Raw genomic sequence first — 144,179 nt, 5'->3', positions numbered from 1 at the left:
TTCTCAGACGGAAGTAAAATATGCGAGATAATTTGGAAGATTGATTCAAACTCATATTTCACTGGAAAAGGAAAGAATATATAAAATATTGATGTACCAAAAAAGTTGTTTAATTAATTATGCAAGCATTCCAATAAAGTGAGAAGGCCACTCAAAAGATTGGGTAGTAAAGTTAATAAAAATATGTTTCTAAGGAATAAGGTGACTTATCTTTCCACACATTTTGCAACAGCAATGTTTCCAAAATTTCATTATAATTTATTAAAATTTTCACCATTTAAAATTTTCAGCACCAAGGCCCCCGAGTTAGTTGGCTGTATAGGCGTTTTCTAGCTTTTCTCCTCGTGTAACACGAATAGTAACCAGTTCCCTTGTAAGATCCTCCATTAAGGCATCTTCCTTTTAAGCAGACAGTGCTTTGTCACAAGATACTAAACAAACAAACCGAAAATGCGAGGCACTAATAAATATTGATCTAAATTTTGTTGTGGTGGAGTCGGAAATTTTGTAATTCATTAAAATTTGCTCCAACAAACTGGAGAGCCGCATGAGACTCTGCTCCTTAAATGCTTCGTAATAAGCAGTAGTTTTATTTATAAAACATATAATTAAAATTTAATGAAAATATCTTCGCTTTTTTATTTAGATCACTAATTTTTTTAGTAACAATATGATGGGTATAACTACAAAATGCTCAGAGCGCTTTAAATTGTCGAAATAATAAATGAAAGACAAAAAATTTCGTTTCTGGACTTTAGAGAAATTGCTTTTTTAATATTAACTATTGAGACAGCAAAACAGCCATGCACGTCGGGAATATACTCTATCAACATATCTTAACGACATCATGGATGTATATTGTTACAGATTTTAGTGGTAGAAACAAACTGCATCTGATAATTGAATTTTCGTACGTTATGAATTAATCAAATCATGTATGGCAGGGGTTCTCAATCGGTGGTACGCGTATCAGTGGTGGTACGCAAGAGAAATATAGGTTGTACGCAAAGAAGCAAAGTATTTTGAACTATTAAATTCAAAAATTAAAACCCCAACATCCTGATTGAGTTTTTTCTCTAACACACGTAAATTTATGCGATCTGAGCTTTCGTTCAAGAGTGGTGGTGATAGTAGTACTTTGTAGCGGTGGTACTAAAAGGTTTTCAATTTTTGTTTAGATGGTACGGGTTGAGAACCGATGATCTAGGGGTAAGTATGGCTTTGTATTTTCGTGTGGTTCTGTATCCATGGGAAAAATTAAAGGATAGATTTTTTTACGCAAAACCGTGCTAATCTGATGGCATTTTAAACATATTTTCAGAAACTAATTTTAAATTTCTCTTCACCGTGCGCTGTCCATCTTTACTTACTTTTATTACCTATTTCCTTAAAATTGTGCACAGGTCGAGGACAGAGAAAAATCTACAGTTCTAACTTTTGAAAACACCACAAAATTCTTTACATGAATTAAAAGTTATTTTTGTTATTCTAACGATTATAACTTCATTTTTCAAATTTCATTTATTCTTTTTAAAATCAGTTGCCAATTGTACAGTTACAAATAGATGTAAATGAGAATTCATAAGAAATTTTTGATTTGCTAGGCGAATAAAATATTTTCAGTGCAGAGTAGAAAAGTTTTAAATGGGTATAATGTAGAAACGCACCTCTTTCAATGCAGAATAACAGCAATAAGAATGAATTATTTTTGTTTATAAACAGCAGCATTAATTAACTATAAGTCCTTGTCAGTTTATTCGAAACTTCTTTATCTAATCAAAAACTTTTTTTTTTTTTTTTTGCTTTTAAAATGATACAATAACAGTAGCATTAATTAACTATAAAGTCCTTGTCAGTTCATTTGAAACTTTTCTATCTAATCACAAACTCTTTGTTACTTTTAAAATGATACAATTATCTAGTTATGGTATTTATAATCATAGCTGCGGCTCTTATACTTCTGAATGCTAAAGTTTGGCAAAAGTTTTCTAACACAAAGTTTGGCCGCCTCTGATGAATACTGCTAAAGTTGGAATAATTATCCAAAATAGGTATCTCGAACTACGTTAAGTACATTGAAAGGATCAGGATGGATATGCATTCCATCTCCCAGTCGGGGAATTATTTCTCTGTTTAACGTACCATTCGCTAAAGCAGCGCAACTCTACTAGTTCGTTCCAGGTTACAGAACAAAATTGCAAAAATTGTGATTTCATCGTATTGTTCATCGAATGATCGACAAGATCACATAGTTAAATTTTAAATAAAAGTTTGAATGTGAAATACTCTGTCTTTAAACCTCTTTTCTTGTTCAGCTCCCCTTTCTTTCACCTTTAATAATATTCATTTTCGTACAGTAATTTTTAATGAAGTACTAAAAGTACTAGACGTATATGAATACTAGAAGTTACGGAATTATACTTCTTGGTTGTATATATGCGCATTCGACTATAAGGGCCCTCTTAAGTTCTTGATCGTATTGTTTGATACATTAGGCACTTAATGTATACAATTACAGCAAAAGAAGTTGAATTCTGCAAACTATTTAAGAAAAACATTTTATTATATAGATGGGGTATGTATATATCGTATTAAAGGAATTCTTAGGGAAGAGTGATAATAAAGTATCAAATGCAAGGTACCATATAAAAGCTTATTACTAGAAGTCCATATTTACTGTAATCCAGATAAAAAATCTCCAAACAAAATAAATTTTACTTGAATAATATAAAAATAAATTCTAAAAAATAGTAAAGCATCCTGATTATATTATGAAAACTTTCAGCTACACGACAAACTAGTCCATCTAAAAACTGACATTCTTCAAAAGATGAAAATCTCATATATTGATAATTCAAGTGATTTATATTTTCATATTTAATAAATGGGATAACAGATTTGTTTGGAAGCTTCTAGTTTCATTCCTGATATTATTTTCTAAAATAGTCGTACTCCAATACAAAATGTCAATAAGATCTGATATACACACTTGAATCTAGTTTGATAGAGAGGCATTTCCGCTATGATTTCCATTCGTTTATTTGAAAATTATCGCACTCGAAACTGAATGAGTAAATGTTTATTTTCCACTTTTAAATGAAATTCGAAAAATTGCGTAAAATTCAATGCACAATTAAATATTTTACCTCTAGAAAAAGTATATTGATTTCTATTTTCCTGTTTAAGAAAGTTTTTTTATTTTCCTGTTTAAAAATTTTTCTTAATTATAATAAAATAATTCTAGTGCAGTATTCATTTATTGATTGACTGAATAACCGAAAAAACAAAGCAGCAGTCCTAAACATTCATTTTTTTTTCTCTACCTTCCCTTGAATGTGCTTTTTAATGAACTTGTCAAACGTTCACAAAGAATATGCACACATAAAAAATGTTATGCGATAAGTAGGTCTTTTCAATTAAGTTTAATTTTTTTTAGTTTATATTGTAAATTATTATCTGTCTCTTTATCACACTCTTCGTGGTGTAACTGGAAGCACGTCCGGTTAGTAATCGGAAAGCTCTGCATATGTTGACGGCACTGCATATGTTGGCTGTTTCAACAAACCTAATGACTCTACTCTATATACACATAAATTTTTATTTGATTCTGATAGTTTGTTTATTCTTGATAAAGCACTTGGTTTATAACATATTACTCTAAGGCTATGTGAACTTGGCATTTTTCTTGAGATGTGTGTAAAATTCTACAAGTATATAACATTAATTACGTATATAACAGTAAAACTTGAGGATACATTTTGCATACTTTAGTATATTGAGTTTATGTATTTATATTAAGGTTATATATTTGCTTAATTTGTTTAAATATCTTAAATTCGATTAAATAATATTCCAATTAAATTTTACCGAGGATGTAATATGAGAAGCTGGATATAATTTAACATATATTATTATTAAGCTTAGGTAAAGATTTTACCTTATGTCTACTGAGCTTGTTTAAAACAATATAAAAGAAATTACACATTTCTTATGAAGATGAAAAAGTTAAGTTTCTTCATTTCATCTTTTTCATATTAAGCAATGATAGAATAACCAAGCCTTAACATAAAGAACACAAGGTTAATTATACGTTTCAGAATACTAAAAAGTATTTGTAATTTTGACAGTAGTTATGTTGAGACGTTTTACAAAATCTTCTCAAAGCTATAATTAATTACCCATCTTTCTCTTTCGCGCGTTTTCAACGATTAACGGCTATGCGTTATTGTGAGATGAGGTTACTTACTAAGTAGTTCAATTATGTGAAAAAAAAAAAATTCTGTTCTTCCACTTACGAAAAAGAAAAAATAAAGCTGATAGTGATATAGATTTATAGAATTAAAAAAGAAAGAAAAATTACATAAAAACAATTCGTCAAAAAAAATCTGAAAGGTTTCAGATTTTAAATTACTTCCAAAGGGGAGTTTTTGAAACGTTTTGTGTCTTACCTTTATTTATTAAATATCATGTTCTACGTACTCAAACTATAAAATTCAGTTCAACAGCAATATCGCAAATTTATTTTAAAATGAGTATACCTTTAGAATTTTTGATACACGATCGCGCGCTAGAGATAATTTTTTTTTCCGTGCAGTGTTGCCATTGCTCCATTTGAAATCGTTTAGTTTTTAATCAAATATTCGTTGAAGTGTTACAAAATCTGAAATGGATAATAAAGCAAATTTCGAATTCAAATTAGGGCTTCCACATGCCCAGATTCTATGAAAGATTACGTTATTCAAATTTTGATAGCTCTAGGTACCGTTGTTTTATCACAATGCGAGAAACATACATACATTTATGCAGACGATTTGAAAAGTGATACAGCCTTTTAAAATTTTCGACGCAAAATGCCAAAAGAAAATTAATAGTCCTTCAAGAGCAAATTACCCCTCTGGACTAGAAAGAGAGAAAAGAAATCTCATAGAACAGTAGAAAAGAGCACATGCTTTGAAATTAGAAATAGCTTTGAAAATACGTCATTTTTTAATTTCAGAGAATTTTTTTTCCCTTTTCCTGTGAATGCGTGCAGGGAAAAGTCATTAAAATTTTAAAGATGTTTCGTTAGGCTTAAAAGTTTTAAATTCACCCTGTTTCATGGCATTATAGTATATACATTACAACTACGTGAACTCCAGTTACTGGAAAGCACATAAAAGTAAAATGATTTCCACATTTTGTTGTGGTATTTATGTGCCGTCATTTGGCAACGTCACCGAAGCATTTCGTTTTGGGCGTAAACGTCAAAGAATTGTCCAAAACACTACATCAGCTGCCAGATGCAAGTGAAATTGCGTAACGCCAGAAGGCAGTGGAAAATAAAATAAAATACCTCTAAACGCGTAAATAAAATTCAAATAAAAAGCAACTCAGACAATATATCTCCATACTTAGACACGCGAATCGAACAAAGCATATGGAGAGAGCGCGCCATGTTGTACAGCTGAGTGGCTCGTAAGGTGGGGGACAGAAGGGGAGAAAATGTAATTTAGGTGCAGTGAGTGCAATGCCAAAATGGATCATCCCATATTTATTCAATTTCTCTGTTTTATAACATTATTTAGAAAAGCACAGCGTTCTGTTACCAGCCTAAACTTACCGCTCGACTTACACAGTTTCTTGGAAATTGTTACATGAAAACAAATTTATGGTTAGAAATTATTTATGAGATTTTAGAAATCTGGAGCGCGAAATGAAGTGGATTTCAGGAATAAGTATGTAAGTAGTAAATAGGCTTGATATTTTTTACGTTTACGGAGAAAATTCATGCTATTTAACACTTACACTCTGCGTGCTATAAAATCTAGGTGAAATTTTACAAATGCTTAATTTATGAAGCATGATAGTAGTACGTTTTATAACCTAGCAAAAGATTTTTTTTTTTTTATTTCAGTACGGATAGATCCAATTTATATTTTTTCCTGTATGAAAAAGGGAACACTTAAAACTGAATGATCTATGCTTTGAAACTTTTGAGATTGGTGAGTGCTAGATACAGAAAAATATTCTTTTTGAAAAAGTATTCTGAATTATTTTTAAAACCGAGTTTCGAAACATGCATTTTTTTAAATTGCAGTCATATTCATCATTATACGTCTGTAGAAGATGATAATAATAAAAATGAAGCTCAATGATTTTATTCAATAAAGATGCAGTCCTAATATTTTAAATAATCATCTTTAAATAAACATTATAAGGTATTTCTCCCGCTTTCTTAGCATGCCTTCGTGGTGTAGTGGTCAGCCCACTCGGCGCGTATTCGAGAGGTACGTGGTTCAAGTCCCGGAGAGGGCATTGCTCATTTCTCATGTCTCCTGCTTCGAAATAACCTAATGTCTCTTCAACATAATTCGTAGCGTTAGAAAATATAATGAGGTAATCTAAATTCCCCAATGGACGAACTCGAGGTTCATTAATTTCAAGCGTGACTTTTATATATTCAAAACATTATTACTAGCAATAGGGGAGTAAAATTATACAGCAACCTGAACAAAGACATGTGAGCGATGAGCAAGACGCTATTACTGATGCCAGATTAAGAACAGGTGAGCATCTTTATTTTTCAATCGAGCGATAGGAGAGCTTTTTTACTATTAGAAAAGTTTAGTTTCGAAAAACTTTAGTTTCGTTTTTGCCGCTATACAAGTACGATCGTCTCCGGTACGCAAGGATAGCATGTCAGCGACTATGAAATTGTGTTCTTCAGAAAATTTATTATAAGTATCTTACTATTTTTAGAATAGAGACGACAGGTAACTAAATTAAAAAGGGAGACTTTATGGGGCTAGCGTAAATTAGTATTTTTTTAAGTTTTATATATATATAATGCATCTTGGATGAGAAAAATGGCATCAAAACGCAACGATTGAGGTTAATAAAACTGTAGTACAAAACCTAGAAAATAATACCTTAATTAAATGTTTGTTTCACAGATTCATTAGAACTGTAATTGTTTCAGACAAGGACACGGCTTTTAAAAACAGCCTTGAGTTTGTCTGCGATTCTTTTAATCTTTCTTGGCGTTTCTGACTCGAATCCAAATTGAGGAATTCCGAAAGAACAATAGAAACCATACTGATTAAACGCACCTATATTTTTTAATGTATTGATACAAACTTTATCCCAATTTGTGTTTGCTGATGCAAGTTCTCAAATTAGCTGTTATTATTTGTATTTGAGTAATCCTTTTCAGGGAGCACATTTCGGAATGCATGAAAAGAATCGCTCTAATTTACATCTATCCTTTCCGACAGTGGTTTTCTGAGGTGCTGTAATGCAACATCTAAAGGGAAAATGATTTCTTACTGTTCAATATATACTCCAACTTTCAGAATGTAAACTGAAACAAAAGACAATGAAAATTACATCTCATTCTGAATTCGTTTTCCATCAAAGGGACGGAAGACTGAAAATATTAGGGATAAAAATACGAAAAACATATCGAAAATACACTGACGGGAAAAATTAAAGGAGCAAATATTAAAAACGCATATAACTTAAAGGATTTTGAAGTTAAGAACATATAACTTGCACAAGATCTTCATTGTGTCATGACTGACAAATCGTCAAAACGCAGAATTACTGATTTATGTAAAAAAATAAATTTAAATAACAACATTAAAATATGATATAAAGAGCAGTTCAGAAAAGCTGGAGTTATAACTTTCAAGTCGTGAATAGAAAAATTCAATACGGAGTGTGGTAACCTATGTCTGGAATTCAAGCATTACAATCATTTTCTCTGCTGTGCAATGAGCTGTTCCATCAATTCCTGCCATAAAAAGTTGTATTCGTGATGAATATCAGCTTGTAGACCCTAGAAAGTGCTAAGTGGGGGCTGCAGTAATGCAAGTCGATATCCTAGTGCGCCCAACATATGTTCTATTGAAATTAAATTCTCAGAGTGTGCACGCTACCCCATCTGCTAAACTCCTTCTCTCTCAAGATAATCGGTCAATAGTGCAACACGATGCGGATGAGAATTATTGTCCATTAAGGGGAAGTGATTACCAACTACACACCTAAATCATTTCACATAAACATCAAGAACCTCATCTGTGTATATTTCAGCAATCATGGGTGCACCAGTAAAAATCTATAGGCCAGTCCGGCCATTCAAAATCATGCCTGTCCATGCTATGATTTTATTAACTATGTCTCGATGTTTTTCATGGATGTGTTCAAGCTTACTGCGTGTGTTTTGCCCCTTCCAGACTGTAACTTCTCTGAAATCACTCTCCAAACAAACACGAATCTCGCCGCTACAAATAACTCGGCTCCAGTTCGTGGTACTCCAATCTCTACTTGTTTTAGGGGAGCGCAATTCGCATCCCGAGTTAATGGCACACAAATCATGAGTTGCCTTGCATACAGCCCTCTATTATGATGCATGTCATGGAGAGTATATCTGGATAGTCATATTGTTGCAGCTGCAAGGAAATCCCTTGTACTCTGGCTTGATGTCAGCTGTCTATTTCTTTTAGAAGTCGTTGCCAAACAATGGTCCTGAGAACCTGCTGAGGCAGGTTTTTAACTTTGACCTGGTTGTTTGCACACATTGTCAGCGTCTTTAGAAGTTTCAAAATTCTTGACATAACGCTTTTGGCTACTTTTTGGTCTCAGTCAGTGTCTATCCTGGTTCCGTTCTCCTAGTCGTACGCCATTTGTCACAATCCGTCAGATGCCCTCGCAAGGGTATGTTTCAACTTCCACATATTTCTTTTTCCCCGGTTACCTCTTATAACTAAGTAAATAACTAAGTTCGATTCCATTACGTAAAACCATTTTCAACCAATGAGCTAGGACTTTTTAAAGCAAAAGATTCTTACCAAGAAATTGGAGGTTAGACAAATCGAAAATAACAGCTAATTTCTTTTTAAGAAAGTTTTAAACACAGAACTAATTTATTCACAACAAATTTTAGAACAATAATTTAATTAGATTAACTTCAGTATAATTTGCATTGTCATACAGCGCTTCAGACTAAGAGTAATGAAATCCACGTTACATTTGTAGAGTCATTAGGATTTTTTTTAGTCAGGAATCTGAAGACATCCGTAATGTCTTCGCCGGGATTCGAATTCCGGACCTCCGAAATACGCATCGTGCGTTCTTCCACTACAAAGGCATGCGGAAAGATGAAAATACCTGATACATGTTTTTGTCACTCGAAAATTTTTTATATGAATCCTTACAATTTTTAAAGTTAGTATCTGCATCCCTGAAACGAGTTGTCCTATCTTAACGAAACGAGTTGTTATCTACACTGGTGTGCAAAAATTAAGGACGAAGTCGAAAAATTAGCATATCAGCTGAACGAAGAGGCAGAGCGGACAGAAAGACCAATCAGGAGATTAAGTAAGGTGATGTACGGTAGCACATGCGCAAATATGCAGGTAGACGTAATGGGGGAGTGTCTGAGTAGTATAAAGCATGTTGCCGGTGTAAGATCAGTATTTCTGGCAAAGAGATTGCAAGCCGTATAGCAGTTAAAATCACACCGAGTTGCTGCCTCAGCGAGAAATGGCGAATAATCAATCTGTTAGACTACATCTGGATGCTTTTACCCGAGGTCGAATCATTGGGAAGTTGGAGGAAGGCCGCAGTGTGACAAGTGTGGCTCCAGAGTTCGGAATTGCTCACAGCATCGTTTCACGACTTTGGAGACAATTTCAAACTACAGGAACAGCTATCCGGGGATTTAGTAGTGGTCGTCCACGAGGAACCACACCCGCAGATGACCGGTATATTGCCTTACAGGCCAGAAGAAGCAGGCGGAAGACAGCGGGAGACATCGCTAGACACACGACACAGGCGACTGGACGACCGATATCGCGTTTTACTGTGGCCAGAAGACTGCACGGTGGTGGTCTGTTTGCACGACGCCCTGTACGGTGTGTACCTCTAACGCCTGCCCATCGGCGAAGGCGTTCTCTGTGGTGCCGGGAACACCGGAATTGGAGAGACAATGAATGGGGACGAGTACCCTTTACAGATGAGAGCAGATTCTGTCTGAGTAGCGATTTTCATCGCATACTCATCTGGAGAGAGCGGGGAAGCCGCAGTCATCCCTCGAACATCATTGAAAGGGACAGGTATGGAGGTGGCTGTGTTCTCGTTTGGGGAGGCATCATGCTTGGTAGTCGTACAGACCTTCACATCTTCGACGCAGGATCAGTCAACGGGACCCGTTATTGTAACGAGATTCTTCTTCCATATGTGCGTCTTTTTAGAGGCGCTATGGGTCCGCAGTTCTTTTCATGGACGACAATGCACCATGTCATCGCACAGTAGCTGCCGAACAGCTCTTAGAGAGTGAGGATATTGAACGTATGGATTGGCCGGCACGATCTCCGGATCTCAATTCCATCGAGTATGTATGGAATTTTCTAGGCAGACGCTTGGCAGCTCGTACCTTACCACCAGTAACGATTCCGGAGCTTCGATTGGCGCTGCAAGACGAATGGGCACCAATGCCTCAACAACTCATTGACACCCTCATTCTCAGCATGGGCAGACACTGTGAAACCTGCCTAGCAGTCAGGGGAGATCATATCCCCTATTAAAGACCGGATGTTTCTTGCTGGACACCCATCACAGGGATGTTTCGGCCTTCAGTCGCATTGCGCTCCATGCTACTTTTTCAATAAAGCTTCTTTTTATTCCTCTGATTTCTCTTTTAGTAAGTGTTGCTTACATTACATTTTGAGCACGGCAACTCCATCACAGAAGATGTTTTAAACACTTTTATTAGTCCGTCAATCTAATACAACCTGTATAATAGTAGTTTCTCCGCAGCTTGCCGGCATAACAGACGGAAAAAAAAAATTTCAGAAATACATTGTGAAATTTACAAAACAAAGCGCTCCTACAAGCTCTGAATCAGACCCTCAAACCTCCGGGCACTTATGACTAGCAAGAGTAAAGCTTATTCAAATAATTCACATGCTGAAAGACATTGCAGCTAGACAGTCAGTGATAAGTATAGATACAAAATACCACAAACTTCCTCTTGAATTCGAGAACTCTATTCTTTAAAAATTTATCGCTGTTCTTTTTAATTTGCATATTGGTGGAAGCCAATAACGTAGACATGATAATAAAGACAAAATGAAAAGATAACTTTTTTTACTTTTTCACTGCTAAGGAGGACTACTGACCGGGAACAAGCTTTTGCAGTATGATGTCCGCCCTGCAGACATTTATTAAGTCTAAATTAAAAAAAAAAAAAAAAAAAAATTACAGAGTCAAAAAAAAGATTACAGAGTCACATCTAGATGAAAAGATAACTGGTTAATAAAACATGAAAAGCCTACAGATATTTATGTAATTTTTACATACAGATGTGGAATAAAAACCGTATGAAAAAGAAACGGCCGTTCATAAAAGCACTCAACTTTTTGATAATTGGAAATTTAATTCTAAAAGCACTAAAGATATTACTCAGACATCACACAATAGTTTTCGATACTCCTTAGAGTAAAAGAATGAAAGAACAACTGTGGTTAAAAAAAAAAAAATAAAGAAAGAATTTCTCAATTTCACTCCCAGCCTATATTGTGAAATGTTATTTTGTGTAAATTTCTTGTTTAAAGCAAAATCGGTGAAAATAATGATGCTGAAAAATTGACAACAAATCGCGTTCAATGGATGACGCGTGCTGCCATCTATTGATTTTGATGATTACTAAAATAAAATATTTAACCTGTTGACAATAGATGGCAGCATCAGCCATCATCTAAGTGTAAGAATAAATTGAATCATTGAAAAATTATATATATAAAAAAAGAATTTATTTACTCCGTATTATAGTGATACCCTGAAAATTTATAAACTATTATTAAATCAAATTAATTTTTTTTCTAATGAAACGTGCAAAGGCATTAAACTATTGCAGTTACTCTACTTCGTTTAAGATTATTTGTAGTCGAACTATAACAAGGTACTGCAGTCGATGATTGATTAATTTTAAATTAATGACTTTATTTGAGGAAATCATAATTTTTAGTATGTTATATCTTGAGCTTAATTTCTAAAATTAGAAGGCAGTCAGGAAGAAGAAGGGAAAAAAATTAAATAAATTTAAAAAACTGATACCTAAAATTTAAAATAAATAAATAAATTAATTAAATTAAAATTCAATAAAATGTAAAGACGTAAATAAAAATTAAATTAATTATTAAATTAATCATAATAATTAAATAAAAAATAGCAGACCTCCTTGTTTGGGGCTTCAGCTGGAATTTCAATTTTCATTCAAAAACTAAGAAATAGCTCTTGCTGAACTTAAGCCCTGAAAAAGGTAAAAATATTAAAAGCGTTCCTAATGAGAATAGAGAGAATGCTAGACAAGTACAGAAGAAAATTTTAACGGAGAAGTGTAGCTTTGAAATTAAAGAAAGAAGATTCTACCCCTTTCTAAACAAGATAATATGCTTAATGCTAGTTGTCAAGCAAAATGTGAGAAGGTAGAAAATTCTCCGAATCCTATTCCATAACAAAGGGAGAACAAACGTATAGGGCTCTACACAAGTCACAATTTTCGTTCCCTTTATTTGGTTACATCTTTCGAAAAGTCCGCAGGAATTCTGGAGTGAGGAATCAAAAGGGGTTGAATCTTATTGAACTCATGCCTTCAGTTCTCCTTCGATTCCGTATGAACAAAATAGGAGTTACATCCAACACACAAAAAGCTTTTTTGCAAATCAGCCTTCCATTTTGAAAGCTATGACTGGGAAGTATTGCTCCGGCAGTAGAAATGCAGTACAATACAGTATATCACAGTTCGAATTACGTGGATGGGAATACACTGGTACATCAGAGAATTCCTTAAACTCTACTAATGTATTAGGAATGTAATGGGAACGTAATAGTGATACACTAAGCTTGAATATTATTAATGTTATTAATGAATTGCCCTAAAAGGTAACTAAGAGGACAATTTTAACAATTGCTCATAAAGTATTTGATTGTCTGGGAATATTACCTCCTATTACCTTGCTTCCTACGCTTATGCTTCAAAGTCTGTGGAAATCTACGTTGTCTTGGGATCAAGAAGTTGATTATGTAACTAAGTCAGAATTTTATAAGTGGATGAATGATTTGAATTACTTGAAAAGTTTAAAAGTACTTAGGTGGTTGCATGGTGAGTTTGAAATAATATCATTTCATTTCTTTTATGATGCAAGTAAATTGGCATATTTAACTGCAATTTTCTTTCATTCTGAAAACGGAGACTCGGTGAAAGTTGATTTGCTGCAAGCTAAAACAAGAGTGGAACTGCAAACAAACACTGGGAAGAAAGAGTTTTCTATTGCTCGATTAGAACTCCTGGGCGCTATTATTCCTGCTCGTTTAGCTTCGTCCATGTTAAAAGAGTTACAAAATACAAAACGTTTGTTTTTGGACTGATTCTTTAACTGTACTAGCCTGGATACTAAGAGATGTAGCATGGGATGTGTTTGTTCACAATAGAGTTGTGGAAATAAGATAACTTATTCCAAGGGTTACCTGGAGGCACATCCCAGAAACAATGAACTCTGTCGATTTAGTCGCGTCCCATTGGTGGAAGGGGACAGAATGGTTATATTCACCGCGAGAAAACTGGCCAAGCAGCAACTTCATTGTAAATGAAGAAGTAGTCAAGGAGAAGAAAACGAAAATTGTATCATCTTCGATTAACACAAATTCCGTTGGTCTATAAATACTCTTCAGTTCTCAACTTACCACCGGACTGTTAGAATGATGTCTTGGATTTGTCGATTCATTCAACAGCTGCAAGTATGAGAAGGAAAAGAAAGGTGAACTTGCCGTTCCTGAGCTTAATTAAACTGAAATAGTGCTTATTCGTTTAATACAAACTGATCTTTTACTGGAGTTGAATATAAGCGTTTAGGATAACTAAATCCATTTCTAGACAAGGAAACATTAGGACGAAAACAGCAGTATATCAACGAGATCATGAGTCAGAGTTTAGAACTTTCACCATTCTACCCAGTGATCATCCTCTTGTCAAAAGCATAGTAATGGAAGAATATCAAATTAAAGACACGTCGGAGTTTCTAACGTCTTAAATTCTCTACGAAAAAGATTCTGGTTACTATCTGGACGAAGAACCTGTTTCATCCATCTTGAGATATTGCATTATTTGTGAAAGATATTCCAGCAAAAGGGTCAATCCTTCAGCCCCCACCACTGCCCAGTGATCGAGTTCAAGATGCCTCTGTGTTTCAGATTACCGGCATTGATTTTGCAGGACCTTTGGTACTTAGGGATAAAAAGAAAGGCATGGATTTGCTTGTTTGCATCGCAGTGTATCGTTGTGTTCACTTAGAACTCGTAACATCTCTGCCTACAGAAACCTTTCTTCAGGCTCTTCATTACTTTGTTTCTCGGCGAGGTAGACCGACTATAATTTATTCGGATGACGGTATCAATTTGCTTTTGCCTCGGTAGATTTCAAAGAAGTCTCTAGAAGAGGAATTAAAGACCACATTACTTGAAAATTTACACCTCCTGGTGCTCCCTGGTGGGAGCATCTAATTGGACTATTGAAGAAAATTTTAAGAAAAGTCTTCGGAAAAGCTTGTTTAGATTACGAATAAATGTGCACTGTTTTGCGCAATTGTGAAGCCGTACTCAATGATAGACCGTTAACAGTTGAATCAACTGATTCGGATCTCACTGCAATAGCACCAGCCACATTGTTAAGAGAATTACAGAATGATTTAGTGCCTTTTATAAAGCAAGAAATCAATTCAAACGTCTTTAGACGTAGATTACGGCATATTCAGAATGTCTGGGAGACTTTTAGAAAGAGATTTCGCCAAGAGTATTTAGGAAAATTTCAAGAGGAAAACAGTCAAACATTGTGATCTTAAACAATAGTAATGTAAGTTTAACAAAAATCTAATAATATAAACTATTTGAATGAGGAAGGAACTGTTCCCTGGCAAAATAAATTTATATAGTTTATAATTTTTCAGTATATTTCTTAGTTATGTTCTTTTTGTACATACATTTATATACTGTGTTTTTGTTTTGAGTTACATTGTGCATTAATTTTTAAGGTAATTTTGTATGTGTATTAGTAAAATTTGATATTACTAAATTAAAAATTTTCTATGTTAATAATATTGTATATGGGAAATAAACAGTACAGATAATATCAGCATGAAAGAGTTGCAGTTATTTAATTTAATCTTATAACTCATGTAGTAAGTTGAGAATTTCTGTTGTTACTTTATGTTTCTTTAGGCGGTTTAATTTTTTAAAATCAGGTAACAAACTTAATAAAAAGTTTTTAATCAGGATCATCTTCTTTTTCACACAGCACAGATAAACTCTAGAAGCTCATCTGTCACATCTCTTTTTCTTTTTTTACCCGATGGTGTGACTGGTTGATTGATATTTTTGTCCTCAGTTGCTGTGGAGCACGGCGCATCAGTTCTGTAACTAGAATTCTCTTGTGTCCTGCTCGTTATTTTTGTCAGACACTCTATATCGTAGCAATGACTTCATTTTCTTCATCTGATCCCATGCCAGAATTGAAATTCTCAAATTCGTTTGAAATCTGTCATTTGATGGATGACATTGATTGTCATTTGATGTCATTTGATTGATGTACTTGCATCTATATTTTTGTCTGGGTCCTGATTTGGCACATCATTATTTATTGTCCAGAAATACAGAAAGAAAAGCATACATCATCATTAATGAGAATAAATACTGATCTTTAGTTAAACATATCATGAAACCAAAAAGAGAAAAAATGTAAATATCATTGGATTAGATGATCTAATATAGATATGCCTAAGAACATAATAATAAAAGTCAGATCTTAAGTATATTGAAAATATCAACGTTGAATAATGGGTTAATCATTGAATACAATTTGTAAAACAGAGGACCAAAAAGTAAACTTAATAACCATGTAAAAATATTTTAGTGAGGGCTCCTATTTTTTAAGAAAATATTCATAAAATGTTAACTTGAAATTCTGACACTCAGGATTTCTTTCCGCTTATATTTAGAGTTTTAGTTTCATTTTAAAACTGTTCACACGGTATAGTGGTTAGGGGAGCCGACCACAGCCGGGTTTGAATCCTGGAGAAGGCAGAAGGCATTACTGTCAATCTATATTCTTCGTCCTTCGCTTCATAGGAGGTAACAGTGACCCACCTATTAGAGATTGGATTGGATTATTCAATTACGGCAAAGCACACGAGGGCTATCTGCCTAAAGGGAGGGATGCCTTCGTGGAGGACTTTTTAAGGGAAACTGGCTCGTATACACGTTACACATGGGGAAAACCACGAAAACGCCCATTCAGCCAGCCCGTTCGCGGGATTCGAACCTCAGACCGAACTACCAGTGTTCAGCGTCTTTACCACTCGGCCGCTAAACACCTATTAGGGGCTTCCACAATAAAGTAGTCACCCCTATCAGCTTTAGTAGTGGTCAAGCCTAAGTTAGCTAAGGGCCCGCGATTGGGGGGGGGGGAGGAATTACATTTTAAATATGTGTTAAAATTTAGACGAACAGAGAAATTCTTTCGTATATGTTATTTAAATATGACAAGGCACATGAGGGCTATATGCCTAACAAAAGAAAATGCCCGTTTAGAGAACTTTATTAAGAAACCTGCCTCATATTCACATTAGACATGGGCTGAACCATGAAAATGTGGCGTTCCGACAGATACTTCAACTTCTATTCATGAGATGGCGCCACGTGTAAAATCCAGTTCTTAATCGGAGCAGCAAAGCGACGTCATTACTCACTCAGACTTCTCGTCACACAACGGTACACGAAGGTAGCATGAACTGTGTTCCGAGCTCTGTGTTGATCTCTTCAATGTAATTTAAATTGTAATTTAGTATTTAATATATTCTTTTGTTATAGGAGATTGTCTATTCTTATTTTCTTTAATTATATCATGCATTAAGCACACACGACCATCAAAAGTGGTGACCTTTTGACTGAGCACGCTACTGAGAATGGATTTTCAACGACCCTAAGCCACGTGCATCCAAGGCATTCTGAAGAACTGACTAAAAATAACAACGAATATGGACATTAAACGTATGCTACAACGTACCCCTTCAATTATTTCTAGAAGTATTGATATATATTGCTTGTGTTTTTTTTCATAGTCGTGCATATCATCGCAAGGAGCTTCAGCAAATCATCAATGTGATCTGTTCCGTTCCGCTGACTTCGCCAGTCGTGCAATAATTCTTCGATCATTCAACTTTACTGACAAATGTAATACAACAGTGATTTTCGCTAAATGTGCCACATCAGTAATTTTTGTGCAACGTGCTACGGCAAATTTCTTTTCTCAGTGTTCGAAAGTAGTGAATTGTTTTCCCATGTGCTACAAGAGTGATTTCCTTTTTCCTTCGAAAGTGCCTTAGCAGTGTGAAGTGGTGATTTTGTGCGTTCGCAATACAAAATTAACGCATCATTTTTTTCTCAAATAGGGGTTTCTTTTCAAATGCATTTCGGTAAAATATTATTTGTGTGTGTAATTGCTGACCCTGTATTACTTGTGTGTGTATCATTACGTAAATTTTTTATGCATGGTTAAAATATTTATTGTTATGGCAAAATATCAATAGTGTATCATCTTGCTACAATATTTGTGCTGTTAAGTGTTTATTAATTAAAGTGAAAAATATCTATCAGTATGCACGACGATATTCCACCAGAGCCACAAATCACACGCGTTGCGGTGAAGCCACCGCCTTTCTGGAAAAATAATCCTTCATCGTGGTTCGCTCAGATCGAAGCACAATTTTCTATCGCTCGCATTAGTGAGGATTCTACAAAATTCAACCATGTAGTTGCAGCAATTGAGTCTGATATTCTGAATTCAGTGCATGACTTAATTCTCAAACCACCTGATTGTGATAAATACTCCAAACTGAAACAGCGGCTCATTGAAATCTATTCAGAAAGTGAATCTTCAAAAATACGTACTTTACTACAAGGACTTGAACTTGGAGATCAGCGACCTTCATACTTGCTGTCACGAATGCGTGATCTGGCAGGAAGCCATTTTAGTGACGACTTGTTGAAGTCACTATGGCTTTCGCGTCTCCCTAATAACATACAAATAATTCTTGCTGCTTCCAATGAAGATCTAACCCGTTTAGCAGGAATGGCTGACAAAATTAATGAACTTGTTACTCCAGCTTATGTCAGTGCTGCTAATGCTGCACCTTCCAGTTCATCCCTCGAACAAAAAGTGGCTGAATTGACCAAAAAAGTATCTGAACTCTCTACAAGTCTTCATGCTTCACGGAGATACAGTCGATCAAATCAGGGCCCACGTAATAAATTTCGTGCCCGAAGCAGGAGTCCATCTCGTCTTAATACTCGAACGCAGTACAAAGAATCCACAAGTGGCATATGTTTTTATCATATGAATTTCGGCTCTCAAGCTCGCAAGTGTGCCCCTCCATGCACTTTTGTACAAGCGGGAAACTAAATGGGCGGTCTTCTGCTGGCCAACAGAATGTCCGCCACATCGACAGAATAGTACTGGCTGATCGTTCAACTCAGTTATGTTTTCTAGTAGATACTGGAGCTGACATATCAGTGCTCCCGAGAACTAAAACAAATGCTCACCAACTTAATAAACTTGTACTGTATGCAGTCAATGGTACCCAAATTGCAACCTACGGCACCAAACTATTGACACTTGATTTAAACTTGCGCCGGACTTTCAACTGGCCTTTTATTATTGCGGATGTAACTCAAGCAATTATTGGTGTCGACTTCTTGACACATTTCCACCTTCTAGTGGATGTCAAGAATAATTGCTTAATTGATGCTACAACTCAGCTGACATCACAGGGCCAAGCTTCTCACGTATCAAACGTACCTACCAACATAAGTGTTTTATCGGGCAGCACACGGTTTCATCGGTTATTAGCAGAATTCCCTGACATTTTAAACCCATCCAAATCAGGGCAGCATACTCATCAGCCAGAAGTGTATCATCACATTGAAACACATGGCCCACCTGTATTTTCCAAGCCTCGTCGTCTTTCTCCAGAGATGCTAAAAGCTGCTCGCAAAGAATTTGAATTCATGCTAGCACAGGGAACCATTCGCCCATCTAAAAGTCCATGGGCCAGTCCCCTTCACATGGTTAAAAAGTCTAATGGTGACTGGCGGCCTTGTGGAGATTATCGTCGACTTAATGCCGTCACAGTCCCTGACGGATATCCAGTCCCACATATCCAAGACTGTACCCATCTTTTTCAAGGAACAAACATATTTTCTACCCTCGATCTTGCCAGAGCATATCATCAGATCCCAGTGCATGCTGAAGATGTGCCCAAGACCGCAGTGACTACACCATTTGGCCTCTTTGAGTACTTATATATGCCATTTGGCCTTCGCAATGCTGGCCAAACATTTCAGCGTTTCATACACCAAGTACTGTCTGGCCTCGATTTCTGCATTCCATATTTTGATGATATCCTGGTTGCATCTACAGATGCGGAAGAACATTTTCAACATCTGCGTCAGATTTTCACTCTCCTTAAAGATCATGGATTAAAACTAAACCCATCCAAATGTGTACTTGGTCAACCCTCAGTTTCCTTTCTTGGATGTCTTATCACCCAGAATGGAGTTAAACCTTTACCGGAAAGAGTCAAAGCAATTAACGACCTACCTCAGCCCAAAACCATCTCTGAACTGAAGCGTTTTCTAGCAATGTTAAATTTCTACCTACGCTTTCTGCCAAATGCCGCAAAAACACAAGCCTGCCTACATGAGTTTCTGAAGAATAGCAAAAAAAAACGATCAACGAGCTGTCCCTTGGACTGAATCTGCATCTGCAGCATTCGTGCAATGCAAACACGATCTGGCAAATGCAGCCACACTTTCTTATCACTCACCTAGTGATCAGCTCTCTATAATGGCAGATGCATCTGACACGGCCATAGGAGCAGTGCTTCAAGCCCATACCACTAAAGGACTTTCCCCAATGGCATTCTTCTCCAGAAAACTTACTACTGCAGAAAGGAAATACAGCACATATGACAGAGAGCTACTTGCTGTGTACTGTGCTGTTAAATACTTCCGGCACAACTTGGAAGGACACGACTTCATCATTTTCACCGATCATCGACCATTAACCTTCGCTTTTAGGAAAAACTCTGACTCATGTTCTCCTCGTCAGCTTCGACATCTGGATTTCATCGCCCAGTTTAGTACAGATATCAGATATGTCTCTGGTACTGATAATTGTGTCGCTGATGCCTTGCCTCGGGTAAACAATATCAACCTCACTATCCCAGATTTCTCTGAAATTCCAAAAGTTCAATTGCATGATGAGGGACTCAAGAACCTAATCTCAAATCCACAAACCTCCCTTCAGTTACAACCGCTGCACATTGATCCAACGCTTAAAATTTACTGTGACATAGAGAACAATAGAATACGTCCCTATATTCCTGTCAATTTTAGACGTGAAGTGTTTAATGCCTTGCACAATTTGGCACATCCTGGAATCCGTGCCACCAAAAAGCTGATCGCAGACAGATTTGTCTGTCCAGCAATGAATCAAGACATCACAGAATGGACTCGTTCATGTATTAGATGTCAACGGTGTAAAGTATCCCGTCACACTCACAGCCCCATTCAACAATTTAACCTTCCAGCAAGACGCTTTGATCATGTGCACTTGGACTTGGTTGCCCATTGCCTCCTTCAAATGGTTACACTTACCTCCTCACTTGTATTGATCGGTACACAAGATGGCCTGAAGCCATTCCTATTGAAAATATATCCGCTGAAACTGTAGCTCGAGCATTCATCTCCCAGTGGCTTTCAAGATTTGGCATGCCTACCACCATCACTACTGACCAAGGCCGACAATTTCAATGTCACTTGTTCGCATCCCTCACCTCTCTTCTTGGCATTCTCCATATTCGCACAACACCATACCATCCATCTGGAAATGGGATGGTGGAACGCTTTCACCGATCTCTCAAACAAGGTCTGAAGTGCCACAGTAGCACACACTGGACAGAAGCCTTACCCCTAGTCTTGCTTGGTCTTCGCACAGCATTCAAAGAAGACATTGGTAGCACTTGTGCTGAAATGTTATATGGTGCAACCTTCCGTCTGCCAGGTGAATTCTTTCAGCCAGAATCTACTCCAGTTATCGACCCTCCAACATTCCTTCAACGTTTACGTGAGACGATGAGCAATATCTCGCCAACCCCAGCATCTTCGCATAACCAGCCAAGCTATTTTGTACATCCTGCGCTTGAGACATCTTCGCACGTATTCGTGCGCAACGATGCAATTAAGCCAACTTTAACACCTTCATATGATGGTCCATTCAAAGTTGTCAAACGAACACCGAAACATTTCACCATCATCTGCAATGGTAAACAATCAGTGATTGGAATCGATTGTCTCAAACCAGCATTTCTAATGCAAGATCCAACAACTTCCTCATCAACATCACTCCCGGAAGAAAGCTTACATCCCGTTAAAGAGCAACCTAAAACTACCAGATCTGGAAGAAAGGTTAAATTTAACCCAAAGTACTTATAACGTACCGATGGTACTTGGGGAGGGGAGTACTGTGGCGTTCCGGCAGATACTTCAACTTCTATTCATGAGATGGCGCCACGTGTAAAATCCAGTTCTTAATCGGAGCAGCAAAGCGACGTCATTACTCACTCAGACTTCTCGTCACACAACGGTACGCGAAGGTAGCATGAACTGTGTTCCGAGCTCTGTGTTGATCTCTTCAATGTAATTTAAATTGTAATTTAGTATTTAATATATTCTTTTGTTATAGGAGATTGTCTATTCTTATTTTCTTTAATTATATCATGCATTAAGCACACACGACCACCAAAAAAAAATATCCATGCAGCCAACCCGTGTTGCGCCATTTTTTTACCGAAAGGGGTCACATAAGAAAAAAAATTAACTCTATCTAAGATGACCATGTATATAGAGTAGAATGTTAAATGAAAGTTTTAAATAAATTCTTTTCACAACCAACAGCCTTATAACAAGAAAATAACTAGTAATAAAATAAAACCGATTTATGTGAATTCAATGATTTCAGTTTATGCGCGTTTCATATTTATGAATCTCAAAGAAATTGCCTTGAATTATGCTGAATTATAGAAATACACCTCTATAAGTTTTTGGATACATCTTTCCACATGTTCAATTGTTTAAATACTTTACTTACTTTTATCGCTATACTGCCCAGAAATTTGTAAGTTTATGCAAAAACATTTTAACAACAGAACAGTTTATTTTGATCAAATACAGAAATTATATTCGGAGCAGTTCGCAAAACTTAAAAATGAATAATAATTAATACATAAAGAAAAGCATTGCTTTATTTAACAACTTCACAATTCATAAAAATAATAACAATTGATTTCTTACTTTTCATGAAATTATAAAACTAATTACCTAAAACGTTCAAATTATACAGTTTAAAGCCTAGCATATATCATTGTATGTTAAGGAAAGAAGATATCAACTATAAACAGAAACATTAAAATGTATTTAACATATTTTGATTATTATTAAGTCCTTTTTTTCACATTTGGAAAGAAAACAAAATGATATTGTGATATTTTTTTAACATATTTATCAAATTACTTAAAAAAGAAAATAATTACAAGTGAAAAGTAATCCCAGGAATCTTTTTTGAAAATCTGTTTGTGCATCTATATGCAACACAAGCGACATGCTTCAAAAAGAAAAGAAAAAAAAAAAAAATGTTTCAATTATAGACTTCCTTGCACAAGTCACAGGCTTATTCACAAAGCCTACAGACCGTTTCTTCTGCTGTTTGCTCCGATTGGTTAAAAGAGGTAGGGTTACAGAATTTAGTGCTTGGCGACTTTTGATTCATCGCCTTTACGAATTGTATTTGAGCGTCGTGTACCAAAAAGTGAGCATAACCCCCCGGAGAAACCGCAGACCAGTGGTAACGAGCGCGAGAAAAATTCTCAGACTTCCAGGTCGCCGGTTCTATCCCCGCTCGTAGCTTTCATAAACTGTGCTCTATACGGATTTATTTTTACTTTAACTTTATTGAATGTCTTTGTCATTATTTGTCTTTTCGCCTTCGGGTACGGTGTTAAAAATTAAACGCCTTTATTTTCTCTATTTTTGTTAATGTTAATTTTTCTTTTTTTTATTTACTGGTTTGTACTCTTTGTAGTAGGTACCAGTAAGCAAGATTACGATCCAAGATCTCGAAAAGCGTTTTAATAGATATAGCGCATAACGGAATAAAATATAATTTTAGTTATATTTACTCGTAAAAAGAATAGGTATCCGACACCCTTAAATGTTTACTGAATGTTTTCATTTGGTTAATTTTTTAATATTCCTTTATTTGTATAAATTAATGCGCTATGAAAATTTACACAACAGACTCTTCCTAAGTGAAATAACGAAAAAGTGCATATGCTGTCTCGATATAAACACCTTTTCTTGTAAAACAATTACGTACTTTTAAAAGTTTAAATTCAAATACAAATAAACTATTAATAAGATCACTAGGTTATTTAAGATATATTCCACACAATTCCTCTAAGCTTTCATTTATAAACTAAAAAAATATTGAATGAAATAAACGCTGTTTCCGTTTGTTTGGCGTTAATTACCACGCCTACAGGGCGATAACTCGCCATTCCAAATATGACCGCCAAGCAGATGTTTCCTCCAATGAGAGCAGCCCGTAGCGAAATTGTCTGTAGGCTTTGTGAATATGAAAGTCACAGCAATAATAGTAACATGGCCGCCAAGCTTCACCGTTTGAGTTGTACCTTCCCTCCTTCTATTCTAACCTCCTTGATTCAAAAGATAACCATATTTGTCAGTGAATCGCCAAAAATATTCCTCCTAAATGGTAGTCATAAAAATAGACAGAAATTTCAGATGATTAAAATTAAGGGCCATCTGCCGATTTTGGCCGAAAGTAAGGATTTTTAAGGACCAAAATGAATTCCAGAAAACCTACGTACTTTTACTCTTAAGGAACATACGAAAAGGCCCGCGCCGACAATAGGTGCAAGGTCGTGCGGCGCACGACGACGCCGAGCCAAAAAGGCGCCAGGCAATCATTAAAACAAGCAGTTCGTTTCCCTCCTGTCAGTTCACGGAATTCGAACTGAACCACCAGTGTTCAGCGACTTTGCCGCTCGGCCGCTGGTGGGCGCGTATTAAAAATAGAAAAGTATAGTATCAGTGGAAAAAATCAACTATTTTGAGCAATATTTATATATGTTTCATATGTAGCGGTCTTTTGCCAATGTCATTCACCTTTTATTTCTCTTATGAGCAGGTACTGTGCAAATTAATGAGCAAATCATTAATTAGTCCGAAAAATTATGCGGGGCATCTCCGCAACTTCAAATGTTATGGGGCTCCTAAACCGGCCCTGAGTACAGATGCCGGAAACTTAGATTGGATCAATACAGGGTTCCTTAAACATTTTTTCAGTCGCGACCCCTTTTTATCACTCAGATATTTTCGTGACCCCCGGGACCCCATAATATTTACAAAAATTTTGTGGAACCCCATAAGTATTGCGCAAGTTTGACACACGCGTGCGTGAAACTGTCAAACTGTTTTCCCTTGTATTATAATATAGCATTACAGTTTTAGGTCATTAACTTACAGTTTTAGGTCATTAATTTCTAATTTTAAGACATAGAACAATGTGAAAATTTTAAATAAGTAACAGAAGAAATGACAGCGTCACGTGCAAATCAAGGAAAATGAAAGTTTCTATTATAAAAAGAATGCGTCGAAACGTTTTCATTTTTTTTCTTTGTCTGCATTGTCTTATTTTTATCCATTTTCAGATAAATTGTGTAAAAATATTTGGTAATTGTAAAATTATTATAATAAGTTAAAGAAATATCAAAACTGCTAAAATTTTTGGCGACCCCCTGTTGCAGGTCCCGCAGTTTAAGAAACCCTGGATCAATATATTATTTTCTTGCCCCTGAATTCAAATTCAGTCTTGAATTTATGGATGAAAGCGTGATCAGGAGTGTAATAGTGTTTCTAACCGAGTGATCTCTTGTTCACTATAATAACACTGTTTGTGCATCACAAACATGTGTTCACTATAACAACACATGTTTATTTATTTATTACCTCGTAATAAGTAAATAAGCATTTGTTATTATAATAAACATGTGTTATTATAGTCATCACATAAACATGTGTTCACTATAATAACACATGTTTATTTATTTATTACCTCGTAAACACGTGGAAATTTACTATGTGTTGTAATGCACAACTGATTGTCTTAATATCTACAAAACTATAAGTTATATAAACTGACTTCACTCGCCCTTTAACCTCTCTCATTGAAAGCTAGTCTCTAACTTCTTAGAGGGCGCTGCTTGCCTTTCAGTTTAACATTTACGAGGATTAGAACAACAAGGAGCTTGACGTGTCATTACAGAAAGCAGTTTGGAAAAGAAGGACTATCACCCAGATTATAATATTTGATTTTTGGATGAAATACTTATGCTAGAAGTTTCGGCGACTTGTTATGAAAGCAGACATCTTTATTGTTGTTGTTGCGTCTAATCTTTCTTGTCTGATTCACTGTAAGCCCACGAAATTTATCGTCGCAAGGAAGCAAGTTTGCGCCTCTCGTTGGCGAGAGCCTTGGGCACCATAGAGGTGGCAGTATGACTTAGCTCAGTTTCACTCTAGTTTTGAATGAGCGCACACTGGGGGCACAGATCCTAGGGTCTCTTTCCCTCTCCCTCTACCCCTAACTTCTCGATAGGACTTTCGGCTCGCCGCATATTTAGAGTGCCCCATGACGCACAGACACTATACATTTACAAACACCCATGCTTTCTCTGGAATTCGAACACGGACTCTTAAGTACAGCAGTCGGTGTTGCTAACCGCTATCCCAGTTGAGCGGCATCAAACATCCTAAGTTATGGAATCAAGACATCCTAAATAGTTTTTGGTGTACTAGCACAGCATATACTGGCAAAGAGGGAGATGATGGAAACGAGGATTTACCTATCGCTAAGTGGTTAGGAAACACTGGCACTTCAACGTTTTTTTAACGTGATATGAAGCTTTCCAAACGTGAGATAATGATATTGTTACATGAGAAGATCTCAATGATGAGCTATTATGAAGCAAAATATCGAGAAATGAGAAAATACCGACTTTGAAAATTCTTCTTTTGATGCTGAGGAAGGTGTTGAAGAAATGCAACACATGGAAAGCGAACTCCTTACAACAGCGGATGCCAAACCTGCAATGTGTGTCATTAATAAATCTTTATTCACGCAAGCTATAAAACCGAAAATAATGGAGACTTCACTTTTTGGATAAAAACGCAAATGAAATTTCTTAGAATCTGCACTTCGCCAGCATAAAATTACAGATTATTTTTGTACTCAGAAGGTAAGCAAAATTTAAGGGTAAATTCATCAATATTTTTTTATATTCATTTTTAGTATTTTTATATTTTTATGGGTGAAATGATTATTCATAGTTATATATGTGTATTTTGGATGGCGATATGTAATGGGAGGTACGGGTCTAAACTACGACTTTTATACTAAGTAATTTACTAAGTCATTAATGTAGGTAAAATTGAAGAACAACGGAAAAGGATTCGAATTCAATAATTGTAGGTAATAATAATTGTAACTGACTATTAATATGATTTTTAAATAAAGAGTTATTATGCACATCTTTTGGGAGATGTGGCAATGCTAATCAACTCTTTTGTGATTCGGCAATCAGATTTTTATGAAATTTTGTGAAAGGAGTCATTTTTTCATATTATCAGATAGGATAGAGCGAACGGAATTTTCTCTCCTTTGAAGTACGTTATAAAGAGTGCAATTCTATGTCATTAAGATTTCTAAACCTACAAGGTATTGTGAGCTTTGAATTTCTATATAAAAGCATTCTGATACATTTAAACTAAATGTAATTCCATACAGAAATACATTCCATACGCAAGTATTCCAGTATATATAAGCTAAACATAATTTTATATTTTTATGTGCAATTTCAGGGAGATAATCGATAACGAAACTACGTGAATCATTCTTCATTGCTTGTTACAAATCGAAATTAAAATTTTTTTAACCAAGTTTAAGGTGTCACTGCAGGGGAAAAAATGTTTTTTATGGGGATGGGAGGGTTAATGGTTCTATTTTGAGCAAAATCACACTCATTATTAAATTTATAGCTGGCCTATTAAAATATAATTATTGGTAATCCCAAGAAGCTTGCAGTTAAAAATATGGAACTTTTACATTAATTTAAAGCATGTTGACTTGGAATTTTCGTTTTATAGAAATCTTCCAGCCATAATAACGCTTGAACTGTTTTTATAAAATTATCTACATCACTTGAAGTTTCATAGCTAGAAGTAAATTTGAAGGACTAATATTACCTGTAGTTACCATTCCCGAAGTTCTGTGTACAAAAAATTAGTCTAAAATCACTAGAGGAAAAAAAAAATATTCTGAAAGAGATTTACATTTTTTGAACCCTTGCGAATCTCTGCCCTTTTTTTACTTTAAAAAACTCAGGAAAAGACCTACATAATACAATTTTCCACTTAGAAGATTGTCTTTTTTGCATTTTAATTGCTTAGCAGGCATTTGTCCGCTTTTATAGCTGTTCTTAGAAGTTGCGTGGTACTCAATAGATGCTAAGCGAGAAAGCTTTGAATTTTGAGAAAGGTTTCTGTTCTTTGAAAGAATTCTGGTAGCTTGTAAATGAGTGTTCATAAGAGTATTATCTAGTTCAGCGACAAAGAAAGCGCATATCGGGGTATATTGCAAATACATGTGGGAAAAACAGAAAAGAAGGAAATACGTTATAGAATATTAGATCCAAACGGAAGAAATATTTAAAATGTTGAAATACAAGCCCACAAAATGCACTGAAACCACTTTTTAGACCTTTATCCATTAAAAGGTCTCAGTTTTAAGCCGGTACTGCCCAGTAACACAGCTTTGTTTATGACGTCCCATCTGAAATCAAATCGTATAAGTGCTTTAGTTAATATGCAAACAAATATTTAATTAATTTCAGTGTACTTAAAATTACAGCTTTCTACATTAGTAGAACATTTCTATTATTCTAATAACTTTCTGACATATATCTTCGGTTTTTGTTTCACAACAGTCTAGACGCAAAGAATAGGTATTAAGATATTTTATCTGTCAGTTAATTTTTCCGCTGATGGAAGTAAGCTGAGTCACATGGATGTAAATCCGGAGAATAAAGTAAATGTATAAAAACCTCTGTATTTTCTTTTCCGTAGCTGACTCAACAGCTAAACTGCTTGTGAGCTTAAAACCTTGCACATTCAACCAGTCAAGCAGTTCTATGGAAAGGATTCATCTTTACTGATTACTACCTGCATTATTATGAATCAAAATTGTCAGAAACTTTAAACTTCCCAGTATGGTTCCGCTACGTAGACGATACTTTTACCCTGTTAAGCCGGTAATAAAGATGACTTAGAAAAATTCTTTCAAAAATAAATTCCATTGATCTTGCTATTCAGTTCACTTTTGAATTTGAGATATGCAATTCTCTTCCGTTCCTCGATATTTTGGTCACACGTAACACATCCAACTTCAGTATTACCGTTTACTTTAAAACTTCATTCGTGTGCCTTCTACCATACTTAAAATCATGTCATCCAACTAAACAGAAGTTACCTAGATTCATTTTATTCCTTTGTTTTCCGTGCATTTAAGGTTTGCTCCTCCAAATAACTCTTGATCAAGAACTCAATTACTTAAAAGCAGTTGCTATTGACAGGGGCTTTTCAGTAAGCAATATAAACCTTAGCGGTTAAAAAATTCTCATCTCAACACATCAAAAGGCACCCGCTGGTTTTAGGAGATTATAAGCATTATGTTTTTATTCTTTTCTTTTCATCAATTAGCTATAAAACTGCACCTATTTTACAGAAATTTAATTTTCAGGTCGAATAATCTTACCGGTTCCATATTTAAGGACCCCATTCATTGCCCCCTATCTAGGAGGCAATGCCCCATTCTGGATATGAATTTCTGGGGTATTTACAGGATTCCTTGCCAATGCGGTTTAATTTACATTGATCAAACCTCGAGAGCCTGAAAATTTAGCGTTTGAAAAGACATGAGGTATATGTTAGGAAAAGGGAAACACAGAAGTCCCATGTTGCCCAGCAGTAGTGGCCAGAAATCACGCTTTCCATTTTTCTGCAGCCAAAATTATTCAAACAACATGATCCACTGTTGAATTAGGTTTCTTACAGGTATTTCTCATGAAAAAATACCTTCTGTGCTAGTTAATAACCCTTATTCTAATCCATCGTTACCTTCAGCCTTTAAATTGGCATTTTTGCTCGAAAGAACACAAGGAATAGATATTTACAATGCTGTAATGGAAGCTTTTTTGCAACAACACATAAGACCAGAAAAAGTAGTTTCAATTACTAGTAATGGTGAGCCTTGCATGTTGGGAACAACATCTGGTTTCATACAGTTCTTTATTAACCCGGCGGAAGACGCACCAAGAAAAGTTACTAGAGTGAGCGCGTGGGGTATCACATACCCCAAAATTTAAAATATGATAAAAATAGTTTTATTTAGTTTTAAAGCTGTTTTACTTGTTCTCGTGTATTATAAATGCGTGAATAATAATTGGGTTTCAAAAAATTAATTTCCAAAATAATCTTAGAGTTAAAATTAAGATAAATGAAAATAATAAAAAAATAAACATCATGTCTCTAAGTTTCATTGCATCTTTAATACACAATGCTTATTTTATTTCTTTACACTTTGTACAAAATACATTCATGTGTTCTTGGCACAGAATGTTTTCACATTTTAAACATTGCATTTACGTTCTTCTGTCCTTGGCGCGATTACAATGAAAGTGAATGCCTTGCAAATTTATCACATCTTTCATACTTAGTTGTTTCGAATTTCATGTATTCGTTTTGCTTCTTCGTCGAAACTTCTGCTTTTGTTTTGCATGTAGTACGTCAGTTTCTTGGTAAAGTATTAATTTCTGATCTTTGTTCAATACTTTTTTTCATTAATTGTAATGCTAAGTCCTTCAAAAACAGACTTCTGTTTCCGGTTGGCGGATTAGCAGTTGAATGTAATATAATTCAAGCATTCATTACAGCAACATTCAGTGTGGGAAAGAAAATTACCATTGGCAACCTCCTTGTTATTCTGGAAATTGAATAATTGGCTGACATTTCATCCCCCATATTCACTGCTCCTTTAGTCATATTATAAAAACATATAATACCTGACGTTGTATTTTCTCTAGTATCATCTATAGTATGATCGTTATATAATGTTGAAAGCATAAGAACAGTTTTTCCTTTTTTGGAACATCAGGAATTAATGTTTTATCTTTTTCGAAACCAAAACAGTGTAGAAAACATTCCTAGTTTCATCATCAGTTTTCGAAATCCAATATTCATCGCTTTCAAATATTTCTAATAAATCTCACAGGCGTTGCATCTTCAATTCATAGGGAGTCATTCTTTTTACCATAATGCGGTTAGAAATTTTTAAGAATTTAGTGGCAAGTACTTTAAAACCACTTGCGAGTAGACATATTTACTGTTACATTCTAGAAATAAATTTCTGAACTAAATATTCAGTCAGAAAAACACTTACGCGGACAGGCGCGTGGGGTGTGTCATACCCCAGTTCCAACAAAATACCGATAAATCTTTTTCTGAAACACACAGGCAAAGAAAAAACGGTTCTGAAAGTCAACGAGAACTAGAAACTCAGCTACTGAATGCAGCACAGAATTTCAGTTTCACAAGTTAGGAATATTCCACTTTTATGTAGGGGTGGGGTATGATACACCCCACGCACTTTCCCGCGGGTTAAACAAGAAACATCCAATTATTCAGTTTCATTATCTTCTTCACCAAGAAACTCTTTGTGGCAGTAGCCAGGAAAATATTAGACGATGTTCTCAAAGATGGCAAAAATGGTGAATTACATCATGGCTCGAGCTCTTAATTGTCGACAGTTTCAAGCACATCTTGATGAGATTCATGCACAGTATAACATTTTGCTTATGTAGATTAATATCCGATGATTGAGCAGAGGACGGTTTTAGAGAGATTTTGTAAGCTGCTTGGATAAAATTAGGCTATTTTTGAATGAAAAAGAGTAGGATTACCCATAGCTACTGATATGGTCTGGCTTAATAACGTTATGTTTTTTTAGCATGTAAATGCTATCAACCTAAGACGATGAATGTCTTTGTGAAGGACCTTTCTGGACTAAACTGGCTCGTATCTACACTAGAAAAGCCTGGAATCCATTTTGAAGAGCTTTCTATGAAAATACCTTGGCAGCTTCACTCTCAATCATATTAAAATTTGAGTGTATTTCACAGGATAAAAATTTGTTATTTAAATTTAGTGTGGGTGCAATATATTTTTCAAAACTATTAAGTACAAACTTATAGACACATTAAAAATTCTGAACATGCAAAACTATAAAAAAAAATCTTCCAGGAGATCTTTTGTTTAAATATACTACATGATAGTTTTCCATTCAAAGATTATGTAAATAATTTATATTTAAACCAGATTCCTTTCAGATATACAATAAAATAATACAAACTGTCACACTTATTACAAAATGTTCCTAATTTTAAATTCATTAATTATTCATTTGAATAATATATATAGAAAAAATATATTAAATTTTTCTAATACAGTGATGAAATTAAAGCACAAAACATTAATTATTAGATGAAATGTATTGCAAATATTAACAGAATTAATTTAAAACTGAAATCTCATATGATCTCAGTGATTTAAAAAAAAAAACTCAAGAGTATATTGAAAAGTTATATATGCTAAAGAGTATATTGGAAAGCTATATATGCTAAAATTTAATATTTGGTATGTATTTAAGTTAGCATCTGTAGTATTTTCAGAAAAATTTTCTCTACTTCTGAAACTCATATTGCACAAGCATGTTTCAATTTATGAGCAGAAATTTACTAAGAGTAAATGTGACATCATCTTACACATAGTTGGATGTCACGTGACCTCCCTGCGCGTTTGGGGATTTAGCGCTCACCGTGATTTACTTGATGGGAAGAAAGTAAATGAAGGAAGAATCCTCAGCTAGCATTTATTACAGCAACTTGGCGATGAAAATCGTTTACTACTTTAGTCGCCAACACATTCCACGTGCTACATTTGCCATGAGTTTGGCAGAGGTATATGGTGTTTTTCTGTATGTTTCTTAGTTTCTTATCAGGCTCTGATTACTTCCAAGATATTTAAATTTCCCCAAATCATCCTTTAAATATGCCAAAGATGGAATATTTTTGCTTTACTCATGTAAAAATTAAGAAACAGGGAATCAGAAGGAAAAAAAAAAAAAAAAAAGAGCTGCATCTTAGATCCCAATTTTGATTAAAAAACTTGGCCACTTTGTGCATTCCTTAATATGTATGCAAAATCTTAAGGTTAAATTTAACGAACCATGTAATTTCATTATGTTTATATTAGTAACCGTATTGCATTATTTTCAAATATATCTAATTGTAAAAGCATCGTTTACTTTATTTTATATAAATTTTTCCGTGTATCAGCTATTCCTTCGACTGCAAGAAAACAATACTGGGGTGGAGAATAAGAAAAAACAAAAATTTAGTTTTGATCATGTTATGAGTCATTTTTCTAGATCAAGTCCATTAGTTAGTTTGCATTTAATTAAGTGCTTCAAACTAAAGTTTTTCTTGAGAAGAAATTAGCTTGTGAAGAAAAACATTAAAACTTTAACTATAACAAATTTATCGCAGAAATTACGAAGCGATAAACATGCCAAACTAGTGACTATACATAATCCTGCGGACCAATCAAAGTAAGCAGTCATTCTAATCGACTTAGAATTCGTCCTGCACTTTCCGTGATATGGTCGATATAGGCGAGTACCCTGTTGTTTCCAAGATTTTGTGACTTTGTGTAATTATTTTAAAAAATGGGGTTGACAGGAATGCTTCGTGTTTTTAATAAAATGAAGTTGAACTTCAGCATGTACTCTAGAGGTAAGTATATGCTAATTTTTAATAATAATGTATTGATCATTAAATATTAAAAATGCCGATACCTTTTTATTTTTATTAATGAATTAAGTAATAAACGAGAAATCGTGTTATAGTTAAAAAGTTTGCCAGTGACGCCAAAAAAAGGATGTCTCTTGCAGTAGCATATGAAGAACATTTAAAAGACGGAATTTTTTTTCCTTATCAGACTGATAAAAGTGCATAGTCACTTCATCCGATATCTTAACTTCAGAGAATTTATTAAAAATGATTTACAGAATTTGACTTTAAGTATCCTGAAATGTAGTAACTGTAGTAGGATATGATCCTGGGCTTTATTATGCTTTTCTGCTTGTACATAGTATCATTATCATCTCTGTCCATTTCCTTCAAGTACATCAATACTAATTATGTGTTAACTGCAAGTTGTAGATTTTGTATGATTAAGATTTACGAATGATTACTCAGCACCAGTGTGTACCATTATCACAAGATGTGTGAAATCAGTGATGCATTATGATTCTTAAATTTGTTTTGTATGTTTCTTAAAAAAAATTTTTATTTAGTCACATTGTGCATTTCTGAAATGGCTGGTATCTTATGCTTTTGCTCCATAAGATTTTTAAAGATTTGATATTATAAAACTAGAATGTTTATAAACATTCTTTATAAACCAAATTGTTATTTTATTATGAAGCTAATAATAAAAGTAAAAATGCAAGTATGAAAATTCATCTGTGTAATATCAGGTGCTAAATATTTTCCATCATATATCAGGTGCTAAATATGTCTGTAATTATATTTTAAATTGTAATATATTATGCTTTTTTTTATTTATTTCAGCCTATTTACATGTGAAACATGAAGTGAAAAATGGTGTTGCTGTTGTTAAGTTTGATTCTCCAAATTCTAAGGTATTTTTTAAAATTCAATTTTAATTAACTTTACAATAATTACTTTATGGTTGTAGGCCACTTTTTATTCATAGGTTTTTAGAAATTTAGCAGATTTCATCATTCAGAATTGAATATTTTAAAATTTCAGTTAATTTTAATAAAGTCATGAAATAAGCTGTTAAAGAAGAAATAATTTGGCTCATTCAAACTGTTTTGCTAGTCTCTATGACATTGGTTCCTAATCTTTTTGTCCCTAACAGCATATTCTAGAAGATATGTTGGATGGCAGGCAGCATTTACTTTTTCAAGGTGAATTTATAATTGGATAGAGTTATTATAGTTAGAGAATTTCAAGTTATATACATGCACATTAAAAAAAAAGATCACATTTTGTTATGTGCTGGTATCTGTGTTGGGCACAATTTCTATTTCATTAAAAATGCAAAAACTTTTGCATAGAATTTTATTGAAAACTAAAACATTTTTATTCTGATCGCTCAGCGACGGGCATACGTTAAATGATTGGCGGGTGAGATGGGGCCTGTGTGCATTGGTTTGGGAACCCCTGCTCTGTGCTTTTAAATTAGTGAGTGTCCTCTATGTTTTAATTCCTTTTCTAATGTGGCACTGTAATACCTATCCCTGAACTTCATTAACCCATTTATGCTGGAGGTTTAAATTTTTGGGTAAAAGTATAGGACCCTTGGCGATTTTTGGTGATACATGGATACCGATTTTGTGCAATTCTTTGACTCGTTATTTTAGCTTGTGAAGCGGCGATTTTTGTGCCAAACATCGCCACTACACAAAGCCAAAACAACAAGACAAGCAATTGCACAAACTCGGTATCCATGTACACATCGACTTATTTTCACTTAAAAAAAAAAATCTCCGAATTGCACAAAAATGGAATTGCGCACTCCTTTGACTTTATCCATGTACACGTCGACCTAGTTTCACTTAAAAAAAAAATCCCCGAATTGCACAAAAATGGCTTTGCGCACTATTTTAACTTTATACATGAACACGTCGACCTATTTTTACTTAAAAAAAAAATTACAGAATTGCACAAACTTTCATTGCGCACTCCCTTTACTTTGTCCATGTACACATCGATATATTTTCACTTAAAAAGTCAAAGGAGCACCAAATTCTACAATACAGGCAAATAAAAAATACATAATCTCAATAAAATACATTTTAAACCAAACAATAAAATAACATAAAAAAGGAAAAACGTGTTTTACATTTAAGCACTACCGAAAGCGAATATTCACTTACCATGATTTTCGAGTTCGCTTCGTACACCCAGAGCCATGTAAAAATCAAAATATCAATCATACTCAAATGACTTTTTTCAAAACCAGGTACTCTTTCTGATCGAACGCTTCACATAGTGACCATCTGAACCTTTCTTCCTACAAACCCATCTAAACGGTTTTTACGTTCGATTAGACGCATATCCTTCCTACATACAGGACACTTATAACGGCTACTTAGTAAACTTTTATTTACACACCAGTCAATTAAAGCTCTTTTTTCCTTTCATTCCAAATTGTACAGAAAATTCAAATTAATCTTACTACATTCGGCCATTCTACAGTCTAAAGAATCAAACCAACACACACCAAAAAAAAAAAAAAAAAAAAAAAAACGCTTACGAAACATCCCATGATTCAGAATTTCCCAGAATTGTGCACCCGATTACGTCACAATAGGTTTTCCATAACATTCAACTACTCAGGCTACCATAAATGAAACAACAACTTGGCGATAAATCAAAGAACAACTTCGCCATAATACAAGGGGTACCTTAAAGTCTACTCTACCCAATTTTTGGAAAATAGGCATGAAATTAATGTGTGCTAGCTAAAAAATGTAAGAAACAAGAATTTAAAGACCAAAAATTAATTTCGCAACCCATTTTATAGTTGTGGTGTTCTAAAAATGGAACGCTTGGAAAATCCGTTGCTATATTATACATATTATATAAGAGATTCTTGAACTTATCTTTTTAATGACTAAACATTTCACAGATTTAAACTTCATACATAAGCACACACAATATCATACCCTGAGTCGTAGCTAGGGTTTTCAGCGCCCGGGGACAACTGAAGATTTCGCACCCCCTACTGCTTGCCAAGGATGGAAAACATTTAATTCTAAAATGTCGTAACATCAGTTTGGCGCCCCTTGGATTCTGCGCCTGGGGACAGATGCCCCCCTTGTCCCCCTTTTAGCTATGCCCCTGATCACACCATTCAGTGTGATATTAACTGAACACTTCACATGTTTTCACACTGAAAAGTTGTGTTCTTGTGACATTGGGCACAGTGGTGTTTGGTTTTACTATAAAATGATTCATTCCATCATAGCGTGAATCAATATTGCATTTTGCAGGTCTTCCTTTTTGTCCTGCAGGATGGCCATGGGTCTCCAGATAATGACGTGCCACTCGTCGACGGAATTTCAAAAACTTTTCTTCATATATTTTATGCAGTTGCCAAGCAGTTTGTAAGACTCGTTCAAAACAGAACAAAAGCAGGCTTGAGTGCCACTTCTTGCCACAATTGATGCTCGGTAGTTATCAATGTTTTCATCAGCTTTGTCCACATCTCCCATAAATTGATTATAAACTTCGGTCAGGTTTGGCTGCTGGACTTGGATCTTCTTTTTCTGTTTCTGAGAATAATGACCTACAAGGCACACAGGATTGACCTCGGTCCCAGATGATGCAACTGTCACAATACTGTTGTCATTCCATCTGCAAATAATATTGCCATCAGTTAGATAATCAAATCTGCCTCTTTCTTTTTGATAGCACCATCTGATTACATTGGACATTTGTCAATATGATCTTTTCGCACTGTACCTGCTGCCTGATGACCCATTGAAATGAGCTTGTCGAGCAGTGAAATACTGGTGAAAAAGTTATCAAATACAAAATGATATTGTCCAGGGTGTGCTTCTGTAAGTGCCTCACTAAACTGAAGAACAACTGAAGCACCGAGACTGTATTCATCAAATCTTGTGTTCAGGATCTTACTCTGGTAAGTCTCAAAGCAAAAATGAAGTCTAAACGTGTTGCACCACACCAAAATTTGTATCTGAACCGAATAGGTTTGCCACAAATAAATTGTTTACACCCATGGTGACCAAAGTAGGGAACCATAGACTCGTCAATACTGAAATATGTTTCATTTGGAACAAAATTTCATACATTTCTCATTCAGTTTGCTTTTGAGAGGTCACAACTTTGCAAACTTATCTGTTGGATCTGAATTTGTGTTGTCAGCAACATGTAGATGAGAAAATATAGTTTCAAATTGGTTACATCTCATGGCACTTCTAACAAGTATATTATGTGCATCTGTTCTTTGCTCCCAGAACATGCATCGTCTGGGAACCGAGACATAGCCACTAAAAAATATAAGAAGAAATCATTTGTTACTTGTGTAACGCTTCCCTTTTTGGGCTGTGTATTTAGATCAGCTTTTTTTCTATTTGTGAATCTTTTAGATTTTTTTCCTCTTTGATGGTTGCTGCACAGTAGATGTGGATGCAATTTCATCCTCAGGAGAATCATCTTCAGATATAAAGGATCATCTGGTTCCGAATCAGCATTACAACCCTCTTGAATAAGATAAGCAGGTGCATGCAGCAAGGAACCTGGCAGATTATTTATTATTACCCCTTCTTCTTCGGAGTCCTCATCAGAAATGGGTGATGTAGCATTTTCAGCTGGTTGTATGATTATGACATTTGCCTCAATATCATCATCTGTCTCTAACAGGTTGGTTATTTCATGTAAACTTAGATTTTTAGGCATTTTGAAGTTTGTGAAATGCTTTCAACTAAAAAAAGAGAACAGAAAAATATTAATCCTGATGGTAATGGTTTTGCCTGGTGTTCCAAAAATGGAGCACAAAGAATTTCAACTCTATAACTAACATAGAAGTAAGGGCATCTGAATTTTTCTTGTTACAGCATGATAATATAACATCTTCAGAATTAGCAGAAAAAAAAGTTAGATGCATAGGATGTAATTTACTAAAGCTATGTATACCTGTCTTCAGATGGTACTTCAAAAACTTGCTAAAAAACTCTGAGGACTGTTTCAGAACTACTCTGAGCTTGGCATATCACCAGGAATGACTAATTCTGTTTACTGCGTGATAATAGAAATACAAGGCAGAATAGAAGGGAGATATCAAAGTATATTGCCAACCTTAAGGAGTAGCATATAAATAATTCAACACAACTACCTGTCCATTAATAAAGTGCTAGGCATAAATGGGTTAAAAAACTAGTCTTTAGTTGATAATCTCGCATATTTAGTTAAAAACTGCCTATTTACAGCTGATAATGCTGTTAGTACTAAATTTAATAAGCTGTATAAAAATATTTTTGTTGTTGATAAGTAATATAATGAATTTCAATTATTGTAGGTAATGGAACTTCACTGAAAAAATAGGGTAGAGTAGACTTTAAGGTACCCCTTGTATTATGGCGAAGTTGTTGTTTGATTTATCGGCAAGTTGTTTCATTTATGGTAGCCTGAGTAGATGAATGTTATGGAAACCGTATTGTTACGTAATCGGGTGTATGATTCTGGGAAATTTTGAATCATGGGATGTTTTGTAAGCGTTTTTGTGGTGTGTGTTGGTTCAATTCTTTAGACAATAGACTGGCCGAATGTAGTAAGATTAATTTGAAGTTTCTGTACGATTTGGAGCGAAAGGGAAAAAGAGCTTTAATTGACTGGTGTGCAAATGAAGGTTTACTTTAGCCATTATAAGTGTCCTGTATGAAGGAAGGATATGTCTAGTCGAGCGTAAAAACCCGTTTAGATGGATTTGAATGGGTTTTGTAGGAAGAAAGGTTCAGATGATCACTATGTGAAGCGTTTGATCAGAAAGAGTACCTGGTTTGAAAAAAGTCATTTGAATATGATTGATATTTTGATTTTTACGTGGTTATGGGTGTACGAAACGAACTCGAAATACACGGTACAGTGAATATTTGCTTTTGGTAGTGCTTAAATGTATAACATGTTTTTCTTTTTTTATGTTATTGTTTGGTTTAAAATGTATTTTATTGAGATTATGTATTTTTTTGTTTGCCTATGTTGGTAGAATTTGGTGCTCCTTTGACTTTTTAAGTAAAAATATATCGATTTGTACATGGACAAAGTAAAGGGAGTGCGCAATGCAAGTTTGTGCAATTCTGGGTTTTTTTTAAAGTGAAAATAGGTCGACATGTACATGGATAAAGTCAAAGGAAGTGCGCAATGCCATTTTTGTGCAATTCTGTGATTTTTTTTTAAAGTGAAAATAAGTCGATGTGTGCGTGGATACCGAGTTTGTGCAATTGTTTGTCTTGTTATTTTGGCTTTGTGTAAGCGGCAATTTTTTGGCGCAAAAAATCACTGCTTCGCAAGCCAAAATAACGAGTCAAAGAATTGCGCAAAATCGGTATCCATGTACCGTCAAATTTCGCCAAGGGGTACCCCAAACTGTACTTTTACCAAAAAATATTTTAAACAAAGATAACATGACTAAGGATAAATTATTTTATTATCAATAGATTTATGTTTTATATAGCTATAATTTTTCTGATAAACTTGCGTAATTTGTTTTTAACGCTGATTGAAATAATAAGTTTATTTTCAGTGTAAAAAAGGATTATTTTAAATATTGAAAACTTGGTAATCACAGAGTTCTGAATTCTCAGGAAAAGGAATCTGCTGACTTTTCGTTTTTAAATTACCAGTATTTCTCATATAATGAAACCAATTCTGTTTGTTAACTTCCAAAATTAGATTTTGAGTTTCTGATACCTTTAAAATTTACCATTCAGTTCCATCTGTGTCTGATTGATTTTACGTCAAAAAATCTCACTGACTTGCCCCCATCTATATTTGAATTAGTATTTAACAGCTTAACATATTTTCAAATATTTATGCCTGTATTGATGACATAACTTTTCATCAATTTACAAGATTCGTACTGCTTTCAGTGCAGATAACTTTAGCAATCTATCTTCTAAAAGAATTTTTTTTTTACTCATTTTGCAACTAGACCAGGACTTTTCAACTACTTTTCTTGTAATTATCCATGTCAGTGAATCCTTAGCTTAATAATTTTTCTGCCATAAAGCCCATACATGCCCCTAGTGGCTAGTCATGAAATGACTGGTATACTGGCTATTATTTCTGAAAGCTTATACAGTGAAAAGTCGTTAATCCGGATTCGTCGGGACTTCGGCGATTCTGGATTATCGATTTTTTCCGCAATTATAGATCATCAGTTTAAATCTCGTAAGATGGCATGCAGAAATTCTAAAATTAAAAATATGAAACCGTAATTTATGAAATAAAGAACAATTATGATCTAAAGGGTATCAAAATTTACACAAAAAAAAAAAGCTTAATATTTATTTGTTTACTTTATTAAACATTTCTTTCAATGTAAGTTGTTTAAGTTGCTTCGTTTTATGTGATAATACTTTCTCTTTAATTCTAACAGACATAATTTTTTTGTTCAGTTACAAAGTTCCGCTGTTCAAGTCCCGTAATTGATGTGCTGAGGAATACCGACTAACTTGTCAATCGAAATTTTTTCGTTTTCACTAACCTCTCTGTCACCTTCTTCATGCCTTTATCCATTTTTTGCAGCAATTCCACTTTTTGTTTGACGGACGTCGAAACGTACTTTCGTTTTGTAGATCCTTTGGGAGCTCCAGCATCAGAAATTTTGACATAATCGAAAGTTCAAGTTTACTTTTATAAAATTGCTCTTACAGTCTGCAAAAAATAATAAGTCGCATCCAATTCGAAGATTAAGAAACAACGCAATCATCAACATTAACTGAAATAGATAATTAGATAATTTTAGCTTATACCGTCCGTTATACATTAAACGTGCACACGTAAATGTATTCTGCACTTGCGCACACACATATGCGCAGTCATAAAGGTCTTACACGCATGCGAAATACTTATGTGCATGTGTCAATGCGGCGCATGCGCAGAAAGTTTTTAGCTTTGAGGTTCGGATAATAGATCACTCCGGATTATGGGTGTCCGAATTAACGACTTTTGACTGTATATGTAAACATTAAAAAAAAAAGTTGTTTTTCTTAGAAAGACTTTCGCAAAGCTGTCCTTTGCTAAGCAGACAGTCTAAGAGTGCTTTGTTGCAAATGAGTAATTCATTCAAGCTTCGTTTATTATCAAATCGTTCGTTTATTATTGGTTCGTTTATTATTTATCATTATTCGTTTAAAAAAAATAGCAGTGGTAAATTTAAAGTTCAGATAATATATGCGATGGTCTAATGTTTGCTGACTGAGGTCGGGCGTCCCATATACGCATTCCCTAAGAACGTCTCTTACAGCTGAGCGTCCAATCCACGCATCGATAGAGACTGCATTCAGAGGACGGGTGATGCGTATACGCAATGTAAGCTGGAATGTTTTTCTGAAGGCCACTAGATGGCATTCTATGTCCATTACTTTTGAAATGAACACAGTTTTAGGTTCCTGACCTTGAGTTTGATATATTCTGTCTGACTTTGGTATTTTACTCATCAACTGTTGCGAGGGTTGGGGGGGGAAGCGACCGCGTAAACAGAAGTGGGCTCTTTGAATCGCCACGTGCTAATATAAATATTTGCGTGTTTGATTTATATCCAATTCCATTTTAATTCTATATTTTTCTCTACTACATACGGTCTTTAGGGTTACTAGACAGCCCAGTCAGTTTTGCATTGACTTTAGATATATTCCCTCTTTTTATTTCGGGAAGTCTCAGCTCTAGTCTATTATGGCGCGAAGGCGCTATTTATCAGAGGAAGAATCCTCATATGGCTAATGAACCATTTAACTAACGTAAATGAGAGTGATGATTCTCTTTCTAAAGATTTAAAAAGTGACATTTCTCCGTGCTTCAAGATTTACCACAGTCTTCAGTTTAAATTTTGTTACTTCTTACTGTAAATAGTCTTTATTGTGTTGTTTTATTAATTTTAGACTGTATTGAGGAATTTTATCAATTAAAACTTTGGAATAATTTGAATAGCGCTTCCGAAAATTATTTTACAAGATAAGGAAATTTTTAAGTATATTTTCATGTAAAATAAAGAAAAAAAATGTTATTAAGTGCTAATTTTAACATATATAAGAGCTCAAGTAATAATCTAAAATGATACCAAGAAACTTTTTTTTTTCTGATTTTTTTTATAAAATTAGGCTTAGCGATGCAAAACCTCTGTCCTGTACAGTGACTGCTTTCGATTCCCTTCCGTCCCACACGAGCTTCTTAAACAAAGGTGCGCCGTCGCAAAAAGGTTAAAAGTGAGAAACGCAATCTGAAAATATTATCTAATTAATCTTGCAGTAAAAGTTTACAATTAGGTGCCTCTTGTTCTTTTTTTTTTTTTTTTTTTTTTTTTTTTTTTTTATGCCAAGATCTGCACCAAGAAGGCACCATTCCAAGATGGCCGCTGCACAAAACCAAAATAAAAAGTATCGTCAATTTAAAAAATATTTAACAGCTATAATCAGAAGACACCGTCTGAAATCATTTGTACTGATATTCCACATTATAAGAATGTTAATATTTTTAAGAATAACAACATGCAATACATAATTGAAGATATCAAAACATGTTTTTACTAAAATAATGTATAAGATGATAGAAAAGTAAGAATAAAATTCATATAATACTAATGATATAGTTTACAATTCATAAAAAATATAACTTATCTAGATCATTATTGTGACATGTCTTCAGCATTGTTGGAAAACTGTGGCACATGTAGATCTTTGATGCAATTCGAAAGGTATCAGAACGGATCTGCTTCCGTCTCATTTCAGTAGTACCTTCTCCTCGTAAATTTCACAAAATATGAGTAAAAAATATCTTCCGACGATCGCCAAACACTGTGCTTCAGAATTCCCACCCGAACATATAAATGCTGGAAACCTTCATTGTTCAAACAATCGTAAAATTTCTAGAAATCTGAGATAATTGTCATCCTAGGCAGAATTTTTCGCTTGATTACCTCCAACAGTCTCTTTCATTCGATCTTCCACAACCTAAAAAAAAAAAAAAAAAAAAAAAAAAAAAACTTTTCCCTCTCCCTTTCAGTCCCACCAAACACCCATTTTCCATTCACTCATCTACCTCTACTATACTTCCTCTTACCAAACTTGCTTTCGTCAATCTCCACAACCATACCAGGACCTCCAACCATCTCATGCTTTTTCACACATACATCCTTAGACACTTCTTTACAAAAATTATGCCAATCAAACACAGTATTACTCAATTTCACGTTCAGCTCATTTATAAATAAGCAGATTCCTACCAGCTTCATACACCCACAATCGCGAAAACATTAAAAGCTAAATCATACTCGTATTACTGTCTTCAAATCATGTACCTTTCCTCCCAGACCTCTTACAATCATGAACATTCACATCTTTTTCATGACAAACCCATTTTTAGCCATCCAGCATATTCTTCCTTTTGATCAAACACATATCTTTCATACAAACAGGACAAACATACAGAGAACTAATCAAATCTCAATGTATACACCAATCAATAATAGCATTCTTTTGCTCGATTTTAAAAAAAAAAAGCATATGAATTTTTCCAGACATTCTACTTTGCTAGATAATGGAGAAATATAGCGCTAAATATCAAGTGGGCTACTAACAGTAAAACGAAATGGTGGTTAAAATTTGAAAATACACCCATTACCATGCATACAGTAAAAAAGACAACCAATAAAATTTACATTTAAAAAAGCGATAATGATACGCTATGTAAGGTTGAAAAAAGTTACAGTAACCGTAAGGTGACATCAGTGGAAGCTAAAACCAAATTAAAACTATTATGATAATCAAAAATAAGTTTCATCATCAAAATTAAAAAATTTTTTGCCAATCAAAGGGCACCCCAATTCTTTGCAGAGTCGTGCTAACCAAAAATTAGATTGGATTAGTTAATTGCAACAAAGTATACTAGTGTTATTTGTCATAGGAGACGTTTTTGTTGAGGACTCGCAAAGAAAACTCCATTTAGATTATATGTGAAAAACTTCCCGTAGCCAGTTTGAACATCTGTTGCTGGAAACAAAACACAGGTTGAAGTAATAAGATTTTGTGACTTTAGCCAGTTAGTGCTGGCTAAGTAAGTTGTTAATGTTAACTAATAGATCAAGGAGTAGGAAACTTATATTTTAAAGGATTTCCATGAAGAAGGAAAGTCAAATTCCATTTTTCCATATTTGATGGTGTATAATTTCAAGAGACAAGACTAATCTGCAGGGTTTGTCCACTGGACGAACCCTGCAGATTAGGCTTGAGTAATGAGACTGGGTCTGGTAAAAAGCTATAAAAATTCCACGTTATAAGAATGAATTGATCCAATTGGTACATATTGTTAAAATTCTTCAAAATAGTCTCCTTGGTCATTGATATACTGTCGTTAATGTGATTTCTATGCTGCAACCATAACTTTTTTCAGAGAGTGTGTGACAGCCTATTGGATGACAGGAACACCTTCAATCTTTCAGGCTTCTCTTGAGCTTTGGGAATAAAATGTCTGCCGGGCTCACATCAGGGCTGTACTGTGGGAGACAAAATTACAGCTCCTATGTAGACCAAGTGGGTTGTTACAACGAAGGCTGTATGGGCTTATAGTATCCTCTTCATCTTATCTCTAATTTCTCTAAGTTTTAATTTTCGTTAGATGGCAACAACTGGTACATTATTTGATTTGATGAAAAATAAGAGTAGTGTTTGTTCTTTTTTCTGAAGTCATCTTGTCATCTAATTTTATTCATTTAAAGAGTTAGAAGCTTAATACTGGTAAAAGATTAACATAAAATATCTACTTCAGGCTGAAGCATTGCCGTGGTGGTACTTCCAGCAATTGGCAATCTCCAGTCGTTTCCGATGGGTGTGTGCAAGCATACAAGGCCTTCTTTGTAGAAAATAGAATTGTCGATTAGTCTTGGAGGTAAAAATTCATTGTGAACCACTCTATTCTTGTCAGAAAAAGACAATAGACATTGCCTTTACCTTTGACTTTGAAGATCTCGCTTTTTTGGAGCACGTGGAGTTCGAGGTGTGCCTCTCTGAACTTGGTGCTTTGTTTGGGAGTTGTACTCGAACACCCATGATTTGTCGCCTGTTATTACATCGTCTTTTTTTCCTCACCCAACACTTTTGGCACCAATTTAACACAAACCTTCCACAAGTTAAAATTTTCTCAAATATTTTTGTAAACTTGTTTTGCATGTGTTGAGTGAGATCTTCAGTGATTAATCTTACAAATGATGGTTGGGGTCCAGGAGATATTTTACTTTGGCCAAATTTTTGTCCAAACCACTTGTTGAAGGCCACCTAGATCGTTCCAAGTCTTCAACGGTCTCCTGGCCAATTCTGGAACTTTCTGAACTACTGGAAAGCCTGGGCCTTTGACCCTTGACAGAGCATCATCTATGTAAACCTCCTTAACGAAGGCAAGTGTCTTGGAATCAGTTTTGTCCAGGCAAGCGCAAAATTTAATCATGTAGTGCTGATCCAGCAAACACTCCGTTTTTGATGGTGATAAAAACTCAAAAACAGCTTTTGCACCATGCATGATCCTCACTGTATCAAAGCTCAGATGTAACTGCCATCCAGTGTGTTGCCTAGCTTAACCCCCACCACAAATCTCACCGCCGGAAAGCACATGCCATCTAGATTCATTACTTTACAAACAAACCCTGTATGAAAATTTGTATCTTTTATAAAATGTATGTGCAAAGTTTTGTTTTATTATTATTGGATACTTACTTATTATCCTGTTGACCATGAAAGTTGTCAGAGATCCTGCTGTGCCACTTGTTCACATGGAATTCAGAGTTACATTTCTATCTGCAATTCTTGCAGTAAAACATTTGTCAGCATCTCTACAATCCACCAAATAGCAAGTGCTGCAAAAGTATTTGACCTACTTCATTTTTTAGCTTCATAAAAAGGCTTTTGCCAGTTTCTATTATTTTATTAGGCTCTCGATTTTGCCAAAAGTTCTGTTTAGATGGCTGTGAGTAAAACCTTTCTACATGATTGTTTCAGTCGGGCGTATTCATCTGTTTTTCTGTCTTTCAAGAGATGTTAATTATTTCGTATCCAGTTGTTTTTTCTCCTTTCAAGAGATGTTAATTATTTTGACTGGCTGTAAATAAACCAGAGTTTCGTTATGAATGGGATTCTGTAGTCCTTAACCCCCCTTTTTTTTCAAAATTCAGGGGAAAAATAACACTATAACATTTCATTTATATGATTGTTTTTAAAAAAAAAATATGGCATATCGAGAATTATTTGGGGTTACATAAAAAAAAGTGCGGATGCTATAATTGTATTGGGATGTTTTGGCTTATCTATAATTGGTGCAAAATCATGCTTGGTTACATTTTTAGGTTGGCAGGATAATATGCATCTGTTATTGTTATTTATAGTGTTCTGTATATGTGCTTTTTAATATTTTTCATCAGTTGAGTTTGGAAAATAATAATTTTTTGCTCTAAGTTAGGGATTATCTCATATTAATTACAAAATATAAAGTGGTTAAAAAATTTTATTTTTAGGTTAATACATTGTCACGAGAGGTTACAGCAGAAGTGGAGCAAGTCATGAAAACTGTCTGGTCTGATCCTAGTGTAACTAGCATTGTTTTAATATCAGGAAAACAAGGATGCTTCATTGCAGGGGCAGATATTGGGTTTGTTTTCTTATTAGTTTTTTTTTTTTATTTACTTTTATAAATTTCTGTCATTTTTCATGTAATTTTGTAAATCAAGAGTCAGCAACATTTATGTTACTTGGGGCTGAATAAAAATTTTAAAAGCCATCAGGGGTTCATAGTTTGTTTGGAAAAATTACTAATTAAAATATGATAATAATAAATAAGCAAAATATTCAAATTTCTCTGTATGAAACAAAAATTTTACTTGCATGTAATAACCAGAAAATAAAATATAAAGTATGTGCATAATCTAACATCAGATTTAAAAATTAAATTGTTATATGCTTAAATTGGTACTTTTCATTTTGCCGGTGCAAGCGACGAAGTCGCCAAAAATGGTACAACCGATGCCAAACGGAATATCCTCGCTGGTAACCTTTTACACTTCATTTCCTTAACAAGTCGCAGCCATTGCTTATCAGATTGATTGTTTCTTTCAATATTGGCATACAGTTGCGTAGAATTTTTACCAAATAGTTCAATTTTATGCCCTAAAGCCATTCGTGGTAATTAAGTCAATTAAGATGCAATCATACTGCTCACCCGAACGCAAAAATATAGAAAAGGTGAAAATCAAGGGTTAAATTCATCAGTTTTAATGAGACTGCACTAGCGAAGTAAAGCACTATGGTTTTACATAATTTCTGAGTAAGCAATTCGTACAAATTGAAATAATTCTTGCATTTAAATTTGTATTCCAAATTAAGATTTAACTTGAAATTAATGTAGATAATTACTGAGAGAATTAAATTTTTGTAGCATAGTTTACGTGAGATGAGATAGATCACTTGGGGTCACGTGATATGAAACGGCGAATCAGGATATTGTACCATGAAAGCATAGTAAATTCTTAAATTAATGCCTTTTTACAAAATTATTCTCTTTATTTATTTTCATTTTACAAAATTTTAAACAATATTAAAATGTTTACGCCTTCAAAATAAAAATTTCTTAGAACTAACATTTGTTAACAATTTTTATGTGTATACTGCATGTTGTCGCCAATAAAGTCTGCTTGGCAAGATTTCCGCCGGCCAAACAGAAAAGTACCCTTAAATTAAATTTAAAACTTGACCCTAAAATTTTGCTAATATTGTAATCAAGATTTGTATCAATAAACATTGTTTTAATATTTTTTATCTGAAAAAAAAAAAAAAAAAAAAAAAAAAAAAACTTGCTGGTTTATGTGGTTGAACAACTTCTATATTTCTTCAGGGCAGATTTTTCTCAAAATAAGTTAACTATTCTATAGACCAAGTCGCAAAACATAATGTGCCTTCAAAATAGGATAATTTTGCAAGTTTATTATTTCTAATTCTAGGCTGTGATAGTGATTTTTTTTATCAAACACGATTTCAATAATGCTAGAGATTTGAATGCATTTATTGAATTCATTATATTAGTGATGTGACAGTTTCCTTGCAATTTTAGATTGCTCTTTTCAACTCCAGTCTTGTATCAGCTAAAACTGATTAATTAATCTTTATTTTCTAGCTGCTCATAAAATTCTCCACATCATGTAATAAACTTTGTTTTTATGAAAAGAATGACAAACTGCTCCAACATTTTATCTTTGTTCAAGCTATCTTACTTGAGTATATAAAGAAAAGTCTGTGAAATGAGTGTCTTTTACAGTCCAGCTACCAAGAAACCTTCTTGTTTCCTATTTTAGAGGAGAAGGGAATGAAATATATATATATATATTTTTTTAATTTTTGGTTGCAAGTGCACCATGTTGTATTAAAAAAAAAAAAAAAAAAAACTAAACATTAAGTAAACCAGTGCATCTTGGAAAAACTGCCGACCCTCTTTCGCAAATAGATAGTTTCTTTCCCACGTGCAGAAGCATCAAGAGGTATCAGCTTGACGTCAATAGACAGTATCTTTCGAACTAATTTAAATAATCCATGTTGCAGTGTACCTTATTTTATTACGAACTTAATAATTTTTACTACAATTGAAAGTACATTTTCAAAACAAAGTTTTATCACAGAGTTTATCTAATATATAATACAATGGTATGCAATAAAATTAAGAAACTTTGAAACCTGTCTACAGAGGGTGATAAATCCAGTATTACTAGTTGCTGCCCGTACACCATCTGTTATGACGAATTTAACTTTTACAGTAGTATTTTTTATTAAAATATTTTTAAAGTTGAAAGTACATCACCTCAGTACATTCTTTCACTGGAAGAATTTTAAGAAATTATTCTCTTATGCTAAAATCATAAAATACCATTTCCATACAAATTGTTAATTGTTCTTAATTTTCTTTTATTTATACAGTTGTAAAAAGAAAATATATTTTCCATATCATTTGTTAATTCTATTCTTACTTATGTTATAAATGCTTCACTTCTGCTTCTTGAAGATAATTAACATTTTTAAAGTTGAAGTCTGTTTTGTTTTTAGATCCATTAAAAAGAGAATTAATGCCTTTTAACATAGATTAATGCTGTTTTTCCAATTAGGGCTTTTTATCTCACTGTCTGTGAGCAGCTGTTTTTTCATCTTAGAGAACAAAGATGCATTTTTAATTGATGTGGTTGTAGCTGCTTTTTATTGTTTTAGTACAGCATTTCTCAGTCTGCGGTCCTCCTAGATTTTTGAAAAAAGATTTAAAAAAAAAAAAAAATATTGAACTGCATATTTCATACTTTAGTTGGAAATCCCAATTTGTAAATTACATATGGCAATCGTCTATCACTTATCTCAAGACTGACATTTGGACACAAAATGACTGAATGGACTTCTGTCCTAATCTTAGAATCGAAAAAGGGGTTTAAAGTAGTATAACTATAGTGCTTCTTGCTGTCTTTCCACTGTGCATCTGGTGCTGCATCAAAGCCAAAGACCATACCAGTTCATATCAAAATATATTCATATCAAAATACATCAACATACTAGGCCTTTGCATGTGTTTATGACATTCTTAATAGTTTTGGAGATCTATTGAAATATGATGTATTAAATTAATATAAACTTGACCTTTATTTGGGAAAATAAGGCAAAACTGTGTTAGAAGACAGTTTTAAGTTAATCTGTTTTATTAAGGCTATAAGGTATTTTCTTCATTCCTTTTGGCATGCCTTTGTGGTGTAATAGTAGCATACTCGACCCGTATGTGAGAGTTCCAGGCAGTCCCACGCCGACAATAGGTGTAGGGTCATGCGCCGCACGATGGCATCGAGTCAAAAAGCCGCCATGCACTCATTAAAACAAGCAGTTCATCTCACTTCCTACGAACAGGAAAATTCTTAGTCTTATTTGAATGCACCCCTGGGGGTCGACTCAGGTAAAACTTGGGAAGCTACTGATTAGGATTTGAATCTAGGCAGTCTCTGCCAGGGTTGTTTAAAATCAGTCTTCACAGGACTGGAGTCATCGCTAGCGATGGCTGGTTTAGGCTCGACAGGGACCATACGGTACTGGTTTGTCCGTTCCGTTAGTTTTGGTGGAGCTATATAGTCAGATACTCATGATTTTTCACGGCGAAACACCTCCGCCAGTTTGGATAGCGAATTCAGCGAGCCTTTAAACTGCTCGAGGTTTCCAGTAGGCGCCTGTAGCCTCAAAACTGCATATTCATATCCTTCCTTGTTTCTCTCTGGGGGCGCCTAAAGTCGACATCTGTATACCTTGACGTAGTGTTAACAGGCCGGATTGGTGGCCTGGTCTGTCTCGCAGTGTTTAAGTGATTTCATTCTTCAGTCCGGGGTTAGGTCCCTGTTGATGGCAGATGTCTTTACCATCCCTTCAGGACTGGGATGGGGAATGCGAGTTCCTGAGAATCTGTCAATTCAGTCTTAGCTCGTCGGCTCAACCGATAGGTTAGCGGCCTCTTGGATCGCCCCTAGGGGTTGAAGCATTTAACTGTGTTAAGGTAGGCTTAAACTTGCCAGGTTTGAGTGCCCCTTCCTTCTAGCATACTCTCTTATTTGACTGGAAGGTCATAACCAGGGCAGGAGTTTGTCTTACTTGAACGTGAAAATATGTGATGCTGATGCGTATGTAAAGGTAGACACCGGTGCCATAGACGCATTTGTTTACCTCTTATGTTCGAACCATTGTTGTGTCTTTGGCCGTGTAAATTAATATTATCTAAAACATTTTCCTCTTAAGTCTTTAATAAAAATGTTGTTATTTCTTCACCAGTCTTATCTATTGTAACACTAAATACTAAAAAACCTTTCTTTAAAATTCATGTCTGTATTTTCTAAATTAAGATACCTCATACAATCTGATATCTGCTCTTGATAGCTGGTATCAGGAGTACAACCAAGTAATGTAGAAAAATACTTTGCTTGTTTGACATTATTTAAAATAATTTATTTTATATTATTTCCTAATTGTTTCTAATTAATGAATAAGTTAATTGTTTCATTTTTAATTTTATCTCCAAGGTAATGAAGCATATTTTTTACTTTGAACAGGGTTCGTAGCGGTTCTTACAAGTGCTTATAAGTCCTTATATTTGAAAATAAAATATAAAGACCCTTACAGGTGCTTACTTTTTCTTTAAAGCCCTTATTTTTTTTGTTTTTAGTGCTTATTTTTTGCTTTTGGTGCTTTTTTTTAATCCTTTTTTTTAATAAACGCGCATTTTTCCCCCGTACCAAAGCCGAAACTAAATAAACAACTTTTCTTCCTTATATGCAACGTCAGATAGTGAATCATACTCCCAGAAATTGCTTTCCCCCTTTCTCTGCATTAATGTAACCTATGGTGCGCCCGAGAGTACAGACAGGTGAACGTCGTTCTATTGGTCACAGAATTGCGAAAACGGTAGAAAATTCCGGTACATTCGGTATTCTTTTCCTCCCACCATATACTACACACGTTTGGATTTCTATCAAGATTTTAATAATTTGCATTCTCGTTCCGCGTGGTCAGTTCATATTCGTGTTTATTATAATCATTATGCTTATATTATGAGCATATGCATGAATATTTATAATAATATAGTGGCAGTAACTGCTTAAGTATAGATAAACTTCCAAAAATGGGTGTGTTTTTACACAGATTAGCTTTCTAAGGAATAATATTTGGAATGGCTTAAATAAAAGGAAAGTAATCGAATAGTCAAAAATTTTTTTTTCCCAATACATTATACAATACAGAGGTTGGGAGGTTATCCCCATTCTCCGCAATATCTCTAATATTGAAGCAGCAGACATTTTTTTTTTTTTTTTTGTCACTGTCCAATCTGGATTGAATAGGACTAAAAGTTTTTCCGGTCTATCCAACCCAAGCAAAGATTGATTCTATTCCAGAAATTGAATGCAGTCCGTTGAAAATTAGAATTAGAAACATCCCAGATTAGTAAGTCTCTTTCTTTTCCTTTATTTAGTTCTTTATTCTTCGAATACCGGCAGCTGTTGATTCCAATTGCGTAATATCACATGTGGAAGAATTACGCCGCACGTATTGCGCAATAACGTTTGCGGTATTTTCCAGAGATAATTAATTTTGATGTTCAGTCTGAGATTTGTTTATGAACGCTTAAGAGTTTTACTGTGCTTTCTAACCAGAATATTTCTGAGTTCCGTTGGTCTATTTTTATATGATGCACATATCGAAATGTCAAAATCATTTATTTAGCTGAGAAATCTAAAGAACAGCTACAATCTCCCCCACTCCTCTTTTTCCAGTTACTATCCGGAATATTCGGCAATTTCCGAGTATGCGGGTTAGTTAAGCTTTTACTGTTAAAGGATGACTGCATGAAGCAATTTCCCGTCTTCTGATTTCAGAAATGTGCCTCTTTTTTACTTAAATTACTTTGCTTGGGATATATGTGAAGGGAAAACTATTATGCAATGAAAATTTAGAAAATGTTCAGAATTTTGATTTAAGTTAAATTATTTAAATATTAATATGAGTGGAAAAATAAATTGTATTTATTATTAGGTGCCAATTATTAGGTAATACAATTAATATGGCTTATTATTATTTTTTTCTATATTTTGAACTGAAATTTCATCGTTAAATCTTGTAATATAGTTTAGTTCTGCATAGTTTTTTTTTTCTCTCATTGTAAACTAATTCTGTAAATTGAACTGTCATTTAAAATTAAAAAAAAAAAAAAAAAAAAAAAAAAAAAATTGTTTTTCATGGTTGAGGTAATGCTTATTCTCTTAATAAGTATTGCATTGCACATATTTTAAATTACAAGTCTAATTTTTCGTTTAAGGTTATGCAGTTGTGTATAATGTAATTAGACAGGTGCTTATTTTTTCCTTAAAATATGCTTGAAAAATGCTTATAGGTGCTTATTTTTTTAATTAAAATGTGGCTACGAACCCTGTTGAATTTTATTAATATTACATACATGTTAGGGTCAAATTTTGCGATCATTTCTATACACTTTAAAAAATTATTATTTCTTTTGAATAATTTGTTACTGGAACCATGGAAAGCTAAGTTTTGGTTGGCTAAAAACTGAATGGCATAGATAATTCTTTCAATAACATCGTGCCAATGCTTTGCTTTTTTTTTTTTTTAAATTTTGAAATTCCAAATCAACAGTTTTATTCTTTCTAAATCATTTTAAGAAATCGGACCAAAGGTGTAAATTCGGGAAATTCATTTTATTTTTCCGTGAACTTTTAAGTGCTCATTTAAGGGACTCCAGTCATTAAATTCAGAACTACTCAACTTTATGCTGCTGAAATTGTTAAAAATTTTGCAATGAAAACAATAAACAGAATTTGTTTCAGCAGAAGTTAGCAACTAATCCCTTTTAACTCTTTTGTTGTTTGGCAAGATTTGACAAAAGTACATTTATTTGGTTTCTAATATTGTTATGTGAATAATACTTCATTTTAAGTGTTAACTATTAAGCAGTTTCCCTTTAATATCGTCACTGCATAAAGGCGCTAGCTAGAGATTTGCACGATGACACCGATCGGGCATGGCATGAGCCTGGGTCCAGATTCGAACCTTTGGAGCTGGTTGCCTTTGGATTTTTTTTTAAACCATAATCTATGGTATTAAAAAAAGGGGGTATGTGCGACGGCTTGGTTTATGATATCTCATTATGAATCCAAGAAGGTCATTATAAGGAGTTTAAATTACTGAGTTGTTATATCAGTAGAAGATTGACATTATGCAAATATATTCCTATCCATACTCTGTATTTGAACTTGCTATTATGCCAAGGATCCTGCAGATATGAAATAATTGTGCAGTTGTCTAGTAAGTGTTGCTCATTAGATGTTTTTGTCTTCTTTTTATGGAAATATGTGCTTGATTTATATGCATGAATTTTGGCATTTCTAGTATGTTGCAAGCATGCAAGTCAAAGGAAGAGATAACTAGTTTATCTAAACAGGGAAAAGAGCTGTTATTGGAAATAGAAAACAGTAAAAAACCAGTAGTAGCTGCAATTATGGGTACATGCCTTGGAGGTGGATTAGAGGTAAAATATTTTAGTCTTGTGTAATGTTTCATATGTAAAAGAAAACCTAGATTTATTTACAAATGCTATCCTTTAAATGCCTATAAGTGTTTTATTGAGTATTTTAGTATAAAATTCCATAGAATTATATTAGAATGTTAATTAAGGTATGTAGAAGTAAATAGAAATTTCATATATTTAATCCACATTTAATTTTGTGGATATTTTTTTATTGCACATAATTTTAAATTTGCCATTTCTTAAAATATATGTAGTCTTATCCCTTGGCTTTAATATATCTTTCAATAAGGTTATAATAAAAGTTATTTTGGTTTAGTTACTCCAATCTTTGTTTTGAAATTGGAAAGTCTCTTGAGGGAGAAAACACCCCTGAAAATTAATTATATTAACATTACTTTCATGACGATTTTTCTGCTTACAAATTAAAATCAAATCATCTTTCAACTGTAAGTAAATATTCTTTTATCCAGATTTTTAAAAAATGCAAATCTGGTTAAGATCATATTTATAAGGATAATGCATAATTTATAAGAAGAATCACCAATTTAATAAGATTATGGCATGACTGGCTAGCACTCTCTGCCTTCTTGAAGAATGTTTTAAAGAGGTTTGGTTTTTAATTCAAACACTAAAGTTGAACTTGGAGCAAATTTCTAATATTTCATCTGTTCAACCCATGTGCTAAATTACAAAGTGTGACCAAAATGTCCATTGAATGATCAAATGTGGTCATGTAAAATATTTCAATAAATATATCTTATATCAAGATATAAGATATCTTTATATCTTGTTTGAAAGCCATACTCTTTCAAAGTAATCCCTGTTCTGATACAGTGCAGTTCTGACTATTTTCACATCACTGTTGGAAACATCTGGAGAAGTCCCTTGTCTGTACTGTTTTTAATTATCTCATTACAGCAGCTTAGACATGTGAAATATCTGTATCCTTTTGGAGAAGGAAAGAAGTATGATAGTACAAGAACAGGAGATGAAGGATGGTAAAACTCGGTTAAATTAACAATTGGTCAGGACCTGCTTGAAGTCTTGCATTAAAGAAAGCTAGATCCTGGTCTGGGAATTGTGTCCACAAGCAATAAATAAAGCACATGAGCCAAAAAATAACCTTGCAGTATAAATCTCCATTTACTGTTTGGTCTTATTGTATGGATTCTTTATGACCTTGAGTGTTGAAACAGGTAACCAACATTCTCTTTTGACATTTAGGAACAAAAATTTTCAGTTTTGATTCTAATGTGCTTTGGTGTTTATAGTTTCTGGATCATGTTGGAAGAATGATGTTTAATTTCCAGTTATGATGTACTGTAAAAGCTGGGCCATGCTGATGAAGTCAGCACACAGTTTCATGCATACTGGACAAAATATCATTGTAACTAGATTATGCAGATACTGTGTAATTACATTTACATTGTAATTTGGAGATCTAATTATAATTATAGTGTAAAAGCTATTCTATTAAGTAATTAAATTATATAATTAGGAAAGTAATTGCCCTTGTTAATTTGAATTACATAGCCTAGAGAAAGTGTGATGATAAGTGAAAATTGCAGTAAATGATGATAATGGTTCACCATTTTGGTCAGTTGTTAAATAATACAGTGGCATAAACCTGTAAGAAAAACAGTTTGGAATCATTCTGCTTAACTTCTGCACATCCTGCAGTTTATACTAATAGCATCATAAATTATGAACTAATCCATTGTTAAATACATGTACTACACATCTTTTCACTAAATATGTGAAAGAAATATAGTTAACAGAGAATTTATTTACAGGAACTAATTTTGGTTATTTCATATAGAACTAAATACTCATAAGTTTGCTAAATAAATATGTGTGTTAATGATGCTCATCAACAGACTTGTGAATTTGAATTATTCATTTAAAGCAAAGCAAACAAAGAACTGTACACTTATGGAAAGGGATGCCTTCATGGAGGATTGAAGGACAACTGCTTTTTTGGGTGGCTATTACACAGAAAATGAATCATGAAAGCTTTGCATATCAGCAAAGGGATCCAATAATAGAGCTAAACTAATTTTTATAATCTTATCCAGCTGAATTCCTCATCATTGTAGGTGGTAGAAATCCTGCTGATTCTGATCTATAATCATCCTGCTTTATTGCTATATGTACTAAAATTTTCAGTAACAGTATTGATTATGAATTAGTTCTTTTCTAAACTCAGAACATATTTTCAATAAATGGTTATTAAGCATTACTTACAGGTGAGTGAACCTGCATGAGCTGTTTTCCTCAGCTTCAGATAAAACTAAACAAACAATTTTGTTAAATGCCTGTAGATAACTATTCCAGCAGAAGGTTAGGTTATTTAGATTATACAAAGCTCACAAAGGTTATCTGCCTAAAAAGAGATGTTTTTGAAAAAGACTTTTTAAGGGAAACTGACTCATATTCAGACTGTATGTGGGGATATCCACAAAAGGCCCATCTAGCCAAACTGTTCACTGAAATTTGAACTCAGGTAGACTTATTAATGTTTGCAATCATGCTGGTGGGTGTTGCAGACAAATGGACTTACTGACTATGCATTCCATCTGAGATCTTCCTGCATAATTATTTAGTGAACTCCAGGTTGCAGTAATGATATTAACTGTGAAATGGGTCTTTATTAAATACAAATATTTCAATAAATAATTAAAATAATTCTTTTTTTGAAAGTAAATGGATGCATTTGCACAATTTTTCATGTCTGAAGATGACAACTACTGGCAGAAAGATGGCATTTTCTATCTGAGACTATTCAGCTTAATTATGATGCAAATTGCAAGTTATAGTAATGCTATTCACTGTTAATTAGGCATTTATTTAATAAAAACTAATACGCAGTAAATATTAAAATAAGTTTTGCTACAAGAAGATTGCTGATGCAGAAAATATTTCTGATTATAATAAATACATGTAAATTTGTTATGCAAAAGTATGAATTGGCTGTTTGTTTAATTGAATGTGGCAAAGCATCTAACAGAATGGATGCCTTCATGGAAGATTTTCTGAGGGAAACTAGTTTACATTGCACATTTGTAAAACTATAAAGATACCTAAAAATCCAAATTGTTAGATGGAATTTGAACTACCACTATTAAGAAAGGTCTGATCTACTGGGTTATTGCTAAGCCACAAATGTAAGTTCTTTTGCATTTATATTGTAATTCTAAATGACATTATATTATAATTACAATTATACCTGTAGTTTTAACTATAGAATAACTACAATAAATAACTTTGTTCAGTCTTTAACAGATAGTTTCAGTTTAAAGATAAAGATTTCATGCTTTGCTAAATGAGAGTATTCTAAGGAACTGCTGTGTATGAGGGCATATCAAAGTTTAACTAAGATCTTGTATTTTGTGTACTGGCAGCACAGTGTGTATCTACATTATTTCTGTTCATCTCATTTGTCAATTTCTGAAGCATGGCCATGTCTACAACTCTTGTTTGAGAACAATATTTTATAAAATAAATAAAAATAATGTGTCTTGAGATGTAAAAAACTGCAAGTACTAATATATATAATTTTAATTTTATTGTAACTCTAATTAATGTACATAACAGTGTAATTATATTGTTTTAATTGTAATTATAAATAGTGCAATTACAAATACATATTGAATTAATAATATTGCAATTTCATTTTAAATGCATGATTTACAGCTAAATTACATAGTGATCTTAAAGACTTGTACTTAATGTTGTAATTGAATTATGCCTATTTCTGGGGTAATTATTATCAATACCACCTTATATGAAGTCACCATATTCTTGTGACCTTGCACATATCAGTTCTTTAGGTAATCATATCCATTGTAAGTTGTCATCCAAAAAGTTATCAAATCACCTTTTTGTGCTGTAAAAAATCATGGAACTGCACCAAATTGGTTGTGCTAAAATGTAAGTACTAACTCTGATTCTATGCTCTCTTGTTTTTGTTCCTTGATTAGGTGGTAAGATACAAATCTTGCATAAGTTTTGTGTTTAAAATTTTCGTGACAGCGCACCTTTGTTAAAGATGCTCGTGCGGGACGGAAGGCAGTCACCGTACAGGATGGAGATTTTGCATCACTAAGCCTAATTTTATAAAAAAAAAAAAAAAAAAAAATCAGAAGAAAAGTTTCATTTCTTGTTTTTGTGTTCTTCACTTCTTGTGTTCGAGAACATTCTGGGCTAAACCGGTAAAAATTCGTTCCAGAAGGTTCTGCATCCATCCATGGCATATCGCCAATTTTGTCGCCAAATAGGCGATTTCTTGCCAAATGTGGCAACCCTTAAACTGCTTTGCGGAGAAGCCATCTTACCGTGCCTGTACATTTCGTAACACTGCCCCCTCCCAAGGACTGCACGTCCCAGGCAGTACAACCCTTGGTCAGAAGCCTAATTCGATACAAACAAAACATAGTAAAACAAACATAAGGTATAAATAAATAACATAACTAAAGAAACAGACATTTACACTACATACAAGTTATATACACAAATTAAACCCATAAAAATTTTAAATTATACAAATTAAAGTCAAGAATGAATTTCAGTCTCAGTCTTTTCATTAAGTTATACCCGTGTCAAATACTTTTCCACTGCAGTTCTCAGATGCATTTCTGTTTTGCATATCACAGTCTGAAGATTCAGTCCTTTCAAACTTTTCATCCACAGAAAGATCTGAAACAGTTTGTTCATCACTCTGTAGTTCCTCGGTATTTTTAGTAATTGGTACATGCTTATTTTCCTCCGTTTCCTGGTAACCAGTTCTGATGTTTGCACCAGGGTCATGAATAGAATCTGATCCTTTACAAGCAAAAGTATCAGGGTTCAGAATCAATTCCGTGTCTGCAAAATCTGCAACATGAGACGTACACATAATTTGCGAGGTAAGTGAATTTTCTTGCAATACTGGAGCACACTGTTTAAGCTGTACATCAGCTACTCCCATCTCTGCATCACATGCACTTTCAGATGGTTCAACACTTGCTGACTGAATTTTCACAACTTCACTATCAGTTTCTACGAACTTTACAGTCACATTTTCACTTTCTTCTATCTCTACTTCAGGCACGTGAGAATAAAAATCTTCCTTCCCATCTTTCATTTCTTCATGTTTTCGTTCTTTTTCTTTAATCCCATTAGATATTTTATCAATAATTTCTGGATCTTTCTGAGGCATTTCGTAAGCTACGTCCTTCATTTCTTCATCCTTGGATTCTCCAGATGCCACTACTGTCATTTTCACATTTTTTTTTAATGGCTCCAGTTTCTTCTGCAAGCTCCACTTTCAGCTGTTGGAGTTGCTCTTGCACCTTTTCTTGGCCAACATTTCTTATCTTCCAGTCCCGCTTTCATCTCTTTCAGTGCGGCTTTGATCTCAGCTGCCATCTCTTTATATCCAGATTTTATCGCTTTCTGTCCGCTTTCATTTCAGCCTTCATCTCTTCATATCCGGCATTATCTCAGCATATCCGGCTTTCAACTCCTTCTGTCCGTCTCTGATCTCGGTTAAAAAGTCCATCAAAGTGTTCATTTCCTCCACCATGGCTCTGCATACAGGCGGGTCAATGGCATTCACTCACAAATCCTATTTCTGCCACCAGTTGTTGCATTTTTCTTTTCTGACACCAGTTGTTACGTTATTTTCTTAGTTCACATTCGTATGGGGTTCGTGTGGATTTGGAGTGAATAACAATGACAGCACTTAATGAAATATTGAAACACACTTTATTTACCAATATTAATCAGATAGCTCCAAAATCACTTTTACAGTCGTCGAACTGTTATAAACACGCTGACACATTCAGCGACACAGCCTTCACACTGTCAGGCAAAAACGGTGGAGACAGCTTCATTGCAAAGCACCAAAGTACAGCTACTGACTCTGTTTGGTCGTTCTCGGAACTCTATGTATTCTCGAGACTCTCCATGCTACAACTCGCGGTGCACTCGACGATACACAAGAGTATAGCTCTCGATTCAGCACAGTCTAAGCAGGGTTGCCACGCTACCTGGAAAAACGGAAAAAGTCTGGGAATTCGGAAATTGACCAAAAAATTCAGGGAACAAAATGGGTTTAATCCTAGTATACGGTACAATGAGGGTTAGAATCAAAGAATATGTATTGTAAAGAAGGAAAACCTCTCTGCAACAGACGTGGCTCCGTTCCATCATAGAGGGAAACAGCTGTGCATGTGCGATATATCTGTCATCAAAGCTCGAAACCGGTGTCGAAGTTCGAAGGTCACATTATCAAGAGTACATAAATTGAATATTGTTTAAAATTTCTTTAACCCCTTCGCGCCGACTATCACGTATACGTGCCAGCAACGAACACACCGGTGTGCCAGAGCATTGTTGTGTTTTCTACCAACTGTCACGTATTTGTGCCAGTACCTTGGAACGTTTTTCAAACTATAATTTCTGCCACAAGATGGCACTGTATGCCCATATGGTTTCAGACACATGTACATTAGACCTTCTACTCGAAATGAGAGAAGCACGATTCACATACACGTGTTTTTGATTATATAAACAAACGGGGAACTAAATGTTTCCGAATGGCGTGATTTATGACATCTCTTTAAATCGCACTTTATTCGCACGTGGTAGTTGTTTGTTGCAAGTAGAAGTTTTATATGCGCTAAAGTGTTGAGTATTTCGGTTTACAGTTCAGTTTTTAGAAAATAATTAGATCTTGTTAGACGTGAATTCTTTCTGTTTTTACCGTTTCAATGTCGAAGCGTCGAAAATGTTTAACAGAGCATGAAATAGCAGAAATGATGCAAAATATTTCAGATATTGATTCTGATATTCTGATATTGATTCTGAAAGATTAACTGAAAGACATTTTCCAAAACTTTGTTCAGAAGAGACTGATAAGAAAATGAGACGACGATGCTTTGTTTGTTCACATTTCCGGAAAAATCCTCCAAAACGGCAAATGAGTTATTACGAGTTCAAGGAATGTAACGTAGGACTGTGTGTAGATCCCTGTTTTAAATTTTTCATACAAAAAGAGAATTTTAAGTAATATATTTAGTTTTCAGATGTATAATGTTAAAAGTCATAAAATGGTGAGTAATTAAAATAAAATGTGTAAAATATGCATTTAAACAAGAAATAAGGTAATTAAAGTATATATATAAAAATATCTATAAAGCATAAGCCATTTAAATACTCTATAGAGCATTATTAAACAATGCGTTGATACTTCGGAAATTTCGTGGATTTAGGCTTAGTAGCAAAAAAGCTCCCGGCCCTGGAGAGACGCTCACGGAAGACACTGCCGGCCTCCGTGATAAGCGCGCGTTTTTTTCGCTACCCGGCTCGAAGGGGCTAAACTCTAAAGGAAAAGAAAATATTTTTTGGCACAGGTAAATTAATTCATGGATTAGTTATTTTGAGGGGAAAAAAACTACGGAAGTCCGTTTTTAAAATTATTGCGAAAAATCCAAGCAAAAACGTTCTTTGATAAAACATTTCTTGGATTTTTTGCTATAATTTAAAAACGGATTTTTGTAGTTTTCTTTTTTGTCAAAGAACGTTTGTTCTTAACGCGTGTTTCTCAATTTCCTATACACATTGCGGAGAGGAAAATTCTGGCCGCCAGATTCTGTCGCCAAATCCCTTGGCAAATTATTCTTCTGCTTCCTAGCAGCATAATAGCATTTACGTGTATGGAACCTTTTCTTCTTTACATAGACGTTCTTTGGTTAGAATAATCTCCATGTATGGTACAGCGGGATTTGGCGACATGATGATGTGCAGTAAACGGGTCATTTTGTTCTTGGCGACAGTTTTCAAAATCGTTCGAAGGTCATACCATATACTAGGACCGCAAAATCTTTTTAAGCCTTTTTTTTTTTTTCTTTTTAATAAATATCTTGTCATTTTACAGTAAAATAAAAAAATAGTAATCAGTCATCTAGGCTAACCATGTAATATAACTATATTTGCTAAAATAGCGTTGATTATTCTAATTCAATTTTTAAGTAATTATCTTTATTTTTATGTTATTCATATAATTTAATGTTGCTTCTTCCCTTTAAATTTATCTATCATTAGTAAATAATATTTCCAAATTTCAGGAAATTTTCTCTGGCATAATCCTGAAATTAATTATAGCAGTATGATGACATACCATCACGAAATTTAATGCACATATTTTTTTCTTATGTATGCTGCGAAATAAATATAAAATACCTCAATTTATTAAAAAAAATATCATTAAATAGATTTCTTTCTTTCGTTTAGCTGCAGAATGTCTGCAAAAAAAGCCTTATTTAATTCCAGATTGGGCAGATTCTAATCTCAATCATCAGTGGAGAAAACAGCTCCTATTATAATTATATTTGTGTTTTCATGTGTTAAGGTGCCTTTTAAGAAGATACCTCACACAAATTAAATTTACCTAAAATCTAACCTAACTATTTAGCATTGCGTTGTGATTTATAAGGACTGGATTAGCGTCGTGTTGAACTGGTGATGATCATGAGTAATAATTAAATAAAACATACATTTGTTATCCAATATATATATCTTAAATTTTATTAAGTTTCTTAAGTGGAAAACTAAACAAAATTATCAAACAAAGTGTACCAAGAATAATTAAGAATAAATGTCCTCTGGGATGTATTGAATAATTAAGTGAATTTGCTACTCAATACAAGTAATACCATAATTAATTTACCTCTTAGCACAGCCAACGTACATTATGCGGATAGACTGGAATTTTCTCGAAACATACCTGGAAAAGTCAGGGAATTTCATTCTCCTATTTGAGTGGAAACCCTGTCTAAGACAAAACTCAATGATGCACTAATTCGCAATAACTAAAAGACTCTCTCGATGCACTCGATGACCAACTCTACGCTAGACTTCGAGACACTCGTTCAATGACTGACTATCAGCTCGCTAGACGACGAGGCACACACACTAACTGACTGCGGACCAGCAGGGTTTATATAGCTTTCAGCTTGTGTTCAAGAACAGTTTGGGCTAAACTGGTAAGAATTCGTTCCAAAAGGTTCTCCATCCATCTATGGCATATCGCCAATTTTGTCGCCAAATGGGTGATTGCTTAACAAATGTGGCAACCCTGCCTACCTTGCTATTTTATGCTTACCTATTATTTGCTTACCCTAAAACTGCTTTGCAGGGAAGCCAATTTTACCGCGCCTGTACATTTCATAACAATATGTATATTAAAAGAAAATTAAACCGCTCTGCTTTCATTTGCCAGCATTTTGTGGGTTTCCATTGTTGTGTTACCCAATTTGAAACAGAAATTCTTACTGACTGTGTGTTCTATTGTGCTCTGCATTAACAGTACTAAAAGCTACTGCATGAACAGATATATGTCAAGACACACTGGCAGATGTTAGCCGAGATACCGAACACATTGCATTTGCTGCCATGAATAAAATACTACCTATTATTAAGTTCAACCTTCTTTACAGTTACGTCTTTTATAATCTGAAATAAATGATGAGGATAACAAAGGAATTCAGATTTAATATTTGGATTTATCTCTCTGAAATAAAATGGTGCTTAGCAGAGAAAATGTAAGTGCTGTGCCGAAAGCCATTTGGTAAGGTGACATCTCTTTGCGTAACACACTGCCTTCTTTAAGTTAAATATGCATTAGTAACTTGCAGACTTCATTAAGTTATACTTCCATCAGTGGCAAGCTGTAAAATCACTGAGCACTGATAGTTTGACCTCAGGCAGTATGCCCGAGCTGGCTGCATAGGGATTTTCTTGGTTTTCTCCAGTATGAAGTGTGGATATGAGCGAATTCTGCTACAAAATCCCTTCACAAAGGCATTCCTTCCTTTGGGCAGGTAGCCTTCGAATGCCTTACTGTAATCAAATAAATAAAACCATAAAGTTACATTGTAATTGACTAAAAATTCACATGAAGACTCACATGGACTCTTTATACACTCATGACTAAAAACGTATGGTAAACATTCATATGTACATCATATTTTGTGTTTTCGAAAAAGCATTTTATATGCTATGCAAACAAAGGAAATTTATACCTTGTTAAGGGATGTGATCACCTCTGAGCTCAAGCTCTGTAATAATGTTTATGTTTTTAATTATGTACTCAAGTGCACCAAAAGGCAATTAATTGTCATTCCTCTAATAGAGTAGCTTTCTTGAAGATAGTTGGAGGGAATGAATACATGAGCAGACATGTAAATGTTAAACTTTAAAGGGGAAAGTTTGCTTGTAGAAAATTGTCAGAAATGAAAATCAAAACTCTTACATGTGCCAGCATAAACTTAACATCACATAGTAGCTATTAAATATATTGCATGGTGACTGAAAATACTGCATTAAAGAGTATGACTTTTTTCTTTTTCTTTTTTAAATTGTTTTCCATTGTTGTTACATGAGATGATCCAAGTGACTAAGAAAATGAGACTGAAATCAAATTGAAAGGTGGTATTTTTTTTAATATGTTAATGAAGAAGTACAATAATTAGAAAGTAACTATTTGGGAAGCCAAAGCAGTATTTAATCTCGTTTATGAATTTTTCTTCACGCAAAACTGTAGACCCAAGTATTATGGTATCTCTTCAGTTTTGAGACAAATATATTGTAGATTTTTGTATTTAAATTCATTCGATTGTAATTTTTTTTTTTGGTGTAGTGTTGTAATATTACATATTGTAATTTTTAGTTATTTGTTGCTTTTAGAGTGATCATTTTAAGGTGTGAATACATATTTTGTACATACTTATTTAAAAAAAATAATAAATAATAAAATAATTCTCTTGCGCCATTGCTGCAAGGAATGAAATTTGAATTTAACAAACATTCTCTATTCGTAAAAAGCAAATTTAAGGTTAATTAAATTATAAATGAAATTGAATTACAAATGATTAATTATTACTGCGAACTAATCTACAATATCATTTAAATTCTGAGAGCATATGAAAATCAAGTGCAAGTATCAAAATCTATGAATAAAAATTCTTAACTTAATTTTTGGACAGGAACATTTTAAAAAATTGGGAATTTAAATGGTATTGCTAATTTAATTCACTAAATTTTAAAGTTTAAACAGAAACTGTAAGTAAAATTTAAATAAAGCTAAGTGCAAAAATAATTCATAAACTAAAGAAAACCAAACTATTAGAACTTTAAAGTGTAATTTTGAAAAAAATGATCAGAGAAACAAACTAGGTAATTAGCGCTAAAAGCTGCTAAGTATAAACAAAATTGTTTCAAAAGAATATTAGCAATTCCATTTAAATTCCCAGTTTTTAAAAATTTTCCTGTCCAAAAATTGGTTTAATTTTTATTCATAGATTTTGTTACTTGCACTTGATTTACATATGCTCTCAAAATTTAAATGATATTGTAGATTAGTTTGCAACAATAATTAATAATTTTTTGTAACTCAGTTTAAAATTTAACCTTAAATTTGCTTTTTACGAATAGAGAATGTTTGTTAAATTCATATTTTGTATATAAGTTGCGAGTATCATATATTTGTTGTAAGTAATTGTGGATTTTTTCATTCTAAATCTAGTAATGTTTAAACTCTGAAAATCTTTTATTTAGAATGCTAGACAAGTAACACTTCTAATGTGCCTTGGCATAATTCTTTAAATGAATTAAAAAAGGGCCTTAATTTAGTTTAAGAAAAATCAGTCTCTTCTGTTATAAGGACTGGAGTCTGAAATGTATGCTTGTATGTATAAAATGTATGCAAATGTGTATGCATGTATATATGTATGCATGCATATATGTATGCATGCATGTGTATGTACATGCATACATACATACATACGTTTCTGAACCCAGTCCTGATAACAGAAGAGTACCGAAAGTTTTCAAATATTGTGCTTTGATTTCATGAGAAGCTTGAGTGAGTTCTTTATTTTGTTATACTTACAAATCAAAAGCATAACTTGCCAGTTTGAAAACTGACTTTTGATTTTTTAACTAGATAAATTTTAGATGGAAATCAAATTGTAAAAATGAAAAGAAAATCGAAATTTATCTCAAAGGATGCATTTTTTGTCTTCGAAAAAGAGGAAAAACTAATGTAGAAAGTAAAATGTATGGACACCCAATCTGCAGTGATTGTTCAGCTGTGTTTTGCATGGAAAATATGTTCAGAAATGCATGAATTGAGCTATTTTGAAAATAAGAATAATAAAACCTTTGCAATTAACAATTTTTTACGTATATATGTTGTATTGATTTAAATGAGTAAATTGTATTTCCATGTGCATAAATTTAAGGTAGGTTACTTTCCTTGAAATATGGGGAATATTTTTTTCTGATCAAAGCCTCATGTTTGCTAGCAGTTGTTTATTTGTAAAATAGATTAATTACTCAAAATAACATATAGAATAATCAAGTAATAGAAAGGAAGAAAGATTTGGAAAACATGCTTGAATATTTTCATAGCTGAAAAAATTTTTGTGGAGTAAAATTGATCATATTGTACCCACAAAGTCTGAAAATTTGTAGGTTAATAGTAATTACCGTAATTTCCGGAAGAAAGGCCGCATCAGCGTAAAACGCCGCAATAGATTAAATTGCGTGTGACATCGTCGTGGGCCGTATTGATGCAAAATCTCAGCTTGTGTCCTGATATATGACATATCAGTTAAGAAAAATGCATGAAATGAAACCATAACTCGAAAATAAATTAAAGGTAAGAAATGTTGAAAATATATTTACGTTCACGAATATACTTATATTTACCCACTAAAGAAATCCATAATTTGTAATACTCAGACTATATTATAAAAGATGTTGCAACAATGAAATATTAAATTTGGATGACAAAAGGAAATTTTAAATTTTACTTACAAAAGAAATTGCAGCAACTTATACATCATATGAAGCCATCTAAATCTGATTCTTCACTATCTGAATTAAAAAGATTTAGTAAATCCTGATCTAAGTCCAAATCTTCCAGATAATCACATTCATCCTCTTGCAGGGTTGCCACGCTACCTGGAAAACCGGGAAAAGTCAAGGAATTCGAAAATTGACCAAAATATTCAGGGAAAAGTCAGGGAATTTAAGTATTTTTGTCAAAATCTGGAAAAGTCGGGGAAGTTCATACAACGATCCCGCCAAAAAAAGCGATTTTTGCGCCGACGTCGGAAGAGGTAACTTTTTTGGCGAATTATGTATCACGTGAGTGTCATTCGGGTAGCTGGCATAGAGCCAATTTTCGCAGCTCCAATTTGATTGTCTTTTAGAAAGGCAAAGCAACTTTTGGTTTCCAGTATTCTCGAGAATCGCATGTGCAGTGCATGAACTAAAGAAAGTACCTGTTCTCGTATAAAACAAAATGGGTTTAATCCTAGTATATGGTACTATGGAGGTTAGAATCAAAGAATATGTATTGTAAAGAAGGAAAACCTCTCTGCAACAGACGTGGCTGTGGCTCCGTTCCATCATAGAGGGAAACAGCTGTGCATGTCTGATATATCTGTCACCAAAGCTCGAAACCGGTGTCGAAGTTCGAAGGTCACGTTATCAAGAGTTCATAAAATGAATATCGTTTAAAATTTCTTTAACCACTTGCGCTAAAAAGACGTGCCACGCACGTCAAGATGCTTTTGTCTCAAACCGCGAGCGACGTGAACACCACGTCGATAAGCATTTATCGCAAAAATGAAAATAACGTGGTGCATATGTCGCCTAACAACGAGATTGTTTATTTCTCGAGTTACAGCTCTGGATTGCACTCGCAGATGCGGAGCGGCGTAAATGAGACACTTTACCGCTTGTTATATTGTAGCGCACGGCACCGCAACCGTGAAGTTTAGTCTTAGCGCAAGTGGTTAAACTCTAAAGGAAAAGAAAATATTTTTTGGCGCAAGTAAATTAATTCATGGATTAGTTATTTTCAGAGAAAAAAAAAAAAACTACGAAAATCCGTTTTTAAAATTATTGCGAAAAATCCAAGAAGAAACGTCCTTTGATAAAACGTTTCTTCTTGGATGTTTCGCAATAATTTAAAAACGGATTTTCGTAGTTTTCTTTTTGTCAAAGAGCGTTTCTTCTTAACACGTGTTTCTCAATTTCCTGTACACATCGCAGAGAGAGAAATTCTGACCGCCAGGTTCCGTCGCCAAATCCCTTGGCAAATTTTCCCTCCGCATTCTAGCGGCGTAATAGCATTTTACTTGTATGGAACCTTTTCTTCTTTACATAGACGTTCTTTGGTTAGAATAATAATGGGATTTGGCGACATCTTGATGCGCAGTAAACGGGTCATTTTGGTCTTGGCGACAATTTTCAAAATCGTGCCAAAGCCTTACCGTATACTAGAATTTTACCGCAAAATCTTTTTTAACCCTTTTTTTTTTCTTTTTAATAAATACCTTGCCATTTTGCAGTAAAATAGAAAAATAGTAATCAGTCATCTAGGCTAGCCATGTAATATAACTATATTCGCTAAAATATAGATGATTATTCTAATTCAATTTTTAAGTAATTATTTTTATGTTATTCATATAATTTAATGTTGCTTCTTCCCTCTAAATTTATTTATTATTAGTAAATAATATTTCCAAATTTCAGGAAATTTTCTCTGGCATAATCCTGAAATTAATTATAGCAGTATGATGACATACCATCACGAAATTTAATGCACATATTTTTTCCTTATGTATGCTGCAAAATAAATATAAAATACCTCAATATATTAAAATAGATTTCTTTCTTTCGTTTAGCTGCAGAATATCTGCAAAAAAAGCCTTATTTTATTCCAGATTGGGAAGATTCTAATCTCAATCTTCAGTGGAGAAAACAACAACTATTATAATTATATTTGTGTTTTCAAGTGTTAAGGTTTTAAGAACATACCTCACGCAAATTAAATTTACCTAAAATCTAACCTAACTATTTAGCATTGCGTTGTGATTTATAAGGACCGGATTAGCCTCGTGTTGAACTGGTGATGATCATGAGTAATAATTAAATAAAACATACATTTGTTATCCAATATATATATCTTAAATTTTATTAAGTTTCTTAAGTGGAAAACTAAACAAAATTATCAAACAAAGTATACCAAGAATAATTAAGAATAAATGTCCTCTGGGATTTATTGAATAATTAAGTGAGTTTGCTACACAATACAAGTAATACCATAATTAATTTACCTCTTAGCACAGCCAACGTACATTACGCGGATAGACTGGAATTTTCTTGAAACACACCTGGAAAACCTGGAAAAGTCAGGGAATTTCATTCTCCTGTTTGAGTGGCAACCCTGTCTTGGTTTAGTCTTTTTATCTAAGGATATAATTTCTTAAAGCTTCTTTGAACCTTGCTGTTATTGACAATGTTTTTACCGATTTCCCACGCACTTCCTACCCACTTTGCAACTTCTTCATAAGATGCTCTACGCATTTTACCACTTTTGGTATACGTATGCAATCCTTCACTCATCCAACACTCCCACCACTTTCAGACTTCAGCTTTGAAGGGTTTATTACCGGACAAATCTAATGGTTGTAAGATTTTGGCCAAACCACCAGGAATTATTGCTGCGGTCGTAGGCAATTTTTGACATCTGGTTTTCACTGACTCAAGTAAATGAGCACGCATGGAATCCATTAACAATAACCCTTTTGGTTGGAAAAAAAGATTCCTTACAACACTGCCAAACTTTTTGTAGCCACTGTTGCATGATTGATTCGCACATCCAGCTGTTCTCGTGTGCACAAATAATTACATCATTAGGAAAATCTCCCTTCGGAATAGTTTTTCGTTTAAAAATCGGCTTTAGCTTGTCACCGTTTGTGGCACATGCTAACACACATGTAAATGACGTTCTTTCATGCCACGTCGTAAGCACACATACCGTTTTTGCATCAGTTTCATCAACAGTTATGTTTGCAGGAGAGTCGAAAGCTAATGGCATTTTATCCATATTTATTATCTGTGACTGAAGAAGTTTTTTTGGTCAATAATATCTGTCACATATTTTAGAAAAGATGCCTTTTTATCCAGCCAGTTCGTTGGTAATTGTTGCCCGACTGTTGTTCTAGTACGCACAGAAATATTTTTTCTTTTCATAAATCTGCTACGCCAGCAAGGCCCTCCTTTGAAATCATTTATGTTCATTTTTTTTGCTATAAATTTTGCTTGTAAGCGAATTTTTACAGTTGAAATTGCCATTCTCTTTCCTCGTTGCTCCTTTATCCAGTTTGCAAGGTCGTCCTTCAGATTCGGCCACCTTACAATACCACTTCTTTCGGCTCGTTTCTGTTGTGGCATATTTTTAAGTTCTTCTTTTTCAGTTCTCCAATGTCGAATACATCTCTCGTCTACTTTAAACTCTCGAGCTGCTTCTCTATTTCCAATTTGTTCAGTACGTGAAATTACATTAAGCTTAAAACCTGCAGTATAGCTTTTGTGCCGTTTAGGTGCCATTTTCAAAAATTTTCCACTTCCTTCTTACTTAAAAACTATCCAACAAGTTCTTGTACCCAAACTGATGGGAATCTGTATCTGGCAGAATGCCAAGAAAAATCGATTCATGCTGAAGGGAAAATACGTCACAGAGTACAGAGTTCCTTATTGCGAGGGAGGTGGGTCGTGTCCGCCTTTGACAAAAATTGCAGAAAAAGCAGGGGTGGAGAGAGGATGGGTCCTGGAAGATTCATCGAATGGCAGAGGAGAGAGACTATTCAAACTGATGAGAATGCTGATTTGAAAGGGGGAAGAATGTTATTGTTTTGAGATCCCATTTAGGGTGACTAAAGCATGTAGGTCTGTTCAAGGGAAAGAATGTAAACAAAATAACGTTCGCAAAAAGCAGCTGAGTGGTCTTTTGTGTGCGAACAGCACCAGTCTATGTACAATGACAAGGCCATCCAAACTATGCGCAATGACAAGGTTATTCAAACTATGTACAATGACCATCATAGGAAATATTTTATTTTTAGTGCACTTAAATGACGCACCCGCTGAAAATTTAAGTTTTAAACACGTAAATGCTGCGGCGTTTCTTCCGGAAATAATAGTATGTAAATATTTTTTCAGCTGATGGAAGAAAATAGGGTTAGATTAACATTATATGATGTGTTCCTTTCTCTTATATTTCAATGTTTTTCTTTTCTTCTAACTTGATTTTGACTTGTAATTTGCTGTGTTTTCCTGTAATTCTCTATGTAGTTAAAAAATCCAACCAAAGCTAGAAAGCAGGGGAAAGCAACAGTCTTGCTGTTATTTTAATTGGAACTCAGGGAATCATAAAATGTGCTGTGAAATGCATCACTTTCCTCTTATTTTATGTATCCTCTAAACATATTCATACTGTATCAGTCTGATGGTTGATTTAATTATGTTGTGTAGTTTTAAATCAAGTTTTAATAATTCAAATTAAATTTTTGGAACTGTAAGGTTGAAATGAACTGCAGAAGAAGAAATTGGTAAGTATTTCATAAAATTAGTGGCAATTTGTACTATCCAACAAGTACAACTCTAGTATTGAAATTGTGTTAATTCATATAATATGTTAATAAAGTTAAAAAAAAAAAAAAACTAATCCCATTCAATTTGTAAGAATGTGAATAATATGTGTTCTGATATTCAGTATTTAAATTAGAGGAAGGAGAAGATTTATGGGTTGTTCATGTAAAAATTATATGTTGCAGGTAGCTTTAGCTGCACATTACAGAATTGCTGTAAAAGATAAAAAAACAGTGTTAGGCCTTCCAGAAGTGTTACTTGGTCTTCTTCCAGGAGCTGGTGGTACCCAGCGGCTTCCTCGTCTCGTAAGTCATAGTTTCTTATTATTTGTTGTATATAAAAAGCATGCTAATACTGACCAGTTTCTTTTCATGTGCAAATTTGGTAAACATATTTTATTTAACCATTGGATAGTGGGACAGATATCTTAATTCCTCACCCAGCACATCACTAGCAGCTCAGGAGAAAGTTATTTTGTGTAAAGAACTGGGTAATATGTAAATTTTACTGTAAAAAATTGAAACTAAGAGGGGATTTGTAAAAGTATTAGTCATTAAAGCTATTTATCTTGTTTCACTCATGACATACCGATTAACACTTCAGCATTTTAAAGTTCAAAACTTTAAAGTATATTTAGTGTATATTACATTTCTTAATTGTGAGTTCCAAATGCATCCTTTTGTGTTAGAAATTTTGAGATCAAATCAGTAATTAATTAGAATTTAAATGGAAGCTGGTCCTCTAATTCTAGACAATTATTATTTTAACTCGTATGTTAGTAATAGTCATTTTTATATTTTACAAATTTAATAGTAGTATTGCTAAATTCATTGTTTTAAGTGTTAATGTATGTATTTGACTGTTAAATTAATGAGAACTAAGTACATTAATATACTGCACAGTTTCAAAACTGTGTGTGTGGTTTCTGCCCAAAAAAGTTATTAATATTATAGTCTTAGCCAGAAATATTAATAATAATGTAAATATCAAATTAACTTATATTTTGGTTGGTAAATGTATTCCGATCATCATTCTTAAAATGAGGTAAGCTAGTGAAAAGAATTTTTTTAGGTGCAAGCATTATACAAAAGAGAAAACATGTCTGCATTCCCCCCCCCCCCTTTTTTTGCAAATTTAAACTTCTTTTTAAGGTAAACTGCCTCTCTGTCAGTGCCATTAATATATTCTTATAGTATCAAAACACTGTAGATGTTAAGGATATTAATAATGACAGAAATGAATTTTATTAATCAGTTTTTAAGGAACTGGTTCAATTTAATCAGAGAATTAAAAAAAGGTATCAAGAAGTTCAATGTTTTCATGCATTGTTGCCAATCTATCTGTTCATTGGGAGCATTTCTAGCATTAGGGGCCTTTTCTTGACTGATGTTGTTTTAAATTTAGTATTGCCCGAAACAAGATGAAAAGTAACTGAGAACAGTGGTAGGTCATAATCTATTCAATCTAGGTTACTAGATTGTCTATACAGATGTTATTAATCTTGCAGCGAGTTGTAGTACTTGGGCTTACTCAAATATTGATAGCAAGAGCTGGTTTGGAAATATTACAGTAATGTGGTATGCATCATAATTAATTTTATTCACCTGGGACTTGATATAGCATCTGCAGTCTGCAAAAATTATGAACAATTTGATCACAATGACATCTATGGGAAATTAGCCATTCTGTAAAGTTCTTTCTTATTATTATTAAGCCATATGACTTGTTTGATAGTTTTTTTTCATATTTTTGAAATCTCTAAAGCATAGTATATTTATTTAGAAAACTCAGGATATAAGTAGATTAGTATACTTAAAGAGTGAAATGTATGTATTTTTGAAAAAATTAATATACAGCTTGATGCAAATTCATTTATTGATGCAATATACATTTAAAGCATAACATGTCCTCTATTTAAATACTATATTAATTCATGTGAAGAATCTTTATGTAGTGTAAATTAGGATGTTTTGTACTTTTTTTTTTAAAACTAAAAAACAGTGTTTGTTCTAGACTTTCTGGTTTTGTATGATGTTGTTTTTGATGGTTCTGGACTTTCTGATTTTAAGTCATGAAACAAAACATAAAAGTTTCCACGCTCAAGTTAATATGAAATTTGAACACTGAGATGTATTTAAAGCATAACATGTTCTCTATTTCAATACTATATTAATTTATGTGAAGAATCTTCATGTAGTGTACATTAGGATGTTTCATACTTTTTTTTTTAATCTAAAAAACAGTGTTTGTTCTAGACTTTCTGGTTTTGATGTTGTTTTTGATGGTTTTGGACTTTCTGGTTTTAAGTCATGAAGCAAAACATAAAAGTTTCGATGCTCAAGTTAATATGAAATTTGAACACTGATATACATTTAAAGCATAACATGCCCTCTATTTAAATACTATGTTAATTTATGTGAAGAATCTTTATGTAGTGTACATTAGGATGTTTCATACTTTTTTCTTTTAAATGAAAAAAAACAGTGTTTGTTCTAGACTTTCTGATTTTGTATGATGTTGTTTTTGATGGTTCTGGACTTTCTGGTTTTAAATGATGCTCACATGCATTTTTTTAAAAAAAGGACCATATATTTGGAAAAGTTAAGAGAAAGGACAAATAGTCAAAGAAAATCAGTCAAATGTAAACTTTTTCCAATAAGTCAGGGAAGTTAAGACAGACATACAGATTAATGCTGTCAAGTAATACAAGTTTCATGTTCTAAATAGCAACCTGCGACTAAATGTTGCCTTACTTAAAAAAAAAAAAAAAAAAAAAAAAAAAAAAAAAAAAACAAGTAAAGCGTTATTGTAATCTTTTTGCACAAAACATTTGATTTGTCTCCTATCTGAAATAGTTAGAAATTTAACCATTTCATCGCACTTCTCTGCAGAACTATAGTTGCTGTTTGGAAATGAATAATGCACTTTAGAAATCACTACATTTTGCAGCTGTATATTATAGTAAATGACTATAGTTATTTATAATAAATAACTATACTCATTAAACATGTTTTCTAAGCTCTTGTAATTCTTTATTTGTCATTTTGTTTTGAAACACCATTGGAATTGGGAGATGATGAAAGATTATACTTATATTCTTATGAAACGTGTGTGCTGTTGTTATAAATTTATTTTGCAGAAATAATTAGTTTTTCTCCAAATTTATATGTTTTTAAAAGCCCTTCTTAATTTTTTGAGTGATTTAAATGCATTTTTCTTACATTTATTTTGTTTGCTTGACAATAATGAGGAAGATGAATTAAAACTTTTGCAACAGTCTATTATTTCTCATATTTTTTAGTAATTGCATAAAAGTATCAAGTTCCTCTTACTTTGATAACTAGTTTATTATGCATTTTCAGAAAACTGTTGCAGGGAGGGGGAATTGCAGGGAAATAACAAAATGTGTGAAAAAAACTCTGAAAAGTGTATTTTGAGATGTTTTATAGAAGTTATTCAACCTGATTTAGGGTCTATATGCTTATGTGAAAAAATTCATGTATTGCAGAATCTCATTAACCTTATACAAGTAATGGCAAAATTTTCTTTTGTTAGATATCCCTACCTAATGCTCTCGATATGATGCTTACTGGCAAAACATTGAAGGCAGATAGAGCAAAAAAGATGGGATTGGTTGATCTAGTTGTTGAACCTTTAGGTATTTAAAAACTTATTTATTACCTATAATTTGTTTTCTCCAACTATATCTATAATATCAGATATTTTCTTGTTCTGTCTCTAGGGCCAGGTTTAAAAGCACCAGGTGATAGAACTTTAGAATATTTAGAAGAAGTTGCTGTGAAAATTGCTTCTGATCTTGCAGCTAAAAAAATGAAAATTGATCGTTCTGTATCACTAACAGACAGTAAGTTAATCTTGCTCTTATTGCGTTTTCTTATATGAATATTAACATTTAGATTATGAATTAAAATAATATTTCCATTGTAACAGTACTCAATATATTATGGAGTGAAATTACATTTCAAATTAATGCTGTTGATTTAAGCACTCATGGCATCCTTAATACTTGGATCATACATTTTTAATATCCAAGCAGACATAACTAATAAGTAAATTAAATGAAAATAATAAAATTAATAAAATTGGTAAATCGCACAAGTTTAACATTGGTATATTTTATGGATGGTGACATGCAAGAAATAATCACTAATTAAGAATAAAAGAATATTCTGCTCTGATCTTATAGTTATACTTTTCCATTAAAGCCACATTAAGTGGCATATTTTAATTTGCCATGTTTCCTTGATGCCTTGTTACCCCACCAGTGGTTGACTTATGAAAGACTGGTAAGTGCTAAGAGTTCAGTTTCGGGTTAGTTTAAAATTCATGAAGGCGATAAAATTCTAGAAATTAATGAAAACTTCTTCATAATAAATAAATAAAGATGCATGGTATGTTCTTTAGCGACGGTAATTTTTTTGGTGGATTTTGTCAGGTAATTAGCGAATGCTCCTTACTGCTGTTAATGATAATTTTATTTGTCTGTTATCAAGCCAAAAGCTTGAGGAAAAGAATAAAGCAAAATAAATATGCCAGTATTGCATGGAAATATGTGCTTATGGTCTTAATGGAAAAGTATACTTGTGGCAGAGGTGTTTGCTATCAATCATTTTTGGCAACCTTGGCGATATTGGTTGTCAGATTATATTCGGCATTGTCTAAGGTGCCAAATTGTTCAAAAGCATTTTGTTAGGTTTCGATAATTTGTGGGAAATGTCATAAACCACATGTAAATAATGCATCTAGTAATAGAACAGAGATCCTCTAAGTATTAGTTTTTCAATTTTTGAGTATGGATTAGGGCATTCAGTTAAAAACTGCAGCCATCCATAATTTAAATTTGTTAGAAAAATTAAAAGCCAAATGACAGCTAAAAATTTTAAAACATACATAATAACTTATTTAAGTAAGTAAATATACTTAGAAATGATCATATACTTTTTGCATATAGTTTATTAGGTACTTGTATATTAACTTAATCAACTATGAAACTGTCACCAAGTAGCACAATTTAGAGCGAATTGTAGATAAGCATGATGCCCCAAAACACTCATAACATCTACACTTTAATTTGATGTTACCTTAACTGATTCTTGATAAGCCACCTTTAGTTTTTATGAACAAGGATATAAGTTAACTATTACTGCTGCATTTTGAAAGAAGAATTAAAGTTTGTTACCTTTCTCCTGCAAAATAGAAAGCAGTGGATTATTTTTTTATACAATCCTACTGGCAAAAGAGTGTATATTGATGGGCATGATATAGGCAGCTGAATATCTCAGTAAAACAGAAACAGATTAGAACAACTACTTGCAGGAAATTTGTTCTCATAGCGTTCTGAACAGAGCTTCCAGTAAAGCTGGAGGACACAACAAAATAGTAAAAATTGACTAAAGCTTTTTTCATAAAGCACAAAGTGAAGCAAGTCAAATATTGATTGTTAATTAACTGAGGAGATTCTTTTAAAATTCTGCTGGAATAATTGATGCTACTGTAGTGGGATCTCTGCCAACTTTCATGTCTCAGTAGTAGCTAACTTTCACAGTCGATTGTATAATATGTAAGTACCGTTTACTGTTTCCTGTACTTCTTTGTTTTTGCTTTCTGCTTACGTAATTCATCGACTAAATGTTTATTAGTTTATTACATGTTGTTTAGGCATATTAATTTTAGATGACCATTTAATTTTTCATATTAATTTGAAATTGTGTGAATGCATATTTATTTACTTATTTTGTAGGACTGCTTAAAATGGCCCTTAGTATTGGTTTTGTTCGAGAGCAAATATTCAAAAAAGCACGACAGCAAGTTATGAAACAAACAAATGGACTGTATCCTGCACCTCTAAAGATTTTGGATGTGAGTTCAGTAATTCAGCATTTTCTGCATACTTACAAAATATATGTTATTGTACATGTATGGTAATTTCACTGCAATTTCTGAATTTTTGGTTTTTGAAAAGTCAGTAGCATAATCATTCTTTTTTTTCGGGGGGGGGTTGCTTTTAGTGTTACATTATGTGTTCTATTGGACCATTTTTCATCCATATAACTTAGTATGTGTTCCCATTTTGTAAGCATTAAATCTATATTATTCATGTGGCCTGGCAAGTAGCCAGTTCCTAGAGTTAGTGCCATTTGTTGTTCTGCAAGATCTCTAATTCATCTTTTGAATTAAATTGCTATATTACTTAATTAACTGAGCAAATTAAAAGTAATATAGTATATATATAGAACATATGTGTATGTTCTGAATAATTTATATTAATATCATTTTATTTTTAATAAATATCTGGGTGATAATGCAAAACATTTGTAACATTGCTATAATTAACAGATGTTTCTACTGCCATTTCTATGGCTTACTATCAAATAATCATTTCTCTGCTGCCTAGCAAGTTTATTGTTAAAAGACAGTCAAATGTAAATACAGTACAAAGTCTGAGAACTGGACTCGTCGGGTCATCGCTGATTCCGGATTTGGGATTTTTCCAGATATTAGATCACCAGTTTAAAGCTTGTAAGATGGCATGTAGAAATTATAAAATTAAAAGCATGAAATCGTGATTTATGAAATAATGAAGCATTTATGATCTAAAGAGTAACAAACATTTCTTTCAATGTAAGTTGTTTAAGATGCACCTATTGTGCTAATATTTTCTCTTGTAATATTAGTTAAAAGTAGCTCTTTTTATTCTCGTGTTGGATGGGGTTATAAAAGAGTCCTTGATAGTGTAACAATAATTTATTAGCAGGTTTAAGTTGCACACGAACATTACAATTTTAAAAATATTACAGAGCAGGAGTCTGATACAACCAAACAGGTTAATCACTTTCACTTAGCCTTTACTAAAGTCTTTCTCTGGCTGCTCACCAGAGGGCACCATCGTTGCTAGAGTTAGTCCAACATAGTTTATATTTACAGCAGAGTTTACATTACAGCAGACTTTATATATAGAGAGGACAGTGAATATGTTTTGGTGTTTTGGGAAAAAACAACGCAATTATCACTGCAAAATAGTGCTTTTGGATGATACGGAATTTATACAGGAAATTCAGGTAAGAATTATTCTGTTGTTTCATAATGAAACATTTTTAAAATATTTATTAAAAAAGGGGGAAGAATGGTGTTTGCTCTGCATATCCGTATGCTTACTTTTCATTGATTTTACTTGATTCAAAAATCTTCCTGCAATTAATTCATTAGCTATTATTATGCTAAAGTGAATTAATTTAATTGCTAAGAATATTTGCGTGCTACAGGTTCCCAACACTATACTACAGTTACTCAACATCTCTCATCAAGCAACCACTAAAGGCAAATCAAGAATTAAGCATACACACAACAAATCAGTGCATGCAAAATTTCTTTAAAAATTTCATGTTTTTTCACTTTCCACTAATAAGCAATATAAAATATGCTATAAGTCTGCAGGCAGACATAATTTCTTATTCAGTTACAAAGTTCCAGTGTTCAAGTCCTGTAATTGCTGTGTCGAGAATTTTGACTAACTTGTGAATCAAAATTTTTTATTTTCAATAATCTCACTGTCACTTTCTTCACTATCGGTAGCAGTATTTTCTGGATTTAGAACCATACTACAGATTTTGCCATCCGTTAATTGATTGATAATTGGGGCATTATTATCTGAATGAAAAACTTCTGTTATATCATCTTCATTTTTTACCTCTTCACATTTTTTTAAAAAATCCATTAATTGGAAAATTTAACCTTTGGTTTGTGATATCCCAAAACCTTCACATTCACGACTATTCATCAACCTCACCATAAATTATGCCAAGCATTTTTTAAAGTATCTGGAGAGACATCCTCCCATGATCTTGCAATGCTCCACAAAGCATATTTTACGCTAAAATATTTCATGAATTCTTGAATAGTCTTGCAATTATTCAGGAAATTTAATGTGCATTTAAAAAATTCTACTTCATCTTTGCATTTCAGCATGCTCAATATTCTGATATCCATAGGCTGAATGATTGATGTTCAATTTAGAGAAAAGAATAATACGGATACATTATCTTTCACTAAAACTTTTAAGGGAAGTATGAGCTGAACAGTTGTCTACAATCAGGACAATTTTTTTGTGATTAGGTAAACCAACCAAATTCTGCTGAGCCTCAGGTATGAAATGATTTTCAAACCAATCATTCATTAACACTTGTGTCATCCGTGTCCTTTTATTTACATGATATATAACAGGAAACTTTTTACTCCTTTAAATGCTTGAGATTATGCATTTTTTCAGATTACAAAAAGTTTACACTTGTGCATTCCTGCAGCATTTGTGCATGCTGAAATTGTTAGTCTGACTTTGGAATCTTTGACACCAGTTTAAGCCTTTTTTTTCTGTAGAGGTTGCCAAGGTATTTTGCAGTACATATTATCAGAAAAGACCAGTTTCATCAGCATTGTAAATTTGTTCTGGAGATAACTTTTCACTATTAGTGAGTTCAATGAATTTATCTGCAAGTAGTTCAGCAGCTTCAGTATCAGCTGAAGCGTTTTCACCTTTAATTTTTAATTGCCATATACCATGGCAATTTTAAAATTTGCTTAACCAACCTCAGTCAAATATGTGCGCTCAGTTTTTAAGTTAATTTCTTAGTGAAATATTTTAATATTTTAGCTTGTGCCATTAGCACGGGACCCATCAATTGCACACCCTTGCAGCGATGCTGTCTGACCCATTCAATTATCACTTTGTCATGATCTTCACTTTTACTGTAACGAATAATTTTTCTGTTTGTTGCGAGTGGGATGTTGGAATCCACAAAAAATTCAAAAAGTTCCTTTTTCTGTTTTCTTATTTCATATACAGTTGACTTCCCAATGCCATACTCTTTGCATAAGTTTGAGACGGATATACCTTTATCCATTTTTTGTAACAATTACACATTTTGTTTAATGGACACTGGAACATGCTTTTGCTTTGTAGATCCTGTTGCAGCTCCCGAATCAGACACTCTTTTTGCCACAATCAAACGTTGAAACTCTGATTTTCATCAAATTGCTGTAACAAAAATAGCCTGCAAAAAATAATTAAGCTGTATCAAATCAGAAAGTTAAGGAACAGCCTAATGTGCTATATTGGCTGAAATTCCTTGGAATCAGTAAAATATAATTTTAGATTTGCTTAATAAGCATCCGTTATACATTATTGGCTATGTATCTTAAGATAGATGACGAAAGACAAGTTTGTTAAATTTTGTCTTGCTTCTATCGCGCAGAGACAATTAAGCCTGATTTTTGTAGTTTAATTATTTATTATACTTAGGTCTCATTCTTGCTCATGCTTGAGGCATATCTGAATCCTGAATAAATAAATTCCCACATATACTTAAGGCTTATCGAGGGCCAGTACTCGATATCTTACCACCTGATGCAGTCTCTGGGGGTCCTAAATTCTGCTACCAAGCACCTCCCTAAGTTTTAAATTTTGGATCCCTGTGCATTCCCTAAATTCTAAAACTATTTTCATCCTTTTTGTTGCTCAGTGCTTCTCTAAATTCCACAAATTCGTCTTCTCTAAGTTCTGGCACCGGCTTTGGTTTATGTGAAAAACAAATTGGTTATTCTTAATTCGAATAGCAGTAAATGTAATCTTTTGGCCTATGAGTATTACAGTACAAAGTCTGGAATCCGGATGTCCATTATCCGGAATGATCTAAAATTCGGACCTTAAAGACACAAACTTTTTTTTTGGTATACTTTACGCATGCGCATTTGATTTTTCTTTCCATAATAAACCGTGTGGAGATTTTTGCTTAAAAATTCCATTTCTTAATTTCACTTAGGCACTAAATAAAATACATCGTTATGTAAAAACTATCATGTAAGCATAGATTTGTGAGATTAATAATTTGGATCCGCAGCTGAGTGTCTGCTTGGCATTACATCTCAAACAGAAACATTCATCTATTTTATATCCCTGATGCCAACCTGGTGAGTCATTATTTATTATATTTTGCTTTCAACACCGCATGCTTATCGATACATTACAGCTTCAGTAATAACTCATGCAGTGATGTTTAAACTTTTTTTATATTAGTAATTGAGCAACAAAAGTAAGACAACCTTTTCTGCTAACATTACGCTTAGCTATGATTATAGATTTTTTAAATGCTCTAAGAAATGTTGATGAGGAAAAATTCAACAAAAATTTCTTTTCATATGCTAAAAATAGATTTTGTTAATGAAACTCATAGGCCAAAAGATTACATTAAGTGCTATTTTAACTAAGAATAACTGATATGTTATTCACCATAAACCCAGAAGTGGGAAGAATTTAGGGAAGACACAATTTTTGGAATTTGGGGAAGCAACAAGTGGCAAAATTATAGGATGAGAAGTTTTTTATAATTTGGGGGGGGGTGTGTGGAAGCTATGGGATCCAAAGTTTAGACACAGCAAAAATTTAGAAATTAGGAAAATGCTTTGTAGCAAAATTTAGAGACTGCACCAGGCGTTATCTAGCGTCGGCCCTCGATAAAGCCTTAAGTATATGTGGGAGTTTATTTATTTAGGATGCAGATTAGTTTTAAGCATGTGCAAGAAATAAACGTAGATATAGAAAATAACCAATACAATTCAGGCTTAATTCAGTATGCAATAAGAGCAAGACAAAATTTAGCGGAACAACTTGGCTTTCGTCGCCAATTATGTGATACACAGCCAATAATGTATAACAGACGCTATTAAGCTAGGCTAAAATTATCTTTACTGATTCTAAAGCATTTCAGTTAATGTAGCAGACTGCACTGCTCCTTAATCTTCTAATTTGATCCAACTTATTATTTTTTGCAGGCTGTTATTATTACAGCAATTTTATAAGAAATTAAGCTTAAACTTTTGATTATATCAAAAAGAGTTTCCAGTTCTGGAGCTGCCAAAGGATCTAGAAAGCGAAACCATGCTTTGATGTCCATTATCTAAAAAGTGCGATTGCTGCAAAAAATGGGTAAAGTCTCAAATTATGTCTCAAAATTATGTGAGGAGTATGGCATTGGAAAGTCAACTGTATATGTATATGACATAAAAGGAATTTTTTGAGTTTTTTATGGAAGCAACTTAAACAACTTACATTGAAAGAAATGTTAAATAAAGCAAACAAATAAATATTAAGCTTTTTTAATATAGCTAATAGATAATAATTTTTTAATAAGCTAAATAGATATGTATAGCTACGAACTGCAAAATTAAAAATTGTTTTTCATTTTCTGTTATTTCTTAGCAAATGCTGCAGTTCAAAGCCTCCCTTTTTTTGGGCTTACACTTTCCTGTTTTCCAACTTGTACATAATTGAATATCTTCTACTGTGAATTTGCATTGAATTTCTGTTGCAAGAAAGATTTGGTCTGCTTTCAAGCATTCATCCAATTGTCCTTTAAGTTCAAGTACAATGATTATGTTTGATTTATATGATCTTGCATCATCCAAAATAGCTTTGAAGATAACTTGCATTTCTCTTTCGGGCATCGAGTTTTGAAACAGTTTTTCTTCAAATGTAGCAAGTATCCGCTTGTAAATGCCATTTGGCTTTATCTGATGGAACAGATAAGACTACATTCTGTTTTCTGTAAACAATTAGCAGGTGTAGTGCCATTTTTACAAACATTTCACTCATTAAGCTCACCTATCATCCAAATAGAGGAGATTGAATGCTATATAATGTGGTATTTTGTATGGCCTTTCCTTATCATTTAGTTTATAAATCTTTCTGTACTGTAATATCTGACAAGATCAAGGTTATATTTAAAAATAATGGGCTTTCTGTATCCTTATGGGAGAATTTTCAGCATCGTAACCTTTCATTTGACCGAATCAAATCTATATATTTGAATCTTTTGAATTAACAAATGTAATGAGTTATTTTCCCTATTTTCAATTTTCCTTCCATAAACCAGTAAACAGGTGTATGTTGGCTTGAATGTGGAAAAATCATATAATTCCAACTCAGGTTTAAATTACTGTAAGGTGTATGAAATTTTAAGGAATTAATTGTATGGATTGGTTGTTATATTTTTTAGAAAAGTAAAAACCGAGCAGCAGGTTAATGTCACAAGTTGTTTTCTGTATATGCATTGAGCAGCAAAATCATTTCATAAACATGAAATCTAGATCTGCTTTTCTACATTAATCTTAAATCGTTTTGAAGAATAACAATAAAATGGATGGGGGAAAAGTCTACAAGTAGAATAGTCTAAAGTTTTCAGTCAGTTGTAAAAATTCATTATGTATAATATTCATTAATTATATATTTACCACTGTACAGTCAAAAGTCGTTAATTTGGACACCCATAATCCGGACCTCAAAGCTAAAAACTTTCTGCGCATGCGTCAATGCGCAGAAATGCGACGCATGCGCAACGACATGGCGCACAATGAACTGGAAGTTGATCTGTCAGCACTATCCTTATCTTCAGGGCAGATGTTTTTATTTTATTCAGCTTATAATTCCTTACTAAATGTAGTATTTCATCTTGATATATTCCGTCTTTGATATGATTTAAATCAAATTTCTTGTCATTATAAATATCACGAGTGCACATCAACTAGTTTTTTGGTTGCAATTTTCTAATTTCGACTATGCGTAATATATGCTTTAAGCATTTGCGCGTTGAAAGAAATGTTTAATAAAGTAAACAAATAAATATTAAGCTTTTTATTTTGTAAATTTTGATACCTTTTAGATCATAATTGTTCTTATTTTATAAAGTATGGTTTCATATTTTTAATTTTATAATTTCTGCATGCCATCTTACGGGATTTAAACTGATGATCTATAATCCGGAATCGTCGGAAGTCCCGACGAGTCCGGATTAATGACTTTTGACTGTATAGTGAGCCCTGCTGTTTAAGGCCTAGCTTATGATTTGCACAAGGGAATACCTTAAAACTATTCTTGAAACTCAGGATTGTGATGAACTGTCATCGTCCCATTTTTATCTTCACATATTCCTTCAGCAGTGGTGTAAAATTACCCTTATTGTTATCCTTCTGATTCATGAATGAAAATCTCTTACAGCATGAAACTAAGAGCATGCTGAGTTGAACCTGAAATATGCTAAGTACTTTTAATTTTTAGAGCTTTAATATATATTTGTATTTTATTTATTTACTTTCAGGTAGTTAGAACAGGTATTGAAAAGGGGTTAGTAGCTGGCTATGCTGCCGAAAGTGATGGATTTGGTACTTTAGGAATGACAACACACTCAAATGCTCTCATTGGTTTATACCACGGGCAAACATTATGCAAGAAGAATCGCTTTGGTGATCCTACTCAAAAAATAAAGTATGAAGTAATTTGTAAACTACATTCAGTTAGTTCTAGCACTTATGTTAAACTCATCATTTTTATACCTGTGTTAACTGTTTGTAACTCGATTGTAAATTTCGACAGAACATTTTGTACAGGTAAACCCTGAAGAACACAGTTAATTGGTTCTGTGTTCTGAGAAGCCATGCTGGTTGAGAATACAGAAAACAGGATTCCGTTTCAAATGTGAAAATAAAAAAAAGTTGCATTTAAAAATTTTTTTTGTTAAATGTAAAACTAAAAAGTTTTATTTTTAAAATTCATATAGGCAGAGGCGGGACAAGGGTAAGGAAAGTGAGGCACTTGCCTCAGGTGAATCACTAGAGGGGGCACTAAATTGGCTGTACGAAATCAAAAATTACTTTAATTATGTTTTTAAATTTGCCAGTTATTATTAGGGGAAATAAGCTTCAGCAAACTTAATAAAATAATAGGAAGAATTGCAAGAAAACCTTGAAATTATTGCAATGTGTATTTTGATGTTATTTCTTATTTATCAAATAAGAATTTTTTAACATTTTGATTTGAAAGTTATAAATAATTAGATGTATTCTTTTTCTGAATTTATAAAGCTACAATTAAAAAATACTCTAAGAATTATGATATTTTGATTTAATACAGTTACCTTTGTTTAATACAAACAGATATTTTGATATATATAGATCTATCTATCTATCTATCTATCTATCTATATAAGGGCATGCATTTACCTTTTTGCCTCAGGTAAAAAAAAAAATCTTGGCACAGCTCTGCATATTGGTAAATACTTCTAAGAAATCTTGTCTTTCATAATTCAAAATAATTTTTTAATTAGTTTTGAAAAAACATTTTATCATAAGTTTTTATTATTTAAGTAAAAGAAAAATAAAACAAAAATATTTTTAAATGCATCTCTTTTTTGAATTAAAATTACATTACCATGCCATCTAGTGGATTTATCTAGAAATGTAGTGATTCTAGTATATTTTCTTGTAGATGGCCGAATATTACATTGCTCGATTAGTCTTCATCTGAATATCTAGCGGTACTACATGATGGTTCATTCCTATCTTGCAATTTCTCTATGGGTTAATACAGTTGTGCTGCAAATGTTGTTTTCTGTACCTTGCAAGGATTCCTTTCTGTTAAGAATCTCTCCAATTTGTTTGCCAAATGTGATGCATATTGTACATCATCAACAAAAAAATTTAGATACGTTTGCATAATTTTCTTTATCCTCTTTAGCCACTGAATTTGAATTGGATTCTTCTAGAAGCTTTACAAGATCATCTTCATCCAGTGTTTTTTCTAAAAATAGTTCATCAATGTGTTCAGCAGACATATCATCAAACCCTGTACTGCATACTAAACATAGAGCATTAATTATCTGATTGTATATGAAGTGTTTACTTGGAATATTGGAGTCTTCATAAACCATATCTGGTAAAAGAGCTTACCAACTTGCATTCAGTGTCAAAGCTTTTAAGATCGCTTATAGATGAAGATACAGTATTTAATGCAATTCAAGATTAATAAATATCTTTCTATATCAGGCACAAAACAGTTGCAAAACCAATTTGCAAGCATAGATGAAGACACCGAAGCTCTATTGTTGACTCACCAACTGGTAGCTACTTTTAAAGTTTTTCGACGAGTGAGGATTCATCGATTTGTTTATAAAAATAGTTTTATACAACAATCTCTTGATACATTACTGCATAATACCAGCCAGAAACTTAAGTATTATGAACCATTACCATTAGTTGTACTGTATGTACCTAATTTTGTTTCAGTAGTGACTATAATTTTGACTGTACAGTGTGTAAAATATAGTAATGCAGTTAGAAATGTTGTCATTAAAATTAATAAATAAAATATTTTATGACAGTTCTTATTGTTTCATCTTAAGTTGAAGAGTTTCACTAAAGAATTTCTAGGTTAGAAATTTCTAAATTGAAATTTTAAAGTACAGCATGTCTCTTAAAGCACAGCTAAATTAAGATTATGTGAGAATGTTTTTAATTTTATTTGTTCTTGAGTTTTTAACTCTCAGTTATTGTTTGAGATATAAATTCGTTTTATAACTTTATTATTTCATCTTTTTGTGTTTTAAATTTTAAAATTATTTGAATCATAAAATTTATTTTCATTTTTCTTTTTTCAGAACATACATGAATCAGCTTTAATTATATTCTTTTAGATAGGTTTAAAATTATAGTCTGAAACTTCAAAATATTAGTAATGAGTTATAGGTCTCTGCTACCAAGCAACAGTTTACTAACCATATCTTCAGCATTAATAAAACTTGTAATTTCTTGGGCATGGGTATGCTAATTATAGCAGTATTTGTACTAAGATAAATTTAAATATTTCTTTTTAAATAAAGTAGATAAATTTTTAATTGTTATGATATCTTTTTAATTTAAAAAATACAGTATTTTCAAAACAACCAGCATAATTTTTTAAAAAATAAGATGATAATCATAGACAGTTAGTATCTTTTGTCACTATCCACAGCAAAATTAGGAATTCTTGGTGGTAAGTTTTTGAATCTGAAAACAGAGCCATCGCAAATGCATGCTATTGCCGCGCTGCACAATTTATTTTGTCAGCCATTATATAGGGATGTCTCCTGGAATCATAAAACTTAATTAATTCAATAGTTATTTTGAAAATTTTTGCAGATTATACAAAATCATGACCTTACATATGTTAGAAACTCAAAATTCCATTTTGGGATTTTGGGTTGTCATTATTTATCTTAGTTTTTTTAAAATGTAATACAAGTTCAGGAGAACGCTGTAGGCATTAGTAACACTCTCAGTAAGATCTATATTTAACAATACTCTATCAGAGATGTTTATTTGAATTCAGCATTGGCTGTGACAGACAATTCTTGACAAGTAAGATGACTAGCAGTTCCAGATTTTTTAGATGAAGCTTTAGAAAATATTTTCTGGACTTTTGATGGATTACAGTTCACTATGAGATATTCTAACAGTCACTTGCCCCATCTGGCCTTTAACGTCTTTCAGATATGATTAACACCTGTGACCCCTTTCAAGTCTACAACCGTAAATTTAGCCAAAATTTGTATATAACATTAAAGATGTTTCCTTTTGTGAGTTGTTCCCATTCACTTTATTTACATGTTCTGTTCTGTTTAACACAATTCTAATGCATGATAGTAGAATTTTGTGTTTATAGCATTTGATTACTATAAGCAATTACTCTCACTGAAAATTTAAAACAGTCTTGTTCATTTCATTACTTTTTATTGTTATCTTTAGTTTTAAACATTTGTGGTGTTACATATGATGCTCTTAACATAGAATTTAGGGGTACTTTTCCATTTCGCCAGCGCAAATCTCTCCAAGCAGACTTTGTTGGCGACAACATACAGTATACACATAAAAAATGTTAACGAATGTTAGTTCTTAGAAATTTTTATTCAGAAGGCATAAACATTTTAATATGGTTTAAAAGTTTGTAAAATTCCAGTAAATAAAGACAATAAATTTGTAAAAAGACATTAATTTAAGAATTTACTATGCTTTCATGGTTCAACATCCTGATTTGTCGGTTCATATCACATGACCCCAAGTGATCTCATCTCACGTAAACTATGCTACAAAAATATATTTCTCTGTGTAATTATCTATATTAATTTCAAGTTAAATTTTAATTTGGAATACAAGTTTAAATGCAAGAATTATTTCAATTCGTACGAATAGCTTACTCAGAAATTATGTAAAACCGTAGTGCTTTACTCTGCTAGTGTATTCTCATTAGAATTGATGAATTTAACTCTTGATTTTGCCTTTTGTATATTTTTCGCTTTCGCGTGAGTGGTCTGATTGCATTCTAATTGACTTAATTACATCGAATCATTGTAGGGCATAAAATTTAACTATCTTGTAAAAATTCTATGTAATTGTATGCCAGTATTGAATGAAACAATCAATCTGATAAGAAATGGTTCCGACTTGTTTTGAAAATGAGGCGTAAAAGGTTACCAGCGAAGATATTCCATTTGGCATCAGTTGTACCATTATTGGTGACTTTATCATTTGCGCCGGCAAAACGGAAAGGTACCAATTTAAGTTATTTCATTTTTTGGTGTATATACAGTGGCCCCCAAAAGTGTTTGTACACTTCTGATTTTGATTGAAATATCCATTAATTAAAAGTAAACTTTGTGAATTAGATTTTAATAATAAGATCTATAACTTATTCGTAACAAAATTACATGAAGTATTTTTAAAATATAGCGAAACTTTATTTTAAAAAAATTAATAATCAAAAAATGACAAACATTATATCTCTCAAAAGTCTTCGTATACTAAAATATTTTTGGATAAAATCAAAATTAGAATTATCGCTTGTCGCTTTTTTGCATTGTGGTGGCATTTAAAAAATCGTTTGCTTTAATTTTTTATTGTTTACTTTATAATATTCTATTTATTATTGAATAATGGCTTGCAGTTGTAAAGAAATTATAAACAGCATTTGAAAATTGATAATTTTTTGCCATAGTAGTGGTAAATCAATTCGGAATATTGCTTAATTAGTTAATTTATCTCATTCCACAGTGCAGTATGTGATAAAATGCTTTAAAGCAGAAAATCGAATTGAAAACAAGGTAAGAAAAGTTTGACTGAGAAAGTTAACTAAACGTGATGAGAGATTTATTATTAGAAAATTTGTGAAAAACCTACGTTTGAGTGCTGTAAAAGTTTCTGCAGAATTTAATGCAAAGTTTTCTACTTCAGTTTCACCTGAAACTGTTCGACGAGTTCTCAGAGAAGCTGGATTACATGGGTGTTCTGCCCGTAAAATTGTTTTCTTAGTGAGAAAAGCAGAAAGCTTAGACTTTCATTCGTCAAATCAATGATAAATACACCCGAAACGTACTGGAATAATGTCCTATTTGCTGACGAAAATAAAATTAACATTTTTGGTTCTGATGGTCGAATAACTGTATGGAGAAGAAAAAATGAGGAACTTCTTTCTAAGAACTTAGTTGGAACAGTTAAGCATAACGGTGGAGGTGTTCTTGTGTAGGGGTGCATTGCAGCATCAGGACTAGGTAATTTGGTATTTATTGATGGCATAATGAATCATTCTCTTTATTTAAATATTTTAAGAGGCAATTTAAAATAATCAGCCCAAAATTTGGGTATTGGAAACAACTTTATTTTTAATCATGATAACGATCCTAAGCATACAGCTCTCAGCGTTTGCCTGTGATGTCTCTATAATTGTCCACAGGTTTTGAAAACACCACCTCAGTCGCCATATTTAAACCCCATAGAACACTTTTGGAAAGAACTGGAGGGTAAAGTATGAAAACACAACATCAAAACGAAAAGCGAACTCAGAACAATCATGATGGAAGAATGGATGAACATTGATACAGAAATTGCAAAAAAAACTAATAAAATCTATTCCCAGACGTTTAAAAGCTGTTGTGGATGCTAAAGGATATCCTACTAAATATTAATTTAACAAAATATGAAAATATTTATTAATATGTCAAGATTTTTTTGAAGTATACCAAGACTTTTGTGAGATAAAATGTTTGTCATTTTTTTATTATTAATTTCTAAAAAATAAAGTTTCGCTATATTTTAAAAATATTTCATGTAATTTTGTTAAGTATAGATTATAGATCTTATTATTAAAATCTCATTCAACAAGTTTACTTGTGGTATACTAATTAATAATTGTATTATTATTATAGGACTGTTGCAGTTTTAGGTGCTGGGTTGATGGGAGCTGGTATAGCTCAAGTTAGTATTGACAAAACTTTTGATGTGATATTGAAAGATGTTAGCCCAGAAAGCCTTGCAAAGGGTCAGAATCAAATATACAAAGGCCTAGATACAGCAGTCAAGAGGAAAAGAATAACTTTGTAAGTTTTTGAAAATTAATTTTTGCCTTCCAGTGGCCAACCAGTGAATTGTGGCCTGCCTTTGATACAAATGCTTATGTTAAAACTCAAGGAAATTGAACAGTTGCAACTAGATGTATTATTTTAAAAGCCATAAAATATTTTGAATAAAAAAACAAACAAACACTTATCTTGCTATTCAAAATGCTTTTAAAATTATTTAAAAATAGTCTTGCTTTTTATAATTAATGTGATTATTTTTTATAACTGTAAAAGAAATACCTATGGTTGCTCTTTCTTTGTATTTAGAAAAGTATGCTTCCATGATATGGAAATCTAAATCTTTTTCCCAATATATTTAACATTCTTCCTTTAGTTGGAAAACCAAGTACTTTCTCTTGGTTTCCGAATTTTATTCTGGGCCTACCAGCATCCGAGCGGTAAAGTCGCTGAACACTCGTAGTTCGGTCCGAGGTTCGAATCCTGCGAACGGGCTGGCTGCATGGGCGTTTTCGTGGTTTTCCCCATATGTTAGGCAGATAGCCCTAATGTGATTTGCCATAATTAAATACACACCTAATTTTATTCATTCTTGATTGCAATTGTTAACTGGTTTTCAAAGGAGTAAATTGAAAATAGAAGGCATAGCAGTCATTACAGTAAGTTAAACCAAGTCTTAATCTCATTTTACTGCAAATTGTTGCAATGATTTGGAAATAAATAAATAAAAAGAACCAGCCATTTTTCTTAACACTTATGAGTAACTCTGTAACAAGTAGAACAAGAAAAAGTGCTTTGTTGAGAAATTGCCCTTTGATATTCTAAAATTGTTGACAATTAACTGTCATTTTGCTTTTAATTCAAGTTATAACTAAACATTTATAGTGTCATTCAATAAGATTTAAAGTACATCATCAATGCATAATGTTCCTGATGTTATTATTATTTTCTTCTATTCTGCAAGCCCTTATTTATTCTAAAATTAGTATTGCCACAACAGTAAGTCTGAGAAATTGTATTAGTTTCAAATTGTGTAAAATTAGTGTGCATATAATTTAAAACCTGAAATTTTTGTTTGTTAAAAAGTGTGTCAGTATGATTTTTGTTCTAAGTTGGAAAGCTATTTCACAAATAAAACCGTTGTTTATTATGACATGAACTGCATTTATAAAGTGCCAAAGACCCATATGTGGCTTGTGAGAAATTGTTTAGCCATGTTTGTTTTATGTACTTTTATTCAAAATTTGTCTTTTTAGTTTTATATACATTTTTGAACTTATCATTTATTAAATATTGGTTGTCATGAATTTTGTGAATAAGTTTTCATAGTAAAGTAATGGATGTTTGACTAGTGTGGACTATTTATATTTATTGAAATTTTGATTAGTCTGTCCTCCCCCTTTTCCTTTCCTTTCTTTGTTTTCTTTTTTGGGTGGGGATAATAAAATTTAGTTGCATATAATCCTTCATTGATGATGTGAAGCTTTGAGGCTGTATAAGATGCAGTCAGATCATTTTTAGCTCCACAGTAGTTGTATACAAACATTTAAACTGAATTTTATAGACTTATTTCACTTTATTTATTGTATTGTTATTTTACAAAAAAACAATAAATTTTAAATATCCTGTTAGAACTTCAAGGCAACTAGGGAACTCGTGTAGGAAAGGAAATTAACCAATATGAATGATGTTTAAAATTTAAACCTGGATTTTCTTGCATACATTGGAAGCATGTATGTTGGTACTTCACATATACACTGCTGGCCATGCAAATTGCATTATGAAGGAAGCATCTTATAAATAGGTTTGAAATTTGCACTATATAGATCTCGATTTAACTTTCAGATGATTGCAGCACATGTCAAAACTGTGTGTCAGCAACACCATCTAAAAGCACTATAAAAAGGGGAATGGTGGGCTATTTATTTACTATAGAATGCTTGAAGTTAAAAAACATTAAATGTAATGATTAGTGATGATTATCAGTAAATGATTAGTGAAATCTTTTTGGCATGAAGGTATTTTTGAGACACAGGCTATAGACACAGAAAGAAAAAACTTTCTTTAAATAACATAAGTAATCACATTGTGTGACCAATCAAAATAAAAGTGTGCTTAAGTTATAAAGCAAATATGCATTCTCATACAAGTGGCATTAAAAGCTCTTATGTTTGGGAGATAGAGCTTATGTTGCTGACAGCTGTGTGAAATGCTGTGGCTGGGAAAAGATACACAATGACATTTCAAAATGGTAGTGTGTTTTAAATTGTAGTTTTTTGATTGAAGCAAGAGTAAGTTTTCTTTAGCCAAAAGTATGCCCATAGTCAAAAATCAATCGGAAGCATTTTGAAGTTCATGTTGACAGAGATATCCAAGTATCGTTAAACAAAACTGTACATTACATTTTGACATGAAGCAGGAAATCAGTATTACACAAACTATGAATGTCTCTTCATGGACAGTAGTGGTTAATACTTCATTAATTGTTAAAGAGGTTGAAATGTTAACTTTGTACTGTACTGCATTCAAGCTGATATTAAGCAGTGGTGTTTGTTGTCTCGGATTTTTTGTGTTACTCCAAGGTTTTATAGAAATGGGTGCTATGTGATAAAAGTGCTGTTTATCACAAAACCACTTTGATAGTAGACTGAATGATGGTACTACTGCTTTATGCTAAAGACAGGCAGGGTTTTCTTGATTGCATTGTGGAAGGATAGGTCTTCCTATTTTTTCTAGTCCAACACTGGAAATATGCTGCTGCACCTCCAAGAAAGAAGCTTAATGTGTTGCCATCTGCTGAAAAAATTTATCAGTTCTTTAGATGTGATTTTGGTGGTCAAGGGCGTTGCACATATCATCAGATCTGATGGATACTGTACTGACAAATATTCTGTAAGGCCAATTAATAAAAATGACCAGGAGTCATTGTCTCCTACAGCAATACCAAGCTGCATATTGCCAATATTTTGCAGCACCTAATAATGCAAGGCAACATTGAAGTGATCAGCAGTAAATGAATTTTGAAGTCAGGTATACAAGGTAAGTACAGGCTGTCCATATTTAAAGTTCTAATGAGGGCTGCCTAATCTAAAATCACTTATTAAAAAAGTGCAAAACATGGTATATGACATAATAAAAAAATGGGAGAGACATTCAGCCCCCCAGATATTGCCATTAGAGGTTGTATTACTGTGAAGCACCCATAGTGCGCATGAAAATTTTTTCAGTGCCACCTATCATATAAAACCTGCAAGCATTCATGGATTACTTGTTTAATTCTTACATCAAAACTCCAGTTCAGGTCACTAATGAAAGTCTGAAAAATTATAAGGAAATTTGAAGCGACATATCACTGGCTGTTTGCCTTGGAAGAGGGAGACATCGTGTTTTTACAGTAGTAGCAGAGGAGGTTATGGTTTCAAGCAGAGGCGCACACAGCTTCAAACTTTAAGGCTAGTACTTCACCATGTAGTTCAGGTATTTGATAGGCATCATTCAGCTGTCTATGAAATCCTGAAGAATACTCTTCAGTATTGTATGTACAAAATTTCTCTTGTGCAGAAGTTTCTTTCACATGCTTTTAATACATGACTTTATTTCTCACAATAGTCTCTTTTTCATTGTAAGATCAATTTGGAACATCCTCTGCACAGAAAAAGTGCATCTATGTGCATTAGGAGGGTTTAATGAACATACATGATTCTCAAATGTGTAATTCACAAAATTTGTACTGGATCCTAGATGTTCTGTCGTATTTTTCAAAAGTGATCTCATGTTGGTTTATTCTGGGAGCCATATTTTTTTCGAGGAGATAATTGAAACAGGTCCAATGACATTGTTAATCACCTGGCAGCAATATGTAACACTGTTAGAGAATGCAATTGTTCTGGCTTTAAAAGCACATAGTTATCTTGCACCACTATCTCTTTGCAAGATGAAGTTTGTCCATGCATTACACAACGTGTTAAGGATGTTCTCAAAAGACATTTTATTGGAGAACAGGTCATCAGCTGGCACTTTCACGACCTACCTGGTTCCTAGATTTAAAGCCATGTGATGTGTGGTGAATTTAAAACAACTAATTTGCTGTCACAACCCGAGCACATTACCTGATTTTAAGACAGCATTTTGTGACACATATTTCTATCAGCTGTGGAATATGCCATCTTGGCATTTCATTTGGTGCTTAAAAATCATGGAGCATGTTTTACTGTCATCAGAATAGTACAAGTCAAAAATCTTATTGCTAAAATGCATAATTTTTTAACCTTCCACTTATGGACTCCCTCAATTTGAGTGGATTTATCCAGCTGGTCTGCTACTACTGTCTATATGAAAATCATGGTTGAAGATTTTTTCCCTTTAATTTCAGTACAAACCCTGCTCTTTCTGTATGCAGGTTAAAATTATCATAGTTTTCATTATTTTGATGATAGTTGGCTTTACAGGTCCATTTTATTATAGAGAATTTGCATAAAAGCTTTGAATTTGTTCATCAAAACCTTCCAATGATTATTAGCATGGGCTATATTCCCCTTTCAAACCATATTTGAGAATTGGGAAGTATGAAAGTTGAGTTGTATGCAGAAAATACCCTCTAGTGATGACATTTGAAACTTTTTTTTTTTTTTTTGCTAAATGTCCATCTCGCCTCATTGTTACATCATACATGAAGTTCAACAATTTTTTGGCAAATGGTTACAATTGTAGGCAGGCCTCAATGAGGGAGCTTTGGTTATAAACATCCTGTTTGTACGGTCCAGCAAATATATGAATCATAACAGTGATTTAAACAAAAAAATGTATCCTCTTCTTTTGTCACATAAATAAGTGACCTTCTTGCTGATGCATTATCCTTACCTAAAAGTGTAACTTTTTCCCCTTACTGACCCTCATAATATTGGCAAAAGGAGGACTAATGTGATGATTTGTGCCTAATCCTATTTTTTAACTAGTAATTATTTTGGAAAATACAATATCCAAGGTGAAATATTGTAGTTTTATGCACATTTGCTTAAGATATTAAATTAGATGCTCATAAAACTACATTGTGTTTTTACTGAAGGCATTGAAATTTAACACTTTGAAGTTATGTGTATTATTTTTTTTGCTTTTCCTTGTAGAGAACTTGTGTCTTTAGTAATAATGATTGAAAATCTAATTTATTCTATTTGTGCTATGACTTTTAGACACGAGAGAAATGTTTTTATGTCAAGACTGAATCCTGCATTAAATTATGAAAAATTTAAGGATGTGGACATTGTCATTGAAGCTGTGTTTGAAGATTTAAATATTAAGCACAAAGTCATTAAAGAAGTGGAGCAACATGTACCCAGCCATTGTATCATAGCATCAAATACATCTGCATTGCCTATTCACAAGATTAGTGATGCCAGTAAGCGACCTGAAAAAGTGAGTGAATTTTCCTGCCCATCCTGATGTTCAAGCTTAAAAAAATTTTAGAGCATTCTAATGAATGATAAAATAAAAATATTTATTTCAAAAGACAATGTAGAAACATTTGCATTTTATAATGGAAGTTTTCATGCAAGTTTCGTTTTAAAAGACATTTGTATTTCCTTTAGCTGTATTAAAAATTTTGAGATATACTGCTAGTGAATTTAATTTGAATCTATGAATAGTTTTAAAGTTGTTATAACATTTATCAGATATTTGTGGGAAAAAGTTCTGTTTAATAAATTTCTTTTATATATTAATTGCTCAATTTAGGTAGTTGGAATGCATTATTTTTCTCCTGTTGATAAAATGCAACTGTTAGAAGTTATAACAACTGATAAAACTTCAAAGGATACTGCAGCAGCTGCTGTTCAGGTGGGCCTAGATCAAGGAAAAATTGTTATAATTGTCAAGGATGGACCAGGATTTTACACAACAAGAATATTAGCTCCTATGCTTTTTGAAATGGTGTTCATGATGCAAGTAAGTCAAATTTGATTTCCATTTAGGTATGATGCTTTGTGTTACTGTTAAATGATTGTATAGTATTTGTTTCTGTTCCATAGTTCCAGTATGCTTCTGATGTACAAAATAATATTTTAGTGAGTGGTTTTCTTTCCTCCCCCCTAATGGCAATGTCTGTGTGAGTGGTCAAATGTGTAAAACATTGACTAGTAATTTCATCTCATTTCTGATAAAGCAAGCTAATACCTTTTCATGATTTTTCACATATGACATAAATTCACTGTGTAGCCAGAAGTCACCTAACAGCCATTGCTGATGTCAGAACTTCTTTTGCAGTTATTAGCAGTTTCTTTAGGCTATGTTTTCCACTAAGTTCTGATAAATTGCTGTGAAAATACTTTCATGTTACTTTTATAGGTATGCTGGAACAGTTGCATAGCCAGTGCAACACCTCAAAGATATTTGTGAGATCAAGATTAAGACTGCCCACGTAAGCTCTGCTTGTTACGTGCCTTCAAACCACAAAACAGGAGATGTATTATCATCCTGAAATAAAGGGGGAAACTATCCCAAACTGAAGTAGTGCATGGAGCATATTATCTAAAATGTCTTTGTAGGTAGTCCAAATCAGGGGAAAAAAATTTTTTTTTACTATGCATTTATATGATTACTTTCAAATTTCATTTTTGACTACTGACTCACTGCTTCACAGGCTCCTCAAACAGTGAACCTTATGAGTTGCAGCAGAACTGAAAATCATGCTTTTGTTGCTGAAATGAAATCAGTCATTTTGAGTAGTTGCTGAAAATGCGTTTGAAGCTGATAATATACATCACATTTTGCCTGTCCTGATTTATTAATTTCTTAGGCCTACCAGATCAGTTGGTACTTCATTATATTATTTTCATTATAGACCAGGGCATATATATAATCATTAAATTTCTCAGAATGAATGACAGAATTTGTGGATTCTACCATACTCTATTCTTGGGTCTCTTTATATTTTCTCTTTTATTCCATTGGATACATTATGAAAATCATACTGTGGGAATCCATTAGAAGGTATGTAGCATTTAGTTACTTTTGGGCGCATGTGTCTTTTAATGGACAGTGCAAGTAAACTTAGATATACTTGTTATATTACTCTATAAACAAAGGCTTATGGTTTGACTGTAGGGTAATCAGTTGTGTACGACAAAACTTAACAGATGTTGAAAATGATTGTTGCTTTATATATGTAGACTTTCCAGTGCCCTGAAAAGGATATAACTTCCTTCTAATGGTCTGCTAGTAAAGGTCTTTCATAGGACTGATAGTTTCATGGTCTAATCATAGTTGTTAATCTATGCTTTTCCAAAAAGACTAAATATGGTATCATAATCATTAACTGCAAAAACAGCAATATCTTTCTTGATTCTGTTCATTAGTCTAATATCCATGACTTTTTAATTTTATTTCTTCGTTTTATAACAATGACCATAGGACTTTGCTTTCGTATGCATTTATACTTTTTGTGTAATGACTTTTGTCACATACATAAGCATAACCAAATCGTGTAATCATGACATGATTGCTATTACAGCGAGATGTAACGTGTATATTACTGCACTTTTCTATAGTCACTGAAGAATTTGCATAGCAAACAATGAAAGAAAAAAAATTAAGAATGCTGTTTTGCTTAAAGATTGACAACTTACAGTATTAAAGGACTATGCATGAATTCTACTGTGAACCGAGTTCAGTTTGTATAATTTACTTTCACATACCCCTATAAGCAGAGAAAAGAAATTTATTGTAATATATTTACGAAAATTCTACATACTAGTTTATGTTTTGTAGGTATATTAAAATTCTGATGATCCTTGAATACTTGTAAACCACATCTGGAAATAAACAAAACTGAATTTTTGATATAATGAATGGCAAGTTTTTATTATATGTGTATGCAAATGAACTTTTAAATAAAAAAATGCAGTAGATAATACATTTTGATCAAAGAAATAAATTTATCATATTGTTGGAGTTAACTAGTGTTTTGGGCTTGTATATTAATGCATATATGTTACAGTAAACGCTGAACAAAAATCTGCATTTTTTTCTTTCTGTGAATTCAGCTGATAGGTGTAAGGGATTTATTTGCATGCAACTTTTTAGACATTAAATTCCAGCTTAACCCTTGTATCAGGTTTCTTTTTTCTTTCATTTCATGCCACAAGGAATCTGGCTTACATCGGTGGTAAAGAATGATAAATTCTTAAAAATAACAGGTACAGAGATTTTGGGAAAAAAGGAAATATTTTAAAAATAAATCTAAAGTTTCTTTCCTTTAAAAGACTTCTTGGTAACCGCTAGTAATGTTATTAATCTAATATATATATATATATTTATTTTCTCATTTAAATGAAAAAAATATATATATATATATATTGAATGTAAATTTATTGGTGAACACATAGTTTTCTTACAGAAATGCTATTTTTTTACAAAAGAATCCTTTACTTCCTGAAAAATTGTGTAGGTTAATTATATGCAAAAAATCCAGGTTTAAATGTAAAAACTGGAAATAATAATAATAAAAAAGTCAGGTACATGTGGCTTATAATATGCAAAACTTTTAGTTCTGAAGTGTGCAAGCTATCAGAATTTTACTGTATAAGCCACTTCCTCTTTAAAAATCCTAAGGAAGAATGTCTGTATACAGGAAATTTTCTCCATGAAATTTCTTGGAAGAAAAACCTCAAATTAGATATGCCAACTTAGTATTACAAACCAGCTGTGCTTTTCTGACATAATAAACTATTGTTGAGAAGACATTATATTAGTTTCTACGTAAGCATTGTGAAAAGGGTAAAGAATGAACTTGTCACACAGAAACATTATCTAATAGAAAAACTGAACAATTTTTAACATGGAATATTTGAGTTGAGATATGTGTGTTCCGAAATCAAAGAGACATTCAATATATTGCAACAGAATGAATGAATTCTGCATTTGAGAGGAGGGGGGGGGTGAATTGTTTGAAATATTTTAGAACATAGAAGGATATATTTTTATAAAAGTGAATAATTAGATAAATACAGTAGTGAGGAGGAAATCAAACTGTGTTAATCTGGCAAAAGATGATACAAGAAACACCTCAGATTTATGTGCTCTAATATTTTTATTATTTCTTTCTAACTATTATGGCAAGTATATTTGTTGTTTTATGAAAGCATGCAATTTGACTGTTTTAATGCATTTGTTTTAAACCTTGCGTGCCCAATTTATAGGAAGGCAACAATCCTAAACATCTTGATAAACTTACAAAAGAGTTTGGATTTCCTGTGGGAGCAGCAACATTAGCTGATGAGGTCGGCTTGGATGTTTCAGTTCACATATCTGAATATTTGTCAAATGTCTTTGGTGAACGATTCATAGGAAAAACAAATTTAAATGTCTTAAAAGATATGGTTGCAGCTGGTTTCTTAGGTATACTTTTATTTCTATTAATCTTGAAAATAATTTATTCATAAAATCAAGTGTACTTTTGTTTTAATATTTTCCCTATTCTGAGACATTAAAATAACTGACACTTTTATTTGAATGTATAAAAAAAATACAGGTCGCAAATCTGGAAAAGGATGTTACATTTACACACCAGGTGTAAAGGAGAGAGAAATTAATCGTGAGGCAGAAGATATTCTTACAAAATACAAAGTTGAATCTCCCAAACCGTAAGTATATGGAAGCCTTCAAGTATAGTTTATCCTAACTTTTATAATGTAGCAAAATAATATTCAACATTTTTAAGACAGTTTTGCTGGTTGTGGTCAATGCTTTAAAAGTTATACTTTCATATACACTCATGTCCATAAATTAAGGATAATTCGGAGTCACACGGAAATCGAACTCTAAAATAAATACATCACCTGTAAAATCACTACACACATATTCAAAAATCATATGCAAACTTCAGGAAGTAACCAGATGACACCGATGGTATGTCACAGTGACGAGAGTGTAAGAGAGTGATATATAAGGAATACAGGCAAAGAAGTAAAATTGTTCGCAGGCGCTTTATAAGCATTTCAGTGCAATAACCGAATAGTTATGACACAAAGGACGCATTTGGATGATTTTTTTACGTGGTAGAATTATCGGCCGTCTGGAATGTGGGCATATCCAACTGGAAGTATCAGACGAACTTGGAATTGCTCAGAGTGTCTTCTCCAGGCTTTGGTAACGATTCCAAGATGATGGTAATGTGAGTAGACGTTACAGCACAGGTCGCCCCAGAGTTACAAAGCCGAATGAAGACCGGTATTTGGCAGTTACTGCCAAAAGAAACAGGCGGAGCACAGCCTCAGACCTGTCGCGTCAGCTCTCTTCAGCCACTGGTACGACAATTTCAAGTCAGACTGTGTACAGATGCTTAGAGAAGATTGGTCTATATGCTCGTAGACCTGTCAGATGCGTTCCACTTACTACAACTCACTGTCGCCTGCGGTTAGCCTGGAGTAGAGAGCATGCATTGTGGACACCGCAACAGTGGGCTTGTGTGATGTTTTCCGATGAGTCCAGGTTTAGCTTGCAGTCTGATTCTCGCCGGACTTTCATATGGAGAGCTCCAGGTACCCGTTACCACCAAGAAAACATCATTGAACGACACCGTTATTGTGGTGCAGGAGTATTCGTTTGGGGTGGAATTATTCTGGACTGACATGCATGTTAAAATTGGAACCATGACAAGCCAAATCTATCAGGACGTCATTATGGAACAACAGGTACGTTTGTTTCGGGGCACCATGGGTGCACAATTTGTGTTTATGGATGACAACGCCCGTCCTCACCGTGGAAACATTGTAAGCAAATGCCTTCAATCGGAGGATATCACCCGTATGGACTGGCCAGCATTCTCACCGGACTTGAATCCAGTAGAGCACGTGTGGGACATGCTTGGCCAACGAGTTGCAGCCTGTCATTCTCCTCCTACATGTCTACCGGAACTTCGGAGAGTATTGCTTTTTGAGTGGTGTAATATCCCCTAAGATCAGATCGATAATTTGATACTCAGCATGCCTAGCCGTTGTACGGACTATATTGCATCTTCTGGGAGACATACAATGTATTAACAATTATACCAACCATGTAATATTGGTTTTTTGTAAATAGGTTTTTTTTTGTAATTTGCTCCAGGGAGAAAAAATTGCTAATTTTTTAATAATAGCATCTTTTTTTGCTCTTTACCTTTTGTTTAATAAATAAGCTTTACAAATAAGTCAAATTTGTTTTGCTTCTAACTCTTCCTTTGCCTGATTTTGCATTATCCTTAATTTATTGACATGAGTGTATTTGAGCATGTCAAAATAATATACATTCACTGGAAATGCAGTCTGTATTTATCTTAAGGCTCACCAGCAACCAAGCAGATAAGATTTTTTTTAACTACGGTAGTTGGGCTCAGAGTCAAATCCTGGTGAACAGATAAGCTGCATGGAAATTTTCATGGTTTTCTTACATATTGGGACTACAAGCTAAGTTTCCCTTAAAAAGTCCCCCATTATAATCCTTGTGTGCTTTGCCTACGTTAATATATAAACTTTATGTGTTTATATTCTACTATTATTTCTGTATAATATTGACACCACAAATGCATTAATGTATGTTTAATTATAGGTCTACAGTTGAAGAGCAACAAATGAGACTTGTAACACGTATGGTAAATGAAGCAATTTTATGTTTGCAAGAAGGTATCCTGGCTAATCCTGTAAGTATATCTTTTGTTATCCAAAACTTATTCAAGAATGAAAAAATAAATACATTTATACTTTTTGCTTGAGTTATAAAATTCTTTTTCCTTTTAGTTGGAAGGTGATATAGGGGCTGTGTTTGGCCTAGGATTTCCTCCTTTCCATGGAGGACCATTTCGATATGCTGATACATATGGAGCAGATAAACTCCTTCGGTGGATGGAACAATTTAGTGAATTATATGGTCCTCATTTTACTCCTTGTCAATTGCTTTTAGACCATGCCAGGGATTCTAGCAAAAAATTTCATTCTAAATGATAATTATTAAGAATTAAACACCTAGCAATTAAACAGAGAAATTTGTTGAGCCTTCACCAAGTTCATTTATGTTTCATGTATGTCTCATCTTACACATTACAGAGATAAAATTTGCTAACAGTTTTTTAATGCAAGAATTCTCAAGTAATTTTTGCAATATTTATCCTTGCAAAATACTCTTTTTATAAATCAAAATGAAAACAGTATTAAGATGGAAGAGAATAAATTATTTTGGAGCTGTAATTTTATTTTGTTTGTTTTAAAATTACATGTTAACAAATTTGAGCAACAAATTTGACCAACTGCTTGTCTTAAATTTCTGCAATCTATGTTTTGAAATTTTGACTCACTGAAACTAATTTTAAAAAATGTAGCTAGTATCTGTAAATAGCAAATGAAGTATGTTTATATAATATTTTATAATAGAGCAATATTTTTATGTCTTGTTATATGCTGTGAAATGTCTGTAAAAAATAAATTTTTTTTAAAAAAAATAATTCTGTGATGAAACAGTCTTTTTGAATGCTGGGTTTACTTGATGATCATTAATTGTCTAGAATGTAACTGTCACCCATTCAACATAACAGTTGTTCTGTAATACCAGAAACTTATACTATTAGGGAAAAAGTTGCATATCTCAAATCTTTTAGAAAAAAGTTACACATAATTAAATCATGTAAATAATGAGCAAATCCAGTATAAAGTATAAAGTAATTAATAATATAAAATGAATGCCACTATTAATATGATCGAATCTCTTTGTAACACAGGTAGCTGTCCTTAATATAAGCGACGCAAAAATGAGAGATGTTCCAATATGCAAAAAAGATTTAATGCAATGTAATTATAAAATCATGAAATAATATAAAAAAGGTAGCAAATATTTTAAAACAAATATGATATTCAATTTATAGTTTTAAATATTTCTTTTTACTTTCTTTCCAACGGACGGATATTAGTTGAAAAGTACTTTTGGGAATGGTGAATCCATTGATCATTTAGTCATCTGATCATCAAAAACTCAATATAATACACACATAAGGATGTAATGCACACTTATGTGAGGATACATAATTATATTACATGTAGGGATGTAATACACTCACATAGGGGCACACTTATGTGAGGATACATAATTATATTACATGTAGGGATGTAATACACTCACATAGGGATATAATGCACACTATAACTTCCCCATACAATACATACATAGGGAGCGAGATACATCACATAGGCTAGATTTGCGGGGAGGGAGACATACATATGTACATACCTGCCAACTTTTATGAATTTTTCGTAATTTTTACGAAAATGCATTTGTCTTTACGATTGTTCCATTTTTTACGATTCTTTTCCTTTTTTCAAGTGTGTTTAGTGATTTTTGTCGAAATTTTAGAATTTTTCGCCAATTCAGCGATTTTTGCCAATTGCATCGTGTTTTACCGACTACTTCGAATCCAGTAACCTGCGGTTTCTCCCAACTCGCCACTTAACCAGCCAATCCAATGCGCTGAACTTGTTTCTCCCACTCTTTTCTTTGTGGGCGCCAGATTATTTTTTTCGCGTTCGCTTCAGCAGCAAGGGAATTACTCAGCAAGCGTGGATTGTCGCATTCTTTTTTTTCACGTGCTACGAATTTTCTTAAAACGTCGTCGTTACGAAATGAGTTCAAAAAATCCGTATTCTCAATATTTTCGGCCTGCCTACAAAGCCGAATTTCCAACAATTAAAGAATCCTTCAAAGAAAATAACTATGCATTTTGCAACGTGCGCGTGTGTGACTTCATAATAAGTCACGGTGGAAGAAGCGACATTGTGAAGCATGTTAAGTCTAAAAAGCATGAAGTTAATGCTTCGGCTTTGACAACATCAAAGAAAGTGGATGATTTTTTTTTAAATTCGGCTACGAATTCGGATGCCGATGTCATTTTGGCAGAGTGTTTGTTTACTGCATTCCTCATCGAACACAATGTGCCGCTAAGCGCTGCCGATCACGCCGGTGAACTTTTCAGACGGATGTTTCCCGACTCCAAGATTGCTCAGAAATATGCTTGTGCTCGCACGAAAACATGTTCTATTGTGAACGAAATTGCTTGCGATGCACAAAGTAAAACGATAGCTGCACTCCAGAATTCAGCATTTTCGGTGTCAATCGGTGGCAGCAACGACGTCTTCTTTCTTCGGATTTGAACAAAGCATATTGTAATTTTGTGTTAAGTACCATTAAGATTTTTGAAAGTGTAAATACCCTTCTACAATCAGCTTCACCAAAATCTGCCCTGCGTATCCAAATTCTTAATGATCTTTTGAAAGAACTTTATACTAAGTTTGTAAAACCGTCCGTCGTGAAAAACAGTGTGTTGATTCATGTTGCCTATAATAGTTTGGCAAATCAAAAGGATGGCAATGATCTTATAATTGGAAATCAAACCAGGGAACTTGTAAATTCTTTGAAAGATTATGAGAAAAAAGAATTTTTTCAATGTGTTAGAAAGTACTTTTCAAAATGAAGTTCTTTTAAATGCTGAAGGGGCAAATTTGAAACAAATTGAAAATTCATCTTTTGAAAAGATTCGTTTTTTTATTGATAAATTTCCATTTTTGTTAACAATTAAAGAAAATGAATGCCATAATGATGCTTTAGATGAACTACAGAACCAATTTTCTGCTGCACAGTTTGAAGACTTTGCCAGTTCTGGAGAAGATGGATTTGATGTCCTCTTTGGTACCTTAAAAAAAATAAAAAGAGCTGATGGAACACCAAAATATGATAGACTAGCAAGAGTTTTATATGCTATTCTCGTAATTCCACACAGTAATGCTGAGTGCGAGAGAGTCTTCAGTGTTGTGAAGAAAAACAAAACTGTTTCGTTCTTCAGTTTCACCAAAAACTCTAGAAAACATTTTAATTGCTAAATGTTATAAGGAAACTAAAATTCATCTTTTGAAGAAAAGGAAATTTTCCAAAGAAAAGGAAATTTTCCAAATGAAAGGAAATTTTCCAAAGAATTTTTGGCTTAAGCCAAAAAATGCACTCTAAATTCATTGCAATAACTTTTTTGTGTAACATTAAGTTCTTGTTTTATGTTTCCTAATAAATTTTTTAGTTACTACTTAATTGAGATTTACTAATGTAAGTACAATTTTCTTTTTTCTATTTGTATAAATTGTTATTTTTTTAATATCAAAGCATGATATTAATTCTTCGCATTCTTCTGAATTTTGGAGAAATCTTCTGAATTTTTATCTTTAGAGGTTGGCAGGTATGTATGTAGATAAGTTTTATATATGATGAACTCACCTTCACTTTCAGGGTAGAAGTTTTCGACAGTGGTATGATCTTAAACATTCAATAAACAATTTAGTATGATTAGTTGACGCGAAAGTTAGATATCAAGTGACAACTCATTCAGAAGTTATTTATATATTTTTATTTATATAGCATAGAAATACGAATCAAAACACAAAATACTATTAAGTCAGTATTTGAAGTAATCTGTACACATGATTGTTTTTCTTTTGATTTCAAACACTAAACTACTCTAGTTAAGTTATTAACGGTTTCGAAATATTTTGCAATGGCCAGACGTTATCGATAAAAATCTTCTAACACACAAAATTCTTAATGGATCAGCTTTAAAAACCATCATAGTTTTACTCAGATCATCATATTCAAAACAACAAAAATCGAATCAACATTAATTGCCATGGAGACTATTTTTCAAAATAGTAATATCTGACTGGGTACTTGTCCATGGCAGTGACAGACCGAAACGTCGTTACATGCTTCAGTATATTCTAATCTGTCAGGTACCACAACATTTCTTCAGAAGCTTTTCCAGTCAGAAAGAGGCCTTATTCTAAACTTTACAAGGATCTCTGTTAGGTATATTATGATAATAGTCAAAATGCATCTATTTATATGTAGACCAATAGTCAACTTATTTACACAAAACACACAGTTTAGCAGTACGTTAGTATGTGGGATACATTAGCTCCTTTTTCCATAAAGGCAATAAAATAATTTATAATATTCCTTAAAGTTCATTTTTACCTTTTCCTTATTGCAATCAATACAACAGCTCCATTTGAACGCCTTTCTCGGTTCATGGGTGCCATGAGTCTGATAAATCGTGTCATTTTATAAATCTTTTATTATTAATTTACAGAAAGTTTGTAGTTGTTTCCCCTTTTTTAAAGAGTAAAAATACGCATAGCATTAACGAATCCGTGTGTTTCAGAAATGTACAGCGTTGACATCAAATTACAACTTTTACTGACATAAAATATTGCATCTAAGACATGGAAAAGCTGAATTTCTTTTTGCTATCAAAATTGCTGCGATCAGGTCTTTAAGGATAATAGTCAATTTAGTCTACTTTTAACAAAGCGTTGTTGTTAAGGCTTAACATTCGCAGCAGATGTTGTAATGTTACGTGGGAAAGGTGAAGTGCTTCGTCAAAAGAACAGTAGTGGTAGCAATCAACAGATTTTTCCACAGCTTTAATAAGAATGAAGTCGACCAAGTCATTAAAAATAATAGTCAGTTCAGTCCAGTTTTAATAAAGCATTGTTGTTATGGTTATCATTCACAGCAGAAGTTATGTTACATCGGAAAACTGAAGTACTTGATCGAAAGAAGCATAGTGGTAGCAGTCAACAGACTTTTTCAAGCTTTTGATAAGCATGAAATCGAAGTTGAAGAAATGAAATAATTTAGTAAAAAAATTTCCCAATAAATCATGAAATTCATTACTGAAAGCAGTTTTGCTGGAGAAATTTCGATATTACTGAAAGCACTCGATATTTTCACGCTCCAAACTAAGGGCTTCATCTGCGACTTTTATATAATGATACAGATATTGTGTACTTATTCTTCTATATCATATCACAAATGTAAAAAAAAAAAAAAAATTTAAGAAAATAGTGAATAATAATTAGTTCCCATCACTAGCTTAGATTAAGAATAAAATAATAATTAAGGAGTAAGCATTACACACAGGCTGTGCAAAAGCCAATATATTTGTATATATGAACTTTTAAAAATTCTTAAGGAAAATACTCCTGTCTAGAAGGCAGGGCTGTGGAGTCTTGAGTCATGGAGTTGGAATCAGAGTCAAGCAGATTTTAGGGTAAAGGAGTCGGAGCTGGAGTCACTATAAACAGATCGACTCAGACTCCAGTTTTTGTTGGACAGTTTGAATTTGAAATGAAATTAAAATTAATTGAAAAAATTAATGACAAGCTGAGTTATTATTTTTATTTGTGACTCATATATATTAATAAATAGTTATTTTCTATTTTATTGACATATAAATAAATATAAGAGAAGAGGATGGATGTGATATTTGTCATTAGTGATTAAACTGATGCATTTAGTTACAAATCTCGCTGGTAAATTTAGGTAAGCAGCAATAGCAGAAAAAAAACTCCCAAAATTGATGCCATTCTTAGGAAGCAAGCAGGAAAAGGAGCAATTATTGATCAAGAAATGCGATAAGGAAATATATATTTGATGATAAAAAGGTTGTTAGAATTAAGAACTTTTTTAAAAGAGTAGATAACCCTAATGTTTCGCTAACAGAAAGACTGTGGAATGATCTTGCAGAATTGCAAACTCTTCTTTCTACATCACATATAGCCACAAAAAAGCTGCAATCTGAAGAATTGACAGGGGCCAAGAATGGAAGAATGTAGTGTTTGTTCTTTCTGAAATGGAGGATTTATTGCAGAAGGAATCATTTCTTCAATGAAGAAAAGAGAAACTAGTTTGCTAGACAATGAGATCTTGCTGGGTTCATTATATGTAGATCCAAAACACTGAATTTTCTTGGTTGATGAACAAATTAAAAAGGCAAAGAAAGCCATCTGTGAACTTTCAGTAAGAATGAAGTTATTCTCGGAATAATTGGAGAATTCGAATCAGGACAGTCAAACTGTAGACATTGCAGTTCAGTCTCTATCATCCTCTTTCAAAAATGAATTAGATTTTGAGAAATATTTTTGGATAATATTGAAAAGGCTAAGGCAAAGTGAGTGAAAATAAAGAACCAAGAGCCTTCAGATATAAAAATGAAAAAATACAAACAAGATTTCTACAGAAGAATATATTTTACTAATTCTATTTTCTTTGAAGAAATAGAAAGAAAATAGAGAAATATGATTGCGCTTGCAAGACATCTCTTTTAGAACTTGTAAAAAGTCTATCGTTAAAAGTTAAAACAAATAGCCCTAACAGTAACAGCTCTTCTTCCTACTCAAGTTAGTGTGGAAAGATTCTCAGCTCTGAAGTTTATCAAATCGGATCTATGGCCCTCCAACAAAGAAGGTCTTGCCGAAGCTATACAGTTTCTTAGAAATAACTAATGCCAGTTTTCCCATTTCATAATAAATGCTAATTAATATAAGTAATTTGCTAGGCCATCAATTTTTTTTTCTGTAGCATCTATTACATTTTCTATATTAAAAAAAATAAGCTGTAACCCATGTCTATATGTTTACGTATGTATGAGGGAGTTGGAGTCTGTCATTTTCTCTAGTGACTCCACAGCCCTACTGGAAGGGTGTGAGGGGAGTTTTCTTTGCTTTCAGATTTGCAAAAATTCAATAAGTTTTTTTTTTTTTTAATGTACTATTGTTAGTACTTAGGGTTGTAGGGTAAATTAAAGGACTGCATATGGTTTAAGTCTTTAATAATTTAATAAAATGCTTTCCCAGAATTTTTTTACAAAAACAGCTGATACTAGCACTTAAAACAAAATCTTAAAGCTGCCTTTTAGTTTTAATATTATATTCCAAAAATTGTTTGCGTTTATTGCATATCAAAATTTCAAGGGGAGTACTTGCATTTTTAGATATTTAGTGATTTAATATTATATTCTGAAATTATATTCTTGGTAAATGGGAAAATGTTTAAGATAAAGCAAATATTGCAACTGGAAGGCTAAAGATTTGGGGTGATTAAATGAAACAGATTTTTCGTGTAATAAATTATAACTTATTTTTATGTAGTTGATGACTGGTAAAAGAGAATAATTTCTCCCTGTTAAATTACATAGAAAGATTATAGAAAAGAAGTCAATGGAATAAAATATTTAGGAGCTACAATATTTCACAAATTGTCAGGGATTTTACATATGTCATATTTAAAGAAAATGGCTAAAAAATTCTTCAGTGAGTCATGTTAATTGAATATTATCAATTAAAATTAAAAAAAAAAAAAAAAAAAAAACTTATAGAAGAGCTATTTTAAGAATTTTGATTTACGAAGCTTAGTGGGTAAGGACGAGTATGAAGAAGAAATGTACATTATAAGAAATGCCGTGTAATATGTTTCTTGCAATTATGAAATGTTAACAAAATGCTCCTACGCATACCACAGGTTTTTTTCCGCCTGATATGCAAGATTTGAAAACTAGGAATTATGATAAGATACCTTCGTGACTTGGAAATGAGTAATCTAGAAGTAGAGGATAATAATTTAATAGTATTGTCTTCTATTATTCTTATTTCATTATTCCATTATTATTCCAAATTAAGATTCTTATGGAAGAGAAGAAGAAAAATTCTTTTTGGATTAAACGTCATACCTAAATCAAATAGCATAAATAAGTTGACTTTTATGTCAAAGATGATGTTATTTTAAATTATGTTTGTCGAGATCTTAAAATATGTAGGAATACTGTAAAATTCCTGTTATAAATGTTCTAGTCTACGGCGAGAACAATTGGCACAAAATCACAACGGCAGATGAAACTTGAAAATTGTTTTCCAAAGATTTATTTTATAATGCAGTTATTATGATTGTTATTAATATTTTAATCAAGTTCTTACAGCATATGAGATACGTCTCAACTATTTTAATAATTTTAAAGTTAGGATAAAATGCATGTGCCGGCAGCCAGCAATTTGCAGATTTTCTTCCTTTTCTCTTCCTTTAACCCTTTCCGGCATGCTACGCATTACCCAGGTATGTTAATGAGCTGACCCAGGGAGATCTGCTACTCTTCGACCCCCCCCTAAAAAGCTCATTTTTGGTTTTATGATGATTGCATGCTTATGAATGGAAAAAAAAAAGTAAGTTGGGTATATGATATTTACATTAATTTACATTTTAGTCTATTTTTTTCATTGTAGTACTTTTCAAAGAAAGTGGCACCATCTTTGTAAAAGCACAATCCAATATTACATGTTTGGCACATGTGCCGGGATCCGTATCAGATTCACTATCTGAAAGCAATTTGTGTAGCACTTTCAGTGCTTTAGAAATGGTCAGCCCTCTCCAATCCGTTTGGAAAATAATTAAAAATTCGAAAAAAATAAACTAATATTACATCTACAATTTGAAGTTATAAACTATAAAATAAAAATATAAATATCTACAACTTAAAACTAACGTAGCGCTAACTTCTTTGAACTAAATCGAAAGAGAAATGAAAAACCAAACAGACCTTCAGAACCAAACTGATAAAATTATCCCTGACATTCAGAAAATCACCCCAACAATTTCTTAGTTGATCGCCAAATCTCCCCTCAAAAAAAAAAAAAAAAAAAAAGATAAAAACAGAAAATGAAACACAGATGTGGACCCACCTTTCTATGTTTATGAGCTGCAGAGAAACAAAGTCTCTCAGTGATCTAGACTCGCAGTCTGGGCAAAGAATCTCTATTGGTCTGGGCACACTCGGTTCGCCGTTCGATTTTAGGCATGATTTCAAGGTAAAAATTTAAAACTAATACAGAATAAAGATATTAGCATACAGCCAAAAAAATAAAAGAGAAATTTTCTTTCAAACAATTCCTTTTATCCCCTAAAAAAAAAAAAAAAAAAAAAAAAAAAAAATCTGGAAGATTTCTTTTAAAAATGAGTATCTTAAAAGACTAAACATGGCTAAAATATATGGACTGGTTTGTGTTGAGCTGCCATCTACTATAAATAAAGAAGGTTCAGAGTAACCTATAGTAACTTTCAAATTCTTTTCCATTCAATTTTTCTGTGCGTACACAAGGAAATTTGTAGATGTGCCCAGGCCGGGCACACCGTGGCGCAAAGGGTTAAGACATATTCAAAAGGTATAACTTCCTAAGATAAGTACTGAAGAAACAAGCAATTACGTATATTTATAAACATTATAAAACTACAGGGAAACAGAACATAAAGGATATCCTAAATTTAATTTCTAATAAAGATGCTATCTGCAGACTGGTCTAAAATAGCAAAATTTTTAAACTGTTATTGTATAGTATAATATTACGAGAAATTAGAAACTGGTAACTACAAAGTTTTGAAGGCTTAAATTATCTAATGAAACTTCAGTCAGCGATTAAGTTTCATTCTTGTATGTACTAAATTTTACGTCTTTCGTCTAACTATTAAATTATATAATGTTATTCTCCTCGTATTAATAATCTTAAGCATTTTATATGCTTCAAGTGACAATATTTATATTACAAATAGGGTCATGATGTCTATGCTTTTGCTTCGATCTATTATGAAGATGGACAAATATGTAGACAACCTTTCACTGTCATTTTTAAAATGCAAATACTAATAAGGATTTATAAAGTTGATAATTAAGAAAGTTCCTCTTAATTTTTAGAATGGCTATTAGAGTTTGAAAGAGAAGCAGCGCTAAAGAAATACTCCTCTCAAGTTAAAACTTTTCTATCCGAGTAAAATCTTTGCATTAAATAAAAGTTCCGATCGCGATAACGGTTTTCGATGAGAACATCATCTTTGATTCAGACACATATAGATTTAGGATGGAAGAAGGGAACAGGTGACGCTAAAGGATTGCAGACTTTTTACTGGAAGGGAATGCAGAAATCTTTTAAGCATATCGGATCTTCACGGCCAAAACCAACCAAAATCTAGATAAACGAAACGAAGTAAGTAAAATTTCTGTTGATGGCCAAGTTTATCACTTCACAGAATTCAGTTTTACTTAGGCGGCTGCTATCCATTTCTGTTTCACTTATTTGCTAACGTACATGTATACAAAAGGAGTCATTTTATCATATACAAATAACAGTTACGTGACATAATGACGAAACTGGAGGTAAAAAATTAATAAATAGTCAGCCGTTGTAGAGAAAGGAAATTAAATTTACATAGGATGTTGAAGAAAGCTGATTACAAAATATGTTTTTGAAATACTGATCTAGGAACTTCGAAACTTTATAATGGTAGTTTTGATATTGAAGATAGAACATTACTGTAAATATAGAAACGTTTTACATGTTTCTTTTACAGCAAAAAATTTCCACTTAATGAAAAAGTCACTATATTTTTAATACGTTAAATATAAAAGGTTTTCCGCATTTTTGGATAAGAAATTCCAGGAAATCTCTTGTCTTGGGTTATTTTAAAACGCACATTTTGATCGAAATTTATATTCCTATAAATTTTATCGGAACATTGATTCAAAATATAAAGTAGATTGTAATTACAAAGCAAACATAGCTCATTTTTGCGATCACGCTTCATTTTGGGTAAAAGAGTATTTAGTGATTTTAAACCTGAACTTGCAGCCGACCGCAGAAGCAATATAGCTGGATCCCGCGAATCAATTACGGCACTTACGATTTTAGAGACATAGAGATCCGGATTGCGCCAATTGCACGACTGTTACTGAAGGAAGCTGAAGAAAAAAGAAGTAGTCGTTTGTCTGAGACCTCGGATCTTCACTCCTTAAATGGGCCTTCTAAGGCCTTTACCATTATATAATTTTATTAATCCCCAAGGCATCTTATACAGTGGCTTACGAAATCCATAAAAAGGAATACTTATGCAGTATTAATACTGCAACTCGTAAGAGCATTTCTTCGTGAAGTCGCAAAAGCATTTCTTCGTGAAGTCTCAAAAACAAATTAAAGCAATTATATGGCATTCTAGTAACATACAAGTAAAGTGAAAACATTTACTATTCCCTGTAAACTGTAAAGTTCGCCTGGATACGAATTATGCCTTAAGTCTGATTGTCTCTGTAGAACCGATGGGAGGCGAGCATTAGTTAATCCTAAAATAAAAACATGAAAATAAAATAAAGTCCATAACTTCGCAGTACAATACAATTAAGAATAAAACGCAAGGAAAATAAATAGAAAGAGTTAAAAACTGTACAATGTACTAGCATCTTTACAGAGTTGCATAATAATGCTGAGTTAATCTTATTCGTGTCTTTCAAACATTTGAATTGCCTGTAGGGCGATGCTTAGTTTCCCCATCTTATTGGATGTTCCTGTATTTTACGTTGATTCGATAAACACTTTTAATAAATATAACAAAAACTTCAATTTCATTAATATCCTCTTTCGATTTTCTGTCGTAATTATGGTTAGAATCAGAATGAATATTTTTGGTCTCGGCCTCGGCATAAGATTTCCTGACACATCTAGGATCTCATATTTATGACACTTGAAATTATGCTGATTCCCCGGTCTTTTCGAGCAATTTTTATCCCATGCTGCGTGCCGGCCTTTACATAAGGGTGCACTATGCTGTAATTTCCTTGCCTTCCTTAACTGGGCATTCATGAGATCTGTGTTCGCCTAGGCTGCGAACTCATCGAGGAGTGTTGTATCAAGCACACTGAATGTGACAGTAACTTTGGCAGTAAAAACACTGCGTCGGGCCCCGCCTTTCTCTATAAGTTTGAATTTCACTTTCATACATTTTTCTATGCTATAAATAAATCTCTTTCCGTCCTAGGGTCTTCGATGTAGAAGAGGGGTAAAAATACCGCAACTCCCTCTCTCTTCTTTGTAATTGTCTGTATTTTAAAACATGCATATTTAGTTTTTCAGTTTCTTCTTTTGCCTCGTCTGGAGTAAAATCTGTTTGATTGATGACGATGGGTGAGATTTTCCAAGCCGGTTTCTTAGGCAGGACGTACGAAGAGTTACCTCTATCAGTTTCTTGATCTTCCGTGTTTTGATTGTTTAAGTGTTGTTCTGATTAAAGATTTTGCAATTTAGTATTAATTTCAATAGGAGGAATACTATCCTCGAAATTGGCTCGTTTTCGTAGTTTATTTCTCCGAGGAATTTTTCTCCAAGTTAGATCGCTTTTAATATCTGGAATGAATTCCCCCCCCCGAAGATCTGCCAGTTCCTTAAGAGTACTGATCATCTTATCAGGTTTAAAAACCATTTGTTCTATTTCTTTTAGGTCTCGTTTGAGTAATTGTAGAATTTTTTTCTTTTCCTCATTGGGATGTATGTTAATTTCCTCGCGAATAGTCTTAATACTATTCCGGAGTTCAAGTGTATGAGTCATAACTTTATAGTAAGGAACAAGTTTAGAAAACCTAACCAATTTTCTAGAAATCTGAGCATGGTCAGTCGGGCTGGACGGGGATGCGATGTCGACTGCCCTATTCATAGTGTTCAGCTAGCATTCGAGAGTCAAGCTGGAAGAAAACAATATTCGAACACATCTCCACGAACTTCAACGTTCGAATATTGATGTGATGGTGATCGATGAGTCGTTTGTCATTGCTACTATACGCTTTTATGCTAGGCTACGTGACTGAGATAAGGTGGAAGACTTGTCGGTATAATCAGTAAATTTTGTTCGGTGTTTTGTTGCTTTCAAGTTTTTCTATTCAGTTGATATTAAATTCAGTAAGATTCTGCTATACAGTAAGGCTCCGTATCCTCTAAAATCCTAACTCGGCCTTTATTTCTATAACCATTGGTCGTAGATGTATATTTCCCGTTCAAAATTATTTTCAATAATATAAAGATTCATGTTTGGGCATTTTAAAATTTAAAGAAATCAGTTTTGTAAAAATTGCGATACTTAAAAATAATTGCGATGTAAAAATTACGATTACGATACGAAATTTTATACATGTTTCTCCGGTTCCTTACTTTTATTTAGGAAAATTTTGTTTCTTTTTTTAAAATTAAAACATAAAAAAGTTTGAATTGGCAAAAATTGATCGAGATATTTAACTTTAAAATTTTGGATATTTGACGATATTTTGAATTCGGATTGAGAAGTCGATTAATAAATAAATTAGGATGATTTGAGATTGATTTTTTCCCCCTCGAATGTCATTCAGTGATATTCTTTCGCGATTTATTAGAGCCTTTATTCCTAAGTTTGTTACATTTGTTTGCCGAAAGAAGTTTCCTGCAAGAAATTTAGAAGTTTTCTAAGTCTAAAAATGCTTTATTAATGTTCTTAATGGTTAAGGACTTTGTGGACACTGTGTTTACTTGAGTAAATCACTGAAGGTGGTTAGCTGGATGCACAACAACGCACTTCGTATTGCTATACAGCTCAGTTCGAAATAAACTCACATTGCTATATTTACTGTATAGCTGGTCACAAACTAATGAATAGCTTATGAATCTTATCTCTTTGTGCTTGCTGTTAGATATACCTTATATCAATACTTGTTATTTGGAACTGTGCTTAACTTTGAGGATTGCTTTTGTACAAAAATTATCTTGTCGAATTAAAGTTCCAAATAAAATAATAATAAGGATATTAATTTAGAGATTAACCTGAACAAGTCATATTGTATACAAAGCGTAAAAGCAATTGACATTGAGTAAAAGAAAAATGAATGCACATGGATTATTTTTTTAAGATAAATGATAAATGATGTATTTTTGCGATGTTGCGCTCAGCAAAACTGCATGTTTTAATTGCAATAAATCCAAAAATTGTACGTTTTTCTCCAAGTCTGAAAACTTTATCCGAATTGAAAAGCCATCAAGTGTAAAGCTGTAGTAAGAAATAAGGAAGTTTATAAATATTTATATATTATATCTTTTTTCTGCAAGCGTCGAAAAAAGTTAATAAATAGAAGAAACAGCATGGCTTGCCATTATTCATTCTCAATCGTCCGATTTGCAAAGTGAGTTTTCAAAGAAAATAGTTTGTGTATTTAAACGTATTATTAATTACTATAAACAAATTGTTTATTATAAGTTTAAGCCTAAAAGTAAGTTATTTAGTGGTTAATTCAATAAATTAATCACTAAATAATTTTAATTATTTGAAATAAATGTCGGTCTGAAAATTTAATATTTTAGCTGTCAGCATTTTTGAATTTCTATTTTGAATTCTACCAACTTTTTAGATTTCAAATAAAAAATAAACATAAATTTGAATTTCTCTTTGCGTAATTATCATTATTGTTTATTTATGTTTCGATAAATATTTAGCAAGCGAAATTTAAAATTTAGTTTATAACTTTTTTTTTTTTTTTTGTTAAAAATATTTTTTGCTTTGTTTAAAAAAAAATTCCTCTCAGTTAGCTGCTTCCAGATCGTGTATTCGGCTAACATAAATTTTTAGTTTGAGATCATTGCTGCATACGTTTTAAAATGTAAACATGTCTCAAAAATGTCATCTAGTCCAGTAAAAACTATTTAAAATTTAATAAAGAGAAGGAAAACAGTTCTCAGTTAACAATGTTTCGTAAACGAAATTTAATCTGGGTTTCGATATTAACTTGAAATTGAATATATTTTATTAAAACTTTGTTTTGAGCGTCTGGCTTTCTTGCATTCAACTTAAGCAAACTGAACGAATTCTTTACAAGCTTATCTTTGAATATTTTGACGGATTTGCTGCATTGTATACCTTTGATAGAATAAATTACTACTTTAAAAACATTCCTCCAAATTATATCAAAGTTTTTACCAAAGAATCCTAGATTTAAAAATAATATTATTTACTTTCTTTCATAGATAACAATACACTTACTGATCTTTATTTTTTCATTTCTCTGTTAATTTTTAAAATGGAAATAAAATAACTGTAATTAAATCATTTTGAACCGAGCTTACATTTAGGATTACATTCACTCTCAACTTTTCTGTCTAAATCTATTGTTGACTCTGCTTTTTCCGGCAACGCTTTAAAAATGTAAAATATAAATCTAAAATTCATTCGAAAACAGGCGAGCATAAGGCACATTTAACAGTCATGCATCAGAGATCTTCATTTTCAATACAAGCATTGTTTTTCAAGAAATAAAATTGTTTAATCAGCCATGACTGCAACTACTTCTTTCTACACATCCAACAAATTATTTGATCGCTCTCTCTCTCAATATATATGTATGACATGATATGAATGATATGAAATTCGGCGATGACGTAGTAGATGTGTAGCGAAGAAATTTGGTGAGGTACACATAGCCGGATACAAGGTAATTTATTATTGAAAGAAGTAATTCGAAATTCGCAATATTTGGTTCACATACGGACGAGGATCTTATACGCCCTACATTTTTGTTAGCTCAGCACATATTCGGTGAACAAAAAAGGTAGACGCAAAGCGTCTTGCCAGAAGCAATTCGGAGGAAGAAGGAAGAAAGTCAAAAATTTCAGTTCGAGTTAAAAAAGTGTTGGTTTACGATTTAGTGACAGGGCAAGAGGTATCGGCATTAAGCATTACGTAAGATCATATGATTAATTTGAATGACGCAGTTTAGACTTAGCGCTATTTTTAAGAGAGGGAGTTCCCAAATTAAATAAAAAATAAAAGAGATTATAGCCAATTAAAATTACTTTCATATTTTTTATCTTACATGTGAAAAGTTTGCTTTCATATTTTTTATCTTACACGTGAATACTGAAAATATAGTGTTTACTTAGAATATTGATTTTAATTCGATGGATAAAAAAGTAGCACTGCTTTATGAAAATATCAAATTAAAATGTATACGTATTCTAAGATTTTGTTCAGGGAAGATTACTAAATTTTATTATTATTAGTAAGTATAAGTTTTATCAAAAAGTTTGAATTAATGATAAGAATTTTGGAATTATTTTGTAAATAAGATTATTGTTTAAAAATTTGAATTTTAAGAATTTTATGATTACTTTGAGAATGATGTATATATGAAAGATGAATGAATAATTATTAAATGGATCCCCCGGTGGCGAAGTGGCTAGCGCGTCGCGCACTGTACCACAGGTCCGCGGTTCGATCCCGCAAGGCAAGGTTGACCCAGTCTTTCATTCTTTGAATGGGTCGGTAAAATGAGTACACCGGGGTCCTGCGACCCCGGTGTACCGCTGCGACCTGCGATACCGGGGTCCTGCGACAAGCTGACCACTTGTCCAGGGCATATACTGATACACTCCAAAGCCCAAGGTAAAGAAAGAAGATTTGGGGGCACTGCAGACCGTGGCCCATTAAAGCTGTTGCACCACTGAGCTTAGTTAATTATTAAATGAGAGAACACTGCTAAAATTAATATAGAAATACCAAAGATTTAAGAAATTGAATAATTGTAATAAAAATTTACATGCGAATTTAATTAAGAGTAACATGTATTAAAATTTGTTTGTTATTATGGTAAAGGAATGTTATAATTATCAATAATTGTATGATAAATATAAAAAATGCTTAGGAAGTACTGCCTCAGAAATAAAGGCCTGTTTTACCTCTGCATAATTTTTCCTTTTATCCTCTTCATATAATATAAACTTTGAAGGCTCCCACTTTATTTAATTTTTTTGTATACGATTTTTATTTTTTCATTTAATGGAATTTGATGTTTTTAATATAATGGAATGTTATAGTGCAGTTCAAAAGGCCAATTGCCTTATATAAGGAACGGAGGCCTTTCCAGGTAACTGCCGAGTAGCCCTTAACCACTCATGAAAATTTAATACGTGAGTTCGTTAAAGTGGATATGCCCAAATACCTGGATATGTGTGTACTAGGAGAAAGCTGTGTGCCTCCCAGTTTGTGTAAAATAAGAAAATTGTTAAATGTAATAATAAAAGTAAAAACCGTAATTCCAATAATCCTGTTACAAATGATAATATATTATAAATGTGAAAATTAGTATGATGTAAACTTTTAAGATTTATGATTATTTGTAATAGTTAATGAGTACATAAAATTTTTATACTTGTGATATTGTGTGTAAAATGTTTGGAAATCCTTCCCTGAAATATCAGGTTTGTGATGTGATTGTTCCAGAAACAAGAACTATTTACTGATTGGATTCAAATCTTAATAGGACTCTAAAAATGTGCAATTATTTTAAAGGAATATAGTGCTAAAAATTATTTTTGAATTCAAAATTTTACGACTTGTGATTTTTTTTAATTGTTCAAAAAGTAATTTTATGTTTTGTATTTTCAAAATTATCTCTCTCATACTTTTGCTGGTCTAATCTTTTTTCTCTCAAAAAGGCTTCTCTGACGCTCCACCTATTTCTCTTCAGAGGGGAGACGTGTAAGTTAAAATATATGAAAGCACACTTCTAACTTTAATTGGCTGTAACCTCTTTTATCTTTTATTTAATTTGGGGACTTTCTCTCCCTATTTTAAAAATAGCACTGTAGTAATAGCGCCGTAAGTCTAAACTGATTCATTCAAATTAATCATGCGGTCTTATGTAACCCTTAATGAAGATATCTCTTGCCCAATCACTAAATTGTAAACCAAAACTTTTTAAACTCGAACTGAAACTTTTGACTCCCTTCCTTCTTCCTCCGAATTGCTACGTCAGTTGTCGCATAAGCAAGACGCTTTGCGGCTACCTTCTTTGTTCACCGAATATGTGCTGAGCTAACAAAAATGTAGGGCGCATAAGATCCACGTCCGTATGTGAACCAGATATTGTGAATCCCGAATTGCTTTTCTCAATAATAAAATTATCTTGAATCCGGCCATATCTACCTTGCCAAGTTTTTTCGTTAAGCATCTATTACGCCACCACCAAGTTCCAGATCATTCATATCATGTCATATATATATATATGAAATAATTTAAAAGAATACATAAAGTGGGAAAAACACAAAATAGGAGCTGGGGAATGAATGTCTTTTCTGGATGGTCAGGACTGGGCAATTCAAAATCATAGTTATTCTATTATAACATCGCCTTGCTTCAGTCTCCTTTGAGAAAAGCTATGAGATAAGTGACTTTTTTTTTTTTTTTTTTTTAAATTAAATTATTTTTATCACTCTTTTTTTCTATTACACTTTGATATACCGAGTTTTGGCTAATCCAAGAAACATTATAACACACTTTATATATATATATATATATATCTGTAAGATATAACAAAATACTATAGCTGCTTTAAAAATAATTGGCGACCTTAAAGTTAACAATTCTAGATTTTATGCTCGCCCCCTAAATTCGAGAACTTTCCATGTTAAATAACACTGCTTGAAAAAACGTAACTAAAACTAAAATTAACCAATCATAGCTTAGAATACTTTCTGCATGTACTCGGTATAAATACCGCTCACAAACTACGCCATTCTTCCTTTCCCCCTAACATCTGCTCTGCCAACACCTCGCTGCTTTACCTTCTTTAAATGCCTACGTCATTTCTTTTAAAAACCAATGTCCATAGAATTTATCGTATTTAATTATGATTGGATAAATGTCTAGTAAGACGGTTTTATATGCGTGGATTTGGATTTCTTTAAAATTCATTTGTGTCAGCGGCATCTTTTTGTCTTTCCACTCGATCATCTAAGACTGCAAGCTGTTGAAGTAACCGATTCCTTCCTACGCATTAAATTATCATAATGATTCCAATATAACTTAAGCAAATAAATCACAGCTTACTAAGACATGTTTTTGAAAATACTCTCAATATATGTAAAATAAGAGAAAACTATTGCAAAAAAATTCAGTTCAGAATGAAAATAAACTTTAGTAAACAAGCCTGGGCTAAAAATTCTATAAAATATAAATGTAAGAACAAATGCCTAAAAGTTGAAATATTTCAAAAAATTAATAATGTAATAATTTGAAACATTTAGAAAAGACATTTTCAGGCGGCATATTTTTGAAGCCCTTCTAGTTACACCCAGGACACCTCTAAAAGTGTTTTAGTCATCTGTGATAAAAGCTACCCTCATATTGTACTTCAGTTAAAGGTGTTCTAAAAAATTTAAAAACAATATCGCTACGCTTTTTCGGAACAGTTATAGTTCTGAAATGATTAAAATAATAATAAAAAAAAACAATTTACTGATAAAAATCTCTTAAACTGAAACCGAATTCTGTCATTTATGTTGTAAATGTCAGTTCAGTATAGCTAATCAAATAAAAGATAATGCAATAAAAAAACCACCAGTTGCTAAAAATAAAATAAAATAAAATAAAATAAATAAATAAATAAATAAATAAAATAAAATAAAATAAATAAATAAAATAAAAAAAAATATAAAAATAACTAAAAAAAACTACCGTAAACAATAAAAAGAACTCTATAAAGTACATTATATATTTACAAAAATCACATCAACTATTTACAGAAATCCATATGGAAATTAAGAAAACCAAAAATTTTAGTTCATACCATTTTTTTTTTTTTTTTCTTTTCGAAAGAATGTGGCTGTTTTATGTGTACTTTTTGAGCGGAAACAGCCTTGCTTGTGACTTTGAAACGTGAGGTTTACCAGTGAAAGAGTAAATTGTCTAAAAACCTATTGGCAATAAAATTTTCTGATATAAATTGCAATTTTTGCAAATCGCGGAACATAAAAAAGACAATTCTGGCTCAGAAAATTTTGGAAAACGAAAAAAAGTAACATATGGCAAAAAATCTTCATACTAGTTGAATGCCGTAGGGTCTAACAGAAATTGAAATGCCCCTTGTTAGTCATAATAAAGACGCTAAAAGAATATTTACATAATTACGAACGTCTAAAGTTAAAATTACAAATCCGCTTATATTCTCATTTCGGTTTCGAAGTGGGACTTCATTCAATAAACTTCAAATTTAGAGGATGTTGCTTAGCAGGAAAATACTGTCGCTAGTCTTTGAGAAGAACGTTTATAAACGGTACATGCGCGTTAATTGTAAGCGACGCTGTCGTCTTTGAAAAACCTGTTTCTTCTTTGTTTAATTTCTGTTACACATCGTTTTAGTTTTATTATGGTATTTGCATCGAACATATGGCAGCGATCTGATAATACATCAGATGATATATATTATTATTGGGCATTCTTTTTTCTATAATGAAAATTTGAGATGTTACGTTTTCGAGAGAGCGCCTGAGTATCGCTATAGTAAAATAAACAGAACAAATTTCAAAGAGTGATTGCATTTATTCTCTAATGTGTTTATGCGTATATTTGCCGACTGAGTCAATTCAAGTATAGTTAAAGAGACAAGAATTGATAAAATGTTTAGGAATATTTCTCGCCTGTAGTGTGTGTGTAACAAGAATAATTACACTGGAGGTTGACTGATTAAAAACTGTATTTTCTACTACTTTTCTGAAAATATTAGATCTTTAGTCAATTAATTTATTGGTGTCAAAAATAAATATTCTTTTATCAAAAAGTTTAATTTCTTTACAATTAAGAATGTTTAAATCTAGATATTCGATATTTTCCGGATTTGAATTTGTTAATTTGTATTATTTGTTTATGCAGGGAGAGTAAAGTTTGGATGTTTCAATAAATTCAAAGTTATTTATTCAAATAATGCCATCTTTGTATTTGTAAGTGAAAAAATTGCTTCATAGTGGAATCTTACTGTGTCTGTAAATACTGGAATTCTTTAGCAAATAAATAAAGGCTGAGTGATTATTCATTAGTAAATAAATATCTGTTGAGTAACGTGGAAAAATTGGTAACCATAGGAGTTCCATTTATCTGTGGAAATAGTGCCTTGAAATTTTATGCAGTTTTGAAATTTACAATTCAAATACACATAAAAATTTACGACTGCATAGCGTGCAGTCTTTCATTTCTTTCAGTGAGAGTGAAGTATAGATATTTTGAAAATCATCGCATTTGATAATTTGTACATTAGTACTTTTAAATGTTCTACGAAGTGGAAGGTAGCTATGAATAACCCAGCAGTAATAGTGATCTTGATTTGCTGATGTAAAAATGAGAGTTCTTAAGACAAAGCAAAAATATAATCAATGTTCTTTTTTTTATGTTTTTTGGTTCCATTAGCAATAAATTGGAACGCTGTTGGATTTTTGGGAAATTTGGGAACAGCATACAGTTTGGAGAAACTCGTAGTCTGTACTTAATGAGAATTTTATGTTTTCAATGAAAGGAGTGAAATTTGTTCGACTTTTTTAATCTTGTTTTACAATAAGTAATAAGATGATTCATTTCTTTTTCAATTAATGCATTGCAAATGTAACCTTTTGTAATCTCGATCTTGTAAATGATGCTAACATGGTTACTAGCTATGTGTATTTTAAATCATAGTGAATTTCTTTTAGTTCTTTAATTTGTTTCGTTAACGTTGGGCAGTAGAGATTTCCTTTAAAACTGTGAATTTTGGTTAGAGTTAGTTTTGATTTTCTTAAAATTTCTTTCTTCCATTCCAAGAAAGTTTCTGCTGATAGACTTAAATTATAGCTGGTTTTAAGTTTAAATTCGTCAAGGGTTTCGGGAATGCTATTTAATGCAAGCTAAAATTAGCAACAGATCAAAACCTAATTTCATAAGTTGTCTTAAAACAGTGCCAGAGACAATATCCAGATTCCCAATAAGAAAGTGTTGATGGTATTCATAAAGAAATGGAAAACATTTTGATTTTTAGCATTCAGGTTGTGGTGATTGGTGAGAAGACCGCTTAATGTTTTTTGGTACTTAAAAACAGGCTTGTGCCTTGGAGTCAATGGCTGGAAAATAATGTCTACATTTGTGGAAAATACTATTTAAATGCGTTTTATCAAAATTGGGGAGGTAAAATCACAGTAATTCTTTGTAGCCTTCTTGTAATTTACTTTAATTTTAAAATTTATAAAATCAGGTGCAGTAAACTTCTGGAAGAAATGCTGAAGTTGAGATAATTGTTCCTTAGTAAAGCAGTGTAAAACTTTTAAATGGTTTTTTGGTAAAGCTGGCTTCATTAAACAAACTATTGAGCTTATTTTGAATTTGTTAGCATCTAAAGCAGGAACTGTTTTCTTGCATTACATTTTTAATATAATTGCTGTTAACCTTGAGGAATTCATACTTTAAACCAACTACGAATGAAGTCCAGCAAAATAAACTTTCTTGGAATGGAAGAGTGCAATTTTCAGAAAATCAAACCAACCTTTTACCAAAATTAGCAGTTTTAAAGAAAACATATTTAGGAATTAGAAAATAAGTTCACTTTTACTAAAATGTAAGTATAAAAAGCTAGTAATAATTTTAGCATCATTTCAAGAAATTTTGCCATCACTAGCTGAAAAGAACTGAATCAGTTTATTACCTATTGCAAAACAAAATCAAGGGAAAAGTCAGATCTGAATAAGTTCCACTTTTTTCGCTAAAAACGTAAAACTTCACTACAGACTTAAACAGATTTTCAAACCTGTGTGTCCTTCTCAAACTTAACAAAAATCCAATAAAGTTCCGATTTACTGCTAATGGAACCAAAACCATTAAAAAGACAATGATATTTTTGCTCTCAAGGTTAAAAATATTAATTCTCTCTTTTTACTTCCTTGTATGAATTAATAAGGAAGTACTAATTCAGAAGTCAAACAACAAAAATCAGCGTTATATTTACCAAATTTTCACAGGACTAGTTTCGATGGTTTTACCGAACCACCATCTTCAGCTGCAAAACCGCAAATGAACCAGATAGGAAATAATGATTAGATAAGATAAGAAAGCCTGGACAAGAATAAGCAAGTGGCGCCATCTGTTGGTGAAACCAGAACTAAAACATAATTTCTTTAAAGGCCGAAGGCAAATTTGGATTGGAATTAGGATCGTTAACTAGAACAGAAAGATTTTTATGAATGTGAAATGCCTCTAGAAAATCCAGTTCTCCAATGGAAGATGTTTTTTGAATAATTTTGGCAGCAGAAAAACTGAAAGTGTGGTTTTCGGACCAACAATGTTGAGCAACAGAAGACTTCTGTGTTTCCTTTTTTCTAACATATGCCTCATGTTCCTTGACGCGAAATTTTAAGGCTCTCTTAGTTTGGCCAAGGGAATGACAACAGAATCCTTCTTTCCATCAATTAGCTATAAAGTTGCACATATTTTGCAGAAATTTAACTTTCGGGTTGTTTATTCTCCCATCAATAAAATTCCGAGTTCCATACTCAAGGACCCCATTCCGGATATGAATTGCTGGGGTATTTACAGGATTCCTTGCCAGTGTGGTTTAATTTACATTGGCCAAACTAAGAGAGCCTTAAAATTTCGCGTCAAGGAACATGAGGCATATGTTAGAAAAAAGGAAACACAGAAGTCTTCTGTTGCTCAACATTGTTGGTCCGAAAACCACACTTTCAGTTTTTCTGCTGCCAAAATTATTCAAAAAACATCTTCCATTGGAGAACTGGATTTTCTAGAGGCATTTCACATTCATAAAAATCTTTCTGTTCTAGTTAACGATCCTAATTCCAATCCAAATTTGCCTTCGGCCTTTAAAGAAATTATGTTTTAGTTCTGGTTTCACCAACAGATGGCGCCACTTGCTTATTCTTGTTCAGGCTTTCTTATCTTATCTAATCATTATTTCCTATCTGGTTCATTTGCGGTTTTGCAACTGAAGATGGTGGTTCGGTAAAACCATCGAAACTAGTCCTGTGAAAATTTGGTAAATATAACGCTGATTTTTGTTGTTTGACTTCTGAATTAGTATTTATTCGGCGTGTTATTGTGTCTTAATTAATAAGGAAGTATTGTAATGGCGAAAAATTTCGGGTATCATATTTCAACGAAAATATACACGTTGACCGCTATCGAATGCAATTTAACTATGTTTCTTCGTGACATCTGTTCGTAAGGACAGAATAAAGAATTCTTCTCCCCCTCTCCCACCAAAAAAATTATAAAACTGATTTAAAATGAATCCTGAAGAGATTTTTTTCTTGGCGTCTTTGTACGTACGTACGTATGTATATGTGCATCTCGTATAACTCAAAAACAAGTAGCTTCAGAACGTTGAAATGTTATATATAGGACTGCTGTAACATGTAGATGTGCACCTCCCATTTTGGTTGCAATCGGTCGCACCAAAAGTATATAAATATATATGTATATGTTACCGTGAAAGTCCGAAATTGGAGAATGTCGACTTTCACTGGAGAATGTCAACATTCATCAAATACGTCGGTGAAAGATCGAAAATTGCATTACTTTCTTGTGCATTCGGACCCTCACCGGTGTATGTCGACAATCACAGATATGCTTTGGTGTAGGTCGAAAAGAGAGGAGTATATGTACACGCAGTCTTGCAAAAGGAAGTGTTCTACAAATAAATGCAGTTGCAAAAGCAAGGGCCTCTTGTGCAATTCAAAGTGTCATAATAGTTTAAGTTGTTGCAACAAATAAGATTTGAATCACATAATTTAGTAAATTTTTAACTTCTATTACTTTCCTTTCTTATTTTGAATGTACCGTGTGTTTTAAATTCTTATGTTCTTAAGTTCTTATTTTAAGTCTCAAGTGCGTTTTTCCGCGACTGAATTACGGAGAAGAAAATATAATATTGTTACGAAATATCAAGGTGCGGTGAGATGGCTTCCCCGCAAAGCAGTATTAGGATTATCATAAAATAGCAAGAGAAAGCAGGGTTGTCACATTTGGCAAAAAATGGCCCATTTGGTGGCATTTGGCGACGAAATTGGCGATATACCATGGACGGATGGAGAACCTTCTGGAACGAATTTTTACCGGTTTAGCCCAGAATGTTCTCGAACACAAGCCGAAAGCTATATAAACCCTGCTGGTCCGCAGTCAGTCAGTAGTGTCTCAGGGTGTCATCGACAGGGCGAGTGAGAGTGCCTCGTCTAGAGTGCGAGACAGTCAGTATCGAGTTGGTGTCTCGTCTAGCGAGTCAATCCCTGCGGAATTGATCGAGTTGACAGCCGGGCAGCGAGTGCCGAGTGGGTCGTTGAGTGCTACGAAGGAGTCTGTTAGTGTATCTTTGAGAGAGCGTGTTGAGCTCCGGGAACGACTGAACCGAAGAGTCGGGAGCTGTGCTCGTGTGTCGTCGAGTGCATCAAGAGTTGTAGCGTGGAGAGTCTCGAGAGCACGTGGAGTTACGAGAACGACCAAGGAGAGTCGGGAGCTGTACTCCGGAAAGCAGAAGCGGGTGCTTTGCAGGAAGCTCGTCTCCACCGTTATTGTCTGACAGTGTAAAGGCTGTGTCACTGACTGGTCCAGCGTGTTTAGAGTAGATCTTCGACGACTGTAAAACGTGTTATTTGAAGCTGTCCTGATTAATACTGGTAAATAAAGTGCGTTTCGATACTTCATCAATTGTCGTCGTTATTCACTCCAAATCCATACAAACCCCGTACGAACTGGTGTCAGAAGAGAAAAACGCAACAATATTTTTATATGTTCAACATTCACCATTAGTGAATGGTGAATGCCGACATTTACCGGTGTAAGTCAGAAATAAGAGTATTTGGAAAATATTTCGGACACACACCAAGCGACTATATGAATGTTGACATTCACCGGTGAAAGTCGACATTCTCCAGATTTCGGTGTATCACCGTAACATATATACACTCAAAAGCCAAAACATTATGACCACCTGTCAATAACGAGTTGGGCCACCTTTGGCGCGTAACACAGCTTCAACCCGCCTTGGCATGGATGCCACAAGTCCTTGATAGATGGCCGGAAACAGATTGTACCAGATGTTGTAGCAACGGTCACGCAAATCCGAGATATTGCGAATTGGTGGTCTTTGACCTCTGAGCTGCCGTTCCGTGACAACCCAAATGTGTTCTATCGGATTGAGATCCGTTGAGTTAGGCGGCCAGGACATTAACTGCAAATCAGCATCATGTTCCTGGAACCACTCCAACACAATCGTAGCCTTGTGACACGGGGCGTTGTCCTGTTGGAACATTCCATTTCCAGCTGGAAAAACAGAGGCCATGTAAGGGTGCAGCTGGTCCGCAATGATGTTCAGATACCCTGTAGCATTATGATCTGCTCTACCACAACCACGGGTCCCAGAGACGCCCAAGAGAACGTCCCCCAGAGCATAATACCGCCACCACCGGCCTGTGTATGACCTACTGTGTATTGAGGTAGCAACTGTTCGCCTGGAAGACGGCGTATCCTGACACGGTCATCCGCGTGATGAATAACAAACCGTGATTCATCTGACCAGGCAACTCTCTCCCACTGATCCATAGACCAGTAGCGATGTTCCCGGGCCCAGCGCAGGCGCAGTTGGCGATGACGCTTGGTCAGCAAAGGCACGCGAGTGGGACGTTTGCTGCGTAGCCCCATATCCAACAGTGTTCGCTGAACAGTGTGCTCCGATACTTTTCTACTTGGCCCTGCATTGTATTCGGCTGTCAGCTGAGCCACTGTCTGGCTCCGGTTTTGCTTCACCATGCGAGACAGTCTCCGACGACCTTTTTCTTTGATAGCATGTGGACGTCCAACACCATGTCGTCTACTGATGGTTTCACCGTCATTCATCCACTTTTCATACGTAATAACAACTGTAGATCGCGAACAACCCACGAATCGTGCAGTTTCGGAAATACTTGTTCCGAGCCTTCGAGCCATTACAATCTGCCCTCTATCAAAGTCGCTTAGATCCGCAGCCTTTCCCATCACACACAGAAGTAAGCGAAAGAATGATTCTTCAGTCTCTCCAGCAGCAGTTAAATACCACTTCAACCTGGTCGCGTGCCTTCCACGTCATACAGGCGCGTTCATCGCAAAATGTAGGGCTGGTCATAATGTTTTGGCTCTTGAGTGAATATCCACTCTGTTACTCGGCTCAGTGAACTCAATTTCTTTATTCTTATTATGTTTGTAAATTGTGCAGTTTTTGCTTTAAAAATGATTGAATTATGTTGTTCTTATCTTCCGATTAAGGGTTTTATGCCTTTAGTTAACCTGCATGCAATAATTATGTAATTATCAGCAATTTAAAAGTTTTAAGTACAGCTAAGCCTAATTTTTGTTTAGAACAGCAGCCATGTTTAATTACATTTGAAACTTAGCAGTATAGTGGATTTGTTGTCAATCTAGAGAAACTAAGCTTCGTAACAGCAAAGTAATGTCTTCATCTTTTATTATTGCGAATTAAATTATGCTTAATTCATTCTGGATTTATCATTTAAGTTATTAGCTTGTTTTTGCGTAGAAACTGAATTTTAATTTTAAAAATTGTTTTAAGTGTACTTTGTGTTTTATGTTTTTCTACATCTTTCAATTTTTAATGAAAATATTTCAAATGTTTATATACACTCTTTTGCAAAAAAACCGAAGCACCATTAAGGAAGTGGTTGTTTTTGATGAAATTGAATATGTGCATAGCTCATACACAGATAATAAAATGACTAAAAAATCAAAGTCATAATACCTGTTCACGGCTCACAATCACACGCTGAGTGTTCAAATTAGTAGTTGATCGAACCGCTCCTGGCGGCAATGCATGCTTGAATTCGTCGAGGCAAGGAGTGGTAGAGGTTCTTAACTGCGACATATTCTACCAGGCATTCACCAGTTGTCGCTCCAGATCTGCGATATTTTGTGGTGCCCGAATCTGGCGGCCTACCATGTCCCAGACATGTTCGATTGGTGAAAGGTCTGGTGACCTTGCTGGCCAAGGAAGAGTGTCAACGGCACGAAGACAGTTCAGAGATATGCGAGCGGTATGTGGCCTGGCCTCTTGTTGGAAAATGGCCCCAAGATGGCGTGCCATGAAGGGTAATGCAACCGGCCGCAGAATGGTATCAACACATCGTTGAGCAGGTAAAAATGTCATAAGAAATAGCGCCTCACACCATCACACTAGAGGTTATGGCTGTATGCCTTTGCGAAACAAAGGCTGATTGGGACCGCTGGCTTCCGTTCTCCAGACACAAACACGGTGGTCATCTGCTTCAAGAGTGAAGCGAGATTCATTGCTGAACACTATACGATGCCAGTCTGATTGCAACCATGACGATCGGCTGCGACAGCACTCCAGACGACTCCGCCGATGTTGTGGGGTCAAAGGCAAACGTCTTAAAGGCCTCTGTGAGCGTAACCCTGCCTCAGACAAGCGCCGTGAGATGGTGGATGGTATCACGAGATGTATAGTCGTGGCTGGTAGTGCGTTGAATAGTCGACAATGATACCGTTGGGGCGGCTCAGGGCTGGCGAATAATCATCCTATCTTGCGTCGCATTTTTGCTCCTTGGCCTTCCAGAGCCTTCATTTCGTCGGCAATTTCCTTGTAGCAACCATTGCTGCCAACATCTTTCCACAGCAGTGTCTGTACGCTGCAGGTGGCGGCCTATTGCTCGGTATGACCACCTTGCTTCACGCAACCCTACAATGCGACCATGTTCGAAGTCGTTTAGCTGTCTGTAAGGTCTTCGATATCGTCGTAATGGCATCTTTAGTTACTTCTTCGGAATTACAATGTTAGCAACAACAATAACAACAACAACAACAACAACAAAAAATAAATAAAAAAATCCGCCTCTGTTACTGGTTTTATACTTTTCGAATTGCGCACTAGAAATGCGCGCTATGATCGCAAATTCCTATCCATTTGCCTTGAAACTTTGATCATTTGCATGTTCGATCAAGATGTTTATGCATATCGAATTTCGTCACGATAGCAAAAATCCATCTTGGTGGTTCGATTTTTTTGCAAAAGAGTGTAATTTTGCCTTGTCGCGAAGTGAGAACTGAATTAATTAGTCGTGCATGTGCATTAGGTAACTGGCGCTGAATCGTTCTTGAATTTTTATTTGTTTAATTTCATTTATACATCATTTTAGATTTATTATAGTATTTGAATATAACATGAGGTAATTCTTCAGATGATATAATTTTTGTGCATTCTGAGTTATAAAATGAATGAGATGTAACGCTGTTAAGTGAACTTAGCGCCGAAGTGTCGCTATGGTAAATAAATATAGCGAACTTTAAAGAGAGCATTTATTCTATTATGGTTTATGCTCTATCCACGAAGTAGATTTAATTCAAAATTCGTTAACTATTAATTCAATATATTTAAATGAAATGCAGGAAAATTGCGCATAATTTAATATTCCGTACAAGGAAATCATGTAGTGGTGTACACATCAGATTTTTTTCATTATGAAATTGAGATCGCCATTACGGCTGTTTTATTAACAGCAGTCTTCCATTTCTTAGGACACATAAGAAGATCACTGTTCAAAACATGAACTGCTGTGATTTTGTAAATCTCTAAACTTCACTTCCATTGAGAGAAATTGACGACTATATCATGTTTTTACCAGACCTTTTTCCAGTTATGTTTATATTGGAATAAAGAGCGGAAATAATTTCTTCTATGCACATTATTTTATAACTACATAAAATTTCAAGATATTATCTTTTTATAGATAAATAGAATTCATATGAGTAAAAATTATCTTTCTACAGATAAATAAAATTCAATGAGTAAAAATTATTTCACTCAACTTGCAACCTTTACTTATTTGTTAAGGAATTCTAATTTCTAAAAACAAGCAAGGTTCAGTTTTCAAGAAACTTGCTTTTCCGTACAAATAAGATGGCACATTTTCCATTAACAACTATGAATTAATTGAAATTTGCCCAATTTACCTTCCCTGTATAACACTGAATAAAACAAATTCAAATTAGGAAAATACTGAGTATCTTGATTTAAACATTCTTAATTATAATTAAATTAAACCTTTTGATACAAGAAGACAATTTCGTTTTGACACCAATAAATTAATTACTGGTGATCTAGCATTTTCAAAAAAGAAACAGGAAATACTATTTTGAAGCAGTTAATTAGAGTTAAGAATATTTGTAAAGAATATTTTTTACCTCCAGAATGAAATAATTCATCTTATGCACACCCTTCAGACGAATAACATTAGCAAATTTTATTAATTTCTGGCTTAGAAAAACTGGCATTAATGAATGTGAAATTATATGAATGTGAAGTCTGTGAATATGAAGTTATTAAATGAAGTCCTATTTCGAAACCTAGGGAGAATAGAGGCCGATGTGTAATTTTAATTTTATAGATATGTAATTTTGGAACTATGCGAATATTCCTTTGGTATCTTTACTATGACTAACAAAGATCATTTCAGTTTCTGATATGCACTGTAGAGACATTACGCATTTTAGAGGTAAGAGAGATGAAAAATGAGTAATCGCCTTCACTGGGAAACGAACCACAGACCGCTGGAATACTGGCCCAGCGTGCAGAACCACTAACACTACGAAGGCGGGAGAAATACCTTATAGCACTACGACAGCCAAGTAGTATGAAGATTTTTTGGTCTGTTATCTCTTTCCCTTTCCAAAAGCTTCTCAGAAAAATTTCCTTGCTGTCATTTTATATTTCGCTACTTGAAATAATTTCAATTTACACCGACATTAAAATACTACATATTTTAGTCAATTTACTCGCCAGTTGGTACACTTCGCGTTTGAAAGACAACGACTTTTCCGCTCAAAAGGACCCTTAAAATAGTTTTCTCTTGAAAGAAAAAATGGCATGCGGTAAAATGTTTAGGTTTTTAATTTCTGTATTGTAAATTCAGCAGATATTCTTTTATTTCATGCAACATATAGTTAATTGTGCTTAATCGTGAGTTCTTTTGAAGGATTGAATAATATGAATTCGGTTTTAGTTAATATTCAGCATTAGTTCTTATATACTGAATAAATATTTCCTTTGTAAGTTTTCTTCGTAACTTTGTGGCATAACTGTAAGAATGCTTCTTGACATTGTGTTATACAAACAAAAATACACTGTAAAATCTTTATTCTCAAAGATTCTGATGTGAAATGCCCTAAACAACATGAAAATTAGATTCGCAAAAGTTTCAATGCAAACTAATACTATTATGCTACTGAAATTTCTTTTAACCAAATACATAGTAATTTGCAAAATAATTACTACCTAAACAGAAATTTAAGTCTGGGGAAGCATTTCAATCATATTCCTATTGATGTTTATATAATTCACTGAAAGGCAATGTATTGCAGAAGCACTGTGTGGAATTAATTCTACTTTGGTTTCACTACATCACTGTGTAACTGCCTTCTAACAGGCATTATTTTAAACATTTTCCATTGGGATTATCAACGTTATTACACAGTATCTGGTTTTGGTTGTAATAAAATAAATTTAAAGTCTGACTTAGCGATTACAAATTAAAATGTTAGGACATCTTTAATTTTTGAATTTGAATCTTTTTATTTTTATCCCTTTTTAATTTTATTTAATTTGGTCATTCTAATAATAAGAAAAGAATCTGCATTTTCAGTTAAAAGCAGGGATCTTCTAACTCCTTCATGTTTGGGTAAATGTTTTTTAGCCCAAAAGGGCGTTAACCCAAATGGGCTATTGGTCTCAAAACGGGAACAGTTTTTACAATTAAAATTAGAGTTCCTATGTAAAAACAAGCAATTCGGGAAGTGGGAACTCTGAAAAAGACACTGCACAAAAGTTGGTGCAGAAACTGATATAACTCACAACCCTGATAGGAGTTTCAAATGTAAACACATGGCAGCTTCGTTAGGGTTATTAGTACTTAAACAACTTTTCAAGTCTTGATAATTCTACAGCTATTGCATGCAGATTAACCGAAGGCATATACTTTAAGGCACAAACTTTAAGGCCAGTAAAATTTTTTCAGAAAATATAAAATTTAATAAAAGGGATTCAAATAATATTAATTATTAAAGTTCATTGAGAAGAAATAAATGCTATAAACATAATTTGTAAATACACAATTATGAGAAACATGTGTTATTTACAAAGTTAGTATTTTTGCCTGAGTAAAAACTTTAAGGCCACCAGTCATTTTTAAAAATAAATATAATATAATCGTGTAATTACCATTGCAACTACTAGCTTGTGACAGCGCTGCAATTTTCATATTTATCACACATTTCTTCGAAGTATTAGTGATCTTTGTGAAGATGGCGAAGGGTAAGAAGTTAACTGATCGTGAAAGAGGAGAGATCGAAGCTTTGTCTTCAACAGGAATGAGTAGTCGTGCTATTGCGATAAAGATAGGAAGATCAAAGACTGTAGTCAAGAATTTTTTAAAATTGAAAGACAATTATGGTAAAAAGAATACTGGGGAAGGACCTAAAGCTTTGTCCTCGCGTGATGAAAGAAGAGTTTGCCAACTTGTATCTACTGGAAAGTACTCAACCAGGAAACTGATTCCGACGACAGGTTTAAAAGTTTGTCAAAAAACGATTTATAACACAATTAGAAGGTCTGGAAGGTTCACTTATACAGCAAAATTGACTAAGCCTCAGTTACTGCAGAGATACAAAATAGAGCGTTTGAACTTTGGCCAGAAAGTCATGACTTGTGACAACCAATGGATAGAAATTACTTTTTTCTGACGAAAGAAAATGGAATTTGGATGGCCAGATGGCTGAAATTTCTACTGTCATGATATAAGAAATATTCTTCAAGCGCCAATTAGGTGGAGGGTCTGTCATGACTTGCGGCTGTTTTGCTTACAATGGTGTGGGCTCAATTGCATTCGTTTCAGGTAGAATGAATTCACAAGGATACCAAAATGTCCTAACAAATCATCTTTTGCCAAATGCTGAATGTCTTGCTGGAGAAAATTGGAAATATCAGCAAGACAATGCATCGATCTATTCGAGTAACAGCACAAAAATTTGGTTCCAAGTCAACAATGTTGAAACTGTGAAATGGCCAGCTAGATCACCTAACCTCAACCCAATCGAGAACCTCTGAGGTGACTTAGCAAGAAGAGTTTACGCAAATGCGAGACATTTTAAATCAACAACAGAGCTGAAATCTACTATCGAAGATGAATGGTAAAAAAACCGACTCCACCCTTTGCCAAAAACTCGTTTCATCCATGAAAACAAGAATATTTGAAGTAATTCGAAGAAATGGCTCCTACATAGCCTTCTAAGAATTTGTAATTTTTTCTTATATGTTATTTTCTATGTTGGCCTTAAAGGTTTTACTCAGGCTCAATTATTCATCTGTGTGTTCTGCAATATTTTTCTAATAATAAAATATTTGCAAATTCATTTTTCTACCTTTTTTACTTTTATTTAAGCTCAATAATTATCAATCAAGTGTTATTTTAATTCCTCAGTTTAAATGTTTCCATTTTCTCAAAAATTTTTACTGGCCTTAAAGTTTTTACTCAGGCTTTAGACCTTAAACGAAACATAAGAGCATCATAATTCAAACACTTTTAAAGAAAGCAATGCACAATTTATCAAGGTATAAGAATAAAAAAACTGAGCTCACAGCCGAGTAACGAAGTCTGTATATATACATATATATACATATATATGTATATACATATATATATACATATATATATATGTATATGTTTGTGTACACTTAGTGCCGCTGATTGCAATCAAAAAGGGAGGTCCACAACTACATTTTATAACAGTCCCATATATTTAAATTTCAACGTTCTGAGTCTATTCATTTTGAAGCTATGCGAGATACATACATACGAACGTACGTACAGATGTCACGGAAAAAAATATCTTTTGAATCCATTTTAAATACATTTTACAATCCGTTTTGGGAACACGAGTCCTTTATTCTGTCCGTACGTACAGATATCCCAAAAAAGCGTTGTTCAAATGAATTCGAGAGCAGTCAAAATGGATATTTTCGTTGAAATAGCATATCGGGAATTTCTCGCTATTATAATACGCCCTTTAGTTCGTACAAGAAGTAAAAATATAAGCGTCTTACTCGTATTTGACTTGATAAAGCGAAAACTTTTGCATTTGATTGCAGACGTTTTTCTTTTATAAGTTTACATTGGGTCAGGTCTATCAAACCTGATGAAGTAATTTGATAGTTAGTAATTTATGAAGTAGCATTACACATCCAGACATTGGAAGAAATCTGAAATTGACGTTTGTTGGAAAAGTACATTGATTTACAAAAATTAAGGAAAAATCACCAAAATAACGAGAACTCGTTCAAAAATAAGCCAATCCATATAAATTTTGAATGTGCTGTCATATAAGCATTGCTGAGCAAAACTACAGTATGCAAATTAGTGGCGCTGCAGTCGAAATACATCATCTGCGAGGAGCATAAAATTGCATTAAAATTTTTTTCAGAGCAAGCTTGCAAATTTCGCTGTGATACTGAGATAAGAATTCTCGATAGGCAATTTGTAACAATGATCTCCAAGCATCATTTGCCCGAAGAATTGCGATAGACAGAAATGGTCAGATGGCTAAATGTGAGTCCTTCTGGGATTCATAGACTTTGGTAACAATTTCTAACCACAGATTCGACATCCAAGAGATTCAGCCAAGGACTGCCGATCGCTACGACGAGCGCTGATGACAGATATTTTTTGTTATGCTCCCAAAGGAATAGAAGCACAACTCCGACTTAACTCATATCCTTCCTTACTACAGTCACTGGAAGGTTAGTGTCAGCGTCAACGTGCGTAGAAAGCTTCACGAAGAAGGTCTATACGCGAGGCGACCATTCATTTGCGTGCCGCTCACGTCACGTCATAGAAGGGAACATTTGAGGTTAGCACGTCAACATGTCCACTGTACAACAGCTGATCAATGGAGTGTTGCTCTCTTTTTGGGTGAGTCCGGATTTAACCTCCAAAGTGACAGTAAGCGTTATTTGATTTGAAGAGAACATGGAACGTGCTATCATCCATCACACATCCGTAAGAAGAGATGCACGTGGAGGAGGCAGTGTCTGTGTTTCGGGTGCTATCTCTTTGGGTGGACGCAAAGACCTCCATGCCTTTTTACGTGGAAGCCTATTAGAGATAACATCCTTGATGCTTATGTACCCCCTTTATGCCGGGGCAATAGGTCATAATTTTCTGCTACAGGACGACAACGCTAGACCGCAACAGGGCTTGCATCTTAGATGATTATCTTCAGCAGCAAACAATCGAGGTGATCGAGTGTGTCCAACTCGATCACCGGACTCGAATCCTATCGAGCATGTTTGAGATGCTTTAGGAAGATGTATAGTTGCTGTCAATCCTCTTCTTCTAACCCTAGCCACGCTTGCAACCGCTTTGGAAGAGCAATGGCTTTCACTTCCTATGGAAATGATAGACTGCGTAACTGACAGCATTGCACATCGCTGTATGTGTTTTATATTCTAGAGAAGGTACTTAGAAATTGATCATACTCTATATTGAAGGTAATTTTCCTATTCCAAACTGACAAATCCGATTTATTCATTTAATACATATTATATTAACATTATTAATACTATATTAACATATACACTATGGTAACTATGCTATTATACTATATTAACATTGTTGAGTTCTATAACACCGTAATTGTCTGGTAATTTATTTTCATGTTATTTTTATACCTTACTATGTGCTGTATACTGTGGATCAGTTTCATTAAATTCAGCATGTAACTTTTTGAGTAATCGTCATTTTTGTTATTTTCCCTTAACTAATGATAACTAGCGTATTTGTTATTTGTAGCTACACATTTGTAGAATGTAACTTTTTATACCTTTCAAAACAATCCTAAAGTATAACAAATAATAAGCAATCATATCTTCAGTAAATTTTATCAATCAGTATCAGTATCAATCAATCGTCTATAAACCGAAAGAAAAGTTTTTGAGCTTTGACTGTACTGTATAAATTTATAAATAAAAAGGCTTGAGATAAAAATTTCTTGAGAAGCTGAATGTCGGGCCTATTGCATTCCTGGCAATTTAAAATAAGTTTCTAAAATTTACGATGTCATTATAATGAAGAATATTTCTTCTCCACTAAGAAGGAAAGAAACTAACGCACGTGGAGCTTTAATTTCTTTTATAAGTAGTGCAAGATCCAAGACTTTTGTTGTCTAGCTATAGTAATAAATCACTCAAAGTTAAATTGGAAGATCCTTGTCAATGAAAACAACTTTTTTTAGAAATATCTCTCCTAGAGAAAATTTTAGTATTTATTTTCCCTTTATATGTCTATTTTTCAGTCAGGTTTTTGAAACTCTAAGTAGCATTTACACATGCAAACATTAGAAGAAAATTGAAAATGACGTTTGTTGGAAAAGTATTTGTTATTTCTAGCTACACGTTTGTAGAATATAAATTATATATCTTTCAAGACAATCTTAAATTGAATTAAAAATACAAAAATAACAAATAAATTTTAATTTCTCCTTTGAAACTTAAAATAGCCTTTTTAGTTTTATACTAGTCATAAATAGGCGGCACGTTGAGGATTTTACATTGATTCCACTTCTATAACTTAGTGAAGTAATTAAAATCAAATTTGTATTCAACGTTTAAATGTCTATAATAAATAATTATCTTTGGATAAAAAACATCAAAATCTTGGTTACAGCATTTAAATATCAATCTAAGCTAATGCTGTAGTTTGTAAACTATACCGAAATTGATTATGATGAATTTTGAGTACAATCCTACGATTGACTGGAGTCACAGTAAGCGCTGTATTCAGATTAAGAAAGTATTATAATTTATTTAGAAGAAAGATATTCAGTTTAGAAACAGCTAGGTGGCGAAGAAAATTTCGATATGAAGTAAGGATAATACTGCAAAAATAGCAAAAAACTCAAGTAATAAGGATAACTTACGAAATCTCAAGTAAAGATAAAACTGTGAATATTAGGGCAATCTTCTATAACAGATGCAAACAAATTTTAAAAATTTCTCTTTGTTTTGGCAAATAACTATCTTCTGAAGAAGAAAAGCCATGTTAGGTTTTTCTATTACAAAATGCTCCAGACATTTTTTATGAAAACAAAGCAAAACTGAGCTGGAATTTTTAATCAATTTTTAAAATCAGTTATACTTTCGAGATTAATGCTTTTGAAGCATTCTAATTAATGATCGTTGCACACGAATTATTTAAGTACAATTTTCTCGTTATAAGAACTATATTCTGATCTTCTTTTCATTGATATGTCACTATATAAACTTTGCTTATATTATATTTCGCAGTTATATTTAATATTTAATTTTCATTCACAAATGACCTGAATTAAAGTTTGAAACATAAAATTAAGTATGAAAAAAATGAGGCATTGAGGTTGGTCATTAAAAATTTAAATGATTTAAATTAACAAATCGTAAATGTTAGATTGGGAACCTGAATATTTAATTTGTAAATGTCTCCCAGTACTAGAAAAGGGTTATTCTCAAAACATCTTATACAAAAGTTTCCTTCTCATAGGCAGATAATGCTTGTATGCTTTTTTCGATCAAGTAATTGAATTAAATGCAGGTTTTTTCATCTTGATACTGTACAAGTAATAATGCTAAATATTTAATTTAGGTTCTGATTTAGATAAAAGCCGCGGGAAAAGGGTGGTATTTATGTTGGATACTATTTTTAACATCTGAGCTGATTGTGTGGAGGTTTAGTGATTTTGCGTTTGTATGGCGTGAAAAAAGAGTTAATTTCACTCATAACTTCCTCTACGAAAGCACAAACATTCTTTACTTTCATAACGAAGCAACCAAATACAGTAATCATGTTATTTCTAGAAGAGAGTTCATGGTTAATATCTAAAATTTAAACAGAGCCTGTTTGAAACAATCTTTCGTTCAGTTACTTAAACTGTGCTTGATGAAAATATCAAAAATTCTGTGCACATTTTTGTAACAAAATGCTGAAATCGATGGATCGTCCACACTGAATGCCAACCTCTATTTTCTTACACATTTCAACAAACCTTACCACACCAATATACATATCATTTAATTATATCATCCCTTTCATTTAATTATATCATCCCTTTCACCTTCCTTCTCCCAGTGCACATCTCAACAATGTAACATCACGCTTCATTCAACCCATTGAAGACCTAACAATTTACATAATGAAGCCTGTCAAGCGTGCTCCTTTCTGTACTCAGATCCGAGCCTTATCTTTAGCAAGACTTTAATGAAGATTGAAGCTAAGAACACAGAACGTGAATTTGGTTTTGTTCAGTTTATTCTTAAAAATAATTTTTTTTTTTTTGGTGTAGGCAGTGATTTTTCTGCTTTCCTTCTGTCCAATTAGAGGGCATATTTTCTCAGGAATTGGGTTGAAGCTTTATCACTACTTTCCTTAGAAGCTGCAATTATAAAGCATGGGGTTAGGCGAAAGGCTGCCTTCTTGATGTCAATTAAGGAACAATTACTGAATGAACTTTATAAACTAAGAAACTGATAATTACTGAAGATTTAAGAGCATATAAGCTTAATAAATAACTTGAAATAACCAAAATGGAAGGGGAAAAGTGAAGAAAATTACAATCTGAAGGCTGCAATAAAGTATTCCATTCTTTAATTAAAGAAAGCAATTAAACCAAAGTACAAATATGTACTAAAATCCTGCTTATGATCACTATATCAGAAAGAAGATTCGATTATTATGAATAAAATAAATTTTTTAGATTCGATTATTATGAATAAAATTAATTTTTTAATAAAATTAATTTCATTGAGACTGTTTCCGCAGGATTATTGAGAAAATTTCAGGGAAAGCGAAATAAAACCTCATTATAAATACACATTCTTCAAAACAAACATATTCCCTGTATTAAACAATTACTCAGTCTCCCTTTTTCATGTTAACTTCCGCAGGTAATTATATGCTTATTTAAGAATAGCACTTACACAAAAGCTGAAATGCAAGGCAAAATAATTAAAGTAACATTAGCAACAGTGTTTTATTTAAGAATAAAGAAAGCAGATATTTGAAAGCAACTCATGGAAACAACATTTATACTAAATTAGAGAAAAGACTGAAGCTTTTGGAAAAAAAGTTTAAAGCAATTTACAAAAGAAACTTTTGTATACTAACTAAAATGGTTTTAAGTAAAACATAATTAAATAATCTCACTTCTAAATTCACACATTAAGAATCTTTAGGAATTTTTAATTTACAAATCCATTAATTTTGAATGAATATTTTTTCTCGAAATGTATTTGATGTAACGAATTAAAGGGAATTCGATAAGTAATTTAATTATTATGTCGCACATTTCGAATATTTGAAAATTATTTGTAATGTTCAGATTCTTAAAAGCAATAATTTGATACCCTGACCTCAGTTTAATAAAGCATCTGGATTTACTGGAGATGTTAAGGCAATAAGAATATTCATCAATTCACAGCACTAGTTTCGAAGGTTTAAACACAGAACTGTCATCTTCAGCTCAAATGATGAAAGAGAAGCCTGTACTCAGGCGATAAAAATGACAGGAAGAAAGTCAAGCTACTGGTGCCATCTACTGATAAAAAATAAAAACAACTATGAAATAATTTCCTTGTGAGCTGAGAGTACAAGCTGAACAACAATTATTACGCATTTGAATTCGCCTTTGGCATCAGCCATTGCGTTTTTACCGCTGTTCCTTTTAACTCATATCTCTAAAAAAAATCCTTCTCTCTTTTTGTTACTAAGATATATAATTCTGAAAGGAAATGCTTATGCATAATAATGTTGATTTAAATCAATTCATAAGTCTCAGTTAAAAGTTATTTATAAGAATCTTTTTTTAAATTCACTCTTTAAAATAGCGCTTGGCTCTTTACTCTTTTTATCTTAACTTTTTAATGTATGGTATTTTTTTTAAATCAGAAATACATTTAAAAAAAATCAAAACTGGAAAACTGATTTTTGGAAGATTAATTTGGTCTTACTTCCCTTAAGACAGTATAATTGGTTCTAAGGCATACATTAATTATCCATTAATCTCCTAAATCTATCCTTAACTAACTTATGTGAGAATTTTGCATGCAGTCAGATTCATCATTTTGGTCCATCATCTATGAAAAATGAGTAATGAATGAAATCAAATAAAATCTAATGAAAAATGAGCAATGACTTTGCCGTGACTCGAACCTGGACCTCTCGAATACGCGCCGAGTGTGCTACAGTTACACTACGAAAGCATGCAAGAGGAAGAAAATACCTTATAAAGTACTTTTGATATTAGTGATTTTAAGAATTGAAAGATATACTAATCAAACAATTTCAAGCCATTTCAAAATTCTTCTTGATATATATCCAGGTAATGGAAAAAGTGTGCTGCGTGACTTTACGCTACAAAATATCTTTTTTGAAAATTTCTGCACAAAAGCATTTTTATCAGAAATTGCTTGGCTTCCTCATAGTTATCTGTCATTGACAGAGAAACCTACGAATATCAGCTCTTGACAAATAAAAAAGTTCGCATTTCTAAAACTTTTCTTAGTAGGTGGTAGTTACGGATTAAATTACGGCCGATAAAAGTATTATAAGTTACAATTACTTAAAAAATAATATAAGTTAAATAAAATGCAAGTTAAAATTGCGGTCGATAGGAGACCAGAGGGATTAATTTGAGAAGAATAGTAATGAAAAATTCTAGATTGTGCTTAAGTAAACAAAGATGGAATTAAGCAAAATAATTCATGTCTTTTTGAATTACGCAGATCAGAAGATGCTTCGATTCAATATGAAACTCTTCATTTGATTTTTAATCCAAGCGCTCTTCAAAGGCTACTCTTTTTTTTTGCCTTATATATTACTTCTTAATCTATAAGAAGGCTGCTTTTTCCAATTTTTTTCGCTCAAGGCATAGCTTGAGAGTGGGTTATTTTCATATAACTGCTGACTTTGAAAGCATTGTAAGGTGTATGTTAATGCTATATTTTAATTTTGAAACTCTTTCCTTTCAATTCTTGTTTCCCACTTACAATCCCTATCAGAATGAGATTTTAGAATCTTCCAACCAGAATGAGTTTTTAGATTACTTCGAAAGAGAGTGTTTAGGAGTCCTTAGTGGTGCGTGTTTGCCTTCTGGCTAATTCATTTTTGAATTTATTACGCTCGGCCGTATTGTACGTGCCTGTTGAGATTGGCCGACTAGTTTAAATTACGTGCCAACTAAGCTAGCTATTTCTGTCCAGCTTCGATTAAGTCTATTTTAGTTTAGTATTATATTAGTTTCTTATTTTCTCACGCTGAATTACCCCGCGAGAACGCGCGTCGGGCCTGCGAGGCCCGGTCGTTACAAAAACGTAATACAAAAATTTCTCCCTTTGGTGAAATTTTTCGACCTTCTCAGTAGCTGCGTTTAAGGTCATGTACTCGTCATTCACAAGCATTTCCGGAATTTAACCATTCATCTTTTCTCAGAAACTGAGTAACCGGGCTTCGCAGGCCCGAGGCGCGCGCTCGCATTGTCATTTAAAATTGTGAAAGAGATTAAGCAATTGCAAAAAAAGGTCTTGCTATTTGAGTTACGACGATGAACTGAAAAGAGTACAGAAATTAATCGACTGATGAAGATACTGAAGTGTCGACTGATGAAGATA

General features: G+C 33.2%; 1 protein-coding gene across 1 annotated transcript; it reads left to right on the top strand.

Moving 5' to 3' along the window:
- The first annotated feature begins 32,819 nt into the window (after positions 1–32,819).
- Positions 32,820–103,439, top strand: Mtpalpha (monolysocardiolipin acyltransferase Mtpalpha). Its single transcript, XM_085823766.1, has 16 exons — positions 32,820–33,134; positions 33,975–34,045; positions 46,675–46,808; positions 54,116–54,254; positions 71,930–72,049; positions 75,300–75,402; positions 75,487–75,609; positions 77,506–77,624; positions 84,911–85,077; positions 90,824–90,994; positions 96,163–96,385; positions 96,704–96,913; positions 100,165–100,363; positions 100,497–100,608; positions 102,551–102,641; positions 102,739–103,439. The coding sequence occupies exons 1-16, from the start codon at positions 33,068–33,070 to the stop codon at positions 102,940–102,942; spliced, it is 2,253 nt and encodes a 750-aa protein (XP_085679892.1). The 5' UTR covers positions 32,820–33,067; the 3' UTR covers positions 102,943–103,439.
- The last annotated feature ends 40,740 nt before the right edge of the window (positions 103,440–144,179 follow it).

This window comes from Stegodyphus dumicola, chromosome 9 (genome assembly GCF_044657685.1).
Source record: "Stegodyphus dumicola isolate Sdum_Otavi_A_Nest chromosome 9, ASM4465768v1".
NCBI lineage: Eukaryota > Metazoa > Arthropoda > Arachnida > Araneae > Eresidae > Stegodyphus > Stegodyphus dumicola.
The sequence above is the reverse complement of the archived record's forward strand: the minus strand, read 5'-3'. Positions and strand labels throughout refer to the sequence as shown.

Bases quoted from the DNA above. Each gene is read 5' to 3' on its own strand.
- Mtpalpha (XM_085823766.1), top strand. From the start codon at position 33,068: ATGGGGTTGACAGGAATGCTTCGTGTTTTTAATAAAATGAAGTTGAAC. The intron at 75,403-75,486 runs GTATTTAAAAAC...TTCTGTCTCTAG, and splicing joins TCTAGTTGTTGAACCTTTAG to GGCCAGGTTTAAAAGCACCA. The intron at 100,364-100,496 runs GTATACTTTTAT...AAAAAAATACAG, and splicing joins GGTTGCAGCTGGTTTCTTAG to GTCGCAAATCTGGAAAAGGA.